Below are 144,179 nucleotides of genomic sequence, written 5' to 3'. Positions count from 1 at the left end.
CCGGAAGCTCCCAAATCACCGAAACTATAAACAGAAGAGAGGATATGCGCGCATATCAGGGAATCGCAGTACACTGCAAACTAAATCGACAAATTTACCCGGGAGCGGACGAAACGCTCAGTAAGAAATATGAGGTTATGTGGAGGAAATTACAGACGGGGGTTTTTCCAAACCCCGTACTCTACAGCAAGAGGCATCCAGGAGTATTCAGGTCAAAGTGCAAATTCTGTGATGAGGCAGCAAATCTGGTTCACATGGTGTGGACATGTCCGTCTAACCATGATAGCTCGCGCACTCTAGAATCCTGGGAGGCTTTGCTCCGCAGCCCAGACCCCAACGTCCAGCAGGACATCATCGGTCAAGCCCTTGCTGCTGCTGTGTCTCAAGGTATTCCGGCCGATGGCTAGGGGCGAAGGGGGAGAAGCATTTCTCTCTTGACGTTCACTGACTGGTGTTTTTAATAAAGTGGTTCCTCCTCCTCCAGTAATTCTTCAAGAAGTTTTTGATGTCATGAAGTGCAAGGCTGAGATTATGGAAAACGTGGAGAAAGACTGCGTCCTGTTTCTAGACGAGACGGAAATAGCTACAGCGTTTGAATCGGATAGAACTGAAGACATTCTCCTTGGAGGTACAAAACTTCCTTCAAAGCCAGAGGAGCCCGCCAATCAAGCGTTGGTGCTCATGTTCGGCGGAATGAATCAGCGTTGGAAGCAGGTCGTTGGATATGAATTCACTGGCCGACCTGTGGAAGGTGCTCTGCTCAAAGACTATGTGCTCGACATCACCCGGCGCTGTAACCAGATTTCGCTAAGAGTCTGTGCAGTCACATGTGATCAGCAAATCGAGCGACGTGGCGAGAATTCGGGTTTTCGAGCCACAGAAATTCCATTACAGTGTGCTCGATACCACACCCGTGTTAGGACGGTAAAGAGCTTTTTTTTCACTGCCAATGCAGCACATGTGTTGAAGAACGTGAGAGGGCAACTTTTAAGCTCCAAAGTCTTTACACTGGGCGATGCCACCGTGCTTGACAACAACCTGCCGTCACCGAACGTGGAACTGGAGCACGTCCAGGCAGTGGTGGACTACGACGCAAAGAGGGAACTTAAAGTAGCCCCTGCCCTATCGGAGGTTCATGTGAGCTGCGGCCACTTCACAAAAATGAAGGTTAGTGTAGCTCTCCAATTCTTCAGAGAAGCTGCACCGGCCATTCAATTTTTGGTAAAAGAAGGGCTGCTTGACCCATCTGCCGAAACGACGGCATGGTTCATGGATCTGGTGTCAAATTGGTATGCCTTGATGTCGTCACGCCATCCCACTTTAGCTTTAAGCCACCGAAATATGCACAAATATTATGCTGCTCTGAAAACCTTGCACTTGCAGTAGAAACAATTCAAGGGATGAATTTGGGCGCCATATCTCGCTGGAAACCATCCCAAGCTGGGCTCCTTATTTCCACGACAGTCATCCTTCGTCTCCAAGAAGTTTTCCTGGGCAATGAACGCTACGAATTTTTCCGAACGAGCAGGCTACTTCAAGACTGCCTCGAAAATTTTTTTTCTGTAGTACGCCTAATGAAGCCAGTGCCAACGGCATGTGATTTAAAATGTGCTCTGAGGCTTGTGAGCGTGAGCCAGTTTCTCCACACATCGCGAACAACAAACTATGAGCTTGAGGATCGAGAGTACCTCGTCGACCTGCTTTCTCAAGCAAAGAAGCAGTGCTCACAAAATTTGTCCGAAGACATAGACGACTGAGATTTTGTTCATTGAGGAGCTGACGTCAACGGAATGTTGTATCTTATACTACCTTGGTGGCTTCATCCTGAAAAGCGTCATAAAGCACGTATCCTGTTCCCAATGCAAGATGCCCTCCTTGGAGCAGCAGGCAATGAATATGCCTCTTTGGTAGTTCTCAAGGAGTATGTAAGTGATGGACGGAACTTGATCTATCCGAGGAGTGAAGTGATCCGCACTCTAAAGAACTACGAAGAGCACTTTACGGGTGTTATCGCGTGGTGTACAAACAATATACACACAATGAAGACCCCGTTGAAATCGCTTACGGAATACCTTGCGAAGGCAGACCGGCCATGGCTGAACACATGCACAGACCACAGGGAAGTAATAAGTAAAATGCTGATATACACCTACACAAGACTGTGGCTACTCATCCTTTACAACTTGTGCTGGTGTTAGTCAAACTTAAAGATGCTGTAATAAGTATGAACTTTTCGTATACATGCACATGCGCATGAGAAAAAGTTAAGCGTAATAATCATAAGCAGCATTATAAATGCAGTGAAGTGTGTTCGCAATCATTTTAAACATCGTGTATTTGTTCATCAGCGTATTACATCATTGTTTTTCCTTGCGCGCAAGCCTTTATGTTTTCTTTGCATGGTGTACGCATGACAGTTTGCAGCCAGGTAACCTTGCAGTATAGTGAACTAGAATACTTTCTAGTGGCGCGACCGGTGGCTGCTGGGGCCAGCTCGGCTGAAGCGAGTTGACACTGACGGCCGCCAGGGGCGCTGCTGCGCCTTTTCCTAGCCTCCGGCGCGCGCGTTGGCAGCACATGGCAATGCGGTGTGTGATTTAGCTCGCTTCGCGCGCGCGCTGTCACGCAGTTAATTTTACTTTAGCGTTCGTATCTTGCTGTTAAGTAGGGATAGCAGTGAGCAGGAACTATGTAGCATCAGTGTCAGGGAATTTAACGAAGTTATGGCGAAAAGAAGAACTGCTTCCCACTGTTTTGCGCCAGGCTGCCGCACCGGCTACCCGGGCGCGCCTAAAGCATCGTTGTTTGCCGCACCAAGAGACGACGAGTTGCGAGGGAAGTGGGAGCGGAACATGCGAAGGGACGACAAGAGCCTCACGGAACTATCAGCAGTGTGTGAGCACCATTTTGAAGCCCACCTCATATTGCGCGACTACGTTCACGTAATCGACGGCGTTGAAGTGCGTATACCCAGAGGAAAGCCGTCGTTAGCTCCCGGTGCCATTCCGACGCTGCTGCCTGGGTGTCCAGCCTACCTCTCTGTTAAAACCCCTAAACAGAGGACTGAAAGGAAAAGATCTGCTTGTCAAACAATTCCACCACGAAGCAAGAAGCCGTGTCAGGACGTGAACAGCGCTGACAACGAACATCAAGAGCCGGGAGAGCTGGCTGCTACAGAATCCTCGCCTCTCTCGTTTCAGGCGCTCCGTGGACTCGCTCCTTCGACGAGCTGGTGCCGCTTCGAGGACGAACGTTTCGGGTTAATTTTTGCGACGTCTTCTTTGAAAATGCAAGCAAGGCTTGTGATTACGCATGAGCGAGCTGTGGTTTTCAAGCCTGTCGGAGGCAAAGTTTGTGCTGACATTTATTACCAAGGAGTGATGTGCACAGAAAAAACAGTTGCCTCTGTTGGCGACGCTGCAGCTGTACTGCAGGATGCCGAAGCAACTTGTGTTTGCAAGGGAGCAATGACGGATGATGAATATAGGCAGGTGTTACCGAACTTGACGGTGAAACTTCAGGCAGCAACATGCAGCAACGGACTCTGCGTCTTCAGCATAAAGTGCTCCGGAAACGTCCCGTCCGTTCGTAAGTAATTTTAAGAGACTTTCATGTACTAGTCTCGTATGTATGTATTCTTTATTCCAGCATTTAAACAGTTGCGTTTTTTTTTTCATCGACAGGACTTACCTGCCCAGAGTGCAAGTCGCATCGAAAGTTATTGCTGACCCGAAAGTCGAGCTTAAAAGCCCGTGTGTCCAAGAAAGGAGCTCTTGCTCAGCGTCTAAAACTTCAAAGGCAGAAGACAAAACGTTTGAAGACCAGCGCCACTGCATTAAAGGGCCAACTGAAAGCAATGGCAGCTAAAAACAAAGACATCAATGAGAAAGAATTTGCCTCTAGAATAGAAAGTCTCCCTCCAAAACAGCGTGAAGCAACACTTCACATGTTTAAATCTGTTTCAAGAAAAAGCACAAAAGGCATGCAGTATTCTAACGAATGGGTCCTGGAGTGCCTCATAATGAAAATGAAGAGTGCCAGGCTTTATGAGCACCTGAGGAAGAAAAAGATACTGTCACTCCCGAGTAAAACAACTCTACGCAAATATTTGAAATCCTACAGAACAGGGTTTGGTTTCTGCCCAAAGATCTTCAAAGTCATCAGTGAAAAGACGGCCACAATGGATGAATATGCACGCCACGGTGGAATTATGGTCGATGAGATGAAGCTCTCTCAGCATCTTTCTGTGACAACGGCTGGCCACATAGATGGTTTCGTGGATCTCGGCAAGTTTACATCGACTGAGGACAAACACACACCATGCGATCACGGAATGGTTCTGGTTTTCGTACCGTTTGTTGGAAAATGGACCCAACTTCTTGCAGCATTTGCAACAAGAGGGAACATTTGCGGCAGTACCTTAACGAAGATCATGATTGAAGCCATAATTTTGGCAGAAAAAGCAGGGCTGAAGGTTGACTTCGTAACATCAGACGGAGCAAGTTAGAACCGACGGATGTGGACATAATGGGCATCAAGGCGTCTTTGGACCACATTAAATGCAGTGCACCACATCCTGTAGACGAGCACCGTCAACTTTTCTTCATGTCAGACTTCCCTCATTTCATAAAGTGCCTTCGAAACCGGCTGTTGTGCTTGGATTTCCAAACACCAAAGGGCCAAGTAAGTATTTGCCAAAGCGGTATGCTTAACTGTTTTCTGTAATTTTTGTTCCAGTCATTCTAACTGGCAGTAAATAATTACTGATTTGCCTTACTTGCAGGTGACAATGCGAACTATTCGAAAAGCTGTGGAGCTGGACGGAAGCAATGTTACCCTGCAGGCCATGCATGGCATCACATCCAGCCATACGAACCCTAACAATTTCGAGAAAATTAGTCTCCTTGGCGTTCCAGCTCTTCAGTGAAAAAGTAATTCATGGGCTTCAGCTGCAAAAAGCCAAGTTAGAGCCTCTGTGCGGCAGCATAACAGCGACAGTGCACTTTTTTGAGTAAGTATTGCATATCATAGAATGATAACTCCACTACTCCAGGTACAAAGAAAATGCCTTATTTTGTCAACCTAACCTTCAACCACAGCCTAGATCAAACTGGGACTAGCCTGCCTGACAACAAGTCTCACTTAATACAGTGTGCTATAGTGAACTGGTGCACGACCACATGACTAACTGAACGCTTTATTATTTATGTGTCGTAAATAAGTTAAATAGCTAAGTGTGATTGAAATTGAACATTAACATTGCTCTTGCAGGATCATTCATGGTGTTATACAAGTCATGACGTCACGCTTTCCAGCTGAAGCACTGCGTCCCAACTCTGCATCGGCCGACAAGTTGAATTCTTTTCTGTCGTTTCTGTCAGAGTGGGAACGCCACACAAATAGGCAGCGGGGCTTTCTAAGCCAGTCCACAGTAACTGGACTGCGTGTAACTCTATGCAGTACCTTGTCGCTGTTGAAGTACTTGACTCAACACATTGGTTTCAAGTATGTAATGACAAGCAGGGTGAGCCAAGACCCCGTGGAACATCTTTTTGGCATCGTCAGACAGTCATCGGGATGCAATACTCATCCTACACCTCAGCAGTTCATTGCTACAGTGAACTGTCTCAGCTTCAGCAATCTTGCACACTCTGTGTCAAGAGGAAACTGCGAGCCTGCTGTTTTAAGTTCACTCTTGAATGCAGATGCTGGTGAGCAGGACACTTGCACTGGGGGGGAGAAACTCATTGACATATTTCTCGATGCCGGAAACTTGGATGCAGCCGACGCCCTGCTCACAAAAGCTGTGCCTGACCATTCTTCCATTGTTGTGGCATCAAGCGACTGCAGGCTAACCTTTTACATTGCTGGTTACGTCGCGCGAAAATGCGTTCTAAAAACGGGTTGTGAAAGGTGTCTTAACCTTCTTTTGCTCACCAAGGAAGCAGCGGACAATTTAAACATGGCCGAGCTTGTCCGTTTAAAGAACAATGGTGGGTTACTTTACCCTTCAAGCAAGTTGTTTAAATTTGTGGCTGACCTCGAAGAGTCATTCACAACCTGCTTTAGCCTTTCAGAGCTGCACTCTGAAAGTGTGCTTGATGTTTTGGACCTTGCTAAGCAAAAGCAGCAAACTGAGCTTGGATGCCCTGAGCACGCTCATACCATAGCTGCAGAAATAACTGCATTTTACCTAACTACTCGTCTGCATTTTTTCACGAAGAGCATTAATCGAGCCAGCGACAGCAAGCGGCAGGCGTCAAAGCACCTTAAATTGAGTAGGTGCTGAACAAGGCAATGGCAGGGAAGTTGTGGATTTTTGCAAACAAGATTTTTTTCTGATCATTTCTGCCCTGAAGTCAGTTGTAAATAAAAGCTTCATATGGTGTTCATGTGTACATAGCTGTGACATCAATTTTATAATTATTACTACATCAAAAACAACACCAAAACTCACATCATAGCGGTAAATCGATCATATTTACAAGACCATTGACTTCTCTGAGCCATATATGAGCTCAAAATGCCGCATAAAATTTAGCTTAAACGGTTTACTTCTGAAAGTGTGTGGACAATAAATGGCTGTGAGTACACACACTAAATGGCATTGCTTTCGGGTCTTGATCTTCAAACCACAGCAATGGTCGCGCAAATAATTTGCTCTGTATGTCATGCTGACCGCTTGTCATTCTGCGATGGTGTTTTGCGCCAAAAAATCACTCTGCAAGTCGGAGTTTAGCAGACGACGCGACAGTAGGAATGTTGTATCCTTGCTTAGGTACGTGGTTTTCGGACGCGTTTCAATAATTAACAAGCCTAGTCACTGTAACTGACAGGCGGATAACAGCAAGAAGTAATAAATGAGCGATTCTTATTAGTAAATGAGATGAAAAACGCAAGATGACAGACGACCTTTTCAATACTACGCGAATTCCTGTGCCTATGAAAAGTTGCGGTGGCGCCATCTCATGGCGTCTGTTAGAAAACGGCTCGCCTGCGCCTCGCCGCTCGCGCCACTAGAGAGTATTCTAGTTCACTATACCTTGCAGGTAATCCTATGTCACCACCGCGAATAGTGCTAGCGGACGTAAACATGCCGTACATCCGTACTTGAATATGCAGTAGTTCACTTCCTTCGCGTACTTCGCCTAATTACCTCTATGTCCACATGTAAGCGCAACGACATCAAGTTCACGACGGCAAGAAGTTGTCCGCCGTGCTCAACTAACGTAAAAAAAAAAGATATCCAATACACCTTCGCTAATCGTCTCGAAATAGCGATTGCGTCACCGAATCCTTACTCCTACTTTTCATCTACCCTAGAAAAGGAATAATTATCAAAGGTAAAGGCCCATTCAAGCCCCACTGCTAGCGGGGCCAGCACTATCAAGGCGCGTCACGCAGCCAACGCGCGCACCGCGACCAGCGTATGCAAGAAAATGGCGGCCGCGCTAGCAGACGACGCAGTTGTCTTTGCCCTAAACGTAGCGTGGTGTGCATCGAGGCGTGCGTCTAATTGTCGTACAAAAATCCCTCACGTGACCTGATCCTAGGTGCCTAGGGACAGCATCGTTTAGGGATTTTTGAGAAGGCGCGATGCTGGCGCCGAGCGACGCCGTGGCGTGTTCGTCCTCGGCGTGATCGTTCTCTGGACCGCGCGTTGTTCAACATTGCTCATGTAATCGTGCGTGTGTTGCTTGTGTGTTGGTTGTAGGTTCTGTGTTACTTGGCGGAAAGCCGTGAGTAGTGGCGGTGCGGCAATGCGGCTTTGGCCTCGATGAGCTCTGGCACTACATAATCTGCGTTGTGTGACCCGTGCTTTCTTGAGAACCCGGCGGTGGTGACAATTGAAATATCGAAGTGGCCTAGCTCCTCGGCAGCGAAGTTCTGCGAACCGCGATGTGGCGTCGCCGTGTCCGACTTTGCTTAACGGACATCGAGGGATGTGCTGCTCGCTGCAAGTCATGTAAATGCAACTGCGTCGACCGCCCACTGTTCAGCGCTGAATGTGTGTTTGGTGTGCTGTGCTTGAAACGAGTGGTGCAGCCCTGCAGCGGGGGTGGCGGAGGAGCAGAGTGGCTTAGGGTTTGCGCGTTCACAGACATGTGCTCCCGTCTTGGTCTCATTAGCGGCTGACGCGGGATTGTGGTGTGCTAGCTCCTTGCCTAGTATGAAGTTTACGACGCTAACACACAGCATGTTCACGTTTTTCCGCGCAATATGTCATTTGCATTACGGCCGAGTTGAAAACGAGACATATAGTGTGCTTTGCGTTTGTGTGATGTAAATTACTTTCTATTGTGGAAGTTCTGAGAGTCTTATTACGCAAGGAGTGCCAACGTAAACATGAACACATATGTGTGTCTGAAATTTTGAATTACCCATAATACCCTTTACGACTGATAAGTGGGCTACACGGCCTGTGTGAATCAGCTACCGTATGTTGCGACGCTCTTTCGTGTGGTAGACTGATGCATGGTGCGCGTTTATTTCTGTACTGTTGTAAAAACCATTTGTTTATTCACTCAATACAAATGTACGGCTTCTTCGCCGCAGTACAGCTTAGTTACGCGGTGAAGCATACTAGAACTGGGAGGGGGCCGTTATCAGCCAGCATAGTATGTCCACTTAGGTGACCTGAGAGGCGGCGGGTGCGCGAGTGTATAATTTAAGAACTCTTATTATGTCCAGTGACAGTGGAGATCATTAACTGTAGCACCAATGTAGTGGACCACTACCAGAACAAAGGCATGTAGTATGCCCATCTCAATTCTTGTGCTTATGCCAGTCTTATTTTTTACAGCAATAGCTGCTATGGGCTAACTCCCCTGGTTGTTCTGATGTCTACTGGTGTTGTCACTGGAATTCCCGAATTTCTTGCTAGAGTATTGCGAATAAAGTTCTCATTGTGCTGCGAGGATTTAAACATACGATCAAAAGAGTGGCAGTCCACAATTCTACATTTCAGCCACTCTGCTGAAGGTACAGTCGTGGTGAATACTGATCCTGGAGAGCGTGATCTAGCCAACAGGTGCCTAGATTGGCTAACACCTGCTCAATGTCTGCATACTGTATATAGAGCTGGCATCCACACCTTCAAGTTCTTGCACATCACCTTCCCACTTGTGAAGGCAGTCCTATGTTAAGTTTTCTTCTTGCATGTGATGACAATGATTGGGTGCATCTGCTTCATTAATCTTCTTCTAGTGCTTGGCTTCTCAGATTTACTGGATGGAGCTGTTGGTGTCTTGTTTTCCTCAAGCAAAGCGCGAGACAGCAATGCGTAGCCCAAATATAGATTTGAGAAAACCAAAACGAATTCAGCAGTAAGAAGCTAAAGGGTTGTTTTGGTGTAGATCAGTGGCTAAGTCCGGATATGAAAGAGGAGGAAGAAAAGCCGAGTCTTTCCACTTCAACACTGAGGCACAACTCCCACAAATAAATAGCACTCTTACTTATTTTACTTTTTTAAGGAGATTACCGACTTGCATTGGCAAGTGTTCACAACACTTCAGCAAACACTGCATGAAGTAAGCTTCCTGTGCATATTTCACCAGCTACTGCATCATTGTTTCACATTATGAGTGAAACTGCAATTTTCTTTTGCCACAACTTGCCCAATTTTGTGTTTTGCAGTGGGATGTTAGCAGTGCTAATAAGGCACCTAAATACTCCCATGAATAGTCATACAGAGAAAAAAGAAGAAAGCAGTGGCTTTTTGTGCGTAGACTATGCATACACCTGGTGCTCTTATGGTCATTTTTTTCCCTATCCGCTCAGCCATTCTAAACAAGAAATGTTTATACACAATTAGTTTATATACAGACCACAACTAAACCACAGGTATCGTTGGTAAGCAAAGTATATTTATTCGGTGACATTTTCTGCAGCCCTGCTATTGAGCTTTCCTTCCTTCCTTTTCAGCTGTGCAGGTTCACTAAGAAGTGATGATACAGTTTGACAATTTTAATCATTGAAAGACTTAGCAAAACCTTTTTCGGGTTGTTTTTTCTTGGTTTCAGACTCTGCACATTGCATTTTAAGGCATGTTTTCTGTGTTTGTTGCTTTTTCTTTATGGGTAGGGCATGTCAACATTTTTTACACCATTTCAAGTATGTGGTGCCATAGACTGTTCTTAGATGAAGTCTTGCCCTTTCATTCTGTACAATATGATGTCGGTTTTTTGTGTCCAAGGCCGTTTTACAGCGTGATTGTAGCATTTTGCTAAGTTTTGCCTCTGTCACCCAAGCTTGAAAGATTGCTACCCACTGGTGGTGGCATGACACATGCCACGTTTCTTTTTCAATAAAAGGAAGTCTGTCACTTATCCTGTGCACTGGTTGCCTTTTGTCTCTCTGAATTGCAATTTGTTGCCTATATTTGCTCTTTTGTTGCATTTCAGATTAGGAATGGCTATCATAATTGACATTTAACCATATTGCACACAATGTGGATGATATATAATTGCAATATATGGCCACCATAAATATAATAGAAGTTAATAATTCAAGAATAGTGCCTTTGCATGGTGGTCCAGCCATGAATTGTGGCTATATGGTACCAGCGCTGCAGATAGCACTGCTTGTGCAGAATATAGTGCTGCTCGACTACTTTCAACCATCATTGTTTTTATCTGCATTTCTATAGCTCCAGTTTCTGTGAACAATACACATCCGGTGGAAGGGTGGCTTGCACCTGCAGTTGGGTCCAATGAATAGCCAAATTTCTGCCCGTTTTCATGTTATTAGCATATTAGTAAAGGCAGTCGTTTTTATAGTAGCCTGTTTGCCCAGTGTAGAAGCCGCTGCAGGGTGTCGGGATCTCATACACATCTTCAGCTTTGCAGGGGACACAGCATCTGGCACATAGTTTGTCACAGGCCATGTATTCGGGGCAAGTTGAGTTCACTCACTAGCAAAGGGAGAACCAAGCTTGTCGGATATGAAGTAAACCGCCTGTATACTCAGTGGCCTTCATTTCGTGTGACATATGTGGTTATAGCGACCCTTGTTTTAAGCACTTCTTGTCTAGCAGCGGTCGTTTGCTTTTTGAAACACTCAGGATAGCTTTCAGCAAGCTGGACAGGAATAACGCTGAAAAACCAGCAGATGTTAATTGTCGCACTTATCATTTGAAGCTTCATACAGTATGATGAGGGCGTAAATAAATGAGGGTGTTCCTCAAGGCCTTGTAGCACATGTTGCGAGTTTGGAGCAACATGATGTATAGCACTTTTTTGATCGCATGCTATAGGTTTAGCAAGTGTGGCCATGGTTGAAGTGCAGTGCAAGGTCAAGAAAACAGATATCTATGAGCAGCACCCTGGTAAGGAGACTCTGGAAAAACTAGTGGGAAGCCTGTTGAACATCTGGTTGACCCACTTGCTGGCTCCACCAGGCAAAGTATAATAAAGAGAAGGAAGTCATCAACACATCAGAAGGTTTTTACATACGGTATAAACACTGTGCTAAGGTCATAACATGCCAACAAGTCTTAGTGCGCAGGCTATGCACGACCAACTACATATGCCTTCTGTTCGGACATTGCTCATTGTAACTAACAAGGATGGAGTGGACAAAAAGAGAACAGCAGCTTCATTAATTTAGTTTCACTGGTATCGACAGTGTTTTGTAAGCGTACATTGTCATACTCCCCAATGCCTTCTTGGGTGACATCAGCAAAGACCAGCTTGAGGCAAGGGGTAATAGACGTCTTTACAAGCTAAAAATGCATGGAGAGCGCATTGTGTCCAAAAAGTAGGCACTTCACAGGGGCACTGGAGAAGGAACAGGTTATTAACAGTGGGCAAAGACAAGCTACTAAACACCCAACACTGTTGCCATGTAACGACCTCTGAAACAATCCCTCTTAAAGAGGAAATCATCTTTGTGTATCCATAAAGAGGGCAGATGGGCAAAGCCCCTTCAGTAATGCTGCCAGCTTCAAAAGCCTATTTTGCACATCCTGAATGCTTCCTTCTTAAGACTTTGCTGGGTGCAAGCATTCTACTGTCCAAAAGCTGCCATTGAGAGCACTGTTGGTTTGGTGGCAATAAAGTTCAGAAGCAATTGCAACAAACCTCCCTTCCTATTTGGCCTGGATGCTCACAGTGCTTATGAAGCAGCACCATGAGGCAAGCAAGGTGAATGGATGCCTACAAGCCCTTGTTCGTTTATCACACTGTTCTGTTAGTAACAACCATGAGACTTGAAACCAACAAGCTCAAGCTCAGCACTCGCATGGTTACTGCGGAGGATTCATAAAAAGCACAAAAACAGAAAACTCAAGGGAAAGGATAAAGCACCATTTAACACTTAGTATTGCTACAGCCCACCCCCTTCTTTTATTTTGTCTGGTCGTGGTACACCTTTTTACTACATATAGGCATGAACTTAGGTGATGTTCCCAATCAGTGTCCAATATTTATATACACTATGTGCTGGTTCAATGATGTTCAAAACACTGCAATGGAAGCTTCAAGTAGAAAAGGTGCCTGGAAGAAAGAAAAAAAGCTGTGCTGCAACCATCTTGGCAACATCTTGTCCCCTTAATAAAAGTTGTGCTTTCATATCAACTTGAGCCCTCCAGTTTAGAGTAAAGTACCAGTGCGCATATGAACAATGAATCAATTCTCAAAGAGCATGTGCAGTCCAGGGGCAAGAATCCGCATTGTGCTCCTGCATTGAAGGTGAATAACACGTACCATAATGGCGAATGTGCTTTAGTAAGCTTCATTGCAATATTAATTTGTAATGTACAAAGAATTGTCAATGAAGCTTACCACGAGCACAGATGCACTTGCAAATTATGTCACAATTGAAAGTAATGAGCACAGTGTAAACCTATGTGCCCTTTCCATTCTTAGTATGCTTTACTGCACGATGCTTATTTACACCCCTGTATTGCAGTGTAGCAAGCTACAAAAGAAACGTTGCATAATTAGGCTTTTTACGATTATCTTTCTCGCAATACACTATTATTTCGCGGTGAAGCTTAAGCAATGTACTGCAGTGAAGCATACTAAAAGTGTAAAGGGGCCACTGTCACTGGACATAATAAGACTTCTTCAATTATACACTTGCGCAGCCGCCGCCTCTCAGGTCACCTAAGTGTACATACTATGCTGGCTGATAGCGGCCCCCTCCCACTTTTAGTATGCTTCACCGCGTAACTAAAATGTACTGCGGCGAAGAAGCCGTACATTTGTATTGAGTGAATAAACAAGTGGTTTTTACAACAGCAAGAAGTAAACGCGCACCATGCATCAGTCTACCACACGGAAGAGCGTCGCAATATACGGTAGCTAATTCACACAGGCCGTGTAGCCCACTTATCAGTTGTAAAGGGTATTATGGGTAATTCAAAATTTCAGACACACATATGTGTTTATGTTTACGTTGGCACTCCTTGCGTAATAAGACTCCCAGAACTTCCACAATAGAAAGTAATTTACAACACACACACGCAAAGACCACTATATGTCTCGTTTTCAACTCGGCCGTCATGCAAATGACATATAGCGCGGAAAAACGTGAACATGCTGTGTGTTAGCGTCGTAAACTTCATACTAGGCAAGGAGCTAGCACACCACAATCCCGCGACAGCCGTTAGTGAGACCAAGACGGGAGCACATGTCTGTGAACGTGCAAACCCTAAGCCACTCTGCTGCTCCGCCACCCCCGCTGCACGGCTGCATCAATCGTTTCAAGCACAGCACACCAAACACACATTCAGCGCTGAACAATGGGCGGTCGACGCAGTTGCATTTACATGACTTGCAGCGAGCAGCACATCCCTCGATGTCCGTTAAGCAAAGTCGGACACGGCGACGCCACATCGCGGTTCGCAGAACTTCGCTGCCGAGGCGCTAGGCCACTTCGATATGGTGGCTAGATAACTTCGATATTTCAATTGTCACGACCGCCGGGTTCTCAAGAAAGCACGGGTCACACAACGCGGATTCTGTAGTGCCAGAGCTCATCGAGGCCAAAGCCGCATTGCCGCACCGCCACTACTCACGGCTTTCCGCCAAGTAACACAGAACCTACAACCAACACACAAGCAACGCACGCACGATTACATGAGCAATGTTGAACAACGCGCGGTCCAGAGAACGATCACGCCGAGGACGAACACGCCACGGCGTCGCTCGGCGCCAGCATCGCGCCTTCTCAAAAATCCCTAAATGATGCTGTCCCTAGGCACCTAGGATCAGGTCACGTGAGGGATTTTTGTACGACAAATAGACGCACGCCGCATCGAGGCACCCTAGCAGAAGGAAACGTCAGGCACCGCACACTCATGTTCCAGCGATCGCCACAGAGGGCGAAAAACCAACCGCGGTGTGTTCCAGCATAAGCGCGTAAGTGCATGGATGGATGGATGGATGGAATAACTAATGAAAGGTCATGCGAGCTACGGGGCGCAAGGTCCCATGGAGCGGGCTACTCCCACGTTGGGACCGGGAGTTGTAACTCCCTGGCCGCATCGTGGGCTCGCTGGACGGCCCAGAACTGCTCCTCCAGGTCCGTGCTGCGTAATGCTTCTTGTAGCCTGGCGGAGTCTTGATCCTTGTTTGCGTGGGTCCGACCACACGGGCAAGTGATGTACGTCTAGTGTGCTATGGCAATTTTCGCAATATGATGTTTTGTATAGGTCAGGCATGTAGTGATGTAGCCCGTTCTGCGTGGGGTACGTGTTTGTTTGAAGCATTCTGAACGTGAGGGCTTGAGGCCTGATGCCGGGCTTGTGAGGTGTGCTGTAGATTCTGCGGTCTAGATAAAAGTGCTTTATGATCTCTTTATATGTGGAGGGAGGGTCCCGACTCTCGCTGGGATGGTCACGACCAGAATAGGTGGCGTCGCGGAGGGTTAGGTCTCGCGCGCTCCTGTGAGCCATCTCATTGAGATTGCGAGGGGCGTCCTCGACCTCTCTTAGGTGTGCCGGGAACCAGCAGATGGTGTGATGCTGCAGCGGTGCGGATCTATTGATCACCATGAGCCCTCACGTTCAGAATGCGTCAACACCCGCGCACACGAAAAGAGAGAGGGATAGAAAAAAAAAACCATCCCGTGAAAACATCCCCTTGAGCGCCCCTAGCAGAAAAAATACAAATCAAAGTATGCGACCAAATTACAGTAGCTCCAGCGCGTAAGTGGAGCTACTGTAATTTGGTCGCATACTTTAATTTGTATTTTTTCGGCTACGGGCGCTCAACGGGATGTTTTCACGGGATGGTAGTTTCCTTTTTTTCCATCTCTCTCTCTCTTTTCGTGTGCGCGGGTGTTTTTCGTGTACATATGGGTTTGCAGGATAGTCAAAGCGTCCTTTTGCGCCACGTGCTGCAACACGGGCAAGCGGGAAGGACGGTGAGGGTGGTTTTGGTATCGCTGCGAGCGGACGCGCTGTGTATGGGCTCCTCGTTCGAAGTCCACAGCGACCGGTCATTTCGACTTGAGGCTCTCAACATCGCCACCATCGTATCTGGGAAGGTGAGCCGCCCATTTTGAGCCCACCTGGGTGTCACTATCCCGCCCGGGTCGGATTTTTCGGCCTTTTCTCCGTCTCCCTGGTGCACGCCGAGGCTACGCCTGTCTTAGGCCTAGCGTCCGTGACCCCCACAGCCCACCCAGCCATGGAATACCAAGTAAACGACACTGACATCGACCCCGCCGAAGCCCTAAACGGAGAATGGGAGACTGTCCTGCGTCTCCGCAAACAGTACCGCCCGGCGACTGCCACTCACTCTCCCCAAACGGAACCCAAGGGCGGCGACGGCCGTTTAACCGCCGAGATATCCCGAGCTGCGGCGCCGCCAGCTGCGCAGCGCCCGCTCCGTACGCGACACGCGCCTCTCCCGCAACTCCCGCGGGGAGACTTCAAGATCGTAGTCCGACCACGCGGCGGTTTGGACGTAACCAAGGAGACCCCTCGAATGCTCTTCGCAGCAATCTGTGATGCGACGAAAATATACCTGCAGGAAGCGCTCGCTCAGGACCAGGTGCGGCTGCATCCAACAAACAATACCTTGACGATCAGCACTCCAGAGGAGGCTCGAGCTCGGGCTTATGCCCAAATAACGTCAATCCGCATCGGCACGAGCGCAACTGATGTCACCGCATACCTCGCTCCGCCCGATGATGCCGTGAGGGGCGTCATTCACATGGCCCACAGTGATGAGTCGCACGGTGAAATCCTGAAAGGACTTGTTCCCTTCAATCCTCAACTACCAATTATTGACGCTCGGCCCTTCGGGAAAAAGCGATCCATTATTATCGCTTTCGCCACCGGCCCTCTGCCAAAAGCTGTCCGCTTTTGGACGGGTATTCACACTTGCTTTCCTCATCGACCAAAAATGGAGGCTTGCTACAACTGCCGCCGTATCGGACACCGCCAGGATGTCTGTCCCGTCCCAACTAGCGGATGTTGCCACAATTGCGGTGACAAGCACACGCCAACGGAACCCTAAACCTGTACACCCAAGTGCATTGTCTGTGGGGACGAGCATCATACTGGGAATATTCAATGTAAGTACCGGTACGCACGCCCGCCACCACGCACCCAGCCAACCACCGGACGCCAGTCAAGAACCCGGGAGCAGAAGCCAGCCCCGCGAAAGTCATCGCGCAGTGCAGGCACTGCGCTCTCCATTTCACGTGACCGTAGCCACAAACCCCAGCAGGACCTCACCTGGGCCGACCGTGCAAGAAAATCGCCGCCTGCCCCCGCGCAGAAAACTCCGGACCATAACGAAAACTCCGGACAGGCCGCCATTAGAATATGAACCTGGCAACGTTTAACGCTAGAAATTATCTAGTGAGGCGAGTCTAGCAGTCTTATTGGAGGAATTAGAGGGCAGTAAATGGGATATAATAGGGCTCAGTGAAGTTAGGAGGCCAAAAGAAGCATATACAGTGCTCAGAAGCGGGCACGTCCTGTGCTACCGGGGCTCAGCGGAGAGACGAGAACTAGGAGTCGGATTCCTGATTAATAAGAACATTGCTGGTAACATACAGGAATTCTATAGCATTAACGAGAGAGTGGCAGGCCTTGTTGTAAAACTTAATAAGAGGTACAAAATGAAGGTTGTACAGGTCTACGCCCCTACATCCAGTCATGATGACCAGGAAGTCGAAAGCTTCTATGAAGACGTGGAATCGGCGTTGGGTAAAGTCAAAACAAAATACAGTATAATGATGGGCGACTTCAATGCCAAGGTAGGCAAGAAGCAGGCTGGAGACAAGGCAGTGGGGGAATATGGCATAGGCACTAGGAATAGCAGGGGAGAGCTATTAGAGTTTGCGGAACAGAATAATACGCGGATAATGAATACCTTCTTCCGCAAGCGAGATAGCCGAAAGTGGACGTGGAGGAGCCCGAACGGCGAGACTAGAAATGAAAGACTTCATACTCTGTGCTAACCCTGGCATCATACAAGATGTGGACGTGCTCAGCAAGGTATGCTGCAGTGACCATAGGATGGTAAGAACTCGAATTAGCCTAGACCTGCGGACGGAACGGAAGAAACTGTTACATAAGAAGTCGATCAATGAGTTAGCGGTAAGAGGAAAAATAGAGGAATTCCAGATCAAGCTACAGAACAGGTATTCGGCTTTAACTCGGGAAGAGGACTGTAGTGTTGAAGCAATGAACGGCAATCTTGTGGGCATCATTAAGGAGTGTGCAATAGAAGTCGGTGGTAACTCCGTTAGACAGGATACCAGTAAGCTATCGCAGGAGAAGAAAGATCTGATCAAGAAACGCCAATGTATGAAAGCCTCTAACCCTACAGCTAGAATAGAACTGGCAGAACTTTCGAAGTTGATCAACAAGCGTAAGACAGCTGACATAAGGAAGTATAATATGGATAGAATTGAACATGCTCTCAGGAACGGAGGAAGCCTAAAAACAGTGAAGAGGAAACTAGGAATTGGCAAGAATCAGATGTATGCGTTAAGAGACAAAGCCGGCAATATCATTACTAATATGGATGAGATAGTTCAAGTGGCTGATGAGTTTTATAGAGATTTATACAGTACCAGTGGCACCCACGATGATACTGGAAGAGAGAATAGTCTAGAGGAATTCGAAATCCCACAGGTAACACCGGATGAAGTAAAGAAAGCCTTGGGAGCTATGCAAAGGGGGAAGGCAGCTGGGGAGGATCAGGTAACAGCAGATTTGTTGAAGAATGGTGGGCAGATTGTTCTAGAGAAACTGGCCACCCTGTATACGCAATGCCTGATGACTTCGAGCGTACCAGAATCTTGGAAAAACGCTAACATAATCCTAATTCATAAGAAAGGGGACGCCAAGGACTTGAAAAATTATAAACCGATCAGTTTACTGTCCGTTGCCTACAAAGTATTTACTAAGGTAATTGCAAATAGAATCAGGAACACCTTAGACTTCTGTCAAGCAAAGGACCAGGCAGGATTCCGTAAAGGCTACTCAACAATAGATCATATTCACACTATCAATCAGGTGATAGAGAAATGTGCGGAATATAACCAACCCTTATATATAGCTTTCATTGATTACGGGAAAGCGTTTGATTCTGTCGAAACCTCAGCAGTCATGGAGGCATTACGGAATCAGGGTGTAGACGAGCCGTATGTAAAAATACTGAAAGATATCTATAGCGGCTCCACAGCCACCGTAGTCCTCCATAAAGAAAGCAACAAAATCCCAATAAAGAAAGGCGTCAGGCAGGGAGATACGATCTCTCCAATGCTATTCACAGCGTGTTTACAGGAGGTATTCAGAGACCTGGATTGGGAAGAATTGGGGATAAAAATTAATGGAGACTACCTTAGTAACTTGCGATTCGCTGATGATATTGCCTTGCTTAGTAACTTAGGGGACCGATTGCAATGCATGCTCACTGGAGAGGTAAAGCAGATGAGTGGGTCTAAAAATTAATATGCAGAAAACTATAGTAATGTTTGAGAGTCTCGGAAGAAAACAGCATTTTACAATAGGTAGCGAAGCACTGGAAGTGGTAAGGGAATACATCTACTTAGGGCAGGTAGTGACGGCGGATCCGGATCATGAGACGCAAATAATCAGAAGAATAAGAATGGGCTGGGGTGCGTTTGGCAGGCATTCTCAAATCATGAACAGCAGGTTGCCATTATCCCTTAAGAGAAAAGTGTATAATAGCTGTGTCTTACCAGTACTCACCTATGCGGCAGAAACCTGGAGGCTTACGAAAAGGGTTCTACTTAAATTGAGGACGACGCAACGAGCTATGGAAAGAAGAATGATGGGTGTAACGTTAAGGGATCAGAAAAGAGCAGATTTGGTGAGGGAACAAACACGAGTTAATGACATCTTAGTTGAAATCAAGAAAAAGAAATGGGCATGGGCAGGACATGTAATGAGGAGGGAAGGTAAACGATGGTCATTAAGGGTTACGGACTGGATTCCAAGGGAAGGGAAGCGTAGCAGGGGGCGGCAGAAAGTTAGGTGGGCGGATGAGATTAAGAAGTTTGCAGGGACGACATGGCCACAATTAGTACATGACCGGGGTTGTTGGACAAGTATGGGAGAGGCCTTTGCCCTGCAGTGGGTGTAACCAGGCTGATGATGATAATAATAGCAGCATAGGGAGTGACCATAAACGCATCATTTTGAAGATGGGATATGTAGTTGGGAATGAGAGCAAGGAGTGCAAAATGGCCTGTCCAAATTTGAACGCTGAACAAATAACAAATGTACCGTACACACTCAACTAAGGGCCGCTCCCCCCAATTTGTCAGACCAAATTTTGAAAAAAAAAAAAAAAAACTCGCCAGAAACGGCAGCGTCGTCGCGTGTCGGGTACGGCGCATTTCGTGGGAGCCACCAGATAGCAATAGCTGTCCTGCGGCTTCGGGCGCGCGGCACTATGTTGGAGATCTTGTCGCTTTTCTCGCCGGCGTCATTGATCCTTTGTGCCGCCGTTCATTTTGATGACTGCCTGTAGCACAACCGCTTGCGATGGAAAAGAAAAAACGCTTAACCGCGTACGATGCTGCGTTCAAACTTCAAGTTGTAACTTGAACTACATGAGTAACTACTTAAGAGGAAAAAAACGAAATCAGGAAAGAAACAATTTATGATAACTCAAAGGGAAGCTCATTACTTTTCGAAGCGAGATCGGGATGCCTTAGAACACGCACCTATAAAGCGAGATATAAGGCGGATGATGATGTTGATGTATGGGGTTTCTTGGCGCAAGGGCCAGGTATGGCCAAAGAGCGCCATGTCTGTGCTAATGAGTTTGCAATGTAATTTATGATTACTATGAAGTTGGTGTAACGTGGCTGTAAAGAGGCCTTAAAATATACGCCCTAAGGTGCGTAATATCTGTATAATAAAATTATGGCGATGACGTATGACTTGTACTATGAACATTTAGATGCATATAATAAGAATGATACGATAGGTAAAATATATCAGATTATAAGAAATGCTAGAGCACTACTGCCTCCTTAGAGCCCTTGAAACAAGGGCCTGGATGCATGTGCTATGCAAAACAATTATCGTAGTGGCATCCTCTGGAGAGAGGAGGCGCTACGAATGCATGGGACTAATAACATGTAAGACCACATCTCTGAGGAAACCTAGGACTGTGTCTGTATTAAAAAGCGGTTCTGGACCAAGAAGCATTGCAGGATGAAGAGGAATGTGCTGTCGGTATGCTAATGAAAGATGTCTCTTTCTCTCAGATTTGGCATTCCGACACTCCAGGAGGACGTGGAGTACGGTCAGCCTCTCCCCACATCTACCACAGGTTGGAGGCTCACTTCCGGCGAGTAGAAAATTATGGGTGCCAGACGTGTGTCTTATTCGGAGACGACAGAATAGGACATCTGTTCGGCGCGATTTTGTAGTAGAGGGCCAGAATCCTAACTGGTTTTATCAGGTGGAGCTTATTATCCGTTTCCGCGTCCCACATGCGTTGCCAGTGGTCTCGCAATCTCCTTCGCAGGAAAGGCTTTAGGTCTGCGACAGGGACCGAAGCAGTTGGATTAACTGCGTGGCCATCTGGTCCCCTAGAACGTTACCCTGGTGCCCCTATGTCCAGGCACCCAGCATACAATCACATGATGATTAGATATATATGCTTTACACAGGACGGAATAGAGTTCATTAATTACCGGATTTTTGTGGTTTACGAATGACATCAAGGCCGTCACAACACTAAGGGAGTCCGTATAAATAACTGTTTTCTGGAGTTTTGATTTCTTTATGTGCTTTACAGCCGACAACAGTGCGTAGGCCTCAGCCGTAAAGATACTAGTTTCTGGATGCAGTACATCGGAATCCGAAAAGGATGGACCGACGGCTGCATAGGACACCCCGTCGTGTGACTTCGATGCATCTGTGTAGAACGCTGTGCAGGAGTATTTGTGCTGGAGTTCCCGGAAATGCATCTGGATTTCAATCTCTGGAGCGTGCTTTGTAACTTGAGTGAAAGATGTATCACATTGTATCAGCTGCCACTCCCAAGGAGGTAGCAGCTTGGCTGGATGCATTAGGCGAAGCTCGAGTGGAACATGCATTTCTTCACTAAGCTCCCTCACACGCAGCGAGAAAGGTTGTCTTACGGAGGGACGATTGCGAAAGAGGGTAGCATATGTCATATTGTTAACGGTATTAAAACACAGATGTTGAGGATTAGAGTGGACTTTCAGAAAATATGTTTGGGTGATGTATGTTCTCTGCAGATGAAGTGACCACTCATTCGATTCTGCATATAAACTTTCTATGGGACTAGTCCTGAAAGCGCCTGTGGCTAAACGGATACCTAGATGGTGAACAGGGTCTAGCATCTTCAGCGCGCTCGGGGCGGCAGACTGATAGATCACAGCACCATAATTTAATGGTGACCAGATCAGGCTCTTATAGAGGTTCATTAAGCACTTCCTGTCACTACCCCACGTAATCTGCGATAGAAGTTTCATTAGGTTCATTGTTTTTAGACATTTTATTTTAAGATGTTTAATGTGTGAGACGAACGTGAGTCTATTGTCAAGTACAACACCTAGAAATTTGTGTTCTTTGTTTACAGGTATCTGTTGTCCACACAGTTCTAAGTAAGGATCCGGAACCAGGCCTCCCTGTCTTGTAAATAAAACACAGGAACTCGTGGAAGGATTGATTTTAAATCCATTTTTCTCTGCCCACCATGACACTTTGTTCAAACCATGCTGTACCTGTCTCTCGCACACTGCGAGGTTACAGGATTTGAAACCTATATGGATGTCGTCCACATAGACGGAATAAAAAATGGCCGGTGGTAAGGAAGCACGAAGTGTTGTCATCTTAACAATAAAGAGTGTGCAACTGAGCACGCCTCCCTGGAGTACACCAGTTTCTTGTGTAAAAGGACGTGACGGCACATTGCCGACTTTTACCCGGAAGGTATGAATGGATAAGTAGCTTTTTATAAGGTTTAGCATATTACCATGAACGCCCATTTCTGACAAATCTCTCAAGATTCCGTAGCGCCTATTGTATCGTATGCCTTCTCCATATCGAGAAATATCGACAAGAACTGTTTATGTACAAATGCGTCACGTATGTCCTTCAATACGTACAAGATGGTCAGTTGTGGAGCGCCCTTCTCGGAAGCCACACTGATAGGGATCAAACATTTTGTTCTGTTCAAGGAAATGGATGAGTCGCCGATTTATCATTTTTTCAAATACCTTACAAATGCAACTTGTGAGTGCTATCGGGCGGTAACTTGCCACTGAGGAAGGGTCTTTGCCTGGTTTCAAAACAGGGACCACAATGGCTTCTTTCCATGCCGTTGGAAGGTACCCTTCATCCCAGATAGTGTTGATAAGTAAGTAGTGTAACCTGCGTGTCATTTGGTAAGTTTTTGAGCATTTCATACATGATTCTATCAGCTCCCGGCGCAGAGCTCTTGCATGCGCTAAAGGCAGCTCTCAACTCTGCAATACCCAAAGGGCTGTTGAACGGTTCGTTCTGCCGACACTTTCTTGCGAGTGGCTTACATTCTACTATTTCTTTATATTTGAGAAAGGCTTTTGAATAATTCGCGGAACTTGAAATCCTTTCGAAGTGCTCCCCTAGTGAGTCTGCCTGATCTTGCTTGTGTGTTTACCAAAGGGAGTGAATATGTTTGCCGCCCTCTAATTCTATTTACCCTGTTCCAGACTTTGGCCTCATCTGTAAACAAGTTGATGCCAGATAAAAACTTTTGCCAACCCTCTCTTCTGGCCTGCTGGCGGGTTCTCCTGCCTTGAGTCTTTACTTTTTTAATGTTGATAAGATTCTCTGCAGTGGGAGAAGCGCTTGTTCCGATTCTTACGGGCGATCCTACATTCGCTGTTCCACCACGATACACGTGGTTTGCATGCCAAACCACTCATTTCGGATATGCATTTTGATGCGGCATCTATTATGAATGTTGTAAGATACTACACCACAGCATCAATTTCTAAAGAAGACATGTCAGCCCATGAGATGCTAGTGAGAGTTCGAAATTTTTCCCAGTCGGCTGTTTCTATCTTCCACCTAGGAGCTTGTGGAGGATATTCGTTTTCTTTAGATGTTCTTATCAGTATGGGGAAGTGGTCGCTCCCGTAAGGATTGTTCGTGACTTCCCATTCAAGTTCGGGCAGTATAGACGGGGAAGCTATACTAAGATCTATTGAAGAATAGGTTCTGTTTGCAAGAGAGTAATATGTGTGTTCCTTCTTCAACAGACACGCACCAGAAGAAAAAAGGAACTGCTCAACAAGACGTCCTCACGCATCTATACGAGGGTCGCCCCACAGGTAGTTATGTGCATTGAAATCGCCAAGAACATAGGGTTCTGGCAAATTATCTATAAAGGACTGAAATTCATGTTTGCTTAGTTTGTAATGTGGGGGTATATAAAGCGAGCAAATAGTGATAAGCTTGTTTAGCAGAACAACTCGCACCGCCACTGCTTCAAGGGGCGTTTGTAGCTGTAAAGGTTGACAGGCTATACTTTTATGAGTGACAATCGCAACACCACCCGATGATGCGACGGCATCATCGCGATCTTTGCAAAACGTAACATACGTTCAGAGAAAGTTTGTGTGTTTGGGTTTTAAGTGTGTTTCCTGTAAACACAGCACTTTTGGATTATGTTTGTGGATGAGTTCTTGCACATCATCAAGGTTTCTAAGAAGACCTCTGACGTACCACTGAATTAATTGTGTATCCATTTTTAAAGTAAATTGGTGCTGTGCATACAGAAAAGGAAGTGATGCCTTATGTTACAGAGCTTTTTCGAGGCCCTGTAATCGGGGTCTTGCCCTTTCTGGAGCGTTCGAGGGAGCCTCGCAGTTCCTCAGGCGCTTGGCGCGCCGTGAGGACAGGTGTAGTGTCCATTGCCTCTTGTGAGGCGCCGGACACATGCTCTTGCGAGCGAGAAGTTTTCCGTGAGAGTCCCGCCTCGGAAGGCAAGACCCCTACGCCCACCAGCCCGGAGGCTGATGGGGCTCCCTGAAGGATTTGGCTGCGCCGGCTGTGGCCAGCGCTGGAAGGGGCCGGGGAGGTTGGGGCAGCCTTGGCTGCGCCCACCTTCGGGGTTGTTGGTCCCTTCTGCTCGGTTGGTGGAGCAGCGCTAGCTGCGACCACCGTGGGGGCAGATGGCGTAACTGCCGACTCACTGTTTGTGGGTCGGACAGCCGCCGGAGGCCGTTGTGACGCTGCCCCTGACGCGCCACTTCGGCAAAGCTTTTCTTTGGCAGGTATGCTACCCACCTTCGTGCCTCTTTGAGGAAGGGTACGACCGTGAGTACGCGGCGTGATCCCCGTCACAGTTTACACAGTGGAGAGCGTTCTCACAAGCTTCAGAGGTGTGTTCTTGAGCACTGCATTTTGCACAAGTTTGGTAGCCTCGGCAGCTCTGCGAGCTGTGACCGAAGCGCTGGCATTTGAAACATCGGAGTGGATTTGGCACGTAAGGCCTGACACGGAGCTTGATGTAACCGGCCTCGATTGACTCGGGCAAGATACTTGATCCAAAAGTAATTATTAGGTGCTTCGTCTGAATCTCTTTACATCCCGCCTCATCTTAATTCTTCTGACATTGATCACATTTTGTTCACTGAAGCAAATCATCATCTGACACAAGACCACGGGTGGTGTTCATTGTACGGTGCGAGGTTACTGTTATGGGGGTCTCCCCAAATGACACTAGTTGCGGTAGTTTCTCATATTGTTTTACATCGCGGAGCCAACGTCATCAAGCTCTGACAGCTCAGCTGATCCACTTTCACCTGTGCCTGAAATGTCCAGTGCTCCGTCGAGCAATTCAGAAAGTGGTGAAAGTATGAAAGGGTCAACATAGGTGAGGAAAAGGGAATGCCGTGCCAGTACTAGTCGTATGCAGCAGATGCAATTTTTATTTGATCAAATGAGGGCTATAAGCGCAGAGCGAATAGGTCTGCGCTTATAGAAGGAGAACAAAAGGAGAAGAGGCGTGCTAGAAAAGGAGAAGAGGCGTGCTGAGCGCATTCAAGAACGCCAGGAACGTCGCAAGATGCACGAAGATAAACTTCAGCTCATCCGCGAGGCCTTCGGGCTCAAGCAATAAAACAGTACACTTTGGATGAACATGTTTTTATGAGTGTTTATTTCGTGCAAGACAAAAACGTTTCTGTGCATGGTCATCACGAAGCATTGCTTTGAACATATGTTTAGCCCTGTGTTTGCATCACTACAGGCTTTGTGGGTACCTCCTCTTCAGTCCAATCTTGGACTTAATTTTTTCTTGTTTAACTTCTGCAAGTGCCCGTAAGAGGCTCTCTTCTCTAGATGTTCCGCTGCAGACTTCATCTGCAGTCGGGCTCTGATCATTGTTAACCTGGGAGCTCAGACGCATGTCCTCAAGTGGACTATGGAATGATTCCCCGTTGTCGATGCAGATGTTGTGATGGACACAGCAAGAGAGAATAAATTTTGACATGTTGTCTACAGTCATGAGGTCCAAACGCTGTAGCTGCCTAAATCTACCCTTCAATTCCCCAAATGCGTTTTCAATTAGCACACGGATGGATGAAAGTCAGGTGTTAAATGCCTTGTCAGAGGCATCCAGGCTTCCATAGTCTCAAATGGGAGTCATCAAAAACTCTCGAGATGGGTATGCATTGGGTATGCATGGGTATGCGAGATGGGTATGACATGGGTATGCGTCCCCAAGAATATGGTATTTTCCAGCACAGAGTTGAGGCAATTTCTTCGAAATGTTTGAAAGCCGAAAAATCCTAGACTCGTGAATTTTACTAGGTGCACCAGTGCTGGCATCAAGGAACCTCTTCTGGTTATCACATATCCCCTGCAGTGTCAAGGATGGGTAATGGTGCCTATTCACGTACACTGACCGCACCTTACCAGCAGGGCACCTAACAGGAATATAGCTCCCGTAAACGCAGCCAATGGTGTCTGGAAACCCTGAAACCTGGAAGTTGAACAAAAAAAATGTTACGAGAAGCCAGATTGATAGCCGTCATTATAGCACAATTCATGTACAACACATGCATAATGTGGAGGTCGTGGCCTCGGCTCTCATCGGTGGCAAGTTATTTTTCCATCCTCCTTCCTCCCCTTTTCTTTCTCCTCCTTTTTTTCTCATTTCAGCTTCAAACACAGCTCATTTCCCCCATGCTTTCCTTGGCTGTTGGCTTTATGTGGTTGTAACAGTCTGCTAAACATGTTTACAAATGATGATGGCCTGCATGTTGCCCAGCATGACCGACAAGCCCAATGTTCACACAGTTATATTAAAACAATGGCCCTCACTAATATGGAAGCATTGTTTGCCGGATGCCAAAACCTTACTGGCATACACATGCATGCAGCAAAGCAATCACGGCATTAGGGCAGTGTGTGAAGAGACTGCAGCTAATGCTCAGTGACAGGAGGTCAGAACATAGACATCCAAATGATAAGTAGTGTATAGATGTGTATTTTATTTAGTTAGGTATGTTAAGTCCCCTCGTAGCAACATACAGCCATTGACATTGTTACATGTGCAGGAAGGCATGAAATGCATCCACAGTTCGTTCATTCAGGCTTTTTATTCATACACCAGGGTGTACAGGAGGCCAAGGAAAAAGCCGTTCTAGGACGGCTTGAGGAGCCCCTGGCCCCCAACAATACATTAGCAGCAGAACACACAAAGAGATAGTGAAAAAAATTATTACAGCCTAGTGATAACAAAGAAGATCAAATTATTAGCGTGTAAGCATGCACAAGTATAACAAAAGACATTCAGAGTTACAAGTGTTTCGTGAAGGAAAAGACAGCTTTAAAGGGTAATATAGATGGCAAGTGACATGCTGTTTTGATTAACGTCAAAGCCTATGCACGGCGCAAATCAGAAGTAGAGAATTTTTGGTCACCTGTTCAAACGCATTTGCAAGCTTCTGCAAGTCATCTGGGAAGGTCACGATGCGGGGTGCGATGTCCAGAAGAAACGCCATGGCGCGGTACATCATCCTGCGATGCGTGCTTTCCCCAACCTCAAATTGCCCTGCGACATCCCGTATGCAGGATTTATTGGCAGCATACCTGCAAAAAATGGGATAATTTTTTAATAATGCGAAATTGTTAAACTAGCATCTCATGTTACCATCAAGCATTGCAACGAAGTATAGGAAAAATTTGCATCTGCCCAGTTGTCTGAAAAAGCTTCACATGTGTTCATCAGGCACCTTTGGTACAGCCATGTGGTATTTTCCCTCTGAAATACCTTTAAAAACCATAGGCAAGAGCAGAAATAAAAAACTGGGCACACTGAATTGAGTGTGATCAAACCCATTTACATTCACAGGTGGGAAGGTTGAGCCCTTCGCATGCAGAAGAGCAGTGACCTGTAAAAGCAATTTCCAGCCATCATAAGCATTTGAGAAATCGGTTGGTAAACCCTCACGCAGTGTATTAGTGCATTCAATTTCATGCTTCGCGCCAGGTTAGATGTACCATGACGCTTTTGTCATCAGATGCCTCCAATCACTCATCCTAAATCACAACTCTTCTCTCTTTATTAGTAAATAATTTCGATATGTTATCACTTAGAACCCGCAGCAGAGAAGAACCAGACACAAGGAAGAAACACACAAACGTGAACGAGCAGCTTCATCTACGTCTGTGTGTTTCTTCCTTGTGTCTGGTTCTTCTCTAAGGCCGGTTTTAAAGGGAAGCTGAAACACTTTTCGAAAAAAATGAGTTCTCTGCGGCATTCTACAGTTTTGAGTCCCCTGAACACGAATATCTGGTTCAAAAAGGGCGGAAACAAACGCAAGCGGCTGTTTTTCCAAGAAAACGCGCACCAGCGCCTCCGGGCATCGCGCGAACGCCGCTGTTGCCCGTGATTGGTCGGGGCCGCTGTGACGTCGTTGGCGGTAGTCGCCGGTCGGCGCCGCCGCATGTCTCCGTTTCAGAGCGTAGCACCATTCCTTTTTCTCTGGTAGCACACGGTTCTGCTGTTCTGGCTTCATAGCTGAGTTGCAAGATGGAACGTTCTCGCTGTCTCCGACAGCTTGTATTGTCCCCGTACATGTTTGAACCCACAGCCGATACGGAAAACGATGGCGGCAACAGAGTCAACGACGATATTGAGTGTGCCAACAGCGAGAGCGATGTGTGCACCTTCTCGCGCGCTGGAAATCTTAGCTGGTACGTATGTTTTTTTTTTTTTTTTCATGTAGCTGCACGTTGCAATGACGGGAGAAAAAATGCGCTGAAGTGTCACTGGGAACATGCTGCTGGAAGAATGCCGAAGCACTAACTTCTCATTAGATTTACACGGGTGCAATTCCGCGAAGTCAAGCACCTTGCCGCTGCTTGTCTAAAGTCCCGTGGTTTTTTCAGCGTTGATACACGATCGCGAACATGAGTGCCGCGTTTCAAAGCGCGCACATGCAGTGCTGTGAGGTACAGTCATGGAAGTTGCTTATCATACACATCCAGAGATGACCAGAGGTATTATATGTGCAATATTCATACTATGGTTCGACGACTTTGCGAGTGTGGCTCGATCAAGAATCCGTATGCGTGCTCCATGCTAGTGTTGACATAAAGATATTAGGCAGTTTTAGCACCGCCGTGTGGTAAACACGATAACTGAACCGTACGTCGAATGTCACTAGGCAAGCCTACACTCCATTTGATACCTCAGGTGCATCGCTGTGGAAGCTACGCTGGAAGTCCGGTCACCAAAATTTATTACTGCGCGCGTTTCCGTCTATGCTTCGCAGCGTGCCAGTGGCGTTTGCTCGCGCGAGCATGCACGTGAAGCTGCCGCGACGGGCTGCAATTAAAAAATACCGAAAAGAACATTTTTTTAAAAGAACGTGTTAGCAGCGGTATAAGTACACGGATGGTTTCTATGGGTAAATTCTTTTTTTTTTCATTCCGAACTGAGCTTATATATGGAAAGCTTTCTGAAAAAATGGCTGTGGCTTAGCTAAGGTTAAGCCCAGGATGCGAAGCATACTAGCCTTTATTTTAGTTGTTGAACCACTGTTTAGCCTGGTGAACTGCTGTTGCTTGGCTATATTTGGTTCGGCTAGTAGAAGAAACAACTCATGCGTTACTCTGCTTCGCCTTCAAGAGTGGAACGCGACAGCGTTCCCGTCGGTCGACCCGCCATGGGGTGTAAGACAATGGGCTACGGCGCAGCGACTACGCGCCCCGCATTGGACGCGGTGAGCGTCGAGCAACGCAGCGTTCGGCGCGGCAACGAAATGCGCGCCTGAGCAAGCGACGCACGCCTGAGCCTTAGAAACAGCTCGTTTCTAAGGCAACACCGCATTCACTAGAGGCGCTTTTGTACCACTTTGAAGCATCGTACTCGTGGCTCAGTGGTAGCGTCTCCGTCTCACACTCCGGAGACCCTGGTTCGATTCCCACCCAGCCCATCTTGCAAGAGTTGAGCCAAAGCCACCTAGAAAAAGCGCAGCTGCTTATATACCGCCGCGACGCCGCGAGCGACGCCGCGAGTTGGAGCCCCGTTTCTCCTCTGTCGCGACGTCACAGTGTCACGTGGTATTGAAGGCGACACCGCCGCGCCTGAGGAGCTGGGTTGAGCTCTAGTAATATGCTTCGCATAAAATCGGGTCAAGAAACACCGAACTTTTTCTAAGTGCGAACGCAGCCACTGCAAGAAGTATCTCAAGCCTCCACAGCGTTGCACCTGATGTATGAAACGGAGTATAGCAACGCTAACTTATCTCTCCTCACCGCACGTACCCACTGCGCTGCAAGCTTCTTTTCCTTCGGGAATTTGTGAAACACCACATCGTCTCGCCCGCCTGTGTTCGCGCAGCCGAATGCTGCACAGAACGAGGGCATGTTGGGCGCCCTTGGCTGTAGGCACTCACGCAGCACAGAAGGAAAGAACAGTTTACGAAAATCGCAAAACAAACGTGAGCGGTGGCGGCAGATCTCTCGTAGCGTCGTTCAGTAAAGCGCAGGACGGAAAGAGGCATGCCAGCACATGTCAGCACGCCGGTCCGCAGCTCGGTTGACTCGGTCTCCGCCCATGACGTCACTCTCGCCGGTTCTCTCTTCTGCCAACGTCCTCACCCGGCGCTCCGGGAAGCGATGGGGGCGTGTCCGCGCGGGTGATTTAGAAAGCGATTTCCGCCCGTTATATTAACAAAACGAAAAAAAAAAATTTCGGAACCGTAAATTATTAGGTCTGTTCTTCCCAATCCCAGCAATTCATAGAAATTGAAAACAGTTTCAGCTTCCCTTTAAGTGATCGATGCACCAATTAGCTCAACAATATACCTTATTAACGTTTATTTCAATATCTTACCACAAAAAGGACAGCACATGCTCTTGAGGCGACTTTAGGGGCAGGCCTCCGCGATCAGTTCTTGAAGGATAGTGCGGCGATTTCGCGAACTCAGCAGCAAGGGAATCTGCAGCCGACCGTGACAGTCGGAAATTCCTGCGAAACTAGTGAGGTACAAAGAAAAAAATGCAGGTTGGTTATTGATTACAGGTTCTAAGTAGGATGCAACAACTCACCTCTTCGTCCGAATAAGCCGCGACCGTCTTTTCCACATACGACTCGGCTTTCGGTCGCTTCTTCGGCGGGGTAAAAAGCTGCTCGAACATCTGCTCATACAATGCTAAATCCTCGTCGTCGCCGCTGCTGCTGTCCGAAGAGGAGCTTGTGCTCGAATCTGTGCTACAACTGCTGTTTTCATCAAACAGCAACAACAACTCTTCGTCCAGACAGCAGCGCTTCGCAACTGCCATTACGCTTGCTGGCACCGGCCGACTATCACCGCTACCACCGTCCGACATTTTTCCGCGGCTTTCCCGGGGATGAAAGCAGAAGTGACGTCAAAAAAGTCATGCGACTTCCTTCGTTCTCCCTGCTACTCCGCCGCTGATGACGGAGCACCTCGGACTGCTCTCGGCTGCTCTCGGCACCGTCAAAGCGCGCCTCCTCTGCCATTGAAACATGACGCTCGCACTCCTGTTCGACCAATGGTAGGCGCTGGAACTCGCGAGAGCACTTTGAGTGCAGTTTCAAGTGCTCCTGTTCGCCCAATGGAAACCGATATTAAACGGCTTCCCTGGAAACTTCACCTTCAGTGGGCACTCGAGCAGCACTTTCGGCATGGCCCGTAGCCTCTGCTTCTGTCCTGTGCAGGCTGCTATCGGACTCCTGTTGGCGCTATCAACGGACACACCCACCGACTTCGAATGCATTTCCGCGCATATTCCTGACGCAACCTGAGCTTACATCGACGTCGATGCACATTTTCCTGCCGTAGTGTCATCAGCAAGACTCGTCTTCCGTGCGCCAACCACATCGACCACTACATCATCCATCAAGGCACGTTTAAACGGCTTCCCTGGAAACTTCACCTTCAGTGGGCACTCGAGCAGCACTTTCGGCATGGCCCGTAACCTCTGCTTCTGTCTTGTGCAGGTGTGTAATAAACTTTCCTTATACGCGAGAAAAAGTGATGACCGCTTCTTAGTGCTGTTCCCGTGCGCAGGGGTGTTGTGTGAGACCATTTGTGAATGCTTGACTTCGTCGTTTGCCTTATTGTTGATCTGTTCAGGGGATGTTGAGACAAACCCTGGGCCTAATACTAGGACAGACGCACTTTTTGATATTGAAACACTGCTTGACGACCCTGCAGAACAAATGAATATAATGTTTCGCTTTATTAAAGATATACACACTCGCTCACTCCACTCCTCGAAAACTTTAGCCGAACAAGACGCCGATATTAAAGCTATAAAGAATGGCCAAAATAACATGGAAGCGAAATTTACTGTATCGAGGAAAGGGATCGACGGTATGGAGGAAAAATGCAATAATTTCGAGGCACAGGGTGTAGTACTGTCTACTATAAAGAGCACTGTCGGGGCCTAAAAGAAGAAAACGCAATTCTGCGGGCTCGCGCCAATGACCTTGAAGACAGATCTCGGCGAAATAACCTTATCATTCGCAACATTCCAGACACTAAAGAAACATGAGAACAAACCGAGAACAAGGTTATTTATATCTGCTTTGAAAACCGTACTTCCATCTCTTTCAGCCGACTCAATTGAACACGCCCATCGCTTAGGCATTTTTTTACCGGGAAAATGCCGACCCGTAATTGTGAACTTCTCGAGTTTCAAAATAAAAGAAACTGTTCTTTCACTACGTAATCAGCACAAAACAAGCAATATCACTCATAGTGAAGACTGCTCCCCCGCAACCCGTCTCGCTCGGGGAAATCTTACCTTGTTTGGAAAAAATCAGCCCGGTACACCTACGTTTAATCTCAGATACGACAAACTACTTATGAATGACAGGTGCTACGTTGTTGACGCCAAAACGAAATGCATGACAGAAAAACCGTCGCAGGGCCAACGCGCAAGAAACATACTTCCTGCAGGCAATTTAACCTAGCGGAGCGAGAGGGGAAGTGGACAGTCTTCACAACACCATGTGTCCATCTTTTTTACTAACATTAGAAGTGTACTGAACAAATACTTTTCATTGTCCTCAGCGATTGACACTTGTTCTCCACACATTGTTGCCTTAACAGAAACGTGGCTTTCGAACAACATTAATGATTCTGAAATATTCGAGGATGCCCATCGCTTCGCTATTTATAGGGAGGATCATACTGTGAGTCGTGGAGGCGGCGTCCTACTTGCCATTTTTAACGACATTCCTTCTTCACGAATTTCTGTTGCTACTGACCTCGAAATCGTCTGGGCTTCCTTTAACATTCATCACCAGAAGGCAATTATAGGCGTATGCTACCGATCTCCTTCTTCCTCGCCCACATTCCTTAGTGAATTGCATGATGTAATTAATAACGTATCATCGCCCCTTTGCTTGTTAGGTGACTTTAACTTCCCCAACATTAAATGGAACTCTCAGCCTCCCTCATTACTCCCTTTTTCGTCTCAGGCGAAGGAATTTTTAGATTTGTGTTCCACTTTTTCCTTTTCGCAAGTGGTCACTGAACCAACTCGGAATACTGCTACTATATCAAACACTCTCGACCTAGTACTTACTACTGAACCCAAACTAACTTTCAACATTACCTTCCTTCCGCCTTTAAGTGACCATTCTGCAATGCATTTTACCATGAGTGCCAACCATCCGAAAAATATCAAGAAAAAGAAACCAATACTAGACTAGTAGAACAAACTTCGGGGCCATCAATAACGAGTTAGATACGTTCCTTGACACCTTCCTAATTAACTTTGATGACCGTTCGGTGCAAACTAATTGGGACATGTTTGCTCATAAAGTAAATGAATGAACAAATATGTTCCCAGCCATATCTTAACTTCTAACCCACAAGCCCCCTGGTATAACACTTGCATTAAACGACTTTCTAACCGTAAAAAGCGTATCTACCGCTCAGCAAAGTTGTCCTCGAGTGCTTCTCGTTGGACGCCGTACAAGGCGGCTTCTAACGAATATACTCAAGCTTTAAAACTCGCTAAACGTATTTTTCTTGCTGTTACTCTTCCATCTATTCTTAAAACTAGCATTAAAAAAATTTTGGAAAATAAATAAACCGGTTTCTGATAACTTAATCTTATTAAACGACTCTACTGGGCAGCCTGTTCCTAAATATGGTGCTGCAACTCACCTTAACGAAGCCTTTCTGAAGAATTTTTCGGGAGCTCTAAATAAACAACTTCCCGAGTTACGTAACTGATTATCCAGTCATGTTTCCAGTAATAGTTCATGCATCTGGTGTCGCTAAACTTATTGACAAGCTCGACTACAATTCTTCACCTGGCTTTGACTCAATTAACACCAAGTTCCTAAAAAACACTTCCGTACACAGTTCTATAATACTAACAAAAATTTTTCAACAGTCACTCAACACCAGCACTTTACCTTACCAGTGGTAGGTCGGGAAGGTGGTTCCGCTCCATAAATCTGGTAACAAAAACATAGCAACCAACTATCGCCCCCCCCAAAAAAAATTAAATTATGGGGTTTTACGTGCCAAAACCACTTTCTGATTAGGAGGCACGCCGTAGTGGAGGACTGCGGAAATTTCGACCATCTTGGGTTCTTTAACGTGCACCTAAATCTAAGTACACGGGTGTTTTCGCATTTCGCCCCCACCGAAATGCGGCCGCCGTGGCCGGGATTCGATTCCGCGACCTCGTGCTCAGCAGCCGAACACCATAGCCACTGAGCAACCACGGCAGGTAACTATCGCCCCATCTCACTTACCAGCACGTGCTGCAAACTTCTAGAACACATTGTATTAACAAACCTCGTCGACTTTCTTGAAGATAACACATTTTTTTCACCTGCACAGCATGGCTTTATGGAAATCATACTCATGCGAGACTCAACTCGTATCCTTCACTCATCAGTTGCATCGAATTCTTAATCGTTCATCATGCGCCGACTGCATATTTCTAGACTTCTCAAAAGCATTCGATAAAGTCTCACAAACTTCTAGGCCACAAAGTAACCCATTTGAATATTGATGCTAATCTCTTAAAATGGATCGAATGGTTTCTGGTTCATCGCTCACAATACGTTAGTGCTAACGGCTGCAATTCACCAGTGTGCCCCAAGGATCGGTTCTCGGTCCTTTGTGTAAAATTTTGTGTAAAAATGCATATCGAATTTCATGTTGTAGACGGACAAGATGGTCAGTAGTCGAACAACCCTTTTTATATGCACACTGGTGGGGATCTATAAGGTTTCTTGATTCTAAAATAAATGAGTCGTATTGATAATGCTTTCATATGATTTTGCCAAACAGCTTGTGAGGGCAATGGGTCTGTAGCTGCTTGCAGATGCTGGGGATTTACTGGCTTTTAGAAATGGTACTATTGCCTTTTTCCACTCTTCTGGCATTATACCAGATTCCCAGATTATGTTGAAAATTTTAAGGAGAGTGTCTACAGATACTTGAGATAGATGTGCCAGCATGGCGTAGTGAATATGGTCATGACCTGGTGGCGTTTTTTTTTCCCTGCAGAAAGGACTTTATTTCTTGTTGTGTGAGGGGCGAATTGTATGGTTCATTTGACGCACCAGTAGTGGGCAGCTTCTGTTTTTCAGCAGACTGTTTTTACTGTAAAAATTCCTTTGTATAATTCACTGAATTGGATACATCATAAAAATTTTCGCGAAGTATATCTGTCTGTTCTTGTATTGTTGTTTGCATGCCTGGACTTGTAACGGTATTGTGTAAGATGAGTAATCTCCCCGAAACTTTCCAACCTGTTCCCACATTCGTTTAGATATGACTGAACTGTTTATTGAAGATATTGTGAGCATTATAATACTCCATCATCTTCATCTGTATATGTTCATCATCACGGCCAGCGACATCATCTTCAGCGTGCGACCTGCAAAATAAACCGTGGAGGTTTAACAGCTGTCTCGCAAGTGGTGGAGGCTGCTCTTGATCCCTTGGTGCTCTATGACTACGAACCTTTGAGCTTCCCTGGAGCTTCGTTGAGGTCGCTGCTTGCTCTGCCGTTCGGCCGCAGTGCCCCACGAAGATCCACCAGGAGCCTCCGGCGTCACCATCTCTGCCCCACCGGCCATTCCTTCATGGACCGTCAGCACGCGGCAGCGCAATCCCACCATGTTCGCTGGCCTTCGTAGTGACGATGGTGGCGACTGGCTGGACAATTATGACGGCGTGAGTGAGTCTAACCGGTGAGATTATATGCACAAGCTTCGCAATGTCGCATTCTACTTCACTGATGTTGCCACGACTTGGTTTCTTAACCACGAGAGCACCTTGCCTGACTGAGCAGCATTTGAACACCAACTTCGGCAGATTTTAGGTGCCCCCAACGTCCTCTGTGACGTCGACAAGAAAAAGCTTGACGGATGCATGCAACTTCCCGGGGAAACATACACCTCTTATATCGAGGACATCCTCACCCTTTGCCGTCATGTTGACGCCACCATGACAGAATGTGATCGTGTTCGTCATATCCTAAAGGGCATTGCCCACATCGCATTCAACACGCTGATGATCAAGAAACCAAATACCGTTAACGATGTGATCGCAACTTGCCAACACCTGGATGCACTGCAGGCCATCCATTTACAATCTGTCGCCTGTGACATGCCTCCTTCCTTGGATGCGGACCTGCCTATGCCGATTCGGACTCATACTCGAAGAGCTCCATGCGTGTGGCCTGCTCAGTCCTCCCGTTCTCCAGCCTCAACCTTCAGTTCCTGGCCTGCGCGACATCATCAAAGAGGAGCTGTCCTCCATGGTCTGCGCTGCAAGCTGTGCCCCTCCTTCGCCGTCGACCTCGTATGCTGAGGTTGCGGCTGTGCAACCAGCGTTCTTTCAGACTGCTGCTCCTGCTACTGCTCCCAACCATCTGGCACCTATAGGTGGTGCTACTCGAAATTCAATATGGCTGTCGTTAAGGGGATTGATCGTGCAGACGCCACCAGCTAGTGTACACGCTGCATCGGATCGCATAGTGTTTCCGGCCGCAGCGTGGTATTATCATGTCTTCATTTCAAAGACCACTGACTCTGGGATATATTATGACCCACATCGGGGGTTCAGAAACGCGTGTTCGGTGACTGGTTGAAGGTGAAGAAGTGTTGAACGCAGGACACATTGTCTGCTGCGGCTTGAAAGAATGCAGTCTCGTCACACACTGTCCAAGGATTGTGCCTGCAAACGTCACAAGTGTAGCAGAAACCGCATGAGCTGTGGTTCGAATATAGGAGCGACGAAAGAAAGGTGGGTACCTGTGCTATTTACTGGCTTTGTTTTTTTTTTCTTGCGAGTCCCTCGCCGAATAGGCTTCAATGGCCGCACTTCAGGAAATTAAAACAGCTCTGTGTTTACTGCAGAGGTGTGAGTGGGCACCAATGCTCCGCGAGACTGAATAGCTTGCTGCTGGTGCATTGTGTACGTGTACTACATATTCGGTCGTCCACTCTTAGTTTGAACACGCGAGCACATGGCTGCGCTCTTCAGCCTGCAAGTGCATTCTACATATGTGCGTTTCCAGGCAGACTGGTTTATGCGTAAAGGGACCAGGAGTTGCCACTTCACGTCGTCTGCATTTTTGCTACGATGCGCGGCTGTGAGCACAGCTACGCGCTAAGAGAGGCCCCGTGTACTGCCGCAGCTTCGGTGTCCGAACCCTTGCCTCGCGTTGCCTGGCAAACTATGCTGCCTTTATGCGCTAGTAAACAAAGGGTATTCACTCGCATTCATTTGCTAAAGCATCGTCTATGCAGTTGTACAGCACATGCCAAACGTTTAATGATGCCACAAAGCTGATTTCATTGCCGTAGGAGCATTACATTGATTTGGTCATTCTCCGATGAACCGTAGAACTCGATTCGCATGCCCACACCTCAAAAGTGGTTCTTCCAGTACTTCTTTGGAGTTTTTTTTTTTGGAGCCCAGATGCGAAAAGCCGCTAAAGAAGTACTGCATGAAGGCAGCGCGAAAGGAAAAAAAAAAGATACGCAATGAAACGGGAGAAAGAGCAATACATCACGTTTATTCACATAACATGAAGAATGCCTGTCCTGCATTGAAGCAACAATTTTTTTTTTCTTGCAGGGCCACTGCTCCTGCAAAGTAGGCAAGTACACAGGCTGTGAGCCGGACCTGATTGTGCAGCATATCCTCACCAACCAGCATGCACAAAAGTTTGAGAAACTTCTCTTCTATGAAGTCGCATTCAGAGACTGGGACAAGTTAAGAATTTACAGAGCTGATATGAACCATCCGAGTGCTCAGCTAGCAAAATTTTATAAGGACATGGTTGCTGTGAGCTCAGCACAAGCAGTTAGAATTTGTGCCAAGACTGCTGGGCAAAATAATACACAGTAACAAAGAGAGCGAATGCTCAGAATAACAGGAAGCAAGTGCCACACATTGTAGATTTGTGCTATCACCAACAAACAGCTGACAAAACAAAATTGAAAAACTGCTGGCGCAAAACTTTCAAGGAAACGACGCCACGAGATATGGCAAGGCATGCAAGGAGCCAGCTCTCGAAGAATATGCACTTAACACAGCAGCAAAAGCTGTGTTACCTTATAGGCTGTGTGAAAAAACCGGTTTCTTCTAAACAGCTACACAAGTCAGTGAAGGGCACCAGCGGATCTCCCTATTGCGGCGGGGTGTAAATTAGGTTATAGAGATTCTGTAAAAGCTTCCGTCTGTGTTTCAGTACGTGCAGCTTATTTTCCACTTCCTCGTCCCATTCAACTTGCCAATGATTACAGAGCGCCTTTCGTACACCGCAGGTTTCATGTCTACACCAGGTACTCAGCTTACATCAATTATATCCCGATGAGCCGTTTGTCCCGCATTTTTGTTGCCATTTCACTGCCTGCGATCCCTGAGTGGCCTGGCACCCAGCATACAACAAGAGCAATGTTGTTTATACAATACGTGAATGTGTTTAAGAAGCTTGTTTAATACAGTGTTTCGGCTTGCTTTGCCACAGAACAAGGCTATGTATTATAGACTTGTATTATATGTATTAATCTATGTACATTAAAGACTTTTGTATCTTGTGCTGTACTATGTACTCAACAGTGGTCAGAATACCGTACGCTTCCGCTGTAAAGATGCTACTATGGTTACGTAAGGTTTTAGAGTAGGAGAAGTTTGGGCCATGGGCTGCACATGATACTGAAGTTGCAGACATTGAAGCATCAGTGAAAAATGCCATAGATCTATACGTGTATTCAAGGGCCAATAAATGTTGCTGGATGAGGGCCCTTGGACAAGTCTTTTTGTTAAGCTCTGTGAAGGACAAGTGGCAGGTGACTGGACATTGCTCCCAAGGTGGTATGGGTTCAGCGTAGTCGCTTTCCTGCAGATCTGTGAAAACTACGAGTTTTTCTGCAACAGATTTTACTGCTGACAGGAAAGGCGGTGCGTGCGAAGGCCGGTTTAAAAACAAGTGATTTATGGACTCATCATTTACGAGTGCTTTGCATGGATGTTGTTTTAGAGACATGGCTCTTATTGCATAGGTGACTCCAAGATATGTACGCTGATAATCCAGTGGCCACTGATCTGACTCTGCATAGAGACTATGGACTGGGCACGTATGAAAGGCACCAAGTGCTAGGCGGATACCTAAGTGATAGACAGGATCGAGTAGCTTAAGTGTTGTCTTTGAAGCTGACTGGTAAACAATACATCCATATTCTATGCATGACAACACAAAGCTTTTAAAAAGAGATAGAAGGCAATACCTATCTGTTCCCCAGGACTGATGAGATAAAATCTTTAAAAGGTTCATAGGTTTAAGACATTTAAGCTTCAACTGTTTTATATGCTGCATGAAGGTTAACTTAGTATCGAAGATTACACCCAGAAATTTGTTCTTCTCTATTTACCAGTCTTCTCCCATTCGTAATGAAAGGGTCAGGACATACCCCTCTTCATCTAGAAAACAGTACACAGGTAGTCTTTTCTGTACTGAATCTAAACCCATTTTCGTCAGCCCATTTCGCAAGCCCATTAAAACTTAAATGTATCTACCGTTCGCATATGGACAGGTTGCAAGATTTAAAGCCGATTTGGACGTCGTCCACATAGAATAAGACACCATGGATGGTATAACAGAGCGAAAAGAGTTCATTTTATTTATAAAAAGTGTGAAACTTAGCACTCCTTCCTGTGGTACATCATTTTCTTGAACAAAAGTGCACGATAGTATATTGCCAAATCTTGCACGGAACTTCCTTTCAGATAGGTAATTTTGCAATATGTTCAGCATACTACCACAAATTCCATAGGATGACAGGTCTTGCAGAATACCGTATCGCCAGGCAGTATCATATGCCTTCTCAAGATCAAAGAATACAGATAGACAGTATTGGCTGTGTACAAATGCATCACCTATATATGACTCAAGGAGAATAAGATTATCGGTTGTAGACCTCGCTCTTTGGAAGCCAGATTCGTGAGGGTCCAATATACTATTATATTCCAGAAAGAACACAAGGCGACAGTTAATCATTTTTTCAAATAGCTTAAGTAAACAGCTAGTGAGTGCAATGGGTCTGTAACTGTTAATTAAGGAAGGGTCTTTGCCGTGTTCGAGTATTCGCAGAACTATTGCCTTCTTCCAAGACGAAGGTATATGACCAGTTGCTAAAATTTTATTGTAAAGACCTAAGATGCAGTTTAGGGTCTCACAAGGCACATTCTTGATTATATCATATGTTATTGTGTCAGAACCTGGAGCCAAGCTGCCACAAGAGCCTAGGGCAAACTTGAGTTCATGGAATGTTAGTCGTTTGTTGTACCCTTCTGATGACTTGTTTGGACACAGGAATATTTTCAGCTATTCTTTTATGGTGTAAGAACGTTTCAGAATGAATACATGTGTGTAGAACTGTAAAAAGTTGGCTCTGTTTCATTAAATAGACAGGCTCCAGATGAAAGAAGGAACTTTTCTATTGCCCGTCCTCTCGCATCACATCTTGAGTCACCCCATAATGTGCTGCGAGCATTAAAATTTCCAATTACTATATAGGGTTCAGGAAGCTGGTCAATCAGCTTTTCAAATTCTGCAGTGTTAAACTGTTCATCAGGCAATATATATATATATATATATATATATATATATATATATATATATATATATATATATATATATATATATATATATATATATATATATATATATATAGAGAGAGAGAGAGAGAGAGAGAGAGAGAGAGAGAAAATATTTTTATATAGCCCGAACAGCCACTGCTTCGAGTGAACTCTGTAGTGATACATACTGGCATGCTACTGACATTTGGGCTATGATTGCCACACCCCCTGAAGAAGAATTACCATTATTTTGATCTTCACAGAAAACTATGTACTGTCTTAAGAAGTTATTGGGTGTCGGCTTTAAATGTGTTTCTTGAACACAGAACAGTCGTGGCTGATATTCCTCTAGTAGATCTTTGACATCATCTAGATTGCAAAATAGGCGGATTAGGATTAGAATTCTTTCTACCTCGATTTTTCTACTTTCTATTTCTTTATACTTCAAGCAGCTCTTCATTACTAAGGTCCAAGAAGTCGTCTTCCATGGCTCATGTTGATGGTTCGATGTGCCAATACAGTCACTGCTACATTGCCAATGCATTTCAAGTCATTCATTTCATCATATTGGGTTTTATCCTTCAATTCAAGGAGCAGGTCTCCATTGGACATCTTTGTAGCTTTGTAGCCAGGTCCTATCATGTTTCCGAGGCATTTCGCCACCAAGAAGGGGGAGAATTTACGCACGCTGATGTTGCCTTCACTGTGGATTACATGGTACTTAGAGAAGAAGTGTTCCTCAGTCTTCTTCAAGAAGAATTGAACGGTTGCATCGGTGCACCCTCTCTTTCTAGGGCAATCAAGAGAAACCGGTTTACTAGAAACCATAATATAGGGATCTTGAGTTCAGCAGCAGCACCAACCGCCCACCACCGAGCCCAACATGGGGACGAAGCAAATCTTACTAGTAAGACAAGCCCTCGCCAGTTGTATGGTGCTACTATAACCCCATCTGGAGTAACCAAGGTTGGCCACCCGCACAAGGTTAACCCTTGCTGCCAGGAAAGTCGGAAGTAAATAGAAGAGAGGAGAAGACAGGAAAGATTGAAAGGTAGAGAGAAAGGTGCAGATTGTAGAGGGGGACAGGAAAAGGCAACTACCAATTTCCCCTGGGTAGGACAGTCCGGGGGTGCTGTCTACGTGAAGCCGAGGCCAAAGAGGTGTGTTGCCTCCGCCGAGGGGCCGTAGAGGTCCAAACACCCGGCATCGGCACAACCCCCAGGATCCCCTTTTCCCTGGACACGGCTAGGCAGCGCACGGCTAGACGCGGGAGGATCCAACCCTTGTCTGCTCAGGTATGTGGTGTCTCAACACACCAAACCCCTGCCGACACAGACGCCCCTGTGGGGTATTTGTGTTTTAGGAATGACTTCGGATAATGGGTGGCGCTCGACAAGTTCGAAATGCTCTCCGGAAGCATCTGCCTGCTCTTCCAGGCTATATTTTTTATCATTCACCAAGGGTGAATTTGCTGTCCCTTTAGCCTTCTTACGCGATCCCATACTTTTTTCTGTCGTGTGCAAGAAGTGATGCCCGATTGAAATCTCATCCAACTTACTCTTTTTGACTGCCATCGCTTGCGCCTCCCTTGTGATTTTATACGCTTTAATTCGATTAGATTTCCCGCATTCGGCGAACTACGAAGCATGCCCCATGTCCTATTCTGCCTTTTTCCAGTTCTTTGCAATCTTTGTTCCACCAAGGGACACGTCTTCTGCATGAAAGACCATTTGTTTGTGGTATGCACTTTTGCACTGTGTCAATAATAAAATTAGTGAAATATGATACGGCATCATCTATAATATTCTAAAAAGTCTCGAGGTAAATAAGTACATTCTTTAAAGCTTTTCCAATTGGCTGAGGCTAATTTCCAGCGAGGGACATGTGGTGGAGAATCATATTGTGCTGCTAAATTTGGAGTGACTGGAAAGTGGTCACTTCCAAAAGAATTCTTGATGACATTCCATTTCAGGTTAGACAGAAGAGAAGCAGTACTGATTGCTAAGTCTATCAATGAGTATGAGTTGTGATGTACACTGTAATAAGCCGGCTCCTTTTTATTGAATAGGCATACACCAGATGTCGAAAGAAAATTTTCCATCAGCCGACCTCTCGCGTACCAACGGGAATCTCCCCACAAGGTGTTGTTGGCATTAAAATCACCCACGAGTATGTAGGGTTCCGGAAGCTGATTTATGAGGTTGTAGAAATCTTTTCTGGAGGTGATAGTTTGGGGGTATGTATATGGAGCAAACAGTAACCAACTTATTAAAAAGAACTCCCTGCACTGACGCTGCCTGAAGGGACGTCTGTTAGGCTACATGATGACAAGCTACAGACTTCAACAATTGCTATGCCACCGATCGGTGCGTTAGCCTCGTCACGGTCTTTTCTGAAGATAGCATAGTTATGAAGAAAGTGTGTGTGCGCTTTTCAGATGAGTCTCTTGAACACAAAGTAACTTTGGATTATGTTTATGTAGGAGTTCTTTAAGGTCATCTAGATTGTGAAGAAAACCCATGACATTCCAATATAATATTTGTGTATCCATAGTGAAAGTGTTTTGTGATGTGTGTTCAAGAGAGGAAAACTATGCTAGCCCACAGGACCCTTGCCGGGCCCCGTGATGAGGGATTTGCCTTTTTTTGGTGAGCTTCTGAGAGCTGCGCCGATCCTTCGGTGGCTGAGACGCTGATACACTTGATGTATCCATCGCCTCCGCAGAGGCGCTGGATGCCCGCTCACGCTGTATGTTCGCGGGTGTTTCAGGCTTCTCTGTGCAAACAGAGGCCCTAGAAGTCATAGAGCCTGCAGGTCTGGTGGACTGCTGGCTCTTCTTGCTGGGTTGCGGAACAGCACTAGCTGATCCTGCAGTAGGGGCGAGTGGTACTACCGTCGGTCCACTTTGCGTGGTCCTAACGGCCGCCTAGAACCGTTGTGGCACAGCCCCCTGCCGTGCCACGTCGGAGAAAGAAGGCCCCACAAATGAGAGGCGTTATTGAGCTTCTTTGAAGGAAATGTTTTTGTTTACTTTGAGCGTAATCATTTCTTTTTCTTTCTTCCATAAGGGACAGGAGCGAGAATATGCCAGGTGTTCACGGTCACAATTTGCACAGTGAGGTGGATCATTGCAGTTATCAGCAGGGTGCTCATGCGATGCGCACTTTGCACAGGTGGTACGGCCCCTGCAGCTCTGAAAGCCGTGACCAAATCTTTGGCACTTAAAACAGTGTCGAGGGTCTGGAAAGTATGGTCTTACATTTATATTGATGCAGCCAGTTTCGATGTGTTCAGGGAGTGTGCTCATACAAAAGGTAAGTATGAGGTGTTTTGTCAAAATTTCCTTGTCGTCTCGTTGGATCTTAATTCGCTGTACATTCGTAACATGTCACTCTTTCCAGCCTTCTAGGAGCTCTGTCTCAGTCAGTTCCAGCAGGTCCTGATCTGATACTACCCCTCGTGTACTATTCATTGAATGATGAGGACTTAGAGATTTGGGTGTCACCAAAAGAGATGAGTTTTGGCAGATTTTCACATTGAGCTTTATCACTGATTTCAAGGAAAATGTCACCACTGGCCATTTTCGTGACTTTGTATCCTGTACCTAGGGTTTCAGTCGGGCATTTCACGACAACAAAAGGCGATACTGTTCTTATGGTCTTGTCGGGGGTTTCACTGTGAATCACGTGGAAACATGGAAAAATTTCAGTAAGGAAGTCGAAGGATTCATCAGTGCACCCTCTTTTTGTGAGAGGACGATCAGGGAGCCTGGGGAAAGAGGAAGCCATACAAATTGGAGTAATTTCGGCAGTGGTGTCAGCCACCCACCATGGAGCCCAACAAGGGGACGTGACAGGCCTTGTAAATAAACAAGGCCTGCCAACGCCAGCTGTACACAACCACTATAACCAAATATGATATAGCCAAGCTTGGTTATTTCACACAAGGTTAACCCTAGCTGCCTGGAGGATCAGAAATTCAGAAGTGAGAGAAAGACGAAGGTTGAAGGGAGAGAGAGACAGGAAAAGGCAACTACCAATTTCCCCCGGGTGGGTCAGTCCAGGTGTGCCATCTACGTGAAGCCAAGGCCAAAGGGGTATGTTGCAACTGCTGAGGGGCCTTAAAGATCCAAACACCCGGCATTGGCTCAACCCCCAGGATCCCCTTTTCCCCAGACACGGCTAAGCCACTCACGGTTACACGCAGGAGGGTCCAACCCTCGTGTGCTTTTGTACATGGTGTCGCAACACACCAAACGCCTGCTCATGCAGACGTCCTGCCGGGATGAAAACGATGTCTGTCGACACTAGACAAAGGATTTATAAGGTTATCTACGGGCCTACATTACGACTGAGGCCGAGCTGAAGCAATCCAAACATACGTTTGGTAAACTGTTTGGCATCTCGTGCAGCATAATCCGTCGTGGTATGTGCTGTTTATTTAGAGCCTCCTGAAAATTTGGCATGCTGCCGTTGCACCGACAGCGTGCCGGTGTGCTCTGCGACCAGCTTCTTTTCCTTGATCTGTCATGGACAGATATAGAAGATTTGTTCCTTGCTCGCCACGCCCCTATGGAAAGGAAGAGGATATTGTCCACCAGTTTCATGGACACTGCGGCTATAGACGACCAGACTTCTCGGAGACTGTTCCAATTTCAGAAGGATGACCTCCCCATGCTCAAGGATGGCTTGCGCATACCAGAAATTCGGAGCAGCCAGGGAATCACTGTGTCGGCAGAGGAAGCTCTCTTGATGGGTCTGCGCAGACTTGCATACCCCAATAGATGGTAGGATTTAGAGCACTTGTTCGGCTGTCACGCATCCACAATGTCAAGCATCGTCAGCCTACTATTCAGTAGCATTGACAGCTCCTTCGGGCATCTGCTGGACAAATTGAACAACCACAACTGGCTGGATCTAAGTGATCTGGAGGATTTTTCCAAAGTAATGGGCGAAGATTGTATTGGTGTGATTTTCTTTCGCACACTTATGTTCTTGCACTGCACCCTTTTTTGTGCTTTTGTTTTTGTGCAACAGGTAAATGTTTACTTGATATGAGGTATTAAAAATATTTTCTCCAGTTTTGCATGCAGCACGCTATGGCTGCTCATTGCTGCGGCCATCCGACTGCCAGTAAATTAAATAACTGTTTCAGCAGCAAATACATACTCCATGCTCAAATATATTGTGATACTAAGCTCAGCGTTACTGCTAAAATTGAGCATGTATATGCAGAGTTTTTACTGAGGAGGTTTTGTTTCTTTGCCGGCTGTGTATGACAGAGGTGCTCCCCTGCGCAATTGTTGGGGCTTTGTGGATGGCACGGCAAGACCCATTTGCTTCCCTTCAGTGAACCAGCGCGTGTATTTTTCTGGGCATAAGAGGCACCACACACACAAGTACCAACGGGATTGTGTGCCAGCTTCATGGGCCATATGAAGGGCGCAGGCATGATGCTGGTCAGTGTTTCTTTGTTTAACGTAGAGTTTGTAAAACAATTACAGCTAGATCTACTGTATAGAATGTTAGGGCGTTGCAAGCACTACAGCTGACACAGAACGAAAGTAAGACAATACTAAGACAATATTGCGCGCGAGACGCAGCGCAAGTGGCGCGGCGTGTGGCTTTCAAGGTGCCCCCTATAGGTCCCGCACAGAGTGTATATTCGCTTTAGGCCACATACACAGGCACATAACGAGTGCATAATTATCCCTTACCACTCTCCTGCCCTGTGACAGCTGCCGCTGTGACACAACTGGCGCGGTTGCGCTGCTAAACTCTACCTCGCGGGTTCGATTGCTGTCACGGCGGTAGCATTCCGATAGGGATGGAATTAAAAAAAAAAAGAAACTCATGTACTGTGGATGGGTGTATGTTCAAGAATCTCCGGTGGTCAAAATTATTCTGGACTTCCCCCACTGTGGCAAGCCTCATAAACAGAAGGTGGCCTTTCGCGCGTGCCACCCTAGAATGTAAATTTAATCACTGGAGCGTGCTTCATAGCGCATCGCACCGATTTGCCTAGAAAGGAGAGAGCTGCTGTGCGCACTAATTTCACCCGTTGCACAGTGGCGAGTACTCAGTACTGCCGGGGAGGTGCAGAAAAAACGTAGTGGTCGCGATGTCTCGTCAATGTACACACATGCTTGCGTCATTCATAAGATGGCCCGCTTTTACAGACACGTAACCAGAACACTAACTGCTAACAATGTGCGCAATCCCAAACCAGGCTATCCATCCCCAAAATTTCATTCCCACAGTGTGTGGAATCACAATAATTCTGTCCTCCTTCAGGCATTGCTAAAAGTACAAACTTTATGGTAAATTGAGCACGTGTATGCAGATTGATATTTTGCCAGTTTTCTCTCAAGTAATTATAATTTTTTTCCTTACGAGTGAAATGAAATCGCCAGATACTTGTTGGCTCCAACTTGTTCATTTGGCTCACCAGTTTCCTGCTGTTACATATACTCTGAAAAGCAAGAATTACTCTCATCACCATCAGTTCTCTACTGCGTGGTTTCGGCTTTTCAATATATAGCATCTATAAGCTTCATAGTGATGCCGACTGAGGAGCGATGCCATTAAGCAGGAAATGACTGCTGTGACATACAGAGCTGTTGAAAATAGAGGCACTGTAACGTAAAGTTATTCCAAACTACTTCTATTGCATTTTTTGCCCTTAGCTCTCCACGAGTGGTTAAAATTTTTCGGAGCATGCATACTTCGCCTGTTACTGAATAGGTGAAGCTTCACTGCTTACTAAAACTTCGCGTTTAAACGGCCCCTCACCAGGCCCCATATCAAATTTTGGTTATATGCTGGAAGTTGTTACATGTCCTCTAGGGAGCATTCTGCCGCAAAAATTCTTCGAGTCGGCTCATTAATAGCCGAGATAGAAATATTTCAGTTCCGCGAACCCATGATTTCGGCAGGCGGGCTCCACTGCATAGCGAGACTCTGCGAGACTCTCTCCATTCGCCTCGTCTAGCTTCCGCAAACCTTCCCTGCGTTCTCCCATGCCAGACTTCAAGGATCGCATTACACATACATCACGGACCCCGCCTTCACTTTTTTTTTTCTCCTCGCTTATTTTCTTTTTTTCAGAGAAGCGCTTCTCCGCTGGCGGCATTGCGTGCGAGCTGTTATCGTTTCACGCAGCGCACGCTTTCTGGCATTGCATCTCCTGGCGTGGTCGCATTAATGGTGCCAGAGAGAGCGTCCAGCCACAGCCCACCAAACACAGAACCTCTTAAAAACTTCTTGAAACGGCTACAAACGGCTATAGACGTCTTGGTCTATGATAAGACAGAAAATAGAATTTTTTCTAAACATGACCTCAGCACTTGCAATATGCTAGTATATATTCTATCTGCGGCAAAACCCACTACTGGTGTCACTAGAGTCTGTTTTGGTAAACACATTCAGAATGTCTAACTCAAGAACATTTCTAGATCTTTTTGTCTAAAAGTGCATAAAATGCCAAACGACGCGTTAAAAGTGCGGTTACCGTCAGCCGTTGGCGTTAGCGAATAAAAGACGCCACAGACAAATCGAACTCGTTGGAAGCAACATAAGTTAATTGGCTTTAATATTAAATAATTTCACACCAGAACTTCAAAAATCAAGGGCGTGTTATTGTTCTCCAGACGGGGCGCGCACACGACGCCTGGAAACCATTCTATGCTCGCGCCACAGGTATACTGACAGCAGCAGGAGCGAAACGCCGGCGTTGCACAGCGGTGTGACAGAGTCGCTGCACTGCGATCACTTCGGCGGCACAATCCAAATTTGTCGGACATCTTATTCTGTGCTGGAAACACTGGGAGGCAGGAAGTTTGAAAAAACGGCCACTGCCGCCCGCAATGTCTCGCTGTCTCGGTCGTGGGTTCGTTATTCAGTTGTGTGTCATTCTAAGCCGTTATGTACATTTATACTGGATATTAACTGGAGTCATTTAGCTGAACTGATGCTGTTTGCCCTGTGTTTTGCATCAGTGATTCGTGACATCAGCTGTATTGAGTGTTTTCGCCGACGGCTTACTACCACAATGGCGGGATCTGCGTTCACCGCCTTCGTGTCTCGGTGCGTCTTTGTACGTCGCACGTTCGGATAACACTTTTTCCGGTAAGTGAAATACATTGCACTTCGTTTTTCGTCAACAATGTGAATATTTTTAGGTGTTACCCGCGACAATTCTTGATATATGGGCTCTTCTGCCCTGCGAGTTTTCGTGATTACTTTTATACGAGGGTTCTGCTTGTGTTCAGCCGTTCAGCACTACCGCGCTCCACGACTTCCGCAACACCAGTCAGAACTTTGCCCTGCTTGTTAGTCTTTGTGGTTAACGTAGCACGAACCAACCGAAAGGAGTGCATTCGAAGACGACGCGCTGGCTGTAATGCTGAACCAGACTGAACTCGCCCTATTTTGTGTCCTTTTGTTTTTGCGTGTGCGCGCGGGTGTGTCAGTGACTATGCAGTTTGTAGCGTTCCCACTTTATAGCAAAACAAAAATATAACTGCAATGTTAACTTCATCTATACAATTCCAAATTAATTCGTCTGCTGATGTACAAATTTCACTTGTGTTTTGTTCTAAATAAGCAGCAAAACCTTTAACCTAGTAGGTGCTTCATGTGGGAGTGAAATCACGACAGCTTGGCATTTATTAATGAATGACTGTGACTGGGTCACCTTATTTGTAGCTGCAAATCTGCCTTTCAACTGACTTGATGCTATCCTATTTTGTTCCTTTCACTCTATAGACGGCTGGACATCCTTCTTGTACCTTGGCGCTAGCTGGATGACGGGACCTCATCATGATCAGTGTAACCCAATGTACTGTACCCTCTCTGGTCCTCCCAGTGCTTTCTATATGGTTTAAGGCCAGGGAGCACTTCGTGGTAAAATAGCTAGTTGGTGTCTCACAAACGGGCATTTTTTTGCACTGGTCCGTTAGAAGCTGCCACTCTTATAACCAATTACTCAGTGCCAGTGTACATACACAGTTCTACTAATAATTAGTTTCCCTAAGCCTTACAAAATGTATCTGTAGGTAGTCATTGCTATGTAAGAACTCAAAAATTAACTCTGCTGTATCATATAAGTATTCCATACATGAGTAAAAATTTGCTACAACAGTGTACATTACACCTTGCTACCCTAATGCACAATGTATTCAAGCCAGTATGTGATTAGTTTGGTATTCTAAATGTTTTCAGTGTGATCTAGTTTCTTTACAGGAATTTACTGTACAGCATCAGCAAGCAGTCTAATTTAAGATTTATGTGTGCTGTAAAAGGTGTGCTTTGCCTCTAGAATTGATAAAACATGGGCCGAGGCTTCCATACAAGGACAAACTTCAATTTCGCTCTACCACCATCAGCACTTGGCTGGCGCTTGCAAAAGGAATCACATCAGGTAGCTTGTGCCAGATTGTTTTTTAACCTTATTGTGAGGAGATCGCAAAGTAATGTGTGGAGGCGCCTGCATCTGAGATATAGATTGCGCTGCAACATATGTGCGTGTAGAACAGCAGGCATGATGCTGAGGGTTCCAACAGTTTGCAGAGGTGCTCTTAAAATTTTGTCATAACTGCAATTTTACCTGTACTGTATTTTGTCACCTATTTCAATAATATCATTGGAGGTGTTAACAGAATTTAGCAATCTATTTGCCCTGGCCCATTAGCCTGCCACATTTGCCTTTTCACTAGGTGGGCAATTATTCAGCATGGACCATCACTTGAATACACCTTTTTATGTGCAGTGGCTTCTCAATTGCAAGTCAACATACATGCTCAGAATTACCTGAGGCTATGGATGCACTGATGAATTTGCCACTTATACAAATCACTTTGCACTTTCTCGCGCAAACAGCATGTTAACACTTCCAAGACAATGGGCAATGTTATCGTTTGATCACATCATGAGATACTTTCAATTTTGTATGACGCATCATCCAAGGTGTTGCATCATTTGTGTGAGGTATTGCCCTAAGCCAATTAGGGTCACATGAAAATATATCAACAAAAGTGATTGATCCAGCTAGGAGTGTTGCTTTGGAACACTACTTTATCACCAGTCCTCCTTTGCATGCTACCTGCTTACTCTGTACTGTGCCATGTTTAAGTTTGAAAGAAAGGCAACAGCTAGGCAGCGCAAAATCCCAAACTTGCTTTTAGTTCAACAATATAAAACGCTATTTCACTTTTTAATTAAGTTAGTACATCTTTTACCTGCAGAGTGAATTACTGTTTTAAACTGATTATATTTTGCAGGAAGCTTCTGAGACTTGTTTGGCAGGTTGATAAGTGGCTTTTTAGCCACAAAACACCATAAAATAATTTAAAGGCTGACTTTGACTCTGCTATGCAACTTAGTGACTGTATGACAGGAACAAGATCTCTGAGTTGTGGCGCTGGCTAACACTCCCAGGGTTCTACTAGGACACATAAATACCCAAGAAAGTGGATGAGAAAACGATGCCGCTGTAGTTCAATTGGTAGAGCATAGCTCACGAAATGCGAAGGTTGTGGGTTCGGTTCCCACCTGCAGCAAGGTGTTTATTCATCCACTTTAATTTCCATTAATTTATTGTTTCATTATTTCATTTATTAAGCACAAGTAATTTCCCCTATGTTGTCCTTGGTGTCAGTGTGTTGGCTTCTTATGATAGGAAATATACTAGTCATTTTAGGCGTCATCGCATACATACCTTAAGATACCCGTAATTTAAGAGAAAGGAGTGCTTAAATTTATATTTAATGTGAGCCAAACTTCTTGCTTAGCACATATTGCTAATTGAAGTTCTAATTTCAATATTCCCATTTCCTCCCTCGCCTTTTTTTCCCTCTTCTGTACAGGTATTGCTTGCCTATGTCTACAAGAACCGTCACGCGTGGCCTGTGACAGCAAGCTTTTGTGGGCAGCAAGTGCTCTCCTACGAAGGCTGGCCTACTCTGGCAGCGGCGGCAATCATCTTCAAGATTTATCCATGATCACCTTTGCTGCTATTTGTCACTCTTGTTAATTGCACTTTCTGCATCTTTTCTAATTTATTAGGTAATAAAATATGAGTATGTGACATGGTGTGAAGTAGATGTCTTGCTGCATTTTCACTTGCAATCATCTTTTATGCATGAAAAGCTCATCGTACAGTTTATGAAAAAAAATAACAGCATATTTTGATTTATCTTTCAGTTCTGGTAACATGCAACGTGCAAGCAATTCACTAATGGATGGTATGCCGACGAACTGGCCATTATTTCGGTGTGATGCTGTGCAAGCATGCGGCGTTACCTTGCAAGAGGCACCCACAAAGTAAGTTACAATTTACTTTTAAATGAAGCATGGACATCAGAAAAAATATATTTATATTGCTAGTTAGAGTGGTTCGCAGGGTGTTTTTCCAGATGTACTATCCTTTATTTCTTAACTCATTGCAGCACAGTGTTCTGTTTCGTATACTGGTGTAAGGCTATTGTGCCCCCTGTAGCTGAAACCAGGATGTAATTTTTGCCTGAACTGCAGCATCACTGACAAAATGTTTCTTTGCTAGAAACTATTTCAATTTGGTGGAGACGCAGTAGGGCGAAGTTTTGTCAATAATGACGTGTTTAATGCAGAGATGTTTTTGTTTAGGTCAATGGGTGAACATTGGAATGATATCAGCATACAATACAGATCTTGTTTTATTTGCAAAATAATTCTGACAGGCGGCATTCAATTGATTGGTCTAATTAAAAAGCACTAATTGACCAATGAGGCTGTACTACACTATTCCCATGGTTCACATCTGGAAAAACTACCTGTCATCACTCTATCCGACAATATAAACTTTTTTTCTGATATCCATGCCTCGTTTAAAATAAATTGTAACTGTGGGCAAACGTCGTGTTACTGTAACAGCTGCCGCAAAAATTTGAGGGAATGTCTAATAAAAGTCTTCGGTTGTTCTTGTCAAGCTGTCCATTAGCCAACTTTTAGCGTAACGTTAGCAGGGCTTACTGAAGTACTTCTAGACGTCCATGGCTACAAAATGTCTTGATCAAGACAGCTACTAGGCTTTTGAATTAGCCGTTCAAGACATCTTTTAGACATCAAATAGCTGCTTGCGTGATTCGTGGGAGGAGTGGCACGCAGACCAGTGCCAGCGCAGAGTCGCACAATGTGACCAGATTTATTTAACCAGAAACCTCCTAAGCAATTGTGTAATGTCAACGAAAAGAGCTATAAGTATTCCTCAATGCATTATTTATGCCTTATGTATAATCTTACGCTAAACAATATATTCAGGGCAGTGCAGAAAGATTACACAAGGCTATGCTCCAGAAAACTGGCAGCGATATCGACGTGAACATCATGAGCAGTCGGCGCGTCGGCATGCAAAGCTGAGCTGGCTGAACATAGAGTGTAGTAGGTGCTTTTTCTTTCTAGACGCCATACACCACATAATGGAAAAAAAAGGCAGCAGCTCTTGCTGCTAAAAAGAAGCTCCTGCTTCTCATTATTTTGAAACGGCAAGAGCGACGACGACGGCGCTGGTGGGTGCGACCCGTGTTCATGCACCGAAAGGAAAAAGGGCTGTATTACACGGTGGTGAGTCCCATTTGCCGTTTTTCTTCCCATAATAATTGTGCTAAAATGTGCTACTACGGTTGCCCGAGCATTGATAGACCTTTTAACAACTCTATGGTTGTGCCAACTCCTGCACACTTGTAAATACTGTTCGAGGTCTATTCGTCGGGCTCAATTTATCTCGTTTATGGCCTAGCTTTCGACACAGGTGTGTAAGCATTAAATAGCTATATGAAGTGGCAAATGTGTATTGTACAGAAGCGCATTGTTCGCGATGCCAAGCTCGGAAACTGGGCCGCTTGTTGTTCTCGTCATTTTTAGCGTTTTAAAGTCTTAAGAACGGCAAGCTTTCACTGAAGTAGTTGAGTATCTTGCATTTAACAAATGCGTATCCTAGCATTAAGTGTTCTGGAACAAAAGGGTGGTTCTAAGCTTTAGGTTTCAGTATTTTCGGCGGCATCAGATACCTATTTTACGTGGCTCACCGCTAACATGCGATTTTATGCAAACCTGAATTAAAAAGAACAGGAAACCGATGAATCCTCACAGCTCAATAGATAGGAGTCCCGCGCAGCAGTAGCTAGGTTCAGGCATCTCAGTAGCACCTCTGCCGGGTGGCATCGCTCTAATGGCTCAAACGATATTCTAGTAGCGAAGTCGAAATAACGTTTGCTCACTATCTCGAAAATAACTCCCATTACACATAATTAACTGCGTAAATTGCGTTGAACGCAGCGCGCAGGCTCCGTAACGATGATGCGACCAGGCCAATGCTGTCAGAAGCGCCATCTCGCGAGCGGGAACCGAAGGGGGCCACATTTGCCGCCGCATCCCGGCGGAGTTTGCAAACTGAAAAAAGTAATCTAGTAACGGTGTCTGCATTTAGTATAGCCTCGAAAGCATCTGTAAAACACAGCCGTCCTATGGGAACAAGGCTTAACAGTGAACAGCTTACTTGATTTTGTTAATTTGGGTTACTCCATTCTTAAAAACTGTGCAAGTGGTTGCTCTGTTTTATACAGCACTGAATAGTGAGCAAAGAGGTAGCGTTCTATGTTTTCAAAGAGTAAGCAACTAGACACATTCGTACATAAAACATGTAAGTATAATGTCAGCTCGTAGGTATTTTTAAAGTGCATCTTACCACTTTTATTAGAGAGAAATCAATCAATTTGATTGACAGTTTTTCAAAACGCTGTTAAACATTGCCGTTAAAAATGTTCCATGAGCGATGTCATGCAACGCATGAAGGGATGATTGCATTTTAACTACTGATCAGATTTGACAATATTCAGTACACTCAGGAGTTAAAAAAAATAAAACTTCGGCAGGAGGCATCGTCAAAACTAGCCTTTACTGCTTCTAGCACTACCACAAACAATCAACACCAAATTAGCGCTTTCATCAACTTGGCAACATATTTTTAAATTACAGCAGCAGGCTGTCTAATTTTTTCGGATCATATGTTTACGCAACTTTTAACAATGTCACAAACAGTACATGCTGAGGAGCGCATTGTTTTGATGATTGTGTTAGACTGATATGAAGTGCTATTTTATTTTTCTTGCCCCTGCAGGCTGCTTTTAACCATCACCATTTCAACAGCATATGTTCAACTTAGTATGAGCAATCCTTCCCATTGTGTCAAGTCTTTCGTTGCACAAGAGCGCTCAGTCCATTTCAGACCGACCTTTGGCAGCTTTAATAGCCGTTTAATCTCCTACTCTCAAAAAACTAGCCGTGCAGATGCCCTAATTTATTACTGTACAATACTGTGCAACCTTGTACTTAACTGTACAGTGCAGTACTAGTGCTGTATAAAGAATGTGAAGGCTCCAGCACCAGTTCTTGGGGCACGATTAGACCAGCTTGTGCACAAAAAAAGCTGATTGAACACAATAATCAAATACGAGGAGGCTTGGGCATGCTCCCGAATCTGCGAACCATTGCTTTGAGAGACTAGGCAACTGCTCCTTGCACCAGAGGCGCTTTCACCTTTTCATATCTGCAAAGAAACAGCGTTCCCGCAAAACGTGCATTTCATCGCTATGGCTGATATTCACGCTGCCTAATACGCATTTTTTCCCCCATGGTTTAACTTGCAGAAGTGGAGAACTAGGAGCAAGGCGCATATTTTGTGCATTTCAGATTTTTTTTTTGCTCTTTGTACTTATATTGAAAATATCAAATTATTACTTGCATTCACGCTTATTGAGGTGCTTCTTTGAAGTTTTGCATAACAATTGTCAAAAAGTATCTGAGCAAATATTTCTGCTTTACTACCATTGAAAGCATGAATGACCAGGATAAAATTTAATTTGTCACACTATGTTGCAAGTATAAAATGTCTTGAAATAAAACTTCACAACACAAAAGCACCATAATAGAGTACATTTCTAGCGAAACAGTGAGTTGTGCATGTTTTACATTGCCTGCTTTGCTTCTCTTATATTTAAGCTACCCCATTCCTGAGCAACAGGGTATGTGCCCCACTTATCTTTTCATAACCTTTCCTAACCATTCTTCCCTTGACAAACATCAAGCATTGCCTTTGTCCTCATTACATTTATGTGTCAACGAATCACATTGGGCATGTGCATGAACTACTTCTGGCAGTTTTCCATAGCTTGTAAACTGCATTAATGCTTGTTTAAGAATGCATTAATCACCATATATTTTTTTGGCCAGGTGGCATTGAGTTTGCTCGCGTCTATTGTGGACCAAATAAAGTTGTTTCACTCACTCACTCACTTCCAGATGCGTCAGATGAGAGAGGACGACCATGAATTTTTTTTCAAATTCTACAGAATGACCCCACAAATGTTTGACATATTACTTTCATTTGTGGTTGAGGAGCTCAAACGCGAGTATGTTGTGAGGGAGCCCCTTGAACCTGGTGAACGACTTGCAAATAGCCTTAAGGTTGGTATAAGTTCAGTTTATTTGTATTTAATTTGGAACACTAGAATAATCAGTTAGACGACACCTGGTGATAGAATGTGTGTGTCAGTTTTGCAAGTACATTTTGTAGTAGGTAAAGAGCCAAGCTACATGTGTAGTTGGCACTGCTCTGGTAATTTGAGCGGCTCTATCACTGCCTATAAATAACCTACCGGTACAACTTGATTTCCTGTATAACAAGCCAAGGTGCTGCAAAAATCATTACTGTCTTTCAGCAAGCTGTCAGATTTGCATTTGTTGATTGGTGGTTAACTAATGTCTATGTACTATAAATTCATATTTATGCAACAGCAATTAATGCAGTGAAACATGTGCTTAGTATATTATTCAAGATTTTGAGTAATAAACAGGAACTCACAAGCTGTCTGAGCATCTGTGTAGCCAGTACTTCATCCCTGACTTTATCATTACTGTCAAATAATGGTAATAATATTGCTAATAAACTTGTAGATAACCATGCATACCTTTAATGGCCATCCATCTTTTGTTCCAGCTACCTTGCATCTGGCCAGGAAATAAAGGACGTGGCATTGGCATACAGAGTGGGCATCGAGACGGCTCGCCTATGTATTCATTTCTGCTGTCAAGTCATTTGGGCATGACTAAAGGATCACTTCATAAGGTAGGGAGCACATAATAACATTAAAGGATTTTGAGTTCACTTGCCACTCATTGTTTAGCCTTTACACACGCAGGATGGCTTTCAGCTGACCTGATTTGTTTGTCTATGTTATTAGCCTATTTAACTTGATGTATTTACTGCATCAGTCCTTGCAGTTCCCTTTCTAGAAAGTATCATTCTGCTGATGATTGTGTTAGTGTGGATGCACTTATTTTAATTCCATGCTGTTATGCATATTTCACAACATGCTGACACACCTCTTTGCACGTTAAGTGCAGGCATACATAATATAACTGCCTTTTACCACTGCTGGCACTTTTGTACTTCGTTTCATTGAATAGTGATGGCAGTGCATAAAGGAGGCATGTGACACGTATTCATCTTGCTTCTTTGAAACAGACGTTTTTCAGCACAGGGTGGCAGAGTAATGCGCATGAAATGTTAATTGTGATACGTGCACTCATGTACACTTATTTTGAAACCATTAAGTGGCGTCCTGGCCAAACAGCCATTCTTTCATTTAAATTTATGGGCAGTTCTAAGTACAAAATGATTTGTAATATTGTCACCCTCCTAACTTAGATTCCTTAGCACAGCCTTGCACACTAAACCTATTCTTTAACCATCTACATCAGTACACTTCCTGTGTAATGGCCACTGCAAAACATTTTTTAAATAAATTCAGGTGCCCTCCGTCGCTGACTGGACTGAAATTGCCCGAGGCTTTGCCTCCCAGTGGCAATTTCCCAACTGTTTGGGGGAGCTGTGGATGGCAAGCATGTCGCCATCACTGCGTCTCCCAATTCCGCCAGCCTATATATGAACTACAAGGTAAGCTTGTTCACTAGGCACATTTAAGCACACAATTCTTGCCATCTATCACGTATTACAGAGTACATCAGTAAACCACACATCTGATCAATTATACAAGATGTGAAATTCCAGCAAATCACTTTCTTGGTTGTGGCATTCTTTTGTTGTATATGTATGTTCACTATATTTTCATTGTGCAGTTTTACGTGCTCATTAATGCTCTGTTTATCAGCTCTTGGCAATGTGATGTCCCCTACAAATACTAAGTTGACGTTCGGCCAGCAGACATCAAATAAACAGTGTTTTCTGCTCAGTGCAAAATTTCAAAATTGTAGACTCCAATATAAACATTGAATATGACCGCAATGTTCTGCTAATCGCAATAACCAATTCACCATGTGCACTTCTGATGTCGTCTATGCAATTCGTTGAAGCTGCAGAAACGTATGCATTGGACAGAATGGGCAATGGTCTATGATAGAGCGAGAGAGCACTATAACAATGTTAAAAATTGGTATGGTAGCCATCTACCTGCCTACAGTAAGAAACGCGCATGCACTGCACTCTTTGGTAGTACCAGGTTCCTGAAATTTGCAAAGACCAACAGGACAAAAATTGTGAAGGTGTACTGCATAACAATAGCAAAAGTGTATCATCGGAAGACATATTTCTTTGGCTAAATACCTGTATGTGTGTTGCCGCCCCCCCTCTCCCATGCATGCTGTCAATCTGGCTGGTTCTTGCTATTCGCTAGATAATAAAAGGCTGGTCCTGCTTTGAATAAAGTTCAGGTGGCAGTCAGCATCCTATTGCACTGCTGCCGCATACATTGCAGATAAACCAACTTGCCCAAATCAAATTGTTGCTCGCACAAGGTGGTGGATGTGCATGTTGTTTCTAGGTAAATGCAGACGATTGCTGCAAATTGCTACAGACGCTGCTTTTCACAAGTCGTGAGTGACTTGGAGCAGTCACAACTGTTCCGTCTGAAATGTAGGTATTTCATGCCTAAAAGTGAGGCATCTCACTACTCTGTAGAATTGCTGCATTTGTTCTTAATGTGTACTTCCAGGGTCGTAAAGAATGTCATTTGAGTGCGTTTTTCATGTGTGCTTCTATTATACCTGCAAAGGTGGTGTACCAATATGGTGACTAATAACCTATTTCAGAGCACCTTTTCCATTGTGCTGATGGCTGCCGTCGACAACAATTACCAGTACACCATCACTGACGTTGGGGCTCAAGGTCGGCAAAGTGATGGAGGAGTACTACAGAGCTCGGAATTCGGGAAGGCACTGGCCAGAGGGACTCTTGGTCTCGGTACACCTTCTGCAAGCTGCCTGCCTGGGACAAGAACTGTCGCGCCCTATGCCTTTGTTGGGGATGAAGCATTTCAGTTATGCAAGGATTTTATGAGACCCTTCCCGGCAAAGCAGCTGACTGATAAAAGGACGGTCTTCAATTACAGGCTGAGCAGAGCAAGGTAAAGGATGGGACATACTTTCAGTATTAGGGGTCACGGTGATGATATTGAAGAAGCCGTGCAAGTTTTTTGGCGCTGCCAGTGACTGCTGTGGCGGCACAGAGCGTAGCTCTATATATATATATATATATATATATATATATGATGACCCTGATCCCTGATGAAGAACGATCCACCGATCGAAACTGTTGAAATTAAATACTTGTTCTGTTTACCTTGTAGCACCGCTCAAGTTCTTTACGTTTGAAAGGTAGCCTGAAGAATTCCTCTTTGCCTACTACTACTACTCATGGCTACTAAACTTGCTACAGAGAAACAGATCTCATGGAAATTCCCGCATAAGATACTGCATTGTGCCGTCATCGGCGATTTGCAGACCAAGTATGTTTTCAGTCACTTTGACCTGCACGAAGACGACGCCCCAGCCTTCGTTTCGCAGTCATGTGCATCGATTGAGGACACGTTGCATTTGGACTTTGTGCCACGCTCCGTGACTACCTTGGTGCTACATGCGGGCACGAATCACCTCACCTCTCAGTCAGGCAGCATGGTCTTTCAGCGGTATAGAAATCTGCTGGACACAATTCGCAAGCTGCGCCCGGAAATCAAGAAGTTGTTCGCCACCTTGGTGCTGCCGGGAACACCAAACCGCCGTCGAGCGTGTCGCAACAGACGGTACGTCGAGCGCTTGAACAAGGAGGCATGTCATTTCAATGCCTTGCTGCAAAATCACTGCCGGCAGACAAGGAATGCCATCTGCCTTGGCCACGAGTTCCAGTGGCTGCCCCCAGGCAGAGTACTGGCATCTGATGGGGTGCACCCCAGCTTCGAGGGGGTGGCCATCAATGCCAGTCACCTGAGGTGCATGCTCCTGCAGGGCGGCGGACAGTCGCATGGATCTTGGCGTGATCACACCTCGAATGGTTACGCAGGGCCCGTGCGGAGGGGCTCACCATTCCGTCCGGGCGATGCCCAGGCTGCCCCCTGTGACGAGTCGGACCAACACGCTGCACGTGTCCGGAGCTCCAGCACGACCAGGGGCACCGGTCGCCGAGAGGGGAGCGGACACCGCAGAGATCACCCCCCTACGCCGAGGCTGTCGCCTGCGAAGCCCCAACACCGAGAGATTGACTGGCCAACACTTCAGGTACGGCGCGATCCGGCACTTATTGGTCCCGCGAGTTCATGATGTTGCGTAAAACAATTGACAAGCGGGTGCGATTTGAGATGCATGCCTCTAATATGAATAAATATTTAGCTTCGGGCGTCACACCGAAGGGTCTTCAGGTAAAACAGAAGCTGGCAATGGATACCTTTGACGAAAAAGAAAGAGAGCAGTGGAATGCTATATACTACGGGAGGCCTCGCTTGGACTTACTCGGCTGGTGGCACAACATAGCGTGTGTGGAGCATCGCAGCTTAAAAACGAGGAGCAGCTGCTGTTGTGTCAGTCAAAGCTCACAGAATTTGCAAAATACGAGGGAAAGAAAATGTCAACATCCAAGAACAACAAAGAAAGCGATGGGAGCGTGACAATATCCGAACGGCCATCAGAGGCGATTCTCAAAGCCATAATCTTGAATCCGAAGCGACCGGTTGTTCTGAAGTAATCAGCGAAAAAAAGCACGAGACAGTGGGCAATGCCTCAAATGTCATAAACTTGTCGAGTAGCCCATTGTCGAGTGCACAACTAAATCTCCTTTCGAAAGGTCTAACTTTTTGTCCGGCGTCAGGAAGGATGAACGAGTTTCAATTGTTTCAAGATTTGGATGATTTCGCGAGAAATTTGCGACTTGGGAGTACTTTTATGATCAAAAAACTACAGAGGGGCATCTTGATCAGCTACCTGAACTCTCTGAAAAATCGTGGACATCTGGCGAGGCATCGACAAATACTTGGACATGTATATTTGTGCGGTTCAAAAAGACATTATAAAAGAGTACGAGAGGCATCGTCCCATCCGCAGTAGCCTCTCAAAAGAGGAAGAGCAGGCGCTGCGAACCCTACGTGATGATCAAACATTTGTCATTAAGCCAGCGGACAAGGGTGGTGCAGTGGTGGTACTTGACCGGAGTGTTTACATAGCCGAAGGTTTCCGTCAACTGGGCAACTCTTACACAGAACTCCCAAGCAATCAGCGAAATAAAGGACGCCCTAACCACTGTGTGCAAGGCAGGGCAGATAACCGATAAGACGTTCAAAGCATCGATACCGAGAAACTCTGGCCCCTGTCGTTTCTACCTACTATCCAAAATTCACAAAATAAACAATCCCAGTCTGCCTATCGTTTCCAGTAATGGAACAATGACTGAGAAAATATCCAGCTTTATTGACAGTTTCATTAAGGTCATCCCATCTTTATTCCCCTCGTACATTAAAGACACAAATCACTTTCTTCGGGAGGTATCAAACCTGACGGTACCGGCAGGGGGTTACTTGTTAACTATGGATGTCGCATCTTTGTACACCAACATACCTCACGCCGAGGGCATACCTTCCGCAGTTTCAGCTTACGCTGGCTCCAGCCAACCTAGGCAATTAGATAAAGATGCAGTTGAGAATTCTAAATCTAGTACTGAAATATAACCACTTTGAGTTCGAGGACAAGCATTATCAGCGGAACCGCCATAGGAACAAAGATGGCGCCAAATTATGCAAATATCTTTATGGCATCCTTAGAAATACCCTTCCTTTCAAACTCTGCCGTAAAACCAATACAGTATTTTATAAGCGATTCCTGGATGACATTTTCTTTGTGTGGGCCGACAATGAACAAAGTCTCTTGGACTTCATTTCCAATTTCAATTCTCAGCACCCGTCAATCTGCTTTACGCACAACTTCTCCCAAGATAGTATTCACTTCCTCGACGTCACTCTGTCACTGAGTGGCGGTCGCATTTCCACATCCCTATACAAAAAGCCGACAGATCGTCAGCAATATCTGCATTTCTATAGTTGCCACTCCCATCCCTGCAAAACAAGCATTCCCTACTCCCATGCCCACAGATACAGAAGAGTCTGTTCCGAATCTGCGCAATTTCAGCGACACGCGGAGGAACTGAAATCTGCTCTCATACGCCAAAAATAGTAGACGATGGCATTGAACCCGCCTCCAGCTTAGATCGAGCACATATAATGGGAGAAAGGGTAAGCAATACCAACACACAATCAGATCCGAACTTGGTCCTCACATACACTACCGGTGCTCTGTGGGTCAATGTCATTCTCAACCGCCATTTCAACATCATGAAATAGAGCATCCGACTCGCTACTATATTCAGGCGGCCAAACAAAAATTTAAGGGATTTTTTAGTCAGGGCGAGGACACAGAATTCAAACAGGCCCAAGGGCTGTCGACCGTGTGGGAAACCTCGTTGCAAGATATGCCGTCACATGACAACAACAGACACGGCTGAGGCATCGAACTCGTCCTTCGTATATAAAATTAACGCAAATCTTGACTGATTCCAGTAACGTCGTGTACGAAATTCGATGAGAGATGTGTAAGCAGGAATATATCGGACAAACAGAGACCCCTTTCCGCCTGCGGTTCAACAATCACCGCGCACATGTGAAAAGTCTCCCGAATTTACCCTTCTCCAGGCACGTTCAACTGCCAGATCACTCCTTTGAACACATGAGCGTTGTGCTCTTGCAGTCTGGTTTCCAACACACCCATGCACACGAGCAGAGAGAATCTTTTTTCATCCATAAATATGGAACATACGCTTAAGGAATTAATGAGAGTCCGGGGCGGCTGACGTGCCTCCGGGATGTGCCGTGAGAGTGCATGGGAAGTGTGAATACATGTTCTGTACTCTAAAATTGAGATGCTGGCCACCGCATGCTCGTCCCCCCGCATGCGCCTCAAGGGGGCGAGCGGAAAACTAATAAATCCAGTTTCCTGCACCCCGATACTCAAGTGGTCATTCTGAGTGACCTATTGCCCCTACTTGGAATCCGCACAAGCTGACTTGATGTCATTTGTCAGTTAAACGTTCAAAAACTGGACCACAAGGAGGCTATTTAACTTGGCTCCCTAAACCTAAGCCCAGGGGCGCACTTGCTTTGCGAATCCCACGCATATATTCTTTTTGGAACTATATATATTTTTTCGCACCGCAGCTGGACCACAGAGTTGCCGGAACGGGCCGTGCCTTGTATATGTGTACTGTCAGCTGTTTCTTTCCACAAGTTGCCGCTCTTCTGTCTTCCTTCTGGGCCCCTTCTCTAATGTGCCCTCCGCTGCCTGATTCAACTTGCCCTCTCTCCCGCTACAACGGCAGCATGCGCACTGGTGCTGCGCAGCGACCGTTTTCTCCCACCTTGCCTCGGGTAAACGGGAACCTTGCTGCCGCTACTTCCCACCCCCTTCACTCTCCGACTTGCGTCTCCCTCCTCCTGTGTGCTTTTTTGCTTTTGCTTTTCTTCATTTTTTTTTCTCGCTGACCTCCTTGCTCTACATACATGGGACTCCACCTTCCTCTTGCCCTGCATAGTTGCCAAAGGCAGCTGTAAATCTGGCAAAGCGCCGAAAGTCAATCACTGTCACAACTGTCCCTCCCGGTTTGATGTATCCGAGAACGACCGGGCACCCGGTCTGGTGTCTTCACTACCAGGGCCGAACTGCCCTTTTTTTTAAACCGTGATGAAGATCGGTCCACTGATCGAAACTGTTGAAATTAGATACTTGTTCTGTTTACCTTGTAGCACCGCTCAAGTTCTTTACGTTTGAAAGGTAGCCTGCAGAATTCCTCTTTGCCTACTATATATATATATATATGTATATATATATGCTGCATGTATACGCACAGTACGTAACTGTACATAAATTTTAGTAAAGCACTGAACTGAGCAGTTCATTGTACACTTATTCAAAACTATGGATAGGTGGGCTAGTTGGTAATGCATATTAATAAAAACTTAGAGTGCTAAAAACATGAACGTAGAAAAAGGAACGCACACCACATGCTCACTCAGAATTGGTTTAATGCACGTAGTATGGAAAAATACATAAAAAATGAATGCATCGCGCATGTCAAGATGAGGTATAAAAACAGCATGCATCTAAGGCACGTGTGAATATCGATTAATAACTTTATCATGTTGCAATAAGGATACTTTGCTTATACACAGCGTGGCATTTTTGGTGATATGATCGGCTTCAGAGAATTCTGGTGTGGCTTGGTTAGGGTGATGAAACAAAATGACTGTTTTCGAAGATGGGTTTACACGGACATGATTTTACAATGTAAGGCGAGACGAGAGGATGGCGCACCGTTTAATGAATTGTTGTGTTCTCTTAGGCGTATGGCATGGATCATGTCTGCTGGCACTACAATCCACAATCTGCAAAACCTGTTTTAGATTTCACATCGGGGCACTCAAAAATTGTGAAGCGTGGAATTGTTCTGTCGTGATTATGCGTGGCCTTGGAAAAAACTTGCGTGCACAATTTGAGCACGAGTTTTTGAATGCAAGTGGAACACCTTAAGGCTGCGGGGTTACCCTATGTACCTCATCACATCAGTTTGTGAAAAGCTCATTGCAAAGCAAGGAAAATGCGGGTGTCTTCCTTCTGTTCAAAATGAAGGAAACGAAAAATTGGCACTTATCCCCTATGTACACAAACTTTCACACGGCTTAAAAGATGTGGCAAAGCATTATGGTGTTTGGGTGGCATTTGCTGCACCACCCAGGCTTAATGGCATTTGCTCCATTGTGCACAGAAGGGCACAGGCCATGTCAGTGGGTGATAGAGGGTGCAGCCTGAAACATGTTAATTGTTTTGTTGATTGTGTCTCGGGAGTAGTGTACAGAATTCACCTAAGATGTGGTCATGTGTACATTGGCCAAACAGGCAAATGTGTCAACATACACCCACGAGAACAGAGAAATTCTAAGAGGGTGAGCCATCCTCTCATCTCACCTTACATTGTAAAGGATGTCTGTGTAAACCCATCTTCAAAAACAGTCCTTTTGTTTTGTCACCCTAACCAAACCACACCAAAATTCTCAAAAGCCCATCATATCACCAAAAACGTCGCGCTGTGTGCAAGTCAACCATCCTTATCACTACATGATGAAGAAGTCAACTTTATTAACCGATATTAACCGTTTTTTTTCCATGCATGGATTAAAGATCAGTTGTGAGTGAGCTCGTGTGGTATGTTTCTTTTTCTACGTCCTTCGTGTTTTTAGCGCTCTAAGTTTTTATTAACTATTCAAAAGCGCAGAAATATTAATTTAACTGATATTCTAGTTGCATGGATAGCAGGTTTTCTTTCTGGTCGCATGCAGTTTGTTTTAATTGATGGTACCAACTCTATATGTCCCCATTGCATCTGGTGTACCCCAGAGCAGCCTCCTGAGGCCATTGCTGTTTGTATTATACATTAATGATATTGTACACATGGTACACAAATTAGACTTTTTGCAGATGCCTGCATCTTATTTCGATGGAAAAATCTTTCAGTGCATGAGCAAACTGAACTTGATTTAAACCTAGAATACATAGTGTGATGAGTGGGGCATGGCTTTGAAGAAAGACAGAACAGTCCGTCTTCGCAAAACACATAAAAACCTGCTAAAGTAAGAGTACATACTGGCCTCTGTCCCGCTAAAGGAAGTTGAAAACTACAAATACCTAGGTCTAACATTCACTAATACCCTTTCTTAAAGCTTACATTTAAATAATATTTTCTCTTCCGTTTTCCAAAAAGACAAGCTCAGAAATTAACCTGCCTGTGTTGAATTAGTTATGTTACTTTTATTAGATGCAAACTAGAATATGCTATTATTATATGGGATCTGTACACTACACATAACGTTGGAAAAGTTGAAAAAATGAAGAGAAAGGCTATTCATTTGATCTATTGTAAGTTTAAATGCACCGATGGCTGCAAATAATATTCCCCTGCTCGAAACACAGATTCACCTGAATTTTGTGCACTTGCACATTAATCGCAAAATATCCTTAGACCTCGCTTTATATATAACCCCTCTGTCCACAAGGCGCACAGGTCACGATCAACCAAATGCACTCACCCCCTATTAGGCCAGGACAAATACTTACAAATTTTCCTTCTTCGCTCGCACAGTACCAGAATGGAACTCCACTTCTGCGACATACTAGCTCACTTTATAAACAAAGTACATACTTTTCCTATGTTGTGTATTTTAATAACATTTGCTTCACACTTTATCTTTTTGTTGTTTACTGTATTGAGTTCCTGACCTATAAGGATGCAATCTTGGTCTGCGGTATGTCATAAATAAAAATTTTAAAAATGTGTGTGAACCAGGCTGGAGCAAGGCTGGTTGCTTATAGCAATAACATGCTCTTTGCTGGATATTTCCCCTTTTGATGTACTGGTGGAGCTAGTTCGAAGTGAAAATTTCACTGGTAAAAAGAATTAGCGATAGCCTGCTTGCACAGTTACGTTCGCGTGACAGTGCACACAATTAGCAGTCTGCCGAGGACTTTTCAACCTCGTGTATGGCAGCCAAAGACATTTATGCATACGACAAAGGTAGCTCTCTGTCATGAGCCAAGCTGACAGGATGATTTATGCAGCTTACTGCCATCACGGTGACACAGAGGTTTCTGGAAATTCTTTTATTGGCCGACAGTGTCCTGCATGTTTGCATTGCAGAAGGTGTGCCGCGAATGCCCTTGGGATCGCAGCAGCAAGGTGGAGAGTGCTCCTACGCACAATAAACCTCCATCCGACTAACGTCGATTACATCATCAAAGCAGCTTGCATCCTGCGCAACTTCATAGTGAAGTTAAATGCACAGATGCATGGGTATGTGGATAGAGAAGACAGCTTTGGAAATGTGATACCAGGCCACTGGTGGCAAAGTGTGGAAGGAGAAGCTCGGGACGGCCCACAGCCAAATTATTTTTCACTTGCTTCCACATATGCCAGGAATTTTCACACAGAGGCAGCAGATGCGAGAAACATCTTCACTGCTTACTTTTGCAGCACCTTTGGTGAAGTTGCTCGGCAGTGGCAACAGCCAGGCGTGTCGAAAGATGTTGCTCTAAAGCACCTACAGGACCAAAAGCTTTTGCCACTTGTAAGGAAGTGAATTTCATTTACTGTATTTATTCAGATATAGATCCTTTTTTTCTTCATTCAGAAATCAACCCTCATTTCCAGAAGGCATTATATCTCCTTTGTGGATGGATTTGTAGTAGTCCTTTCACAGATGCCTTTGTGAATGGGACCATTTGCCATTTTTAATTCGGTCGTTAATACTCCCTCAGATAAAGATTCATCAAATACTATGTAAACATAAAGTGACAGTGCTGTTGCACAGTGTTTCAACTTATGAAGTAATACGTGTAATCAGGACCAACTGCTTTATTTTCAGCTATATCTTGTAATATACCTTTTTATTCCTCGCACACTGATTTCTACTGGCTGCATTTTTCATATTTGAACAAGCTGTTGAGAGTCGCAGGTCTGTGCAGGAAGGAAAATGGAATAGAAGTTGTTTAAGCAGGTTGCTTTACCAAAAAAAATTAATAATAAAGAGGCTTCAGCGTGAACCGCTAGGTCTCTGTCGAAAACCTGAAGGAGTTCTTTAAAACTGATGGTAGCGCTAAAAAGGACGGACACACGATGAAAAGACGACACAACGACGAGGAAACGCTACTGAAACTGGTTTATTTTTCGAAAAAGTTCTATATTCAAGAGAATCACAACACATGCGCACAACCGAACTGCACCAGCCTTCTTTATCGCAATATCGAAAACATGCACGCCAAGTGAAATGATAAAACACGTCACCAACATCACCAACTAGCCCAGCACCAAGTTTTATTGAACCTGAAGGAGATCTCGTGCCACAGCGAATCGTTTACGATGCAGTAAGCAAGGCTGGTGGCATCCTGAACATTGTAATAATGAAGGAGTTGCGTAGATCTGTCTTGGCTGCACACAACCGCTATCGAACCTACTTGGAGGATTAAAAAAAAAAAAGAAGCGATCGAGCAGTCAAGAAGGCATCAAAGAGAAGCCACATTGAAGAAGAAATACACGGCATGAAGACGAGGAGGCCGGAGGCAACAATTGCCGATTTAACAGCTTATGCTGACAACTACACTGAGCGGGTAGAAGCTTCATTCGACATCACCTTCATTGTGAAGTCCAACAGTTTGAGAAAAACGGCAAAAGAAAAAGACTCTGGAGCTTGCAGAAATGGATGACAAGTTGAAAGGGAAAGCTTCAGGAACTTAATCGTGAGTCCACTGTTTGAGAATGGGTCTCTTTTTGTGAGTGTGTGCAGTACATTTAAATTCTTTGAACGAATTCGGCCTTGTTCAGCTGCCCGTGACGATCGCCAGTCCGCCACCGAACCTAGAGCCAGATGAGTCGAGTGGGGTAAGTTCACACTGTAGAAGGTCGACGGCAGTGCCCACTGCTAGCTCGTATTACCAATGGACCACACTGCAGATGCTTATATTGGCTAGGGCCAAGTTGCCCTTACCTCCTGGAGAACGGTACATAAATCAAAAGCTGGCTTCCATCTACCCATCATGATCATTGGATGTAATAAAAGGGCTTCGAAAGAGTAACAAGTATAAAGAACTCTTGGCTAAAGAATCAGAGCTTTGCCAAGTGAATAATAATAGTAATTCTTGCAGCTTCTCCCATGAGGATAGTCTTGATGAGGAAGCTCCCTCCACAGTTGATTCAATTAATCTGGAGGATGTCACACAGACTTTCTCCGACTATAACTTAAATTGTCCAGGGTTGGCCAAGAATGCTTGTGACACTCCGATAACCACGAATGATTTGGCCATAATTTATAAACATAATGGAGTTAAAATAAGGAAACCAAAGCAGGCAAAGAACAAAAAAGTCCGCCTGACTCATAATAGAAATGAAAAAGCTAGGCATTTTAACAGGCGGCAGCATAAAGAGCATCAGAGATTATATGGCTTAGACCCCAAAGTCCTTGAGGAACGAATATGTCAGCAGGGACAGCTGGGGAAAACTGACTGATATCCACAAGACTTTTGATAGTATTCTAGGTTGAGCATCTATCCCTGTAGATCATGTCAGTATTAAAGAAAATTCTCTGCCCTGTGAAGCTCAACTTTGCTCCGAGGAAGAAAGTCGCGAAATAATGAAAAACATGGATGCGTGCTCGGCCCCGGGTCCGGATGGCTCACCATACGAGAAATTAGGAAATCTAATGCCGTCTGGACGGTAATATTCAACAATTTTTTAAGTTTCTGGCGTTTCCCAGATGACCTTCGTCTGTGAAGAACAGTCTTCATTCCGAAGGGCTGCAATGCTGCCACCGCGGCCGAGCTGCATCCAATTACAATCTCTTCTGTTATTGTCTGCACCGTCTCCCGATTAATTTTCCCCGGACAGAACCTGTTACTTCTGCAAGGAATCGTGAAGCATTCTAAAAGGTTCCACAGGCTGCTTTTTGCAGCCTCCCTAGGCTTACGAAAGGCTTTTGACTCCATCAGCCATACTGCACTATTCATGGCTCTTGAAGAGGGCGGCTGCCACATTGCCTATTCCGAGAACATTCGTGACTTTTACACTTCTCAAGCGACTGCGTTCCTGTACAGAGGTAAATCTGGCAATGTCAGAGTATATGTACAGAGGAATTAAACAAGGCGATTCTTTGTCTCAGTTTCTTTTTAACTTTGGATTCCTTGGTCCACGAACTTAATTCATCGGCATTTGGGTATGAAATTAACGGTCAAACAATCACGGCTATGGCACATGCCGATTTTTTATTTCTAGCCTCGGGATACGAACTGTGCAGAAACCTGGACGTTGCAGAGACTAGTTCGAAAAAATTGGATTGGCGTTAAACCCTTTTAAAACCCAATATTTTGGTTGGCGGTTCGACTCCCACAGGCTGAAATGGTTCGACTATGACAATCCTCCCCTAAAAGTAGGAGATGCCATGATCAAGCCAAAGGGTCGCAATGAACCTATTCATACCTGGGAGTCGACCTTTTTGTAAACAAACACCCTACAGCTTCAACCGATACCATTCGGCCCAGTTGAAGCCATTTAAAAAACTTAACTGCATCTCAACTTTCCTTGTGCCGAAATTGATGTATGCAGCCTCCAGCTCTCCGACAGTTCAATCTTTAACCAGGAAACTCGGCCACGACATATTCCAGGAGCTCAAACAAATCCTTCATCTCCCAGCATCATTTCCTGACATCACTCGCACTCCACATCGAGCAGGGGGTCTTCGCGTGCTGGAGCTATCACGAGTGGTGGCAGAATTCCAAGTGAAAGCATTTGCCCGGCTCCAATGCCTAGGCTCTCCAATCGTGGACGCTGTGCTAGAAGGGCCCCTTCGCGGGAATCAAGGAGCACTCAAGGAAAGAATAGGTGTACCGACCGGCTTCGTCGAGCCTCCATAATTGCAAAAAGCACTACAGCAAGCACGTAAGACACATTTGGAGGACTGGAACAAAAATTATACGAATAAAAGCCTTTTCACTTTTGAGAATAATCCAGTTGGAAATGGGTGGCTTCGTCCAGATACCAGGTATATGGGAGACGGTGACCGTATTCGTTCCCTGTGCCTGCGTACTAACCTATTTCCAACAAGGACGCTCTCTAATCGGCATTCTAAAGATGATTTGGCCAAGCTTTGCAAAAGATGGCACCATGCACAGGAAACCACATATCACATCCTCCAGGTGCGTCCATCCGTCCACAAGCCGCGTTGTTCACGGCATAACTTCATTTCACGGGCCATCATTACTAAACTGTAGGAAAAGCACAAGGATGCCGAGAGTTCGAGCAAGCGACTCCTTGTGATCGGGGACGGTACCAGGCTTAGGCCAGATATTGTTCTCGAGCTCAAGAAAAAAAGCATTCATTCTGGATGTGGCGATCGCTTGGGATGCCAGAACAGAGACATTGGAAGGCATGTGTGCTGCTAAACGCCAAAAGTACCAGGCCTTGGTGCCGGTACTTCAAGCCAAGTGCCCTGGAAAGGAGGTGAAGGTCCTCCGGCTGGCATTTCGCGCACACGGCCCCCTTGGTCCCAGCACCAAGAAGGCTGCCGAAGAAATTGACTTAAAGAATTGGAATTGGCCTGGCTTGCGGCACGTACCTTGGTTGGCAGTCTCGTCTGTCTCAACCGTTTTTCTAAAAAGGTGATCGCTTGATCTGGGGAATCGACAGTACTCTTGAGGCCACCCTTGTGTCTCAGCCGCCATTTCCCTTTCCTAAATAATTATTTTTATTTATTTACTTAATCATATTTTATTATTTCATTATTTATTTATTACTGTTTATTATATTTTTTCCCTCCCATCCACCCTCTCTTAGCTAACTCATTAAAGTTAAGCTCCTGTGCGATATCTCTAGCATATGGTTGTACCTAGTGCAGGGGAAATATAGTTTTGGGAAAAATATAGGCTAAATAATTAAAGGCTAATGATAAAGGCTTAATAAACATACAGGTTCTTAGTAATAAAATAATATGGCAATGTAGATAACCCTTTGGGGTCTGATTGGGTTATGCCATTTTCTCTCTTATTGTAGAGGGGGAGATGTAGGGATAGTACAAACATATAAATATGCGCAATCCATGTTGTTTTTAATGTGTCTAGCTTTTTCCAGCTGCTGCATTATTCCTTTTGTGGTGATATGCCACTTGTGGGAGTTCCTTCAGTCTACCGGGGCGCAGTCGTTGCTGTGCCTAAGGCTCCAGACTTATTCGCCATTGCGAGGAAAACCCCTCCCAAATGCCTACCCCTCGACCGCGCCCCACGACGTCATGCTACGCGGCCCTCCCATTGGGTCGTGGGGCGTGACGTAGGGAAGAAGCCCCGACTGGGGACGATCGCCGTGCGCGGGGGAGTCGTGCTGCGGCAGGGACGAGCGCCGGTCACGAGAGGCAAGCTGCAAGGTACGTGAGCGACCAGCTATTTGTGTCCTCAACGCCCCGGCCTGGGGGCGTTCACGTGCTTTGTCAGCTTGCGTAAGTGTGGCTTGCTGAGTGGCTCTGCGTTCCGCCCTTGCGGTAGTCGCAGGTGCTCAGTGCGTCACATTTTGCGTGTCCGAACCGTCGCAGACCATTGTCGGTGACGGGAAGCGCTAGGTAGTGTTTGCGAACGTATTTCGGCATGCGTGCGCAAACCATTGTTCGACGCGGCGTGTAACCCGCCTTCCTCGCCATCGGGAACCGTGGGCGCCGAGTGTACGTGTGTTTGGGTGCAGTCTGGTACGTGTTGGCCATTTGTGATCAATAAACGCCTTAACTGTCCTGGACGCCTTGTGTTCCTAGGAGAGCGCCCATGCGTGCGGCCAGAGCCGGCCAGGCCTTTCGGCTCGGTGCTCGAACCTGCGGTGGGTCTATCGCCGTGCACCGTCGTGCTGCGTCGTGGGGCCCCATGTACGGATTATTCTGCCGAAACAAGCAAATCCGAACGTGGTGGCCGCCGACCAAGTGCCCGCGACGGCCTTGGAATGAGACGTTCGGGACTGAGCGCTGAGGCTCCGGGGACGTCTTGCCGTTTTATTTTGTAGGTGGGGTTCTTTAACATTTTTTAATGTTTATTTGCGAGTGTGTGTCTCTGTGCGTGTGTGTGTGTTCGTATAGCAGACATTACATTTATTCTGGGGGTATTCTAGGGCAGTGTGTTGTGCAGTTACCCTATGAGTTATATGGTTGTGCGCGATTTTCACTGGGTTTGCTGTACGTGTTAAATAATTATGCTATTAGTGTATCTGCCCTGATTGTATCGTTCTCGTTTCTTTAATGTGTGTTTAAGGGCTGGAACGGAGGCAGGAGGTTAGCCGTCCTTGCAATATCTAATGCTGGCTGATACAGGGGACTTTTCCTTTGTGTTACATGCCGCCGGGTTATTTCTCAGCTGGTAGGGACATTTAAGGGGAGAGGGATGTGGGAGTTCCTTCAGTCTACCGGGGCGCAGTCGTTGCAGTGCCTAAGGCTCCGGACTTATTCGCCATTGCGAGGAAAACCCCTCCCAAATGCCTGCCCCTCGACCGAGCGCCGTTTTCCCCTGGGCGCCGCGGTCGCGTCCCGCGACGTCATGCTACGCGGCCCTCCCATTGGGTCGTGGGGCGTGACGTAGGGAAGAAGCCTCGACTGGGGACGATCGCCGTACGCGGGGGAGTCGTGCTGCGGCAGGGACGAGCGCCGGTCACGAGAGGCAAGCTGCAAGGTATGTGAGCTATCAGCTATTTGTGTCCCCAACGCCCCGGCCTGCGGGCGTTCACATGCTTTGTCAGCTTGCGTAAGTGTGGCTTGCTGAGTGGCTCTGCGTTCCGCCCTTGCAGTAGTCGCAGGTGCTCAGTGCGTCACATTTTGCGTGTCCGAACCGTCGCAGACCATTGTCGGTGACGGGAAGCGCTAAGTAGCATTTGCGAACGCATTTCGGCCCGCGTGCGCAAACCATTGTTCGACGCAGCGTGTAACCCGCCTTCCTCGCCATCGGGAACCACGGGCGCCGAGTGTACTCCGTGTGTTTGGGTGCAGTCTGGTACGTGTTGGCCATTTGTGATCAATAAACACCTTAACTGTCCTGGACGCCTTGTGTTCCTGGGAGAGCGCCCATGCGTGCGGCCAGAGCCGGCCAGGCCTTTCGTCTCGGTGCTCGAACCTGCGGTGGGTCTATCGCCGTGCGCCATCGTGCTGCGTCATGGGGCTCCACTTCTCGGGGGCCACTTGGCGACACCGTGTGCGGAGACGTACAGTGAGCCCACACGCTTTATATTCTGGCCACTAGGTGGCCCCATCGGGAAAATGTCAGTACACAATGCCTCTCTGGTGCTCTGCCATGTGCACGAGAGTATCACCCCGATGTCTTTAGTTCCTTCGGCTCGTCCTTATTTTTAATCTTTTTATTAGCATGCTTCATTTTATGTGTCTTGTATTTAGTTCTTTTTTTTTTCTTTTAGTAATCTGAGGTGGACTTCTTATGCCTGCCGGTACCTACTGTGGACAACAGTTCCTTTTCATCTATTAATACAAAGTATCGTCGGAGCACCAACAACCCTTCTGAACAGGCCAACTACGGCTTGTATTTTTTGTTCCTGGAACCAGCTTGGCTACCCCTGCACAACCAAGAGGAAACAAACAGTTTTTAGCCAATGCCTCATCTAATTAGTGACACGCATGAATGGAGTAATGAGATTCTTAGGCTTGGACCTAAGCCATCGGCCTGTTGCGGCCTGCCTGCTCTACCAATAGCCATGTCATTCATCCACACTCACCACCATTGTTTTCTTCGCGCTGATGTCTCTCTCGGGCGCCTGGTCCTTCCCTGCTCATACGAAGCGGCGTTACCCCCAAACGAGGGCCTTGATCACCTTCATGCACTCGCTGCGACAAATGTGTTTACAACCACCAAGCTGCACTTTGTTGTAACTGTGATTGATGGTGCCACTGCCAGTGCGTTTAGATGTCACTTCAGGAATACCACCGGCTCAGCAGCTGCGACATTTCCTGGGTATATGTTTCCAGTGTTCTTTGCCCCCGTTCCCCAATGACATCTTCCATATCGCCCCTTTGCCTCCCGCCTCTATGCCCCCTTGCCCTCCCTCCCCGGCAGCTTCACATTCGAGCCATTCAGTGCATGCCCCACCTGCATACAGTTCTACTCCCCGGGCGAAGAAGCTGTCCTCTTTCTTGTACAACAACTAACGGAGCATCTGCAGCAAAATTGTGGACCACGTGCCCACCTTTCTTCGATCCTGCCAGACTCAGTCGTGCTGCTTACAGAGACTGGCTTGACGCAAGCGTGACCGACGGCAAACTTTTCAACACAAGCTCACACACATAGTGCTCCGGAACGACAGGTGTGGCTGGGGTGGTAGTGAATTGATGGCTTTCCTGTCGTCAACAAAGGTGCACCGTTGGCTAGAACTGGAACACCAAGAGCTTGAGGCGCTTTATGTCAAGGTCATCTTACTGCACAGTAGTTTTCTGTGCATACTGCCCACCTTCACTGAAGGAAGAGACGTATATGATGACATGTAGTGCTTAATGGCACAAGGGCCAAGTGTGGCCAAAGAGCGCCAAGGCAGTGATGATGAGTACCCAATGGACTAATGGCTCATGTGACGTGGCTGTATAGAGGCCTAAAACTGAGTGCTGTAAATTGCTTAAAATATATAAGGAATAAAAATATGAGAATAACTGAAGTGGGGTATGCTAGAAGTACAGGACATGCAACAAGGGTGTAATAGCGTTATATGCATAAAAATGGACAGGTGATTGTTGATGACGAGTAGCACAACAGCCTCAGCGAGTCCCTTAAGTACAAAGGCCCGGAGACATGTGCTATAACAAAGGTTGACAACGTAACCGTAGCCTTTCGCAAGAGGCCGTGTTACGAATTTCTTGGACAGAAAACGTGGAGCGTGTGAACGTTGTTTAAAAAGGCTAAAATAGATTGCACATCAAATAACGGTTCTCTGCCTAGAAATAGTGCCAGGTGAAGTGGTATACACTGAATTTATAGTAAAGGGAAGTGTCTTTTCCTTTTGACTTGTGTTTCGTGACATTCCAGGAAGACATGCTGAACACCGAGTGTCTCCCCACATCTACTACACGTTGGACGTTCACCACCAGTCAACAAAAAAACTATGTGTCTGCCTAGAAATAGTGCCAGATGAAGTGGTATACACTGAATTTATAGTAAGGGGAAGTGTCTTTTCCTTTTGACTTGTGTTTCGTGACATTCCAGGAAGACATGCTGAACACCGAGTGTCTCCCCACATCTACTACACGTTGGACGTTCACCGCCAGTCAACAAAAAACTATGTGTACCATAAGTGTGATCAAAAGTGTGCAGTGGGACACCCGCAGTGATATGATAGCTGCACCAATTGTGCCAAATGCATATTTCACATTCCGAAAACGAAGCTAATCTCTCGAGGTCAAACATCCATGCACCCAACTATTGCGAGGGACATCAATCCTCAATCGCACACTTCGCCAGTGCCTCCTCTATCAAAATCTGTGCCGGGCACACCACCTTCGGCGGCTGTCGAACGCTAGTTCTCGCCGCCGCCGCTAGGGGCGCTGGGCAAACAGAGTTCGAGCTGCTGCTGCTGCTGCCGTTCCGTCTCTGTGTAGCCGCATTGGTCGTGAGCCTCAGTCTTCTTTATTCTATGCCTCAGTTGCGTTCAGCCGTGCTCCACTTCACTGTGTGGGATAGCTTCCGACAAGTATGTGCGTAGCATGCCTTACGATGGCCTACTGTTGCGTGCCATTATGTAAATCGGATGAGAAAAAAAAAATGCTGCCCTTTCATGAAATACCCGCTGACGCGGACGATGAGCACGATAGCTTGCCGCAATACGATGAGACAAGTGGTCGCCAAATACTACCTCATGCTACACCAAAGTGTGCAGTCGACATTTCAAAGAAGAGGACTCCATAGAAGGCAAGCGACGACGTCTAAAGAAAGGGGCTGTGCCATCTGTTTCTGAAGAATACCCGTCCATCTCCAGCCAAAATCAACGCCGGTGCGTAATACAGCAAGCATCGACAAAAGAGTGAGTGCTACAATGGCACAAAATGACTCCGCGAGCAGTACACCGATGCAACAGTTGCTGCCAGCAGCAGTGCCTACTTCATCAGTAGAGGATAAGTCTGATTGCTGCTCCATGGACACATCAACGGCAACCAACTCATGCGATCAAAGCGTCCAGGTAAACATCAGGTCAACTTCAAGCATGCTTGTTACTGAGAGAGCGAAGTGGATAAGGAAAGAAAAGGGCTTCAGGAGCCAGTTGCTTCGACTGCAACAGACCGTCGACAAGTACAAAATAGAATTGAAAACGCAACACGAAGATGCCCTAGTAGCGGATGTTGCTTACATCAAGGAAAGGGCGGAAGAAAAGGAACCTGCAGCTTGATTCTTGATTGATCAAATCCAGAACTTCAGGAAGAAGAGGCCAAGCTGGTGTGAGGAGACAACCCGACGTTGTGTAGCTTTAAGGCAACTCTCGGCAAAGGCATATGAACACATTCACGGTGAAACGCTTCAAAAGCTTCCTTGCAGGAAGACTTTGAGCAACTACTTCGGAACCACTAGTGACGGTCATTCGCATCGGCAGATCCATCTCCCAGTGGCCTTGCGTGGGTCGTGGGTGATATGAGCCAAGCGCCTGCTTCGCTTCTTAGGCAATGGCCTGTCCCTAGCCAGCTGCCGTGCTCCTCATCCTCTTTGACGTCGATGCTGCTACAAACTAAACAAACCAAATGTCTTCTACTCAATTGCGATTGATGAAATGCCATTGCCGGAGCAACTAGATATGATGGTGACGTACTTTTCATGCATTAGAAAATGTGTCCCATCTGTGCAATCGTGCCTTCGTGCTACATTATGTCGGTAAGCAAACACCAACTATCACAACAAGTCCTTCTACAAAACATGTAGTTCTGGAACATCTTCGTTCTTTCACGTTAGGCTAATATACGCCTGATATCCTTCGCAGCGACAAAAGAAAGGCAACACAGGATCTTCCACAGAAAAAACTTCGTTTGTTTCTTTAGTGACGGCCGTAATGCAATGAAAACTGTGAAAAAGAAACTGAAGGAACTGCCCCCAAACCTCATAGATGTAGGCGAATACTGCCTCCACAAAGTTCACAATGCATTCAGTCGTGGCATAGACACTTTTAGTTGAGATGTTGATGCAGCAGTCGTGGATGTACATTACTTTTTTAAAAGTGCTGTACAAAAAGCTTCGATTAAGGCTCAGCAAGAAGTGCTTCGACTGCCAAGCAATCTTTTCTTGCGCCATTTGAGCTCCAGGTGGCTTATGTTGGGGCCTACAGTAGATCGCCTCATTGAGCAGATTTCAACCATCATAAATGTTGTCATGTCCGATTCAGTCTGTCGTTTGGGAGGACAACTGCGTCAATGCCTGCAGAAAGCGTGTTCAGACAGAACTTTTTATGGAAAACTACTGTTCATAAAGAATGCTGAAGATATATTTCCTGATCTTTTTGTCTCTGTTTCAAAAAAGCAAACCTTTGGCTAATCTGCTTCATAGTGAAACGGTGGCTATAGTTTTTAAGCTGCGCGGATGTTTCAGGACTAAAGAGTCCTATAGCTGTAAGGGCACGGAGCTGCTGCTAATGCAGGCCGAGTCTCCTGCAAACTGGAAAGGACACTGAGCGGCAAACACCATCTTGGGAAGCAGGGACAAAAGTGCATTTAGGCTGGGTGCCAGAAAATTTTATATCAAGTGTACAGAGTACCTCATGTCACAACTGCCATTCCATAATTTATTGCAGAACAGTCTACGCTTCCTGAAGCCAGAGTGCAGGGAAAAGGAATCCTCATGCAATGCTCTCAGACAACTAGCTTCGGGGTTTTCACAAGTTATACAGCCGCGCAATGTCTCTGCTTTGATGGACGAATACAATCTCCTCCGGCTGCAGCACATTAAATCAGATGCATCCATTTCTGTTGAAATGCACCGGTAGACCACTTTTGATGAGAAGCCCGACAATGGGGCCAAGTACCCTCTGTTGAGCAAGCTTGTGAAATTGTTGCATTGAGTTCCACACAGAAATGCAGACGTAGAAAGGGGGTTTAGAGTCAACCGTCGGCAACTTAATGAAAGTCTCGATTGACTATTCAGACCGTAAATGGCATAAGGAACATTGTTTCATATGCCACACACTTAGGTAGTTACCCATGTAGCTTTGACATTACACATGATTTTGTCGGAGAAGTGCGAGGGGCAAGCAAAAGGTACAGAGAAGCTGCCGAAGCACTCGGCTTTGATGAAGCCTCAGGGCAGTTACAGTCAGCGACAATTGCAGTGAGGAAGCGAAGCCAAGAAACACTGGAAAATGGCCGTGACTAGACGCCAAGAACCAGCCACCAGACAGCAGCCACCACAAACTTCGGACTCTTTGCTACTGTGACAGTAGTCCATCTCTCCACCCCCCCCCCTTTTTTTTCAGTGTTCCCTTTCACCTTTTCTTCTCTTTCTTCACCCTTTTTAAACGCATAAGCATTTCTATGCTTACCAAATTAGAAAAATCGTCCGTCCGTCATGTAAGACTCAGTTTCAGGATAGAGCCCGCAGCAGCGAGCGGCAGAAACACAGCGCTCACGGAGCTCTCCGCACATGCCGCACATGCCCGTTTCGCAGATTAGTTTCAAGATATGGGCCCAGGCGTCTTCAACTCTAAGTAAGTGGCGAGAACACAGCACGCCAAACTATCAGCGGTTGGCACTCTCCGTCGGCATCGCAAATCGCTTTCAAGATACAGTCCGCGCCGCCGCTGGAGCACGGTTGATCACACTTCATAATAGTTCAGCGCAGATAGATAAGGTGCTAAAGAGCGATAACAGCTTATAATGATCAGAAAGTCGTCAGCGCACCTGGCACCGCCACCTGCAGTAGTCTGCTTGCCTCACCAGTTCACATTACGCCGCCTTCCGTAGTAGTTCCTGTCACCACAGCACTGTCACATTTACCATAATAGCACCAAGACGACCGCAGCTGCTCACTAAATGGGGTGAAGCGGTTCTTTGAGACCAAAAACCGCGAAAAAAATCTTTTTTGAAAATGCTATTTCTGGATTCTGCTGCTGTTGATGCATAACCTCGCCCATTTTCATGCATCCTAGATCAGCATTTTAGCCGTGATAGCATGTTATATCACATCATAAAGCTGAATTTTTACCGATGCAAGTGCAAAAAATGGGCTTTCTCAGCGCCACGCTGCTGCTGTTCTATGTTCGACACAGCAGCCATTTTGGTCTCATTTGAAAGACAGACACAGACAGACAACAAACTTTATTTGAAAGAGCTGCGCTTTTTCTTCAATATCCAGCCCCGCTTGTGTCCATCCACTCAGAATTCACACAGAAAATGCGCACCAAAAGAAGATCCTCCCACATGAGCCTATTCACGGAGTGAGCGCACGTAACTGAATTACGTTTTCCTATTCGCGGAGCCCCCACCTTCATCGTTTGCTGTGCACGAGATTGCAATTCCACACAAGTCTGCCAAAAAACTGCAGAGGCTGTTTTTGAACGTGTAAAACTATGAAGGAAGGAAATAATAGGAGGGAGCATGCCACAATGCGATTAAATTCGTTGTGGCGGCCCAACACATGATAAAAATGTCCACAGTAGATTTTAGTACTCCTTTGATCTTTTTTTTTCGATACACATTTGAAACCATTTGAAGTTTAAAATAAACAAAAACATGGCTACCACCATGGCACTTTTGCTCAATGCCGCACTCAAGTTTCTGGATTGTGATATCAAATCACAGTGTTGCACTATGCGTATCCGTTCGGCGAGCCGCATTAGTGAGAAAGCCTCGCAAGCGTGTCGGAAGTTGAAGGCAAATGCTGCAGGCCTCTCCGAAAGGTGTGCGGCATTGCTACACTGCTGACTGCTTTTGCGGTAAGTGTGCGCAGCAGTTCATGTAGCAGTAAATTTCACAGTAATGTCTGTTGTCATTTCAGAAGCTAAGCACACATATCCTTCACTTATAAAGGGGGGCTAAAAACTATTTTGTAAAGTGGTCAGTTCTCGTGTGAGGGATAAAGCAATGTTTAGCTTGAGTTGGAGTGCATCTTTCTCTTTCGTTCGCCAACACATGTTATGTTTTACCCGCCCGGTGGGTGTTTAGTGGCCATGGTGTTTGGCAGCTAAGCACGAAATCACGGTATCGAATACCGACCACGGCGGCCGCGTTTCGACGGGGGCGAAATGCGAAAGCACCTGTGTACTCGGATTTAGCTGGAGGTTAAAGAACTCCAGGTGGCCCAAATTATTCCGGATTCCTCCACTTTGGCTTGCCTCGTAATGATTGGCACGTAAAACCCCATAATTTTTTGTAATAAGATCGTACGCGTTCTATACCCTACTGTTTGTTCATGTTCGCAGTACGCAGTGTTCAAAGCAGGGTCTCAAACTCCAAAAGCTGGAACAAATGCTGTTTACCGTTTGCACTTTCTCTCGCTGCTGCTTTTCTTTGGAGCAGATAAAATAACGCACCGCATTTCACGAGAGAACAGCATAGTACACCCCTAGCAAATGCAACTCACCGTTTCTTGCGGGAGTCAGCGTCATCTGAGCCAATAAGCTCGACCGCGTTTGGCCTGCAAGGATGACTCCGCTCCCGCAGTCCGATCAATTGCATGCATGCAAACCCTCATGCGTAACATGTCACTGATCCAGTGACAATGCAAATCAATGAAGCTCGCATAACAGGGCAAACGGGCAAGGTCTCGGTCAAAAATGTGACGACTACATATCGCTTCTTATTGCTCACAACAGTCTGTTTACTTCGGCCAAAGTATACCTGCAGCCTAAGTACGCTGACATTGTATTGTGAACCTCTCACAACTCACCTAAAGTGCGGAACATATGCCTTGCAGGGGACGACTGAAGCGGAACAAGCATCCAGAGAAAAATGTGATCAATGATACAGGCAGAGCAGCTGAGCTATGATGACTAGAAGGGGAGGTGGGAGCTTTGCGGCCAGCAGGGCGCTCAGTGCAGGCAGCAGCAGTTCATGACAGCACCAGGTGGCAAGCAAGTTCTCAGATGCATGTACGCCCGTAGCGTGGGTACCGAAGGCCAGCGAACCTGTGAAGTTGGTTGGTGAAATCTGTCGTTTTGCTGCTTCCCATTTTGTTCGTCGGCCAGCAAATTGTGTTTTGTTTCATCCGCCAGACTCGTCGCTTCGCCCCCAGGTGCGCGATGGGCTAAGTTTCTTCAAGAAAGAAAGGAAACAAAGCACCCGTTTTTTTCAGTGCCAGATGACGAAGAGAGGTTCCAAAGAGCGATTCCCAGAGCCGACAAGCCCTTGGAGAAAACTTCGGTGCTTTGCAAACTGCATTTGACCCAGCGACGACGCAGTGCCAACATTGTTTTCGAACACACCGTCTCATCTGTCCAAAAAACTACCCCAGAAAAAAAAGTCGAAGACGTCTAGTGGAGAAATCCTGAGAAAGAAAAGGAAAGTGAATGATGATTCGCCACACCAGGTAACTTCGTTCGACGACGTGACTACGAGCTGAACAGCATTTCATGCCGCATGGAACCTACGAGCTCGAGCACCTTAGTGGTGACAAGCTACCAACTGAGTACTGGGCATACAGCCTTGTCGCTGGAGTGCCTGAAACTGCTGCATTTAGTGTTTGCGCGTCAGACAACGAACTTGTGCTTTCGGACACTCGTGTTGTGTTTCGCACACGGAAACCGCTACCACTGTTCAGTGTTTGTCCAGGGTGTGTTGCTAAAAAAAGTAGACATCTTTAACACTGGAAGTGTGGAAGGCCTCCTTCGCTCTGTTAGTGAAATCAATTTTTGCTTGGGATTGGACAAGAGCTTGGTGGAAGAAAAATCGAAGGCTAAAAGTGCCAACTACAGAATGCATGGAGGCAAGCTTCACAGTGCGAAATGCTTCGGTGCCTCACATAGTGAAGGACCATGTCTTCAGTGCAGATACTTCTGCAAACTCCTACTAAATCAAGCCTCTTATCGAAGGATGAGGGCAAAGAGTAATTATCGTCTGATTGCATCCAAAAAGTTGGTGACACGTAATATGCAGCTTCGTCGTGAAAGGAGGAAGGTGGAAAGCTCGCAACCTTATTGAAAACTATAAAAGCAGAGAATGCATCTGTGTCACATTCTGACCTGCTGCAAAGCAGGTCAGAATGTGACACAGATGCATTTCTGTTTTACCCATAAAACAACAGCAGAAGGTAAGGGTATGCTTTGATGCTTTCAAGAGGAAGGGCACTCAGGGAATGAAATACAATGAATAGTGGCTTCTTGAATTCATTGTGATGAAAATGAAGAGCCCTAAGTTATGTGAACACATTTGTAAACATAAAATTACGGTCCTACAAAGTAAAACCTGCCTCCTAAAATACATCAAAAATTACAAAAGCAGCTTTAGTTTGAATCGGAAGGTATTTACTGCAATAGCGGAAAAGACGAAAGGAATGGATGCGTATCACCGGCATGGAGGCATCTTAATTGATGAAATCAAACTGTCCAAAAACCTGAAGGCCACCAGCACAGGAATTATTGAAGGGTTTGTAGACCTTTGTGCATACACCTCACAAAACTAGAGCCAAGAGGCCTGTGACCATGGCTGCAGAGCCTACCGCAGAGCCTACCGCAGAGTCTGCCACAAAAGCGTCTTCAACAGCCCTGCACACCACGTGCCTCGACGACATTGAGTTGGAAGAAATTCTAACCCAGTTACCGAACGTGTTGTCTCCTTTGCCAACTCAGCAACAACAGCCGCCGACGCTAGTACAGCCTGCATCGCCGTCTGCAAGTACATCACTACTCGATTTTGAAAACGTATCCGCCATTGCAGAGGCGCATAGCAGTTCATCCGACTTTGACGAGTGGTTGAACGAGCTAGTACGGGACAAAGACGACGGCGACAATGAACTAGCTGCATCGTCGTCCGACTCTCAACACTCTGATAGTGACGACGCTGAGGAGGGCGTAAACAGCGGTGGCAGCAGTGGCAGGATGACAATCGACACCGAGACCTTGTACACCAGGAGCGGTACGCCTCGCGATCTCTTGACCGTCATGTACGACGAGTACATCCAGCAACAACAGAGGCATGCGAAAGCCAATGAGGATGACCTCGTGGAGGCTGCAATGCAGTTTGAAAAGCAGTTTGAAAAAGAGAGTAAGAACGGCAACGGGAAGGCGATAGAAGAGCAACCACAGCAGCAGCAGCAGCACGAAATGGTGGAGGTTGTTGAAGCATCGAACGAACCTCCAGTTCCTAGAAATGACGGATTGCAAGCTAAAGAGCAATCGCAATTATCATCCGACTCCCGAGTCGTTTCCACGAAGGAGTTACAAGACTCTTCTGCAACTGTTTCCGGGCGAGCGCCTGCGCCTGCGTCGTCATCACAAGCCAATGATGTATCACCGGCCCCGATTGCATCGCCACCGAACGCACAGGTGTCTGCAAATGTTTCCGGACAAGCACCTGAACGGGAACATACCCCAGTGCCGTCGTCGCAAGCCAATGATGTATCATCATCTGTTCCGATTGCAGAGCTGACCCCGTTGCCGGAAAAGACAGACGCGACAATTGACGTCGTAAAATGCAATTTGGACTGTATATATAAGCAGTCAGATGGCGATCCCCAACCGTCGTCGACGATGGCTCCCCAGCCCAAGAAGCAGCAGCAGCAGCAGCAGCGCAAGACACAGTCCGAGTTGCAGTTTACGCAGTCAGATGGCGATCCCCAACCGTCGTCGACGATGGCTCCCCAGCCCAAGAAGCAGCAGCAGCAGCAGCAGCAGCAGCAGCAACATCGCAGGAAACGCAAGGCAGCAAATGACGAGTGGATTCAGAAACGAGTAACGAAACGTCAGCGTTCCGACACTGCAACCGATAAGGAGCCCATGTCCAGGCGTCAGCAGATGGAAATGAGGCGATCAAAATTAGACTTATCCGACAACAACACGTTTATACAGGAGTATAACGTTTTCACATCCAAAATTCCTGAATCCATGCATCAAAGAGCCGATGGCGTGTTCAGAAAATTTGAAAAGTATTGTCGTATAGACGACTCGGGTGGCCTGCCTCCACTGCCTATGAACGACGCACTACACTTTAAGGTGATATCGGCAATGACGAAGCGGGGGGACGTCAGCCTATGTCAAGTTGTACCTCACGCTGTTCCAGGAGGCATCCCGAAAGCCGTCCAGGAAGGCATTTCATCCATTCCAGCCTCGCTTACAGTTACCCTGGCACACGTAATTCTAGTACAGGGCCTATATGAGCAAAGTGCGTCGTATGCGGATTGCAGTGCCTTCGAGCGTCTGGTTATGATATATATCAGACTATTGGCCAGAAACGAAGGCATTGAAAACAAGATCGCGGTGCTGCAAATCCTCAACATGTACTTTGCTCGCCTGTTTGGAACGAACGTTGTACTAGACGACAGAGTGGAGAGAAAGACAGAGTTGCGTGTCAAGGAGCGGGAGCGTCGCAAACTGAATGCCAACAAGAATGGGAAGAACGACGACTTTAGGGATTTCAGCAACAGCAGTGCCTCTGACGAGGAAGAAGACGACTACTGGGGTAGTCACTTGAACAAGAAAGAGCGTCGGCGCCTAAAGTGGATCTCGAGTAAGAAGCAGCGACGGCAGCAAGTGGCTCGTGACCTGGCCGCCCGCAACAAGCGCGAACGTGAGGACCGAGTGCAAATGCTCGCCGACCGAGCCGAACAGAGACGCGTCAACGATCCCACGTACGTGACTCTGGACCGGGCGGTGCTCGCGCATTGTTTCGATCCAGACTCCGGCAACGTGGTGTGCTTCACGCCGGTGGGACGCAAGAGCGGCTCATGTCGGCGAATAGAACGCTCTCGTTTGGCCCACTGCGCAAACCCCAGCGTGGGCGAAGTCCACTACGTGTATCAGCTCAATGGCAGGCTCGAGTTCACTTATGCTGCGGTTCATGCCATGTTTAATGGACTATTCTCCAGTGACAAACACTGGTTGAACCCGTTGTTGCAGATGCTACCCGATGACGGGTATGTGAGCACTTTTAAGGCACTCTATCGCAAGATGTGTGTGTTTGCTGCAGACAACAGGTGCTATATGCATATGTTCTGGGATTGGATGACTCCGTCCGTAAACGCCAGCATAGAGCGGGCGAGCGAGATGATTGACCGGCAGCAGTCGGCAGTGGTTGCTCCCTCCACAGCGACGGAGAAGGTCATCGCAAACATGACGACAAAGCAGGTGGGCTGCACTTTTGCCGCAATTGCAGTGCACGGCGCAGACAGCTACGATGCTTGCAAGGAAACTCTGCTGTCTAAACAACACATGACCGATCCTATCATCCGCCGCAAGCATTGGAAGGCGGTGAACAAGCAGTTCGCGCCGCTGTTGAAACGTGTGAATACATACATCTCTTACTTGTGTAACCGCATTCTCAATGCTCAAGTGGAGTTGCAGGACATTGCCAACTTTGGCTCAATGCTGCTGGGTGGCAATTCGGACGCTTACACACTCCCGTCGCCGGTCGGGGGCAGCGAGTCGGTTGTGTATGAACAGCCAGACGAGTCGGAAACCTGGATGTATGAACAGTTCCAGGCCCTGTTTCCGCACCAGCGCGAACTCGACTCGGTGACGGAAATCAACCCAGACATGTTTACCACCATGTTGGACGCCGAGCTGCCTCTGTACTCCTGGCGCGCCATCACGCACGGCGTGACGCACTTTTGGATCTTCATAATAGCTTACTACATGAGCTTTCGCGCCATGTACGCCCATCAACAGACACAACTCGAGAACACGATGAAAGATCCCATGGTGGTAGTGAAGGACTACAGGATGGGCAGGGAAGATCAGAAGGAGAGCTGTAGCAATGGCGGCGGTCGGCTGAAAGGTGCTACCATGCCCAGTAAGCAGCGCACGTGCATGCTGGTGTTTTGGTGCAGTGGTGACGACAAGTGTGCACTAATGCTGCTAGAGAGACTATACTGGGCACTGCACGTTGTGCTTCGACTACACGCTGGGCAGGGAGAGGTGAATAGAAAGTACAAGAACGTCTATGCCAACAACGTGTTTCTGCACACATTCATGGAGGAGAAGACTGACAGGGTGGAGCTGGACTCTAACATTGGCTGCGAAATGGAGTTCAACACTCTACACATTTTGTTTTGTTCGAGCTCTTTAAGCGACCGCCCACCACTCGTCGTGCTGCCCCAGATTAGTGTTAAGCAGCAAACGCCCGGAAGACGGTGCGTATCGTTCGTGAGACTCAGTCCTCCGCATAAGATGGCCAAGACCCCGCAAGCGACGACGCACGCACTATTCGAAGACCGCACAAAGTCTCACCGAGTGTATAGCACTGACTACTACATCTCTCGAGAGGCCGTTCAGAATCCGCTCGTCACTGACGGCATCGGAGATGTGGACGAAAAGAAGTACACGGATTACATTTGTCCTCGCGCGATCGTGAACACGATTCGTCGTCGCTGCGGGGACATGATTGCCAGCGACTCGCTCAGTATGGATTTTCTATCCGAAACATACTTTGGGAACATCTCGTCAAAGGAGGCACTGTCTACGATCTCAGTAACAAATTTGGGAATGAATATTTTACGAGCCACCGTTACTTCACCGGCCACATGTCTACTAGTGCCATACTGAACGCTCGAGCACACCACAACGCCGTTTCGGCAACTATCGGTGCCCTCACTCAAACGACCGACGACGACGAAGGGCGACGATTGACTGAATTGGTGGTAAACAAGGAGAAGCTACCGGCAAAGAAATCAAAGTCTACTGCTACGACTGTAAGCAAAGAGAAGCTACCGGCAGAGAAGTCAAAGTCTGCTGCTACGACTGTAAGCAAAGAGAAGCTACCGGCAGAGAAGTCAAAGTCTGCTGCTGCTGCTGTTGCTAGCGAAGAGAAGCTACCGGCAAAGAAATCAAAGTCTACTGCTACGACTGTAAGCAAAGAGAAGCTACCGGCAGAGAAGTCAAAGTCTGCTGCTGCTGCTGCTATGACTGTAAGCAAAGAGAAGCTACCGGCAGAGAAGTCAAAGTCTGCTGCTGCTGCTGTTGCTAGCGAAGAGAAGCTACCGGCAAAGAAGTCAAAGTCTGCTGCTGCTGCTGCTATGACTGTAAGCAAAGAGAAGCTACCGGCAGAGAAGTCAAAGTCTATTGCTGCTGCTAGCGAAGAGAAGCTAACGACAGAGAAGTCAAAGTCTGCTGCTACGACTGTAAGCAAAGAGAAGTTACCGGCGGAGAAGTCAAAGTCTGCTGCTGCTAACGAAGAGAAGCTAACGACAGAGAAATCAAAGTCTGCTGCTGCTGCTATGACCGTAGGCAAAGAGAAGTTACCGGCAGAGAAGTCAAAGTCTGCTGCTGCTAGCGAAGAGAAGCTAACGACAGAGAAATCAAAGTCTGCTGCTGCTGCTATGACTGTAAGCAAGGAGAATCTGTCGGTTGAAAAGTCGTCCGTCGTTGCTGCTGTCGATGTTCCCGAGCAAGCTGAAAAGTCGTCCGTCGTTGCTGCTGTCGATGTTCCCGAGCAAGTTGAAAAGTCGTCCGTCGTCTCTGGTGCCGATGTTCCCGAGCAAGCTGAAAAGTCGTCAGTCGTTGCTGCTGCCGATGATCCCGAGAAATCAACTGCTGCCACTGAACGAGTCGAACATCCCGTCGTTTCTCAGCAAGTTGAGAACCCAGTCACCATTCTTGAACGAGTCGATCAGCTTCCCGAAGATGAGGAGAAATTACGAACTCCCGAACAAGTTGAGAAGAAGAAAGACGTATCAAATATGACAACAGACTCCGTCGCAGTCGTTGCTGAGAACGACGAGATTGTGGTGGATATAGACGATTTGATACATAGCTGTTGTAAAGAAAACGAAACCGGAGGGAGAGCAAGCAAAGCAAGCAAGCAAGACGTACGTGACGAGGACAAAAGACGACGGAAAGAACGCGATCCCAGTAGTAGCAACTTCAGAAGTAGCAGTAATAGCATCAGCAGCAGCGACGAGGATCGAGGACGCCGTAGGCACGACAACGAAAGAAAACGTTACCGTCACAGAAACAGCAGGAGTAAGAGCAGAAGCAGTAGCACCCAACGAAAACACCGGCGTCGTCAACGGAGCAGAAGCAGTAGCACCGAAATAAGTCACCGGCGTCGTTACCGCAGCAGCAGAAGTAGTAGCGGTGACAGATATCACCATCGTCGATCATACAGAAGTCGGAGCAGGTCCGACAGGCATCGTCATCACCATCGCCGCAGCAGAAGCAGAAGCAGCAGCAGACGAACGAATTACAAGAAACGCAAAATGTCTTCCGACTCTCACGCTACCACAATGAAGAGGGCGTCCCCTACTCCTGTGCAACCGGATGAAGAGCCTAAGAAGGCAAAGATAGATACCGAAGAAGCGTCCCCGAATGCTAAAGACGAACAGCTCCAACAGCTCCAACAGGTGCAGCAGGAGCAACGGGTTCCAGAGCAACAGCCAATTCAGGAGAAGCAAAGTCAGGACGAGCAAACCGATATGCAGGCTCCAGGTGTTTCTACTGAGCGTGAGGAAGTTCAAGAAGAAGAAGAAAAAGAAGAACAGATGCACCAAGACGCAAGTACACAACGAGAGGAAGATCTTAAAGAAAAAGAAGAACAGATGCACCAAGACGCAAGTACACAACGAGAGGAAGATCTTAAAGAAAAAGAAGAACAGATGCACCAAGACGCAAGTACACAACGAGAGGAAGATCTTAAAGAAAAAGAAGAACAGATGCACCAAGACGCAAGTACACAACGAGAGGAAGATCTTAAAGAAAAAGAAGAACAGATGCACCAAGACGCAAGTACACAACGAGAGGAAGATCTTAAAGAAAAAGAACAGATGCAGCAAGACGCAAGTACACAACGAGAGGAAGATCTTAAAGAAGAAGAAGATCAGACTCAATCTTGCCTCGAGTCGGACGAGGTGGTCGCATCGACGCCGTATGCTGCAGAACAATACATCACCAATACTACCGATGATGCAACCGACGACTCTGCTGATAAGACTGCTGATAATAAATAACATTCATCGTGCTATATGGTCTTGATCTTGCTATATATATAAGACGAGAGCGTGCGTGTGTGTGCGACTCGAAAAAGAAACTGCCATGGAAGAGCACACTTGTTGCACCCCGCTCTCGGGAGCAATGCCCACACCCCCCGACGCCTTACATTATCCGCGAGCGTATCCGCGAGCCGTACATCCCGAGCGGCTGCGCCGAGTTAGGCGTCGCTTGACGTTCGCCGAATGTACTCCCACCGCGAATGTTCGACCGGACATTGTGATGAAGATGCGAGTAAATCGCAAACCCAAAAGCGTGCCAGAGTCCCTGCTGAAGCGCGTCAGGCGCAGACTGCAATTTAACGACGATGATTCTACAGACTCTTCTTCCATAGAAGATACAAGCGGTAATTATGCTTCTCCGGTGGAGGCGTCGTGAACGACGACCGTCGTGACCAGAAAGAAGATGAACAGAAGAGCAGCGACAGCGCTACAGACTCTTCTTCCACAGAAGACAAGGCGTCGTGAACGACGACCGTCGTGACCAGAAAGAAGATGAACAGAAGAGCAGCGACAGCGCTACAGACTCTTCTTCCACAGAAGACACAGACACTGCAATGAATAATAAAAATATATATTTATTCTTCGTCAGTATAGGCGTCGTCTATACGGGTGAACGTCGTCATGCGATGTCCCCCCCTCTGAGTGCACTGGTGATTCGTAAAAAAAAAGGCTCTAATGAGGGTAACTATGTTGGCGAACGCTATAGCGTTCTTCCGGAGGCGTCGTGCAACGAAGAGCAGCGACAGCGCTAGACTTTTCTTCCATAGAAGACACAGACACTGCAATGAATAATAAAATATACATTTATTCTTCGTCAGTAGAAGCGTCGTCTGTGTCTGAGTCGTACTTTGTTGTGCTACGGGTGAACGTCGTCATGCGATATCCCACTTGCGATTCGTAACATGCTCTAATGAGGGTGACTATGTTGGCCAACGCTCTAGCGTTCTCGTTTCCATTCCCATCTTTGATCACGCGAAACGTAATGCATGTATCAATGGCGCACAATATATACACGTGCACGTCTTTCGTTGGGTCGTAATGTGATACACAAGGAAGGTTGGCGGACAATCCACTTGTCCCAACACCACCACCACCACCACCACTACTACTACTACTACTACTACTACTACTACTACTACTACTACTACTACTACTACTACTACTACTACTACTACTACTACTACTACTGCTATTACTACTACTACTCATTACTCCGTTGGGTAGGCAGCCAGAGTAATACTGGCGCTCGTCAGCCAGTTGCTGTTGGTTCTGTTGCTGCTGCAGCATCGTTGCCGTGGTGGTGTGGCCGAAATTTGTCAAGACAGTAAAGAAATTGCGTAGAAACGATCCCCAAGTGTGTGCGTTGCTGGTGCCCGCCATTGAAGCGGCGGCAGCAGCAATCGCAGCCGCAGCTTTCTGAGCCTTGCGTGCTCGTATCCTGTTTATAGAACCAGCGTCTACCATGGCAGCTGAATTCTTAATAACGTTCACGAATTCCCGAGCGGGAACTCTATCGGTAATGCAACTGTACCAGTCGTCGTGTTCGTTGTCTGGGGTGCCGTTTGGATCTTTATAAACGATAGTGTACATAGCGACGTGCGGTTCCATATTCTTCGCGAGACGGTGGTGCTGCTGTCCGCCAGCGGCACCCATCGTGGTGCTGGAGTTAGACATTTTTTTTATTAGGCAATCACAGCGGCAGCAACAATAGTAGGATTGCCCACCCAGCGTGAGTATCGTCGTGCGTAATCTCTCGCATCGTGCAAGCTGAAAGCAGACACTTCGGGTGCATAGGTGAAGGTGATGGAAGCATTTTCTGCGTTTTCGAAACGCACGGTGCTTGTATAATCATTGACGTTGTCATTTATGTAAGTCATTTCACCATTAAAATTGTGCAAACAGAGTAACGCTCTGTCTTCATCGTGTAGCGATTGAAATAGAGCGTTCGCGCTAGGAATTGCGAATTTCGCCGGAGAATACATTACGCGATTCCACGTTTCACCTACGTCCAAATCGGTGAGAATAGCGTCCACGAGACCGAAAGTGAATGTCGCAGTCGCCTTTACGGCATTTATCTTTTCTTGCGTACAGACAGCGTCGGCTTTTAGCGTATGTACACCACTGTCTTTGAGTGCCGCATCGACCGCGTTCGCTGACGCGTTCCCATCGCGGGAACCGAGATAAGTGATCGCGTTCTCTCGTAGGAAAGCCTTTACTTTCTGTATTAATTTCGATTCGACGTTCGAGTCGTAGTTTGCCACACCAGCGCTTTTTCAACTTATTCACGAACGCGTCACGCACTTCGCGGGAGACACATCCGCATTTAGAGACTAGAAAAGCGAGTATAGGTGGTACGATTGCATTTTGCGATATGTTCTCCATATCTGCGTGCACATTTGCCTTGTATAGATCCAGCAACAGCTTTCCAGCAACGAATACTTTGTCTCCATAAGCCATCTTTAACGCGTCGCAGTTGTCTAGCCACCGCGGACTGAGCACTAGCTGCGAAAGCAACGAGTCTGTGATCGAAGCTGCCACTTTCACGACGGGACGCTTGGCCACAAACACCTCGTTGAGCACGCGAAACGGTATGCGTGTTTCTGTGACGCAAATTGCAGCTATACATAGCGGTAGTAATGGATCCCACTTTGAACTGCCTCCTTTAGCGAATATAGAATGTGAATATTGTTGCGGCAGTTGTGGTGGCACTTGTGGAGGTTCGGGAGCTTGTATCAGGCGTGGAAACCAGTAACCCAGTCCCAATTCTAATGCTTCTTGATCAAGCGTTTTATGGCTCTGTATGTTTACGATGTTCCATCCGTTTGAATTTGCTGAAACGTGTTTATACGCGCTTTTCAACTGTGCAGGTAAAAGCGGAGGCCCGCCGTTTGGATTAATTAATTGGTGTCGTAGATTGAATAGCCATGCTCGAATCGCGAGTCGAAGTTGCTGGCGCTGCTGCTGCGGTTGCTGTCGTGAGGCGGGCATTTTTTTTTATCTCGAGTGCTATTCTTATTTTTCTGACGGTTGCATAGTACCGTAGAGTGTTCATATCATGAACAGTGGGGGGGGGGCGTGACTCTTTCTTTCCTTTCACAACATCCGGAGTATTCTGACACGATGAGTGGTGTGTGTTCTTATCTTGACTCCTGTAATATTGAACGCGGCATGGCGTATGCGTTTCTTATCTCGACTGATTATTTTCATTATTTTTTTTTCTTAGAATATCAGACTAACGCTGCACCTGCATTTTTTTTTATCTCTCGAGTGCTATTGTCTCTGATGATTGCACAGTACCGTAGAGTGTTCTTATCTCGGGGGGGGGGGGGGGTAACTCTTTCTATCCTTCCACAATATCCGGAGTAACACGATGAGTGGTGTGTGTTCTTATCTCGACTCCTGTAATATGAATGCGGCGTGGGGCATATGTGTTTCTTATCTCACTGTTTTTCATTATTTTTTTTTCTTCTAGAATATCTGGAGACTAACACTGCACCGTCTAGCGGCGGCTCCATATATATGAGTGTCGTGTATTCCGCATCGTCATAACTTCAGAGGAGACTGGCGACAGTTATTCGACTCCGGCGATTCCCCGATAGGAGGAATAGAAGATGGCAGCTCTGTCCTTTGCGGTCATCACAGGCACCCGTGCTGGCGAGGCAGACGGCAAGTGTGACACCATACCCAAAACTTCTGGGGTAAGTTTGACATCTTTTTTTCATATCTGGCAGGACAAATGTCCAAGTAAAATAGCCTATAATTGCTCCTAATGCTAGTCCGCACGCGACGTCTTCAACGTGATGCTTGTGATCAAATACGCGACTAGCTCCTATGCACATTGCCGCGACTGCAATCGTGCTTTGTAGCGCAAATATTACCACCGTTAACGAATGTAACGTCGCATGTCTTCGTTCTTGCAAGTATAGAATCATGAACGCAGCGGCGTAAGCAGAAAGGGAGGAGTGTCCTGACGGAAACGACAGTTTCAAATTGCGCAGCAAGTGTCTTGAAAGCTCGGTCGTACAGTGCAGAGACTGCGTGTATACCGTTTCATTACCGCGTTGACACGCGTCGGGTGCGCATAATGAGAGAAAGTGTGGTCTGGGTCTACCTACGCTGTACTTGATCGCGTCTGTCACAAATATAGTGACTAATGCTCCGACTATGAAACACAACAGATAGGCGTGTAATTTGCGAACTATGGAGGGTACGGATTTCTTGAAGCACAATAACGCGAGTTTCCCATCGCCACGCTCCTCACTCGAAGAATCACTCGAAGAAGCACTGTGCGATTTCCATTCTATGCAGCCCAATGTAAGGATCGGCAGTAGAAGGCACGTAGCGTATAGCATCGCGCCGGTAATTGTACTGTCTTTGTAATCGAGAGAAAGTGAGCGATCATCGCAAGAGATGCGTGTGTGTACGGGTCTCAGTGGCGAATAATATATCGCTAGCACGAGAATGGCGATTATTAATGTGGGTACTGCATGCATTCCTATAACGATCTCGTATTGAGTCATTTTTTTTTCCTCTCTGTCTTTTTTTTTTCGTTACAGATATGCTACATCATGCAAGAAATGCGTATGTTTATATACGCATATGAATTGAAAATGACCTCCGAGGGTAACGTGTTGCAACTGAGGAGCTCCGACGGCACTACACCATCGATGTCCTTTGAGCGTCTCACGAAAATTTTGAAGCCTAAGAAGATAGTATTCATCGGGAACAACCCATGTTACACCTACGATGGCAATGGAGAGAAGCGGTTCGGGGCAAGTGTGCGGGACTTTATTGTCGGCACGTATTTTGGACATCGCTTGTACAGTGACATCGTAAAGCAGGCACTGTTCGATTCGACGAGCAGTTCAGGCAGTAATCTCATCCAAGAAGTAAATGACAGGAGCACCGCGGAGCAGTGTGACGAGTTCTACGACGCGGTTAGACTGCGCACCAACATGCCAGTTGAATCAGTGCATGAGCTTTACGACATAGACGATGCGTTTTGCAAGGCAGAGATGGAGGTTCCGATCACCAACCCGGAGGATGAATGCGACGACGACATTAGTGACATTCCATGCGAGTGTTCCCCCATTGAGGACTTGCAAGACGTGGCCAAACGCTTGATTTACAATCATAACTTCATAAATGACCCCACGATTCACGAAATGCTACGGGGTGTGAGATGCTCCATGAAGAAGTGCCGACTAATTCGCAAGACAAACAGCGCTCACGTTGCCGAGAGTGTGCGCAAAGGCATGGTAGTGGCGTCTCAGAAGAGAGCTCAGTGGCTATCAGCAAGGCCTGATGAAGGCGATGTGAATCATATTATGATTGTGCTCAATGCAGCTTGCCAATGCACCAGTGTCAAGTGTCTAGAAGTACGGGACGTGACTACGCTCAATTTTGAAGCGAGCGAGCAACTGCAGTTTCGTCGGCTAAAGTCTTTAGTGATTGCTAATTGGGCAGCTACAATGAGTGCAATAATTAACATGTGCCATAACCTTACAATAGATTACTTCGAAATGGTGGATATGCCGTTGTGCATGTTCAACTGCAAATTTGAGAAACAGTTTGGTGATGCGAGTTCGCAGCGAACCAAGTGAGCATTCGCCACGAGCGCTCGCCTGCCGACGAGACGTTAATGTTGCTGAAGGACTTGAGTGCAGAAATGCTCCAAGGACTGATTCACTATGACAAGCTCGGTCGCGCAAAGGAGCTGTACGTTTCGTGTGTGGCTCAGTTTGTAGCCGTTCTGAATCGCATTCATCGCCGGTGCATGAAATCAGTGCTACATGCCATAAACTATATAATTAAGAACACCAAGCGCGTCACGCAGTCCGACCGGCTAGATCTGAACATCACAGACGACACTAGCGAGGCAGAACTGGCAAGCATACTAGCTGCAAAGTTAGGGAATTTGTACGCCGACGTTAGCCCTTGTCTGCCACTGAGCTGTGACTACACCAAGCGTCAGCGCTGGCGTCGTGGTGCGATGCAGTACTCCCTGTCTAGAAACAGTGCCGACGCGGACATGAGGCGAATCTTCTCAATTGAAATCATCGCTTTGGAAAAGGATGAGCGAGTGAAAGACCAAGTGGAGTATCTTGTGTCTGAGGTTGGAACGTACCCCATCACTTGCAAAAAATAAGTCAAGACTCGAGTGTTCGTCTACACGAATGATTTGAAGGGACTGCCTACACTTGAACAAGCAATAGGGCAAGAAGAGGCTACTCTCGTGATACTGGGATGTATCGACGTGGAACTGAGCTTGGTGAACGCCCATCGCATCCTGAACAGCAACGACGACAGCGTCGGTAATCTGGAACGATACATTGGTGCTGCAATTTCCATTTCAGTAAAGTGCACGTCTCAAGAAGAGTGTCCGAACGGCTCTTATATTTTGAATCGCATCGGGGAACTGTGCCGTACTCGACTGGACAGTTTGACCGTTGCATGTAAGCACTTCAATACTAACGTAAAGTGTGGCATGCGCGAGTTTCCGGAGTGTGCACTTGCAAGAGCGTTCAGTAAAGTCACTATCGACTCTTTAACGTGCAAGGTAGGAGACATGAACGACGACTGGATTGAGACTTTGGGTCGCAAGTTGATGGAGAACAATGCTTGCATGTTGCTGAACAACAGGCCTACTCATCTCGTGATCAAAGAGACTATGAGCTTGTTCAAGTACATTCCCATCACTTCCAGAGACATGGCATCTCACGACGACTCGTTCCTGACCGATCCTCTAGCCGTGAGATCGTTTGTGCGAACCAGTCCCCGCATCAAGTCTAACTCGCTGAACCGCCTACTGAGCATGCATTTGGGTGAAAATCGGGACGCAGGTCTGATGATGCCCATAGTCGATTTGAGCATAAAGATGGTCATGTCTAACGACCCGAAGTTTCTGTTTGGAGACCTGATGTACCTGATCTTCGGTCACTCATGACGGAATGCCAGACAATTTTGGCCCATGGACAGAGACTTTCTGCAAAACAATAGAAACGACTGGATCAAGACTAGACAGACAGTCTTGAAATGGGAAGACATTAAGATGCGAATGGAGAGGTGCACCAGCGACGATGTTTCTATGGTGTGAGCGACATTCCCCAACAGCGTGCATTTATTCCTGAGTGTTGTGACTGAGGAGAAACACCAGAAACGTAGTAAGCTCTTGGTTCCATTTGAAGAAAGTGTCAAGCGGGTGCGTCACAACGATGACAGTGACATTGCCGGTGAAATTACAGATGATAGTGAAACGGATGAGTTAAGTGACAATGGAGAACAACAAGAGGATCAAATGCAATGTGTAAGGTTTCAAGTGGTAACGGAGGAAGAAAAACGAAACAGCAGCAGCAACATTGGCGCAGTAAAGCATGAAGTAGAAATCATGAGCGACGCCATGAGCAGCGGTAGCAGCATCAGCTGCGGTAGCGGTGGTGTGATAATAGAAGAGCCTCAAGAGCACCTGCAGCGCCTTCGGAGCCAGGAACTGCGGAACGAGCAGCAACGTGTCCAATTTACTGTAATCGACACTATTTTTCATGATGTTAATGTTGAACATGATTGTGCTATGTTAATGAATAGTATAGATATACAAGATGTCATTGTAATTAGTGACGAAGAGGATAACTAGGCATGTGTGTATATAGTCAATAAATAAAAAAAATTCAGTATACACTCAGCTACGGTAGCGGTGGTGTGATAATAGAAGAGCCTCAAGAGCACCTGCAGCGCCTTCGGAGCCAGGAACTGCGGAACGAGCAGCAACGTGTCCAATTTACGGTAATTGACACTATTCTTCATGATGTTAATGTTGAACATGATTGTGCTATGTTAATGACTAGTATAGATATACAAGATGTCATTGTAATTAGTGACGAAGAGGATAACTAGACGTGTGTATATATTGTGTAAAAAAAATAAAAAAATTCAGTATACACTACATTCTCCGTCCTTTCTTCTTTTTTTTCTTCTTGTAGGAGGATGAGGATTACCTGTCGGTTACTACCGAAGATCTCCACCTGGACGATTTTGTAAACGACGACACTATTTTCGAAATAGTGAACATGAACATACAAGACTTAACGGCTATAGTCTTGCGTGAATTTACAAACGAGGACTTTGCAGTATGCGAAGTGAATGCACAGGACCAGATCCTGGAAACAAAGAACGTAACGGTGCGACCGTCTAACCGGCACAGGAGACGACAGCCAAATTCCAATTGTAGTGAATACGGTGCCATGCGAAAGTCTAAACGTAGGCGAAAGCCCAGCTCCAAGTATGGTATCGAGTATGATACACAAACTCGACGAAAATCGAAAAAGAAGGCATTAGACTTGAAAAAGATGAGTCTGGAAGAGTTTCAGAATTTTTTGCGAAGCGATTCTACATTGGAGGATAGCTCAAATGATGAAAGTACAACAATGCCGTTAGAAGATCACTGCTATAGCCGCAGCATCGCGTAAAAAAAAATTAAAGTTGTTCATTCCATCATAGCGGCTATATATATATACGAATTGTATATATATATGTTATAAATTCCATCACAACGGCTACATGAGAATTGTTAATAAAAAAAAATTATACATTCCAAGGCATTAGACTTGAAAAAAAAAGATGAGTCTGGAAGAGTTTCAGCATTTTTTTTGCGAAGCGATTCTACATTGGAGGATAGCTCAAATGATGAAAGTACAACAACGCCGTTGGAAGATGTAAAAAAAAAATTAAAGTTGTTCATTCCATCATAGCAGCTACATATATACGAATTGTATGTATATATATATATTGTAAATTCCATCACAACGGCTACATGAGAATTGTGAATAAAAAAAATTATATATTCCACCACTACGTGTGCATGTGTGCTCAACTCGGTCGTCCGTTTTTTTTTTTCAACAAAAGTCTCGGGTGCAATCTTTATTCCCTCTTCGTGTAATGTAGCAGCAGGATCTTTATTCCAAAGACTTGGACTCGGGGTGGTGCAAATAGGGGGGGGATGTAGTAGGATCTTTATTTTTTTGTCACAGACGCAGTCACATGCGCAATCAAGATTCAGGTGCAATGTAATAGACGTTTGTCACAGATGCAGTCACAGGCGCGGTCAAGATTCAGGTGCAATGTAATAGACGTATGGATTGGCGTCGCGTACGAGTAACTTGTATGTAGCGGGATCGTACTGTAAAGATGACTTGATCAAGCGACCACCGACGTGCTTGCGAGTTGCAATCCGAACCATATCCCAGGTGCTCTCTTTATGTCTCAGCCTGGAATAGTACGGGGACGCGAGTAATGCTTTGGTGACGTGCTCGTTCTTACGCTCATAAGGACGCGCATTAGCCTCGTTCCGCACCGCGTCGTTGTGCGTGGTGTACTGCTGAAGGTGCGCGACTAGATCAGTTTCCATCACTCGCGACTCTCCTGCGTCGTCTCTCCCTCTGCTGCTTTTTTGCGAGAGGACGTCGCGAGGCGCAGCACGCTTTCTGTGCATACCGTTTGGCTATACACCCTAGCGTGCCTTCGGGGCACACGGGACACGCACACACCGTTACTTTTCCACGCCTCAAACGTTCACTAACGCACTCCTGACACGCGCAGTAACTAGTCTTATTTAATGGCGGAATGGAAGATATTTTGAGACTTTGTACGTCCAACGTGCAATGCTCTGTGTGTGCGTGTTGCGGATCACCCGTAAAATTTTGTCGAAACGAGTCCCCTATGAGGTCCACTATCGCTCTGCGTACGTCGGAACGGTGGCAGCGCTCACAATCCGTGTACACACCGTTCAGGACGGTGCCACACGAAAGTTTAGCCGTGAAATATTTTGTGCGGGCGAGCGGCTCGTTGTCGTCGTAACTGTAGTGATTGCAAGGCGGCAGCGTCCCCGTCATGTATTTGATCGATTGCGGTGGCACTGTATATATGTATGATGATGCGCGCGGAGACCGGTTTTTTTTGGAGGAGGAAGATAAGATGTATCTAGATTACATTATCGGATTACTTGAAAGATGGGGGGTGTCGTCGAGAGACAGGCGGAGCCAGCGTACAGTCGTGATCATGGACGACCCGTGGTTGGATCAGACTGCGATGTCGTGCCCCGAGTACTTCAGCACGGACGACTGCGGCGTGGCCGGTTCCAAAGGAACTGTAAAGGGAGTTGGCAGATATCTATTGTCGACTGTCGTGTACCTGCTCACTGCATGGAGGAGTAAGATTTTGGACTGCATCACATGCCCGAAAGACATCGTTGACAGGCTCTGCATCGCGTATCCTCGACTATCTCGCAAGAACATTTCGGACCACGTACACTTTGTAACTTCTTCTTGCGCAGCATCCGCAGCCACGTCGTCCACAACCGACATCGCGACAACAACCAAGTCCAAAGTGAACAACGACTCTGCCATCTCCTTTCATTACCGCGTGCTGAACAAGTACATGGGGAACCGCATAGCCGAAGTGATCAACGCCATCATTGTGCGTCCCGAACGCTCGACTCGCCACCCTTACATATGCGGCGGTGGCAACGACGATCTGCTGCCAATAGAGGCGAAAAATTGGTACGTGTACTCTCATGCTCACTTGGAACGCGTCATCGACCACGTCTTTCGGACGTGTGGCAGCATTATCGGCAGCAGCGGCAGCGACGCTATCGTGGTTACCGGAGAGTATAGCAACGAGTTCTGCTCAGTTCACGTTAAAGACGATCAGTACGTTACAACGTACACACGCAATTGCAACTTAAGAGAATGCTTCGCATGATGACTCCCAAATGGTGGTGGGGCGGTGTGGACGAGAAAATTGTCGGCGTGTACGTAGATTACACTTACGCCAACAGCGCTTACGGGCATCGCAACAACTACCAATACGTTCCTCCGCCTGCCACTGGAGCCAGTACCGACATCAATTTCGACAGCACGAGTAAAGTGGTGTACGAAGTGATTGTGAATGGCAAAGACAGAGTCTTGATCACGGATAGGTTGGTTGATTCGAAACTGCTACAGGACGTACTCGTCAACGAATGGTTTGTGTTTCCCACTCAGCATCATCAACATTGTCAACAGCAGCAGCAGCAGCAGCAGCAACAGCTCTCGCAGTCGCAGCAGCATACAAATGAGTGTGGCGGTGATGGTGGTGGTAGGAAACGAAAGAGAAGAGACATTCTAGACATTCTTTTATCGGACGAAGACGACGAAGAAGAAGAAGAAATAGAAGAGGATGAAGACATCGATGACGAGGGTGGAAAATATGAACCGTGGCAACAACAACGGCAATCGGAAGGAGAACAGCAGCAGCAGCAAGAAAGCAGCATGTGGGGCAGGATATGCAGCGCCCTAGAAGCTGTAATTCTGTCGTACGTTCTCCTCGATGGCGATGAACGTGAGAGACTGCCACCAGAACTACGACTACTGGCGACAAACGGGACCGAGGTATCGACACATTCCGTCGCGGCTACGGTGGTAGCGATGTTGGACCAGCACTCGTGCGTCATTGCTACCGCAGACAAGAGAACTCTAGACTGTAATAGAGATTCTTCATCAGCAACAACAACGACTGCCACAGCAGAGTCGTACGTGACTGTGTGCATATGCACTCGATCCTTTCATTGCGACCGCAAACGACTGGTGAGTGCGCTGCGTACGCATCTGTTCGATAGGATAAGGCCCCACCTCGCATCGTTGGATTCAGTTTCCATGACCAAGAGAGAATTCAAGGTGGTTGCACACTTGCTACGCTACGGGTATGATGCTTTCGCTGGCATGGTGAAACGCCTCAAGTGCGTGCACGTTCCCTACACCATTCCCAACTGTGACATCGAGTACGTGAACATGGTGCTGAACAGCGTGTCGCCTCACAGCATCTACCGCAAACGGTTGGACAAGAACATTGTCACGACATATTCGAGACGGGCTCGTATCGTGTGGTTCAACCACGTAGCATCGTGCAGTCCCATAGTGCTGGTGGACTACGCCAACAGTGGAAACGTGTATTACTTCTACAAGACGTCCGCACCGTACTTGCACACGTTCGTCACGTAAATCATCCCCAACACACACAGAGACTTGCTCCGATGCAGCTCGAACTGCATGTGTTGCCTTCATCGAGAACTGGTGGTGGATGTTGGGCACACATTTCTAGACTTTTTCACGCTGGTCGTAGTACACGCATCCGTCATACACCAGCGAACCAACAACAACAACAACAACAAAGGAAACAGTTCCTACAAGAGACAGAGAATAGATTTCGTGTTCTGGGAAGGAAAAGGTATGGAATGTAACGACGACTTCAAGGCTTCATTTGAACGTTCCATCTGTCTGCCCATGACTTGTCCTCCTGACCAATCGCATGCCACCGTAATTCTAGACATGAATGACCCGGGCCGCATGCTATTCGATCGTCGGATACGATACAGTGTGGATACGCGTCCTCCGTCAAGCACTACCACCAGTACCGCTGCTACAGCACCAACAACGACGACGTCGACTACAACGCCGGCGTGGTGGACGTCCACTAGAAGTCTACTGGGAGGCAGATTCACACCGAGCGAGATGGTCGCGATCGGCAAAGTGTTCACCACAGAGAGAATAGGCGGCTGCAAACAATACGACGGGGCCAGAGCGGTGGTATACGCGTATATGTCCACGCATCACAGCATGCACGTGTTTGAGGCTATTACCGTTACATATATGACTGATGTTCCCACACGACGGTGTTACTCGTCGTACAGAGATCTGGTCAACGACCGCATGGGCTGGGCCGCTTCCATGCACAGACGCCCCACCAACGAGTGGACGCGAAGAGACGTCCTTCGCATCGTGACAGACACCGCCGCGTGTGTGTTATCGGGCGGCATCGATTTGAAGGCCCCGATTCAATCGGTGACACCAGTGACTTTCGAGACACTAGCGTATCTAAAGATCCTAACGAATGAAAGACCCATCACGGTAGGTGAACGAGCATGCACTATGGGACTTCATGCTTTTGTGGAACACCACTACGAGAAGAATATGGACGCGCGACGCGTGGACGGTCTGGCCCAAGTTCTAGCTCGCAACGTGATCAACGGTGCTGCCGTGATACAAGCCGTGTTGAACGACGATCCCAATGAGGACAAAACAGCCCGGTGGTGCAAAATCAGAGACAGAATAGGCGTTGACAACATGGACGATTTGTTGGAGAGATTGGGCGTTATGCTTTTTTGCAGCGTAACACCAACCTATAGAGCAACCACAAATTGCAGTATAATCGTGTAAATAAAGAATTATTATTATTGCAATCGGAGTGTGATTGTCATATATATATAGACGTTCGTTGTGTAACGGCAATGGATGTCGTTCAGACGCTTATTATTCGCGTATCCTCCATATGCAACAGTGTATAACGCCGCTGTATTGGAATAGTGTTCAAAAAAAAAATGACAGTGTGGACAAGCAGAGACATGTCTAGGCATACATACTTTTTTTTTATTTGTTTTTCAAATGTTCGTTCGTATCATCGTCTACTTTACACACACACACACACACACTTACTGATAATTCTTGGCACTGCGTGGTTTTTTTTAATGTTTATTCGTATGCGCTGATAATTCTTGGCACTGCGCGGTGTAGATTATTTTTTTTTAATGTTTATTCGTATGCGCTGATAATTCTTGGCACTGGGTGGTGTAGATTATTCTTTTTTTTTAATGTTTATTCGTATGCGCTGATAATTCTTGGCACTGCGCGGTGTAGATTATTCTTTTTTTTTAATGTTTATTCGTATGCGCTGATAATTCTTGGCACTGCGCAGTGTAAATTATTCTTTATTTTTTTTACGCTTATTCGTATGTGGCGCCACGCTACGACGATCTTCATGTGTGAACGTGCTTCACATCGAAAAGTACACAGTCACGCCGGTTCTTGAACACGTGACTAGAATCGATCCGTATCTTATATATACACACCCTACAATTTTTTTTTTAAGCATTCGCTGCGATGGACACAGACTCGGCTACATCGTCCGTGGCACTCGCGGATAATGACGACGACGGCAATGTCGGAGGCAGTGGCGGCGACAGCGCAACGACACCGCCACCTCCCAGGGTCGAAGGCAGTGGCGGCGACAGCGCAACGACACCGCCACCTCCCAGGGTCGAAGGCAGTGGCGGCGACAGCGCAACGACACCGCCACCTCCCAGGGTCGAAGGCAGTGGCGGCGACAGCGCAACGACACCGCCACCTCCCAGGCTTCTACCATACACTAGGTACGCAAGTCCGCCGCATATCGTGCAACAAACGATAGGCTTTCTTTTACTTCATTTTGAACTAGACTGGGTGAAATCCATCACGGAACGTATCTGTGCAGCCAATCGGTCAGATTCGTGGCAGGTCATACAGAATGCCATTGAAGACGTTGTGCACCAGTTGGAATCAGAAAGAGGAGGAGAAGAAAGGGGAATGAGAGTTCAAATCCCGACTTTGGCAGCCTATGAGGACGAAAGCGAGCCTTTTCTACCGGGTGCCATGCCCATATTGCAAGCATGGAGTTGCGGTTGGTGGGCTCTTCAAAGAATTGGACCAACTGCCGTGCTGACAAATGAAGTAATAGAACGAATGGACCCACGCAAGCAAAGACCGGTAGATGGCGGCGACGAGGACGCATTTTTAGCAACGGTAGAATCCGGTCGTTTGAGGGGTACACATGTGGACCTAGCTGTTATAGAAATTGTCATCGTGGAATTGACCGCTACGATGGTGCGTGTACTCAGTGTGTGGAACAGGGAACGACCGAGTGCTACTGTCATTCTGAAGTTTCGCTCAAGTACAGCGTTTGTCACATCAGCCAAAGACCAGCAGCAACGTTGCTGCCCCGACGTAACAAACTTGGCAATACATGTGGATGAAATGTCCACCGCCTTTGTAACCGCGTTGGATGAATGCTTCAGTTTCGCTCCAGCTGAGAGCCTCCAAATCCACGCAAAATGCTGGCGACTGGACAGTGCCGACAACCTGACTATTTTCGAACGGGCCGCGTCAACTCACGCTCTCGACACCGTTTGTGAAGCGCGTCGCTAACTTTTTAGCCACGGTGTCGTCGACGTGCAACCATGTACTGCCCCAATTTGGGCTTAGGACTGTGTCGCCAACCGACTTCGCCCGTCTTACTGCTAGCAAGACTGGCAGTAATTCATTTTCCAGAGTCTATCTCAGTGAGTGCAAGCATCCAATGCGTCCGGAGATTATGAAAGCTGTGTGTCAGGTAGCATCGGAGTGTGTTGTTATAGAGCATCGATTTTCTAACGCGCCTCCCACTCCCCTTACGCTCACACATAACGCAGCGGCTGCTCAGGCGCCGGGAACGCCGTATGTTATGTACGCAACGACTGTTCTTGCTTCATGTCATTGTAGAAAGGTCTCCGGTAGTGTTCTAACGCCAGTTACTACAGTTATCATTGCCAGTAGCCCTAATGACAGGTTCCATGTGTACGCACCGACGAAGTGCACTCGCTGTGGTGTTGTCGCGTTTATGAAACAGCCCCCGACCGATGATGAGGGAACCTACACGCATGTGGAAACTCTCTTCATACAAGCCATACCATTGTCGGATAGGGAATTATTGGCATATCTAACTAGTGGAGCGTTCTGTAACGTAAAGAATGTATATCTGGGCGAAACAGTCGGAGCTGTAGACTCTACAATAATCAAGTTCCTTGGCAACTTCAAACATTTTAACAACTTAATCACCTTGCTGCCACGATATTGTTCTCGCGCCTCACGAAGGACTTTCTTCCAGTCCTTCCAGGAGAACTGTCGTGATCTACATCGCATCTGCATGACGCGCAGATGCGACCGGAGAGATGCGCGTTGTTTCGCGTATGGAGTGGTCGCGCCGCCCAGTTGTAAGGATTATATAATATCAAGAGTGCGATGGGACGATGATGATGACTTGCATGCGCCGACAGCTGCTGCAGTAGCCGCTTTCGCTCGATGCACACTGTCGTGTTCACACACGCCTTTCGCCACTGAAGGCATGTATTTATTTAAATATGTATAACATGAAGGAAGAGTGCATATAATTGTTGTAAATATGTATTTTTTTTTCTTTATTGTGTTACGTTAAGCCTGCACACTATGTTATATATCGAAGGCACGTATAAGGAAGAGTGCATATAATTGTTGTAAATATGTATTTTTTTTTTCTTTATTGTGTTACGTTAAGCCTGCACACTATGTTATATATCGAAGGCACGTATAAGGAAGAGTGCATATAATTGTTGTAAATATGTATTTTTTTTTCTTTATTGTGTTACGTTAAGCCTGCACACTATGTTATATATCGAAGGCACGTATAAGGAAGAGTGCATATAATTGTTGTAAATATGTATTTTTTTTTCTTTATTGTGTTACGTTAAGCCTGCACACTATGTTATATCGAAGGCACGTATTTATTCAAATATATATGTATAACATGAAGGAAAAAAAAGTGCATGTATTTGCTGTGATATGTATTTTTTTTTCTTTTACTGTGTTACGTTAAGCCTCCACACCATGTTACATCGAAGGAATGTATTTATTCAAATATATATGTATAACACCACATGAAGAGTGTATGTATTTGCTGTAAATATGTGTTTCTTTATTATGTTACATTGAGCCTGCACACCATGTTACATCGAAGGCATGTATTTATTCAAAAAAAATATGTATAACGCCACATGAAGAATGCATGTAATTGCTGTAAATATGTATTATGTTACATCAAGCCTGTACAGCCTGTACACACTATGTTACATCGAGGTAAAAAAAAAGATTTACACTCCAAATTTTGTTGGAAAGTAAGGCAAGTAAACGCACTTGAAGCAGTAACACATGTTCTTGCAATAAAATTTTTCCTCAGACGTTGTTGTCGATGATGCTCCGCCACCACTGTTATTAAAGTGCAGAGACTGCACGCGTGGCAGCCTAGAGAAACAACATGATTGGGTTACAAAGTCACCGAAGGTAATCAAGTCTTTGGAAATTATTGCCGAGGATGCGGCGACAGACAGTTGAACGATTGTATTTGCACTCGGAGACAGTTGTTCTATCGGATCCAGCAGCAATGAGTGTTCAACCACAGTCATCACGTGCATCAATGCAGACTTTAGAGACTTATGCGCTTTCGTTTCCTCGCGTTCCACCATTTCAAGCAGCTTGGCAGTTTCGGTTCCGTGACATGGGCAAGTGTTTAGACCCGACGACAGAGAATTGGTCGATGCGAGATAAGCATTAACAGGATTTTCCGTCGTTGATTTCTTTACCACATGAGCGCCCGCAGCCGCTGCTACGCCCTTAATCAGAGTGTCTGACATGTCTGCATCCGCAACGATTATGTTCCAAAGGGTACTTTGCATGCACACGCGGTTAACCAAAGCCACTTCTTCACTTTCTTCTCGGTAGTGGCGCTTCGCAGGTATGTCGCTGTCGCCGCCGGGGAAAGAACGCTTGCGTCGCTGCCGCATCACTCAGTTTCAGTATAGCATCTGAAAAGTCTTGGAATCTGTGGCAGTGTTTATTCATCATGGCAGTCACCTTGTCTGTCAGTTCAGAAGCTGTCAGTGTGGAACCGGCAAAGTGAAGTTGCAGTTAGTTGAGCAGTGCGGGATGATTTCTGTACACCAGAAACGACAGCCAGTCCCAACCTTGTAAGGCTGTGTCTTCAGAGTCGCTCTCACGAACGATCGCAGTGATTGCCCTGCGAAACTCGGTCCTGTTGCGCAGCACCGCAGTACCCACTGCCCGAATGGAGCGAGCGTCGAATCTGCACGTGGAAAATTCAGTCAGTGTGGCTTTCGGCCCACCTTTGCGCATAATCGCGTCGCAAAAGTCTTCCGTCTGACGCTTGCAATGTGTCCACATCGATACCGAGTTGAGATACTCGTGACGGGCAACCCAGTATCCCAGCTCGAGCGGCGCGCGCTGCCACTTTTCGTGGAGGACGTATAACAATTTCAACTCGGTCAACTTTTCCCCCACCTTGGTAGTAGTCAGTGCAGTGCTCAGTCTGCTCTCGAACCTTTGCAGATACACGCGATCTAACCAGCCGTAGCCGCACGTGTTGTCGATGGTCTTATCGAATGGAGTCGTGTCAATTTCTTGAATGACGTTTGAGGAACTCTTTGCAGTGCACATCGCGAACAGGCGAAGCGTGTTCGAGAGACTTTCCACGTGCAAAATATCCACGATTGTATCCAACATTTGCTCCAACGCGACGTCCCAGGGCCTGATGAAAAATTCCAAAGACACCAAATTTAGGGCAGACGCCAAACTCGCATTCATCACGTAACGCACGTCGACCGGCACATTCCCAGCACCATTGCAGCTAGAGATCACCTCGTCAATGTTCGCATCACCAGGCTCGAACTCACTCAGAGTCGCGACGCTCCGGACTTTGAAGTCAAGCGCGTACCCGTCCAGACTTTCCCTCATTCCCGCGCTGGGAAGATACTGCACTTGCATGTTGCGCTTGTTCACCTCCTGTATAAATTGCTCGCGACCGTCGAATGGAAGATAGTTACACTCAAACATGACGATGCTGGGGGGCATAGCTTTCAGGAACGCTGTCAGGGCCGCACAATCGGTATCACTGTCGTCGTGCGCAAACTCGTTCTTGAGGATCGCCACACACTTGAGGTTGGGTGCACATTTCGCGATTTTTGGTCCCAGTTGTGCATAATCTTCAGCCAGAACATTGGCAAAGTCACTGAGTCTAATCATCTTCAGACCCACATGTTCTTTCGTCAATCGCAGAGAGACCAGGTCACGTGGTCGTACATTGAACATAGACTCTCCACTCATCTCCACCCGCTTCAGAGTTCTGTATCACTAGAGTTGCTGCAGCAAAGATTTGTGGAATACTCGCTGCACACGGTTCAGAACTGACTGGTGTCTTTACGATAAACACGGTAAGTGCGATATTTGGGACCCCAGTTACTCAATATTCCCGAAGGCTGCATGCTATGAGGCTGGGCGACCGCGGGCCTGTGGCATCGGCTAGCATTTCAGCGGCGGCCAGCGGGAGCCTGTTTCGATGGCAGCGCCCCCTCCCGCGATGATTTGTGGGCTGCTGCAGCCACATGGAGAAGGCAGAGAGTTTGGCAACTGAAGTTAGTTCCATTAACGTTGCTCCTGAAGGCAGGGCTGGAGCGTTTCGGGCATTGTTGTGAGGGTGGGCACTGGCAGCCTCTACCGGCACGCTTGCTTCCTACTCAATGATAACGTGCTATTTCTTCGGCCGCGCGCTGCCGTAGGTGACCACGGGATGCGCAGGTTGCTTCTTATTCGCAACTTTCACAGACGGTGGCACCGCCGTGCAGCGGCGGCCGGAAACAATCGAAAGATTATACTCGCCACTGGCTTCCACCTGTTCGCGTAGCGTATTGGTGTTGTCTACTTTTGGTTGATGTTTTAACGCGTTCAAAGCTCCCGTAAGATCCTTAAGGACACTTAACGTGCTCAGAATGAGCAAACATAGAAGTAACCATATTTGCTGCGTGCCGCAATACAAGAGTTATGCAGTAGGTGATGTGAGCTTTCACTCATTCCCACTGGCTACGTCCATGAGGAAGAAATTAATTATTAAGCTGCGGATCGGCAAAGCTGTCACAGAAGCAAAGGAGGTTTGCAGTGCACACTCCATGCCGGAGGACGTTTTTTGGAATACGACAGATGAGTGACGATTACGAGCACTTGAAATCACGAATAGACGCACCTCCATAAAGACGCAGGCATAGCACTATATTATGTACAGGGAAGAAAAAATACGCAATCTTAACTCAAATAATCTGGATTATTGATGCTTGCGTTCTTGCCACTCATGCCTTTGCGGCAAGGCGAAGGTAAGTTACTATGCTGCACTTAGCTTTGAAACATGCTTTTAATGTGCATTTCGAGCAACGGAGCCCGCCAAGTGGCGATCGAGCTCCGGTGGCCTTGTACCTGCTTCAAAATTTCTTGTTCTCGCTTATGCGTTCGTGGTCTGCAACGTCGGCTTGACATTCCATCATTTTCGAACAGAGAGATGAGTTTCTCATTTGTGCATCGAAGCAAAGTGACGCGGGCGCAGAGGGACCTGGAACTCGTGCTTGTTGTCGTCTGCTACTTCGATGTGCGGCTGCAATGTGTGCACAGGCGCGCATGACTGCACGCGTAAGGTAACAAATCCTAGCCCAACAAATGTTAAGCTACAGTGCAGTGTTTGTGTAACGAACCCTCAGCTGATTTGCGTGTATATTATTTTATAAAGATAACTGGAAGAATGAAGCAAGCACTGCCACGGACCGGTACATATCGGCTATGTATCGCTTGATCTGTCTATAGGCAAGACGCGATAGGACTGACGCAGGCTGTAAAACTACCGCAAGACGGTAGCTTGCACATCCCGCATAAAGAGCAATAACTAAATTGCAAGGGTGAACGGTTATCGTATTAGCTCGCAAAAGCGGTCAGATATGGGTTTTTGTTTACTTCTCGTGTTCAACATCCAGCTTTGTGAACACAGGCAGGGATAACTAGACACGAAATTTTCACTCACAAAACGCTGCTTTAAAGCTGCTTTTCACGCCGTCGATGTAAAGAACTTGGATGGCGCAACAAAAGGAGGATTTTTTTTTCTCGACTCGGTGGCTTACTTAAGCGGTCCAAGTAACAACTTGCAGAGAGCACCACACCTTATAAAAGGTCATGGTACCCGTTCAAAGCGATTGAATTAATAGAATAGCAAAGAGAAAGCAAGGTCACTTTTCTTCATAACACCGTCGCCGTAAAACTGAAACCACAGCTTGTGTGGTTTGCTTCGAAGCTGCGAAGTTTGCATGCAAAGGCCTTCAACAGCCACGGACGTCGACATGCATGCTTTTATACCGCAGCACACAATATGAACAGCATTTAGGACTTCCTAGCCTTCAAGCAGGCTTCGACTCCTGCGTTCTGCTCGCCCAATGTGAGCCATTACGCAGGCTAATAACTGCGGGCATGTAAACTGAAGAGACATTTGAACATGACAACGCAAAACAGCATGTCACTGAGCAAGACGACCGCAGCACTGCACCGACTGCTCTAGTTCTTAATCTCTTGGACAGCCATGTTGGATTTAAAGTGGCACCCCCTATAGGCCATGAAAGTTGCGAATACAGTAGGTCGTGGCTACAAGCCGGGTCGAATATGGCGCCAACAAAGCGAAAATTGTGTCGCTTGACTAGAAGATGGATATTTTGCAGGACTCTCGACGCGGCCTCAAGGTGAGCGCCCTCATGAGGAAGTATGAGCACGCCCAGTAGACGATATCAACCATCTTGAAAACCGGGAGCACCGCGATTGTGAAGGCAGAGCTATCAGCGGCCATACCGATCACCAGAAAAGGGTTAGAGACACTTTGTACGCCGATGTTGAAGGGGCGCTTTACCAATGGTTCATCACAACCCGCGCACATAATGTGCCTATTAGTGGGCCAATACTTGCCACCAAAGCGAAAAACTTCGCTTTTCTTCTGGGACGCCCAAATTTTGAGCCTGGGGGAGGCTGGATTCAGCACTTTAAAGAGCAGCACGGAATCGTTTACAAAAACGTGGTAGGGGAAGCGACGTCTTTGGACACACAGGCAAAGCAGCAGTGGCTGCAGACAAAGCTGCCCGGCGTGCTGGAGTGCTACACGGAGAAGGACATATATAATTGCGACGAAACTGCTCTGTTTTTTCAAATGTTGCCGTCGATGACTCACGCTCTTAAAGGAGATCGATGCCCTAGCGGGAAGCGCTTGAAACTTAGGGTGACCGTGTTGCTGTGCATTAGCATGGACAGGAGCCATCGTCTCAAGCCTTTCATGATCGGGTGATCAAAGAAGCCAACGTGCTGTAAGGATCAGCACATCCCGGTCCGCTATCGCAGCAATAAGAAGGCGTGGATAACCCGCGACCGGTTCGAAGAATGGCTGCTCGAGTTCGACAGTATAATTGAAGGCCAAGGAAGAAAAGTAGTGTTGCTACTTGGCAACTGTAGCGCACACAGCGTTAGCTCGAAGCTAACATCTGTCGAATTGATGTTTCTGCCTCCGAATACTACGGCAGGCCTGCAGCCGTTGGACACTGGCGCGATCACCAACTTTAAAGTCCTGTATCGGCGGCGCATGCTGGAGTGGCTAATTTTAGCCATTGACCGCGCAGCTCCTGGCACGTCGGGTCATGCAGACCCTGACCTGAAGATCAGCCTTTTGAAAGCCGTGCGCTTCGTTTATGGTGCGTGGTATGAAGTAAAGCAGTCAACCATATACAACTGCTTCAAAAAGGCGGGCTTTATGCATCAGGACGAACTTCCCCAACCCACTGAGACCAAACAATGGCTCAAAACGGTGGAAGCCGCTGAAATAACCGAGCTCTGGGAGCTTGTACCTACTGGTGACAGGTGGTGCGTCGATGGAGGAGTTTTTGATTGCAGACAGTGCTGCCTCGTTCCGCGATGAGGTCACCGACGAGGCGATCGGTGAAGATGTGCTGTCTCGACAGACGGCAAAGTTGTGCAACGGTGGCGACGGCAGCAGCGACAGTGACAATGAGATTGACAGTGGCTCCTTGACCCCGACCTCGATGTCCACGCAAAGTGCACTGTCATCGATCAACTCCTTAACTGATTTTATGCATGCTAAAGGATTGCCGCCAGTGTTCGCGCAGCAGCTGGAATTCATGCACATCGCGGTTGTGACGCTGAAGCTGCCGCAAAAGCAAGTGCATATTTCGGACTATTTCGATGCGCCTAACGCATGGCACAATCATTGGCGCTAGAAATAAAAGTGTTTTTCACAGCCTACTTTCTAAATCATCTATTCTTTAAAGCAAGTGGCAAATTCGAGTTCGCAGCTGCAAAGGTACATTCCGTGTATTTTTTTTTGTTTTTTAATAACTGCAGTCCAGATATAGCGATCATCGGTCATAACGATCATATTTTTCGTTTTTCTCGATATTGTTAGAAGTGGACTGCTATATGCAGATTAGTCTATAAGCCATTACCACTATTCCAGCTAGGCACATCTTTGACCTTAGACAGAAAGATGATGCTTCTTTATTTTACATTTTCCTTCACTTCCCTCTTGGTCTGCTGCCTCATTATGAATTTGTATGTAATATATTGCTTCTCGCAGATCTACCTTGCCAAGGGAGTTGTGAGGGCCGAGGCAGCATATAAAATCATGAGCAGCAAACCCACACTCGTGGTAAGAGACACAGCTGAAGCTGTGTGGGGGAAGGACGTTTTAGCAAAAAAGAGTTGGCAAAACGAGTCATTGATGCCAGTGAAGATTTCTGTTGTTACAGGTGAATTGATAAAAAATATTGTTACAGAGGGATAAAAGAAGAGAGAGGAAGAAGAGGATCACGAGGCGCTGGTTGCTGGGCGTTGCTAGTTCGCCATCTGAATCCCATTGACTCTGCTTGTATATACATTGTAATTACAGTCTGTCTATACTCACAACATCCCCGTAACATATTGGTGGAGGTGGCAGGGTACCATAGCCAGAAGCGGAGCTTCACAGGGGACGTCGCATCACCGTCCTCACCATGAATGACGATGAGCACACGGGATCAACGTCGTTGCCACCTCCAACGTCACTATCGCCAGCTACGTCGCTGTTCCCTTCAGTTGTGGTTGTGCAACCCAAAGATCCCAAAACTTTCTGTTCAACTGATGGTGCCGACATTGAACAGTGGGTGGCTATGTACGAACACGTGAGCAGAATCAACAGATGGGACCCTACACGCTTTTGCTAGCTAACCTGTTGTTCTATTTAAGAGGCACAGTAAAGGTGTGGTTCAAGAACTATGAAGAGGAGCTGACCAGCTGGGACCAATGCAAAGAGAAGTTAACAGAGTTGTTTCGCAAACCAGCAGGCCGTTAAATTGCTGCAAAGCAAGAACTGGCCTCCCATGCCCAATCCCCCATGGAGTCCTATGTTTTGTACATCTAGGACCTGCTGGCGCTTTGTCTTAAAGCCGATCACAACATGACAGAAGCTGAGAAGGTAGGACATGTGCTCGAGGGAATTGCTGACGACGCTTTTATTCTGCTCATGTGCAAAAGATGCTTTACAGTTGATGCTATTGTCAAAGAATGCCGACAATTCGAGCAGCCCAAAAGCCGACGCGTCCTGCAATCATTCGCCAGACTTTCCAATACTGCCGCAACGTTGATGTGAGATCAGCCCGCACAGCAGCATGCGTCGCCATCAGAGGACGCGGTGCAAATCGTTCGACGTGAACTGGATGCAGTGGCGCCCGCAGCTTCCTGTTCATGTAGCCCTGATCCTACCCCTTTTTCAGTTCCCCTCATACAAGCCAACCCCAGAGCCAACGAACACCCTTGTACTATTTTCGCTCCACCCGGCACTTCTCTCCGCATTATCGCAACCAGACTGAGTGGAGAACTGTGGACGACCAGCCGATATGTTTCACCGGTTGCCGCATTGGTCATGTCACCCAATACTGTCGCAACTCGTGGCCCTCAACACCTCACACGCCGACCAACCTGAGCCGTTTTAATGGAAATACCTGCAATGTTTCGCCCACCGTCGAGCCTAATAGCGCCAATAACTCTGCTAGGAACACGTGGTACAGTCACTCACGATCACCGTGCGGACACAAGTCTCGTTCAGTGCAAACGTGTCGCCCATCCTTCCGTTCGCAGCAGCCATGTCGCCTTTTGTTCCCTGTGGCTTTTGGCCACACCCTTTCGGAAAACTAAGAAATGCAGCCCTCGGAAGTGGTGCTGCATTGCCTACTACTGCAGCAAATCCTCTGTCTGTGCCCACAAAGAGAAGTATAATTGACGTTAAAATAGACAGCGTACCTGTCCAAGCACTTGTCGACACTGGAGCCCACGTGTCTGTGATGAGTGCTAGCTTATGTAGATGTTTAAAGGTGTCCTCACCCCAGCAGCTGCCCAAGTGCTTAGTGTGGCTGATGGCGGCGTGATGGTTATTCTTGGAATGTGTACTGCACGTTTAAGGGGGGATGCGGGGCTAAAATACCGATTTTCGGAAAAAAAATGTGTTTTAAAGCTTGAGTTGTTTTGGATTGCTGGTTTAATGAAGAATATTCTCACCAGGTTTGGTTGTTATTGGAGAAGTAGAAAAGAAGAAAATGAATTTTTTTCACGACGCGGTGGGGCGCATTTGCCGTCGAAGGCGTCTGTGAACGCTCTTTTCAAGACGCGGCCGCGGTGCGGGCAAAAAACCGAACGTGAAGTGAATGCCTGTGATAGAAAGTTTGTTTTTCGCGCTGTTTAGTGACGGAATACTTTCCATCGAGACTATGCAAGGCAACTATCGAAGAACTAAAAAAGAAAGGCATATTACGGGCCGCAGAAACCGAAACAGGAGCTCGAACCGAAGCAGTGGGTGGCAAACCGAAACAGGAGCTCGGATTGGCGGAAATGTACCACGTGACCACCCAACGCTATTTTCGCGCCATTTGGAGTCGTTCCTGCTTTGGTTGCGCTCGACGCTTGCTATGTGTTGCTATATCTTCCTTCTGTGAGCTTATTGCGATCATCGGGTGGCCGGTGGTGTGACCCGAAGATGCCCGCAACGAAGGCTTCGACACGGAAAAGCTTCGGGAAGCGAAAACGCACGACGAAAGCGAGAGGCCTAAACAGCACTGGGCGACCGCCAGCAAGTGAGCGTCTGCCTGTGCGTTCGCCAAGCCCAAGCCTGCTGCCGGCGGCTGATGCGAACCCTACAAGCTCCGATGGTGGTTCGTCACCTATGGAAATGTCTACTGGTTCTGCTGATGGTGGTGAGTGCCAATTGACGACATTTGAAAGGAAGGTCGCGCTACTTTGCCAGGGTCCTGCCGACGAAAGCGAGGAAACGCCGGAGCCCAGCGGCTACCGTTTTGTAAAAGTTACAGCCATCAAGGCGGTGGTAACATCGCTTCTGTGCCCGCATTGTCACGGACAGTCGTTGGACTTGGAAGAAATCGGTGCGGGTGTGAATCTGGAGTTTGTCGTGATGTGTAGATGGTGTGGTGAAGTCAAGAAGGCCGCGCATGCTCCACCTGTGAAGTCCAGTCTGCAGCCTGAGCTTTCATTGCGCCTCGTGGTTGCAAGCCGTAACTGCGGCATGAACTACAAAACCATGGCAAACTTTTTTGCGGGTATGGACGCGCCAATGCCCATGCACCACAAAACATACCAGACAGTAGCGGAGAAGGTGCACAGAGCCGCTATGGAAGCTGCGTCTGATGTCATGCGCGAAGCCGGAGCCGCTGTGAGGGCAATCAACTCCGTTGCTGGCTCCACTCAACTTTTGGACGTGTGTGCAAGTTATGACGGAACTTGGCATAAACGCGGCCACACCTCACACTTTGGGCTCGGCATTGCTATCGAGCTGGAAACTGGGTTGGTGCTGGATTTTGCTGTGCAATGCAACTATTGCCATGGCTGCAACTATGGTCCCAAAGAAGGTGAGGATGGACATCAAGATTGGAAAAAAGCACACAGTGAGGTCTGCCAGAAGAACTTCAGTGGATCGTCGAATGCCATGGAAGTTGAAGCTGCAGGCATAATATTCAGTCGCTCTAAGGAGCTTCACAACATGCAATACACCACAGTGCTCTGTGATGGCGACAGCAAATCATTCCTGCATGTCTCCAGCCTGCAGCTGTATGATAAAGAGATTGTGAAGGAAGACTGCATAAATCATGTCGCAAAACGTGTTTATGCTGGAATTGAAAAACTAAAGAAAACGACGAAAGGTCTAGGAGGCAAGGGGAAGCTGACGCAAAGCGTGGTAAAAAAACTCACTGCTTACTATGCATCTGCCCTGAAAGAAAATGCTCCAGATGTGACAAAAATGCAACGAGGAGTATTTGCGACACTTTTTCATTCCTACTCGACGGACGAAGTCCCACGACATGACGCTTGTCCACATGGTGAGGACTCATGGTGCCACTACAATCGGCACAAAGCCCTAGTTGAAGCTGGTAAGCCATCAGTGCCAAGACCCCATCGTCCAGCTTTCAGCAGAGACGTTGCCAAAGAGCTTGTGCCTCTCTACAACCGGCTTAGTAAGCTAGAGCTCCTTGCACGATGCTCAAGAATGCAGACACAGAATGCAAATGAGTCTTTCAATGCGCTAGTGTGGAAGAAGTGCCCGAAGACCCAATTCGCATCCCTGAGAACCGTGGAGACTGCAGCAGCCTTGGCTGTACTAGAATTTAATGAGGGTGCACGTGGCATCAAGAGAGTATTTGACAAGCTGGAACTAGAACATGGAGTCCAGACGATGAAGCACGTCCAACAAGCAACCCATCAAAGCATTGCCCGAGCGAAGGCAAGGGCGATGGACAGCTCTAAAGTTGAGAAAAAGAAAAGAAGGCTTGAAGCAATTGCCACAGAACAGCGTCGCGTTGAAGATGAGGGCCCGACCTATGGAGCAGGGCACTTTGATTAATTTTTTTTTACCACAAAATAAAATAGCATGTTCTCAAATCTTTGAACTCATTTTTCTGAGTTTGCACTTTTTAGGGAAACAAAACCGTTAGGAAAACAATCATTTCTAAACTACATTGCCAAAAGATGCTTTCAAGGTGGTTTCTAGACTGAAATTTTCTCAGGAACAAGATAAGATACTTTTTAGGGTGCTAAATAGTTTCTAACAGAAAATATTTTGAGATGTCTGACATGTAATGACAACAAAAAAATTGAACTTTGTTTTTAGATTGATGACATTTTTACAGAAATTGCATAAAAAGCATGCGAGCGGTCTTATCTTGCACTATGAACCATCTAGAAGATATCTAATTACAAACAGTTGATATATCTCCATTATTTTTGAAATGATAGTTTTCCTAAGCTGAGACACATGATTGCTGAATATGAGAGCTATAACTTTTTGTCTGTTTGAGCTAGCGCATTGAAACTTTGAATATATTCTAATGAGCAGATTATAAACAGTCGCTGAAAATTTGATAAAAATTGATGCAGTAGTTCAAAAGTTGACTCTTGAGCCTAGCATCCCCCCTTAAGAATAGCCGGCCACCCTATTTCTGTCCTGTTTGCTGCGATCGACAAATGCCCTGATGACATTATCCTTGGATTGGACTTTTTATCCAATCATTCCGCTCTCATAGACTGCGCAACTGGCGTTCTTCAGTTGGAACTGCCTCAAGTCTCCAATGCTCTGAGCACTGCTCCACTGCACTTCTATTCGTCTCAAGATGTGCGTCTGTCACCTGAAGCAGTCACTTACGTCGCTTTGATTGCACAGCCACAGATTCCTGACAGCGAATATGTCCTTCGCCCCATCATCGTGTTTCTGAACCAGAATGTTGCTCTTCCGCATACGCTGGTGACAATTGCTAATCACGGCATCATTCTTCCGCTTCTGAATTTCAGTCTGTGCCCTCAAGTGCTTCCAGCCGGCATGTTTTTGGTCAGCGTTTCTAATACTTCTGAATCTGACATTGAAAGTTTGAATGCCGAGAGTGGTTTCTTATCGCCAGTTGCTGCTCACAGCTCTGGTTCCCTAACAGATGACTTCGCGAAGATGATTGCACCTGACCTCACCTCTGCACAGGCCACGGACATGTCTCCTCCTCGAATCGTACCGCAGCAGACCTTTAGTACAAACATCTGTTGTTCACCACCGTATCAACGCTGGAGATATGAACCCTATACGTCGGCGTCCCTATCGTGTATCACATGCTGAACGTAGAGTCATCCAATCAGAAGTGGATTTTTTTTTGTGTGTGTGTGTGTGTGTTTGTTCCGTTCTCTACGACATACTCACACGTATTACGAAAATTTTGTCCTCAAAAATAGCCTTGCATTATTTTTATGCGATCCCTCGCATATTATGGCTGTATACAGGCCAAAAAGCCAATGACGAAGCACACAGCTTAATGTATCGTACTGGTTCACCAACCGCAGTGATCGCCGTGTTGAGCAGCGCCATCGGCCTCATGCAGGAAGGCTAGCGTGGACATATAGTAATTTCAAGCCTACTACACTTGAAATGCGTGAGAACGATGCCAGTGCATCACAAATATTTGATAGCACCTGCTGCTTAGATGTTTTGTGGTTACCTTAGGTTGGCCGTGCACGAGCATGCGCTCTTTCGTTTTATATGTCGCCAACAGGTACCGCGGAATCAAGGAAGACAATCTGATCCGGATTATCCACGCCTTCGTGTTATGCCACCTCGCTTATTCAGGGGCTGTGCACAACTGGCTCGTATCGGAGCGCAACAAGATCAATGCCCTAATCAGAAGAGTATTCAAGCTTGCCCTCGGCCTTCCCATCCGAACGCACACAACAGACCTCCTCAATTTGGGAATTCACAACACGTTCGAAGAAATCATTGAAGCCCAAGAATTTTCCCAGTTTGTCAGACTTTCCGGTACGCCAGCGGGCCGAGCCATACTTGGCAAGCTGGGACGTAACCCCACGGTCGTCAGTCTCGACGCTGTGAAGCTGCCTAGCGACGTAAGGTCCAAGATTTACATACACCGGTTGCCACGAAACATGCAACCCACCTACAACGAAGGACGAAGACGAGCCAGGGGTAAAGCTCTGCTCGCCAGTGCCCGCTTGAACAAGGACCGAACATGCTTCGTAGACGCTGCTTTGTATGTTCAAGAAGAGGCCTTCTCCTCAGTGGTCATCGACGGCGATTCTAAAATCCTTAGCTGCGCTACCGTCCGCACTTCTAATTCCAGCGTTGCAGAGCAGGTTGCTATTGCTCTTGCATTAACGGACAGTGTACACGACACGATTTATTCCGATTCCAAGGCCGCTGTCAGGGCCTTTCAGATGGGAATGGTGGCTCCCCAGGCCCTACGTATCATCCAAAGTGCCAAAGACATGAAACATCACTCTTTGGCCTGGTTCCCTGCGCACCTTGGAACCATTGAGGGTGCCTCGATCAACCCCAACGAGGAGGCGCACTCGGCTGCACGAGGTTTGACTGACCGTGCGCTAGGCAACGCGTCCTCTCCTGGGCGACCCGAGCCTCTCTACTCGTACAACGAAATCTGCAAATATAATTATATGTCAAGAAGACTCCTACCTTCGCCGCACTCCTCGCTGTGCAGGGCCCAGGCAGTCACTCTAAGGCTTCTGCAAACAAGCACTTACCCGAGCCCCGCGGCGCTGCACACAATGTACCCCGAACGGTTCCCAAGCCCGGACTGCCCTCTGTGTGGTGATTATGCGGACTTCGAACATGTCCTGTGGGGCTGCGCCTCTGCCGGTCCCCCTTTCACTCAAGAGGAAATGATGAAGTTAATTAAGGCCCAGGATCAGACCTCTCAAATCCTGGCAGTCCAGAGGGCTCGCGAGAGGGCCGTCAGGTTTCACCTGATGGTCCCCGAGTGGGCCTAGCCAGGTGACGTGGAGCTTGCTTACGTCTATAGTGGACCGAATAAAGTTGTTTCTCTCTCTCTCTCTCTCTCTCCCTACGCCAAGCGATCAGACAGTGAACTGATTTACCATTTAATACTGGTAATACAGAGACACCGTTTTCTTTTTTTTTGTTGAATTAAAACTGATATACGCAAAATAGTTCACAACACATACACACACCGCGACTGGTTATGTGCTTACACCGTGGCTGATAAAGTGCATCACGTTTTTGCACGCTCAAGACATATCTTTACCTACTGTAGTTACCGACGCACCGAAACGCTTCTCTGATGACCTTATATGAACGAACTTGGCGTAAATTTCACAAAGTACAATTTAAAACATTCCGAAACCGTTCCACAGCGCGCAACAGCAATACCGTATTTACTCGCGTAATGAACCCACTCGCGTAATGAACCCACCCCCCACTTTTGTTGTCGAAAATTGAATTTTTTTTTTTTTTTACGTCGCGTAAATAACGCGCACCCGCCCGCAGGGTCGGTGTTCAGCATGTTCGCGTTATCTCGGCTCAATTGGCCGGCGCTGTCGACTGTCGACGATCATAAAATTGTCTGATCGCGCAGTGATAAAATAAACATCATTTGAAGCCAACGATGCTGAACACCGGCGACGCGAACGCGGGTGACGCGGGCGTCGACTGCACGCTTTCGTTGATCGTTCATTGACCTTGCATGATTCGTTGGTGGATGCGCAAAGGGCTTTACTGGGGCGTCCTCTTTGAAATGGGGTGACGGCAGTTTCCACCACGCTCGGCTATTTTCTTTGTATTTCTCGAACCAATTTGTCAAACTTCTCTAGATTCTTTTTTTTTACAATGATGATGATGATGATGCAGGTTGCCGAGTGCCATCTATTAAATGCAAAGCAAACCTCTGCTTATAGCGCCATGCATGCGCGGCGGCGGCAGAACGAAGTAAAGACAACGCACTTGGACAGCGTCGGTCGCCATTTCGCCAGTCCTATTTTGTTGCTGTTTAAGTGCTTCGCTACGACCTTTGCATTATTTCGTGCGTGCTGTGCATTTTCTGCGCGTTGTGCGATGGGGCGTTACGCTAGCTACACGGCCGGTTTTAAGCTCAAAGTCGTGGAGCATGCTTTGGAGCATGGCAATCGCGCGGCTGGACGGCATTTTAGTGTAGACCCCGTGCGTGTGCGCTACTGGAGGAATCAACAAGAGGAACTCAGAGCGACGAAGAAAGATCGCCGGGCCTTTCGCGGGCCGAAGCAGGGCAAGTTTCCTCGCGTCGAGGAAGAAGTTCTGAGCTATGTGAAGAGGCTCCGCAACGAAGGATGTGCCGTATCCCACGAGCTGATACAGAATCACGCGCGGGCCACTGCAAGAAGTCACGGCATTGCCGCGAGTGAATTTAAGGCGAGCAGTGGTTGGACGACTCGTTTCATGCGCCGGAACGTGTTGTGCCTCAGAAGGCGTACTACGTTATGCCAGCGGCTGCCGGCAGACTGTGGGGACAAAGTGCGTGATTTCCACCGCTTTGTCATTCGGATCCGTGAGGACAAAAAGTTCCTGCTGTCGCAAATCGGGAACGCGGACCAGACGCCTATAAACTTTGACATGCCAAGAAACAGCACTGTCGATATGAAAGGTGCGAAAAGTGTGCAGGTTAAGACGACGGGCGCCGAGAAGCAGCGGTGCACCGTGATGTTAGCTGTAACAGCGGACGGCAGGAAGCTGCCGCCGTTCGTCGTCTTCAAAAGAAAGACTCTGCCAAAGGGAACTCTTCCTGCCGGTATCCACATTCGCGCCCAGGAGAAAGGGTGGATGTCGGCCGAGCTGGTGTCCGACTGGCTGAAAACAGTCTGGGGACGGCGGCCCGGGGCTCTTCTCCTGCCATCGCTGCTTGTTATGGACAGCTTCCGCGGCCATATGGAAAAAAATGTCCGCTGCCGAATGAGCGAGTTACGCACGGACCTCGCTATCATCCCAGGTGGCTTGACATCAGTGCTGCAGCCCCTTGATGTTTCCATTAATAAGCCCTTTAAGGACAACGTGCGCCGGCTCTATACAGAGTGGATGGCCGCGGGAAACCACGACCTGACTCCCGCAGGTAAGATTAGAAGGCCCACCATCGACATGCTCTGTCGATGGATTCTAGAAGCATGGAGTGCGATTCCCAGCGAGATGGTCGTCCGCAGCTTCAAAAAGACTGGCATCTCCAACAGCCTCGACGGCAGTGAAGACGACGCGCTGTGGGAAGACGACGACGCCGACGAAGTCGCAAGCGATATGAGTGGAAGCGTGGATTCAGATAGCGAGCCCGAGTGAGACAGACCATAAGCAGCCAGCAGCATGAAAATAAAAATGAATTTTTAATTCACATTCATCGCGTACGTGTTTTTACTATAAAGGTAAGGTTGGGATTGCGATTTTCCTATCTTCATTGTGACATGAAATTTCGACCTAAAAAATATCTAATTTTTTTTTCCCCGCGTAATGAACCCTCCCCCCAAATTTATGTCAACTTATCTGGAAAAAAGGTGGGTTCATTACGCGAGTAAATACGGTACTTTCAAGCAGCGCCGCACCGGTTCGCTCAAGCCAGAGAGGAGGAAGGGTGCGCTGCGCACCCTGTACTCCTCGCCCAATGAAAAGGTCTATAAATACATGTTTTTTTCTTTGTATTGCTGTCTGCCATTTCCGAGACTCTTTTGCTTGTGAAGTTGTGGCGTGCGTCTAAATGTCGTACTAAGCGGCAACTGCAGCAACAAGTGTTTAGAATGAGTTTAAATGTTTTTGCCGTAAGAGAAGCGCTGCTAAGCAGAGAGCACACATATGTCCCATTCACAACAGCACATTCAGCGAACAAGAGCAACAGCACTGAAAAATGTAACAGGAGCTGCACAAGACCACACTCCCAAGCATAAACGCAGTGCAAGGCATAAGGAAACGAGCTGCTCCAGCGTTGCGCACAAGTGTCACTCATGATCGCAAGCTCAAACACCATCTGGTTCTTGCAGCGCAACTGACTAGAACAACATTCCAGCCCACAAAACAGTAAGAAACTGTAAAATTGTCTTTTGGCTAAGCTGAAAAGCTGAAGTAGCTCCAGGTCCAGCAGCGCGTGCAAAACTATGAACCGGAACACGCCATACAGACCTGCGAAGTTTTACGATTTTATTGTAAAGTGCCCGATTTTCAGCACATTTTTACAAGTACCATAATGACAACTACATTTTTACGATTTTTCATGTTTCGTTCCAAAAACTTCGCAAAATGGACGTTGGCCCGCACAATGAAATCTACTGGCTGCGTATCGCCATTTCGTGAGGCCATGCTGGCAACACTGTATCGGCTTGTATCTGGCTTGAGCCAAAGCCGAAGACCGCCGACTTCGCAGAAATGCACTTGATTTTCTTTGTTGTCCGATGGGCTTCGTGTGGTGCGTTGTATACGTTTTTCAGTTCTTTTTTTTTGCCGGAGTTGTAACGCATGATCCAGTGCAAGCTCCTCACAAGATGTCCGAGAAGAAATACTTCCAAATGTTTATCGTCAGTTATTCAACCGACTTTCCATTTATGAAGACGTCGTGTAAAGGTGAACACTACGCATTTTGTAGTTTGTGCTGGTGTGATGTGAACATTGCGCACACTGGTCGCCGGGACATTGTGCTTCATCTTAATACGAAGAAACACAAAGACTCGGTGAAACTAGTAGACTCCAACATGAAACATGGAGGGTACTTCAGCAGAGTGGATCTCGATACTACAACTCGATTGGAGTGCCTTTTTACTGCGTTACTGATCGAACACAACATACCGTTCACAGCTGCTGATCATGCTGGAGAATACTTTAGGAAAATGTTCCCCGATTCGAAGGAAGCCAAAAACTGTGCCTGTGCCCGTACAAAGACCACTACAATTGTGAAGGAAATGACCCACAATGCAATGGACGAGGTGATAAGCCACCTAAAGCTTAAACCACATGAGCGCGATTTTGTGCGCGATGGCTTCAAGCGACGGATCGGGCCGTTGCTTGAACAGATCACTCTGTCTTGTCGCGCGATCGCTCGGTTCTGCAAATCTAGAGTTCGTCGCTCATCGCCCGGAAGTGCTATGAGCGACTAGCCAATAGTAGGCAGCCGGAACGGGATGTACATCAGTGATGTACTATCGGTTTACGCATGTGCACGCTTCTCAGTATACAAAACCACGCACTGGGCTGAGCAGACAGCCTCCCTGGGTTGAGTGTACTGCAGCATCCGCATTGAGCATGGCGAACGCCGACAACAAAAACGCATTCAGTGAGCGTCTGATAGACGCAGTTGAGTGAGAGCACTGCCTGTGGGATCTGCAGCGGAGAGATTACAAGTCCCGTGGTGTATGCGAGGCAGTGTGGTGGCGTGTAGCAGCAGAATTCGGAGCGACCGGTAAGTTGTTCTTTGTCTCTGTTTACATTGTGTGCTGGGCCTCGAATTTTACTAAGCCTTCTGCTGCATTGTATGCTGCTGATCTGGCCCTTTCATAAAACGAGGGCAAAGCGCTGCTTGATCACCACTGTTAACCAAGCGCGAAAAAGAATATTTTATTTTTATTTTATTTTATCGTACCCTCAAGACCGAAGTACAGTATTACAGAATAGCGCCGGAAAATGCAACACTGCAATATTGCGGCCCTGTTATTGCTAAAAAAACAGTGCGATCTATCACACATTGAAATTGCATGTGACAACCACAGGCATGCATGTATAGAGTGAACGCTGCATTCATCATGGCATGTGCGCAAGCTGCAGTGGGTGCTATATACTCATTTTTTTATACGCAGTTTCTGACGTGAAAGCCCCCAATGGAAGAACTTGCGGGATACTTTCCGCCGTGTGCTGAAAGGTCGCAATGAGCCAAAGAGCGATGCGCCCGCAGACGACAGCCTCGACGAGGATAAACAATGGATGTTTTTCGTGCGGCTTCTCTTTCTCAAAGACGCCATGATAGGAAGACCGTAAGTTTGTAATAGAAAGTTGCAGTACATATAGTGGTATTTTTTCTGTGGCCTCATGCTAACATTACAATGAATTTTGTGCCTGACAGCAAACATGTGCATGTATAAACCAGCTAATTATGAGCAAAAAAGTTCATAGAAATCAAAAAATACACAGACAAGCGCATTTACAGTGACCTTATGTGTGGAATGTTTAATAAGACACACATGACAACTGAGCTTTTTCAAATGAAAGCAGTGATTAGTAGACTTAACTTAAAACATACAATGCTGTTTTCTCCAGGACATCGGAAAATCTCACAGCTCTACCTGCAGATGATTTGCACAGTGCGAGTGCTAATGGCCACACCAAATCAGCACAACAAATTTTCACAGAAATGTACCAGGATGAGGCTAATGATGAGGTCAGTACACGTGACCAAACACAGGCATCGAGCCTTGTTGAGGTGCGTGTTCAAGTGCCAGAGCTGCAGCTACCAAAAAAGAAAAGGAAAAATGATAAATATGATGACCAAATTGAGAATATCAGCCAAATTCTGGAGAAGCAGTGCAATGAAAACGATCCCTTTGCCTCATTTCTGGCAGCAAAAATGAACTGCGTACCTCTGAGGCTGTGTGTTCATAACCTGGTTTATAACGGAGTGCCAGACCTGTGCACTCATTTTGTCCTTTGTTTCTTTTTTTTTTGCACTACTGTTTTTCTTTTGTTTCTTGTGCCTACACACACTGGCCAAGGCGACTTATTTTCTGTGATAATTATGAAATGTTGCATGCAAATGTCTACAAGCAGCTGCCTTTTATATTGACTGGTAATTGCATTACACCATAATATAGCAATTGCAATGACATAAACCATTATTCATATTTAAAACAGTGCCAAAAAACACGGACAAGGGAGGACACAGGACAAGTCTATGAATGATCCGTACCAACTAGCTCGCACCCAAACCCTTCCGAGTCCGCTGTTTTAAATATGAATGATCCGTACCAACTAGCTCGCACCCAAACCCTTCCGAGTCATCATAAACCATTAATTAGAAATAGTATAGGATGGCTTAATTTTCTATTGCCGTAGTAAAAGTTGGTATGTGACAGTATTGCTGTGGTTTTATCGTTTCAGGTGTTCCCAGGTAGTGGTGTGTGGCTGCAAAATCTGTGTGAACATTTCGTGCAGCACCGAAAAGATGGCATCTTTGTTCGCAAGGCCAGCGTACAAATATTTTCGACTGCAGGCCTCATTAACAGAAGCGTCACTGGCACTGCATCAAGTAGGACTAAAACAAAGGCCAAGCCACTCTTGGATACTACAAAATATGGTATTCTGAAAAGTATGCTCTCACCCCCTTAATATGCTATAATGTGTGTGTGTACGTGCAACCTTTGCTATACTTCATCTGTTGCAACATTGTGCACATGTGCAATGCATTAAAGTTCTAGATAATTTGTCACAGTGCTCCCAGCCTTCTATACTAATACTTTGGAATCAAAATTAAACTATGATGGATTAAAAGAAAGTGCTTCAGTTTTCTCATCTGATGGTCCCATCTTTTTCAGCATTCTTCAGGCACTACCTAGACCGCCAATGCAGCAGCCCAGAAGAAATTGCCACAAGACATAGTTGCCTTGACAAAATAGTCGCCTGCAAGATGGACATCATGAAGGGCCAGGAGAAGCATTTGTAGTTGTTTCGATTTTGAGAATATATTTGACGTAGTAGTCCTGCGGAAACACGCAAGGTGGAGAGAAGTAATGAATAAAGGTAAAAACAGACATCCACCCGTTCGTAGCAATTGCTACGAACGGGTGGATGTCTGTTTTCCCTTTATTCATAAGAATATATTTGTACATATGCCTCAATCATCCACTCTGCTTATCATTCAAGGGGTTGCCACATTGTAAGCCCTCTGCGCGAAGACGGATATTCACAACGCACTTATACAAGACATTCTAATAGACAAATACATGACTAATAGGCGTCAATGATCCAATAGGCCAATACAAAACCAATACATTACCAATAGACCAATACAGTCCCAATAGGCAAATACAGAACTAATTGGCCAATATAGTTCCAATAGCCAAATACAAAACCAATAGACCAATAAATGTCAATAGCCCAAAGGCTATTGGTTTTTCTTGCTAGGGTACAAGCAGTGGATAGCATTAGACACGACAAATCCACATCGGGCCAAGTGCAAGCCTTGCACTTAAACATTCAATATCGCTGCCATGGGTGCATCAGCATTGAAAAGCCACATCAAAAGCACCAAGCATATTGGTGTCATGAAGATAGCAGCAGGAAGCTCAGTGAGAAGCTACCTGACTGACCCCAATTGCGGTTGACCAAACCACAGCTCCACTGCAGCTGCCATGCATACGCTATGCTTGTAGAATGCACAAGCTTGCTACCCACAATGAAATTTTAGACTATGAAAGTCGTCACATCCCACTTTTCGTACTGGTTGTCATTGCGAGCAGGTCAGTTATTTCAATGCATGTTCCTTGACACTCAAGTGGCGAAGTCATTTTCTTGTGGGGAGAAGAAATGCGCCTATGTGACATGGCCTTGGGCCTTTCTTGCTCTCGACAGTGTACTGAGAGATCAAGCAAAGCGAGTCTACGTCTACGAATGACTGCCTGCAACATAAGCAAATGGACATGCACGTAAGGTGCTTGAAATCGACTCGGAAAGTAAGGACCAGGTTATTACACCTTCAGAGCCGAGGACATTGAAGAAAAGCTCTTGAGCACCCTCGAACCTTTGCCTCTTGCAAAGATTATTCAGATATCTATGGATGGTCTCAATGTTAACTTCCCAGAGCATTTGCAACAAAACCACCAAGTTCAGTGCACAGACTTGGTCCCGTGCGGCCTCCACACAATTCCCATTGCCCACAGGGCAGACGTTGCAGCAGGTAAGTATTTCCCATTGTAAGTGATTGCCCATTGTTGAGTCCGAGTGCTCTACTTGAAGATGCTCCAGTGTCAAGCGAGGAGTTTTCAACAGTTACTGGCAAAGAAGGCTTTCCTCTTAAGTTTGTCGCTAACCGGTGGCTGGAAAATGTTCCTCTAATTGAGAGAGCTTTGGTGGTGCGGTGTCGCATCAAAAGGTACATTGGGGCCACTAAAATAAAGGAAGACAACTTGCCGAAATGTGGATCATTCCACAAATTGTGTGAATGCTTTGCTCCAGCAAAGTTGAATTTTGCACTTGGCATAGCAATGGTACTAAAGCATTTCCTGACAGATTACCAGACAAACGAACCAATGGCTTTATTTCTTGCCAAGGGTTTGGAAACTGTTGCCGGGAAGCTGCTGACCAAGTTTTTAAAATGTTCAGTGCTGTCAGCAAATAGAACCTTGGACCTGCTGAAAGTTGACATTGAGAATGCAGAGAATCAAACACCACTTAAAAAGGTGGATTTAGGGCACAAAGCAGAGCAAAAAGCGAAAAATTCCTAAGTGTGTAGTGTTTCAGCTTCAAATGGTGTGTAAACAGTTCTTGATCAGTAAAACAAAAAAAGGGTCCTAGAGAGAAGCCCTTCGAGGCTTCCTTTATTTAGGGGTCTACCCTCACTGGACCTGTAGCGCATGTCTTCAAAAATAGGTGAATGCCTTGCAGGCTTTAGAAAAGTGGGCCTCTTCGATTATCCACTTCTGGCTACCCGCAGGCTACCAGAGTCAGCAGAAGCGCCTTCATTTTTTTAAAGCTGCTCCACCTACCGCGCAACGCACTTCCACCACGCATTCATTTTACTCGGGCTGGACAGTTCAGGCTACCCATGGACTGCCAGAACCAGCCAGGTCAATTTTGGTCTGGCTGCTCTCTGGAAGTTCTCTGGCTAGCAGACGACAAAAAGAGGCGATGAGCACTCGCCACCATCTCTGTAGACACTTAACTCATGCATTGCAACACGGGCGCTTGAGAGCTTTTACCTTGCTCAGCTAAGTGGCTATGGTCACCTTTAGATTTCGTTACCTTTAGGGTTATCTTCTAGGGTTCTAACGCACCATTCCGCCTTGCGAGGCGGCGCAATACAAGTGGCGGCGAACCATTTGAAACTTTTGCATGTGTCAAGGCTTCTTGTAAGCCGTGAACAGCGTGCTGTGCTCGCACGCGTGCACGCTATTCCTGCATTGCATTCCGCGCAAGTTGTAGACACTCATTCCCACACATTGTGATGCCTTTTCAGTTGATCTTTCTCTGGTGGTATCCCTTTTCACACCTCCTCTATATGTGCAGCGATATCTCCTTTTTCTGTAGCTAGAGAAGGCATCACAGCTAGCCACTGTTCTCTCCGTCTCTCTGTCGTATGTGTGGGTGGCATCTCGAAACTGATATGTTCTAACTAGGCCGTTGATGTTAAAAGAATGCACTGATTGAGTAATGGCCACACATGCATTAGCTTCCTGCTCTAATGATCGACTAATAATACTGTTTTACGTGCAAAATTTCTTGTGCAACATGAACAATTTTATAAGACTGCTATTTTTTGTTTTACGACTGCGATAAACACAACTTTGGTTGTTCTCTTTGTGCAATAAGGAAGGGAGACTTTCTTTCAGCATTGCTTTTTTAAGTGATCAGGCTAATGCACTGTCTGACTTGATTTCCCATTTGTAGCGTACTTTTTCTTTGCGAGCGAAAAATCTATTTTTTTATACTTTTGTAGTCAGTGCAAGCTGGACTCACTACAATTTTTTTTTTCTTGTCATCCTACTGTACTCTGTTTTTGTTATACTTACATCCTTGTGATCTGTCGTCCTTAGCTTTCTTCCTTTCTGCCTATTCCCTTCTTTTCATCTTTATTGACTGCATGTATATTTTCAAACCAAATAAAACTTTTTTAGGGACTTCTACATATAGTATGGGCTTAAGCACCCTAATAGAGGGCCTTGAAAATTCACCATTCGGTGCTTGAAGTTCCTTAAAACACCCTTGGATCTCCTTCTCTTCAACCTGTACGAACCCTGCAACTCTCACGTGTCAATCAGACAGATTTACGAGTCGGAGACAAAGCTTCCGTGTCAATTGGGCTACTTTTGTTAGGTGGTCCCTCTGACAGTTTTCACTTTCGCACCTCCGACTGCGCACTCATCTTGTACAAATATGTTGTGAAATTGCGAAATGTCGATAAACTCACTTACTAGGCCAGTTTGATGTCATAGTTACTGACATTGAAAAAAAAAAGAGTGGCAAGGCTTCCAGCAGTAACATTTGTTGCAGGTTATGATGATATGTGGTGTTTTATGGTGCAAGGGCCAATCATGAGCACAGAGCACCAAGCAATGTTGTAATGCAGTCAATCATGCAATTAATGACAAATGGCATCGTGGTTGGCTATAACAATGTAACGCGGCTGTATACGGGCCTGAAAGCAGTAGTAAAATAAATATCTATTAAAGGTTACTGTGACTGCACAGCACTAAAGAAGCTGTGTGAATTGTGCAAGGAAAACCTTATGAGGAAAAATCTCCTTATGAGCGTGACAATGAGCGGACTGAAGTTTCCAAATGAACTTTTGTAAATGCTATACTCGCAACAGTACTTGACAAGCTTAAAATAGTGCTTGACAAGCTCAAAAGTCTCTCCTTCCAACTTTTGTTTGTCAATGCACTCACCTCAATAGGGCGACCCCATGGAACTTACATTCACTTGATCACACCGATGGGCGTGGCTCACGTGCTGCATACGTCCCAAGTACCACAGACTAGAAGCAAGCAAACAACATAAAATAAGTTTACAACCCTCGGAAGTGTAGAAGTGCAGGCCACCTTGTGTAGCATTGTAAAAAATAAAACATCGCAATATACAGGACAGAGAGCAAGGCAAAACAACACAAGCACTAACATGCAACCAAAGGTACAATGATACACTGCTAATGTACACTGCCCTCCGCTGCCTGAGCAGCGAGTGTTGTACACAAAGCACTAGTGTTCCGGTGGTGCATCTGTGTGCATACCACGCTGTGGTGTCTGCAGTGGTCTTAGTGAAATGGACAGTGCGCTTGAAGCTACAAACACTGGTGCTTTTTCCTTTCGTCTCATCTTGCACGCTATTGAAGCCCGACGCCCGTGACGCCAGAGCTCATCATGCCAGTGTTGCGACATGCCTAATTGCTGCCAGGGCGCAGTTTCTGCTGAGCACCTCTGTGGCAAATTTATCCCCTAAATACAGTACAGGGCAACACCCATGCAGAGCAATTGCCAGCATGTCTTTATGAGGTTGATGTCCACCTGTAGCTAACCATAGAGTTCTCTACAAACATTTCTGGAGGGAACACTGGTGACAGCATTTTTGGGAGAAGCAAGCAAGGCGGCTCAACCAGTACAGGAATGGTAGGTTGACTTCCATTATTTCAACCCTGACCGAACCAACAAAATCGATAAAATTATCCAGCTGGTTAAATTAAACAAGATGCAGAATAAAGTCGCAGTTTTGGCCAAAAGGCGAAGCATCGATTGCGATAGCGAATTATTAAACAGCTATATCAAGTAAGGATAGTAGTTTTAACAGCTGTATAAACTTGAAAACATTCGCTTACCAACTAAATTAACAAGAACAGTGTCATGGACACACAGGCAAACATGAACACATCTCACTCGATGACTGCAAAACACCGGTGTGAGAAAGCGCAGCAGCAGCAGTGAGCAAATTCACTCACGTGCTGCCTCTCGCTTCAACATGAACTAAGCGGCGAGAACACAGTGCACACAAAGCTATCAGCCTTTGGCGCACGTTGACTCTGCGCCCATTGCAGATCGCTTTCAAGATAGGACCCATGCAGCCACACTCAACCGCGCTATACACAGCCACCCCTGGAATAGAATGCTGGCGTAGAATGAGTAGTGCCTTGCGCACAATGGAAGATTTATAGAAGGCTTCCTACATGTCTTCCTCCCTTGCTCACGCAAGGTTGAGCCAATATCCTCAGCTCACCCTCGCACATTATCAGTCACACACATGGCACACAGCACGCCGCCACAATGTTATCGCATACGACATGTCCATAAAACGCCTAGCGTGTCCATATAATTGCTGTTGCAATAAAAAATGCTAAAACATGCTGCCAATTCATTTGGCAGTATTTGCCTATGTCATAACATGGCCCCAAATCAAACGTGTGCACGCTTTCTACGAGCATAAGATAGAGAACTAATGTAGAAATGACACTGAGGCTGTTAAACATTGTATGAACCCAATGTGCACCAGAATTTAAGCAAGAAAAATGGGCAAGGGTCTAATATGTGTTGCACAATAACAGCCAGTTTTCTAGACAGATTCACTGCAATACATTCATGTTATGCAGTAAAGCATACAAGTGCTGCAAAAGCGATTTGGGTTTCTTATTAGATTGCACCACACATACAATTTCCAGCCCAATATCCATGAAAAAAAAAAAGGGGGTGTACGCTAGGATCGGGGAAATCTAGTAATCAGACATTGTGAATAACAGTTATTGCTTGAAAATCTTTCTAGAGCAGGCTGAAAATAGACGTTTTCAACAGGAGATGACGTTCAATGTCCCCCAAGCAATGCCAAGACAAACACAGCCACTAAAGGAGTCGCTATTGGGGATACCATAGGGGTCAGGCACATGCGTGCTGACTGGTCAAGTTCGAATTACCTGGTGCAGGCAAATATATTCAAGACTGAAATAAATGCTTGGGCCCACAGAAATGCATGAATGCCGGCCAGGACCTTTAGTCGTGATCTAATGAACCAAGAAACCGAATTAACTGGAGTGGAATTAATGAAAGTCCACTGCACATGGATTTGTTTAAACTTTGTACTGGCTTCAAACAGCTTTGCAACATTGCAAATTGATCATTTTCGAATGCAACAATTTGCAGTGATAGCACATGGTAGTGGAAACTTATTGCGTTCTTTTTTTTTGAAGGAAGTGTGCTAAGAAATTAAAAAAGAAATAGTCCAATAAATAACACCACAAGGACTTCGGAAGCCATAAGCACAAAGATTCGGCAAATCTGTGCATTAACCATTTCTTCCACGATAGCTGAATGATAGCAGCATCCCTAGTAATTCTTGTAGAAAAATATCTAGCTAACAACCGTTAGCTAGATAGCTTGCCGTGTGATTGCCTGCTACTTTCACGCTCGGAAAAACACTTATGTAACACGTATTGAGTGAAAGAAAGCTGTATAGGGAGTTTTTCATGTTGCTCTACAATTTTCTCATTGAAACTTTTCATGTAATTATATTTGAGAAGCTGATTAATTAATTAGGACTGTAATTAGGTGGAACTCTTGTTTTACATCTGAATATCTCCAAGCAAAGGCAAACAACATTACCTTAGTTCTGTTCAGCTATGTGGCGTTCACATGCACTTAAACTCTGGCTAAAGTTAGCTGGGACACTGTTCAACAATGATTGAAATACCGAAAAAATTCAGGAGTTTTATGTACCAAAACCACGATTTGATCATGATGCACGCCATAGTGAGGGACTCCGGATTAGTTTTGACCACCTGGGGTTCTTTAACGAGAACCCAATGCACAGTGCATGCACATTTTTGCCTTTCACCCCCACTGAAATGGCTAGTCGCTCATAGCACTTCCGGGTGACGAGCGGCAAATTCTAGATTTGAAGAACCGAGCGATCGTGTGACAAGATCGAGCGATCTGCTCAAGCGACGGCCCGATCCGTCCCTCGAAGCTGTCACTCGTTGCCGTCGCACAAAAAATCACTCTCATTGAGTTTAGCCTAAAATGTTGCGCAATCCAACTTCTAATATGCTATACCAACACACCCAGTCTTCAACCTTGGCAAATACTCATGCTGGTCACAAGGTAGAGTGGTCAGCATGAGGTCCAAGGTAAAGTATGAGAAGGTGCAAAGAAAATGGACATCAAACCAGGGACTTGTCAGAACAAATGAACAGACCGCATCTCAGGGAAGAAAAGGACAAGAACCATGAAAAGAATCGGAAGGAAAGTAACTACACTGCCGGAATATGAGAACAAAAATTGTGAAGAATCAGATCATAGACAAGCACAAAGTCACTGCAGTGTGCTTTGCAGATATGCATTATAGACATGGCAATACTCCACCACCACACACAAATTATGTATGAGAAGGCCTCAAGCATGGTGAAAGAGAGGGTAAAGGTGGAGGGATATGTTCTCTCATCAGTACCAAATCACAGTGGACAACAGCAGTGCAGTCTTGTGCAGAACATATGTGGATGACAGCGCAGCTGGGATAACAAAGAGTTGGCTTTGGAAGTCTCATCTTAGCGGAGGCCTAGAAGTACATATGAGCGTAACACTAAAATTTCGGCATGCGTAGAAGGGAACATAGTGAATTTAGCCTTTACTATGATCCCAGTGGGGGATTTCGATGCTCTCGTAGAGGAGCTGGACATAGCCACAGATCGGATGGCCAGGTTGCTCTTGAGACAGGGCAGAAAGGATAGCCCTGGTCACGGTGAACACTACCCTTAAATGTACTTGCAAGATCCCAAGGAGGTTAGAGACAAAACTGCATGCATTGACCAGCCTTATGTCTCCAGCTATCTCATCCCAGATAGGTGAAATGTACTCTGCCAGACTGGCAGCGAGAGCGAGATGCAGAAACAGCTTATATAAAGTGCTACATAGATTTTGAAGCACAGATACAAGCTGCCATAGCAAAGCATCAGGCTCACCCGCAAACTACGAAGGGCAAAGGACAGGGAAGGCACAAGGGTTAGCGAGACATGGATAGTGAAAGAAAGTAAGGAGAGGAAAGGTAGGAAAGCTAACCAGAGAAGTGTCCCCGTTTGCTACCCTACACTGAGGGTGTAACTACACTGTGTATATATACTACCGAGAATTGGTGATACAGGGAAGTAGCAGCAGATCTAAAGGCACGAGAACAGGCATACAAACACAAGCTGGTCATAAACAAGGAACCTGACTCAACTGAAATTGTTGATGGCTGGCACAGCTATGATATAATGGCCAGAAAACCATGCAGCTAATGCAGCGCGCACTTACTGTAGTGCTGCAAAGTGGGACCATGTGGCAAACCTCAGGTGTCTCCATGATCAGGCTCATAAGGGTGCCAGCATACGCCTACTTGAAGCTACAGTGCAATCACAGTGACGTCGGCTTTACACAGGCTGTTTTATCATTACACTTGGGGGTCGGATCCAACAATCGCAGAAGAGATCGGTGCCCTAAGAGAAATGCAGAACGGATTTAGTCCGGGAAGACATCTAGCAGACCACCTATATGTCACACCTCAAGTAACAGAAACATCTAGACTAGAGGGTTGAGAAATAGTAATGGCTTTCTGAGGTGTTACTCAGAATTGCATTGAGCACAAGAGATTGTGGTTGCTAGAGAGCTTGCCTCCCATCTTGCAGGCTGTATGTACAGATTACCAGGCTGTGTGTACTTAACTGGGACAGTGGCAGCACTCGTCTAATAAGAGGTCCAAAGGCGTTGTGGACAGATGGGGCTACCCAATGACCCCAATGCTTTTCACGTTATTCATCTCTGGCATGGAAAGGCAGCTGGAAGTGTGAATGAAGTTTCCACTTCTTGCAAATGCGAATAAAGGGCTCACCAAAAACATGTTCTGCCTGCTCTGCTATACACAGATGAGATTGTGCCACTGGCACAAAGCACCACCAACCTCCTAACAATACTCAGTATCTTCTTAGATGAGGTATATCTTTCAGTCTGCACTTAAGTATTGAAGGGACCGTGAAACGATTTTCACAATTTTGTACGAACATACTGAGTCATTAGAGTAGGTCCTTCTGATCATTAATTGATGCATCTAAGTGCGCTGCATAAAGCATGTAATTTATTATAAGGTTTTAAAAATGTAATCACTGCCGATCGCAGCACATTGCTCGACTGAATTTTAAGCCACCCCTAACTTGAAGTCATCTACCCCAATGACGTCAGTAGGGCGAGCTATCCGATTGGCTGCCCAGGGGATTATCATTAATTTGTTTCTATAAAAACAAAGTAACAGAAAGAGCACACAAGAACAATTTCTTAGTACACTTAAAGGGGCCCTGAAACACTTTTTATCGAAGTGGAGAAATACATTTGAAGTGAAGATAGGCTATTTCAGAACCATTTTGCCGCAAAAATTACTTCAATGCATTCAGCAGAAGCGGAGTTATCGGCAATCAAACACGGCCTCAGCTGTGCTCCCCTTCCTACTCCAATGCCTTGCACTGCGAAGGCTACGGTGGAGACGTTACCGTGGCGCACAGTTCAAATTTCCAATTTGGTGCCTATGCCGTGCTAAATGTAAGCCAAATGCGGCTGTCCTCAGAGAGCCACAGTGCGCTTAGCCACTGGACTAGTGGCAGCACCTCGTGGCAGCCGCGGTGTAACCGAGCGCAGCGACCAATAGCAGCCGCGTATTCAAGTGTGCTTTATGATGAAATAAAGCACACAGAAAAGAGCGAGGAGCGTGGGGTTTTTGAAATGAGAGCATTTGAGAAAAAGGTGACTTCGTGCTCTGCTTGCGAGGTCCACGGACCGTGTACGACAGCAGAACTACTAGGCTGAGATGTTCACAACAGCGTATGCTACCCGAGGACTATGTTATTTCACCAAGCCCGAGCGGTGGTTCAGGGCCCCTTTAAGCACTTCCGGCACACAGCAAGCATCGTCTGCTTGTGTTACAATGTGCTCCATTTTGAAGAGAGCTCCGCGGTCAGAGTTGGTCTCAGTCTTTCCGCGAGCACTACGATTCAACTGCGTTGCGTTGTGGAATGCAAACGTAGCGACTGGCAATATGTCAAGCTGTGACATCGTGTCCCTCTGCAAGCCAGCAGACGAGCTGACTAGCTGCAGCGCATCGGACTGCCGCTATTCAATTGGCGCCATCCAATTTGCGTGTTCGCAGCCATCACTTTACACCGGAAGAATACTAACGCAATAGCATCTCGCGAGTCCGGTATAAGGTGAACGCAAGTGCAAGGGGACAGGGCCTGGCTGTTGGACCATGTCGTTTCACGGGATGAGCAGAAGCGCAAATGTGAATGGTCTGCACAGTGCAGCCACTTGGTGGCACAGAGCTCAGCCACACACAGTAGCAGTAACGAAATGTATTCTTTGCTGCTTGCGTAAATTTTTTGCAGGAGTGTAATCGTTAACATTGTTTTTGTAAATGTTTCAAATGTTTTACACTTTGTTAGAGCAATATTAGCGCTTTGTTTGACTGGTTAAGCTCTGCTCCTACAGGTGGCTGGAGTGTGCAGACCGACCAGGCCGCTCACGTACATCTACACTAAAATTACTTCATCAGCTTGAGTTTATGCCTCCAGCCATCTGTCAAAATGCCCAGCTCGCCTGTGGTTACCTGTATACGAGACACGTTCGGCCCCGCGACAGAATGCTCGCAATGCACGCTGCTTCGATAGCTCTCGCTTGGGGTCGTCTGCCAAGCAGCTGGTGGAGAGTTTGAAGAGGCTTCGCGCGTGCACTGCTAGAGAACTGGAAGTTGACGACACGACGTGCCATCATGACACAGAGCCAATGAAGGCGGAGCTTAGCCCCAATCACTCGGCGAAAGAGCTGAGGAGAAAATTCATGACTATGAAGGAGGGTAACTTGTAATCGTCCGTAACTCTGTTAATGTGAGCCGTTTCACACAAATTGTGGTACGAATGGTTAACTTTAGCTGTACCCTACGCGTCTACAAAATTTGCCCGAACCGTTTCAGGGGCCCTTTAAGAAAGCATCAGTAGTAGTGCACTTTGCAATGTACAAGGAGACACATTAACTAGCATACCTCAGAGTGTTAGATTGCAACCACCCTCAATTCCCTTCAAAGGTTTGAAGAAAAGGTCTGAGTAAAGGCTGTCACACTTCAGGATTTCCTTGAAAATTGGGCTTTGTGGCCACTGAGCATGTTTGAGACCATACGTGCCTGCTGAAAGACAGCAGTGATGATTGACCTAATATTCAGAAACTCAGAGTCCTGCTTATCTTCTATGACAAGGCAGACACTTGAGACACAAGAGTGTGAAGTGGGCCAAGCAGCATTGGGTGTGCGAACATTCACGCCAAATGAGGCCGCACAAGGAGACCTTGGTCTTCCATTGAGCCCCATAAGGTCATGGCAAAGTTACCTTATAAGCACCACATTGCTGCTATGCAGGGCTGCAGATGGGCTTGGGAAGCGTTCAAATATGCGCGCTTGCAGTGCCTTAGCACCAAGTGGGTGAAGTAGATGAAAAGGCTGACCAAACATTACAGCCACTTCTGTTCGGCTCACAGAGCCACGGCCCATCACCAGAAATTTGAGGAAAGAAATAGCAGAAGTTGAGCTGGAAGCAAGTGGCACAACAAAAGACTGCAATGGGCATTTACTATGTCAAAGAAGAGTGCCAAAGAAAAGCAGCTCATCTACCATAACTCCAGGGAAAGTGGCCTGCCGAGCGAGGCCTGAAGCACAGCCCTTTGTACAGTCACTGCGCTTCCGATTCATTACGGACTTCAACCCAATTCATCCCAGTGCAGCAGCAAAAGAACAAACCCACCACATCCTGCACCTTCGAATTCTTGCCTTCGGTGCCGACGAACATTGCATGCTCCAAAGCCCTAAACACTTGCAATGTGCAACCAGTCGCTGTGGACTTAAGCCCAGAGGAGCCCACACTGGGAGGCTGTTGAGACAAAGAAATGACTGTAATTCTAGACTAGAAGGCCCATTCATTCCTGCTTTTGTTTGTTTTATATTCCTTCAGGTAAAAGCCAGTTCACACTTTTTTGTCCATCACACGATGCAAGAGGGATGGCAATACAGATCACCATGACCATGCTGGCTGCAGTGTTGCGATTGCGCAGGGCTAGTGTTCGTTGTTGCCTCAAGAGAATAGGTTATTTTTACAAGATAAATGCCACCTTGCTGTTCTTTTTCAAATGAATTGCTTACAGTGCTCTAGTGTGTAAGCATGCTTTTGACAAGGGTAATGTCATCCACGGCTCAAAGGTCATCAAAAATTTCACAGTTCCACAGAACTCCGTTGACTTGGTCAATTAATGGTGATGCCAAGTTCAGCTCTACCGACCAAAGGCACTAGGTTGTCATTGCATATAGCAGGAGACGTTGCGCATTCACAAGGTAGTGCCGCAGTCCCCCTTTGCCACCCCTGTCACTAGATTGGATTTTTTACAAACACTGCTCCAGGAGGGCATGTGTAACTGGCAAACAGAGGCTTCAAAAGAGCACCTGAGATTATAGTAAAGCAGGTGGCGCAAAATCTCCAGGACTCCCAAGGGGCAGCAGTTTTTGTGCAGCTCTAGGAGCAGCCAATATGGCACATTGGAGAAGGTTTGGAGGAAGAATTGTGCGTTTTGGAGCAGAAGGTACGCATATCGGAGCATGCTAGTTAAGGATCAACATGAGAGAAATACAGACAAATCAAGAGAACATGTTTTTTTTTTTTGTGACTTTGCAAAGCACTATTAGGCTACCCCAAATCAGTTCTGCAGAAGCCCACAAGGTAGAGGAATGTTCACTAAAGGAAAAAATGTCTCGCACCTGGCAAAGGAAGCATATGTTTCTCGGAAACCATTATTAAGTTACATGCACTGGACAAGCCAACTAAATATGGCCAAGAAAAAAAAAATATAACCAAGGAATTTATGCAAACAGCGCCCACAGTATGTTGATAGGCTAATGTTAATGCTAGTCCTAGTCCAGAGTTTTCTTTTCCATTGTGTACAAACAACCAATACTTAAGTTTAATTTAACATTATTTACCTGACTTTTTGAATAAATATATTGAATAATGCAAATCCTAGGTTGCTTTAAATCCAGTTATCGCTCATTTTCAACATCCTTCACAAATCTTCACTGACATCTCGTCAATCAGGTGAGTTTATAAACTTTACTTATTAGGCATGTTCATGCAGAATGAACAAGAAATAGTGACTATGACAACCATGAACAACACCCAACATATACTGAACGCCAATTGCATAATGCCCTCCGTTATTGCAGTCATGGCGACTTTCAGTTGGCGTAGCCGGGTACCACAGAATAAATGTGAAGTTACTTTGTTGGTCATTGCATGTTTGCCAGTACTTCAAATAACTTGGGGGAAAGAAGTAAAAAAATAAACTGACATTTATGAAAAGAATACAGGGAAAAAAAGTGTTCAGTGGCTTTCCGATCAGCATCACCAACCAATATTTTGCACAACCTCGATTATCAGGGCTGCCCCATAAAGTCAGTGAAATGGCAACGGGTATTTTGAATACCAAGCAATGGTTTCTTAAGATTTTCCAACTTGAACTGCGCAAGTCGTGTCGTGAACATCATTGCCGCGAATACAATTTATGTCTGCACATTCTCCGACCCTTTGCAACCACCATTGGGACGCTACGATAGATTGAAACTAAAGCTTTACATCCTCGGTTTGTGACCGCGAAAGTGATATTGTATGGTGTGGTACCCGGATTGCAAATTTGAGTCTCATTACGGTAGTCATTGGACGTTCCTGGTCAAGAAGTTTCCCGAAAGCAAGCAGCTCGTTTGTTAGCATGCCTGCACTACCATCACGGTACATGGTGTGGTACGCGTGTGAAATATATTTTAACGTTACACACATGGTGTTTGCCATTAATCGACGCAGATTTACCAATGGGGCTTACAAGTGAGTACAACTTATTCATTCAGCTGAGAGGGTGGCTTTCTTTCTCCTGACTGCCCCCTAAAAAGAATGCCAGTTGAAATCATCTTTAGCAGGTTCGCACATTATGCAAATGCATAAATTATTTGGAATGCATTGTATAGCACAAAGGATTTTCATTTTCCTGAGGCCAAGTTATGATGTCCCACCAAACACACCCACATTCCAAAGATGCCGACACTGAAACGCATTATCTTAGCTTGACTTCTAGGACTTAATGCTGGCCTACACATGGCTGTGTGGTTGCAACTGAACACGAACATCCTACAAAATTTAGCGACTTCATTCGATGTTAGCATTCTGGCGCAAGTTGGCACAGCTCGATAGTTTGACGTAGCACTTCCATCCTTGAAACCTCGAACCAGAGCGGTCCATGGGTATGCGATGACGACCCCGGCACACCGAGGATTCTGCGAGCCCCGAACTACCCGAACCTACGGTCCAGCCCTGCCTCCAAATTTAGTCCCCTTGCTGCCCCTCGGGTGTCCTGGAGGCGCCGCCAAGTACACCTAATTATGATAAATTGTTACAATGTGTAAAAAAAGGGAAAGAAACGATTAAAGATATAATAGCCCGCCGACCGCAAGGCACCAGCCCGCGCAGTCGAAGTCAGTTTCTCGCGAACAGATGGAGGAGCTGCAGAAAAAAGCTGTCCTTGACAGCCTTACGAAGTCGCAGCCCTTACGCCTTCGAACGCTGCTGTGAATCGGGCAAGGCTTCGCTTATCAATTTCAAGCAAGCCATGAAACGGGCACGTTCCTCTTGCTGTTCATAGTGGCGCCTCGTCTCCGTCGTAGACCAAGCAGTTGGTGTAAGCAACTCTTCCAGGAAGCTGAAACAACGCACCAACGCCTGTGTGACTCGAAGTCACCGTGTTCGACAGCTCGGGCAGTGAGCTATTTGCACAATAAAGTCATTTAATCTGTCTCACAACCTCCCCGTGTAGCAGTGTCGACTTCGAAACGCAGTGCCACACCATCAAAAGAAACGGTACGTTCGCTGCTATACTGGTGCAGTAACTAGAGACAACGGAGAAATTAGCCGCACATCAACAGTTTTTACAGTTGCAGGCTACACTTGTTTAGAGTGAATATAGAAAGCAGAACGGAACTTGGCAATCGCTGGAGTTTGATACCAGCCACGGACGAGAAAGCAAAAAGTAGGCAGAAATTGCGCGGATCTGACAGCGGGACTGTGAAGCATACCTCGTCTCCTGGCTTCCCATAGACGCAGCGAAATCTTTAGCAGACACCCAGAGTTCATTGAACACGGCAGATGCGTGCGCTGAAGACGACGAACTTGGCTGCTAAACGAACGTGGTAACGAGCGTTTTGAAGGTTGACCACGTCGAGCATAACACGACTGCGGCAGGGCGTTCATCGCTACTAGCACAGAAGCTGAACAGTTGAAAAACATTGTCTATTGTTCACTTTAAGCTGCACACCGCAGGTTTCCACGAAAACCAACAAGAATTCAACATAATTCGTGCCACCCGCGCTGGCGTTTTTCTACCTTCTGCATGACCTTTTGTTTATGTCACATGTTCTTAATGGTCCCGCCATGGGCGTCTTGCCTGGTCTTGCGCTGAAGGATGGATGGATGATTAAAGCTCAACCCTTTGAATCAGGCGGCGGCGGCGCGCGCCACCTAGCCTTGAATGGTACTATATTGTCACGTGGTAGTGACGGTGAAGAAAGCAGCAATACGGTGCAATACAAAACTAGCTTTTATTGGGCGAACCTGTGCCCACAAGAAACAGGCTACACTTATAGCACAACGATAGCGGCGAACACGGTCGGCGATCGTCGAAAATCTGATCAGCGGGTCAAGCGCGTCGGCTTTTAAAGAACAGTCGTCGAATGCTCCAGACTAATCGTTCGGACCCGCGTGGCTTCCACAAAGTTCTACCACAGAACACCTATGTGGTTCTACACCATTCGGGTCAGGTGATGAAATCAGATAACATAAGGTTCGGCGACAACAGACAGCGGGTAGAAGCATCGATAACTTTCCAGAAACTTCGGATACATGCAGGCGCGTCCCACGCTGTGCGATTGCATTTGTTAGGCGGCGAAACGTGGTTGCCCGATAAAGATAAGTACACGTGTCGATATGCATCAACTCCTTTACTTTTGCGTTGATATTATCCACCAATCAGATAGCCTCCGTTTAGTTATTTCTACCTGTTCAAAGTCTATTTTACTTTCACTGTCTTTAAACCCCAAAGTTTTGAATAGTTCCCCGTTACGTTCAACTGCAGGATGAAGTTGTTTACAAGCAAGTATCAGGTGTTCAGCCGTTTCCTCCTCCTCTCCACACGCCCCGCACAACAAATATATCTCCTGGTATCTGGCTCGGTACGTTTTAGTCCGCAGTACACCTGTCCTGGCTTCAAACAACAATGAGCTTCCCTTAGAGTTATCGTAAATATTTTCTTTGACTATTTCTTGCTTAAACGTCCTGTATGTCTCTAATGCCGATTTGGTTTGCATCTCTGTTTTCCACATACCCCTCTCTGTCTCAACCTTTTTCTTGACGGATGATTCATCATCATCATCATCATTTATTTTCCTTAAGGACCCCTGTCGGGGTATTACATAAGGGGGCGTTACAGAAGATAAGGATAGAAACAAAGATATGGTTACAATTTCTTACAAGACTCAGCCTGTGGATTCGCATTAAAACAAACAAACAAACAACAACACCAAAAAAGCCAAGAAGCACACTGAATAGAATGCCAGAGCAAATCGGCAAAACAGTCACAATGTGAGACGGCAATCGCAAAAGAATGAAGGCACAGTACGGTCATTATAAGGTTAGGGTTTAAGGTGATCAGTAAGCAGCTGCTTGAAGATAATGGGGTTGCGCTCATTGACAACTCGATATCTGGTAAATTGTTCCACTCTATAATGGCCATTCCTTACCTTACCATTCCTTACCTGTCCCCCCCCTGCTGCCCAAGTATTTGCTTG

The 144,179-nt window shown here is 46.5% G+C and overlaps 2 protein-coding genes, 3 long non-coding RNA genes and 1 pseudogene across 7 annotated transcripts; 4 read left to right on the top strand and 2 right to left on the bottom strand.

The window, feature by feature from the left end:
• The first annotated feature begins 4,626 nt into the window (after positions 1-4,626).
• Positions 4,627-5,413, top strand: LOC140219264 (uncharacterized). Its single transcript, XR_011895409.1, has 3 exons — positions 4,627-4,683; positions 4,784-5,011; positions 5,272-5,413. It is a non-coding gene; the product is annotated as an uncharacterized lncRNA (long non-coding RNA).
• Positions 5,414-25,605: 20,192 nt separating this feature from the next.
• On the bottom strand, positions 25,606-142,810 carry LOC126534861 (uncharacterized; annotated as a pseudogene).
• LOC126534412 (uncharacterized) lies at positions 47,607-52,147 on the top strand. Its single transcript, XR_007600354.3, has 3 exons — positions 47,607-49,208; positions 49,848-49,910; positions 51,947-52,147. It is a non-coding gene; the product is annotated as an uncharacterized lncRNA (long non-coding RNA).
• Positions 92,485-100,298, top strand: LOC129385775 (uncharacterized). 2 transcript variants are annotated; one of them, XR_011895671.1, is made up of 3 exons: positions 92,485-93,859; positions 94,718-97,943; positions 98,141-100,298. XR_011895671.1 is itself a non-coding variant. In XM_072289201.1 (2 exons), exons 1-2 carry the CDS (start codon positions 93,773-93,775, stop codon positions 95,762-95,764), a joined length of 1,134 nt encoding a protein of 377 aa, XP_072145302.1. In that variant the 5' UTR covers positions 92,485-93,772; the 3' UTR covers positions 95,765-98,122. The 2 variants fall into 2 exon arrangements, 1 of the variants encoding a protein (XP_072145302.1); XM_072289201.1 differs by lacking the exon at positions 98,141-100,298 and having other exon boundaries at positions 94,718-98,122.
• Positions 93,881-94,724, bottom strand: LOC140219413 (phospholipid phosphatase 3-like; the record flags this gene model as incomplete). Its single annotated transcript, XM_072289202.1, has 1 exon — positions 93,881-94,724. A coding segment is annotated over exon 1 (801 nt), but the record flags the coding sequence as incomplete, so codon positions are not given.
• Positions 124,674-127,380, top strand: LOC129385777 (uncharacterized). Of its 2 annotated transcripts, none has more exons than XR_011895407.1 (3): positions 124,674-125,533; positions 126,654-126,861; positions 127,088-127,380. It is a non-coding gene; the product is annotated as an uncharacterized lncRNA (long non-coding RNA). The 2 variants fall into 2 exon arrangements; XR_011895408.1 differs by lacking the exon at positions 124,674-125,533 and adding an exon at positions 125,568-125,937.
• Positions 142,811-144,179: the final 1,369 nt, after the last annotated feature.

Source organism: Dermacentor andersoni, chromosome 7 (genome assembly GCF_023375885.2).
Source record: "Dermacentor andersoni chromosome 7, qqDerAnde1_hic_scaffold, whole genome shotgun sequence".
Lineage (NCBI taxonomy): Eukaryota > Metazoa > Arthropoda > Arachnida > Ixodida > Ixodidae > Dermacentor > Dermacentor andersoni.
The sequence above is the reverse complement of the archived record's forward strand: the minus strand, read 5'-3'. Positions and strand labels throughout refer to the sequence as shown.

What these genes read in the sequence shown, in the direction of transcription:
- LOC129385775 (XM_072289201.1), top strand. Translation starts at nt 93,773, where the DNA reads ATGGCAGCTCTGTCCTTTGCGGTCATCACAGGCACCCGTGCTGGCGAG. An exon ending in CCATACCCAAAACTTCTGGG is followed by an intron (nt 93,860 to 94,717) that starts GTAAGTTTGACA and finishes TTTTCGTTACAG; the next exon opens with ATATGCTACATCATGCAAGA.